General features: G+C 34.0%; 2 protein-coding genes, 1 long non-coding RNA gene and 1 other non-coding gene across 4 annotated transcripts; 2 read left to right on the top strand and 2 right to left on the bottom strand.

Annotated features, from left to right (window-relative positions):
• Positions 1–18983: 18983 nt before the first annotated feature.
• On the top strand, positions 18984–23244 carry LOC133328932 (uncharacterized). The gene is made up of 6 exons (XM_061537440.1): positions 18984–19565; positions 19629–20470; positions 20700–20928; positions 20994–21232; positions 21409–21634; positions 22045–23244. Exons 1-6 carry the CDS (start codon positions 18984–18986, stop codon positions 23242–23244), a joined length of 3318 nt encoding a protein of 1105 aa, XP_061393424.1.
• Positions 23245–24477: 1233 nt separating this feature from the next.
• Positions 24478–24560, bottom strand: Trnal-cag (transfer RNA leucine (anticodon CAG)). Its single transcript has one exon. It is a non-coding gene; the product is annotated as a tRNA-Leu (tRNA).
• A 2268-nt stretch (positions 24561–26828) lies between these two features.
• Positions 26829–83992, top strand: LOC133328935 (probable basic-leucine zipper transcription factor H). The gene is made up of 4 exons (XM_061537442.1): positions 26829–26867; positions 80638–81629; positions 83632–83751; positions 83821–83992. The coding sequence occupies exons 1-4, from the start codon at positions 26844–26846 to the stop codon at positions 83981–83983; spliced, it is 1299 nt and encodes a 432-aa protein (XP_061393426.1). The 5' UTR covers positions 26829–26843; the 3' UTR covers positions 83984–83992.
• Positions 83993–131478: 47486 nt separating this feature from the next.
• Positions 131479–133358, bottom strand: LOC133328937 (uncharacterized). The gene is made up of 3 exons (XR_009754291.1): positions 133273–133358; positions 131764–131973; positions 131479–131513 (listed from the first exon to the last, which is right to left on the bottom strand). It is a non-coding gene; the product is annotated as an uncharacterized LOC133328937 (long non-coding RNA).
• Between the last annotated feature and the right edge of the window lie 10821 nt (positions 133359–144179).

Consider the following 144179-nt stretch of genomic DNA (forward strand, 5'->3'; position numbering starts at 1 on the left):
TCCAAATTGGGGCCAATTTGACCCATTTGTCGTGGTTTTAGAGGTTTCTTTCCAATGAAAAAAATATTCTACATCGAATTTCACTATAAGTCTGGGAATACAAGAAGTCGGTATATATAATATTTACAGTTGAAAAATCTAAATAAAAATAACAATATAAAAAGTATATTTTAAATGGATTTTTTTTTTTAAATTTCCATATGGGACAATTTAGACCCCTAAAACTTGATTTTAGGTTGATTATGCTAATGAAAAATATATTCTACATCAAATTTCACTATAAGTGTCTGACCAAAAGAAGTTTGAAAATATAATATATATCAGTAAAATATTGGCACAAAGTTAGGTTATGTAGAGACAAAGAACACCTATTTGTTGAAGTAAATAAATTTGTGGTTTATCCTAATTGGGGCCAATTTGACCCATTACTCTTCATTTTGCAGGTTTGCTTCCAATGGAAAAAATATTCTACATCAAATTTTACTAGGGGTCAGCGACCAGAAAAAATCTGTAGATATAATATATACACTGGAAAATAAAGGAAAAATTGGGTATAAAAACCATAAAAAAAACTTTTTGAGTTTTTTGTTGTTTTCTCCCATTTTTTGGTCGTTTTGTATGGCAACTCTGCCCCCAAAACAATGTCGAGTCACATCGACTGCCCGAGTCACAATGCGACACAACTACTGCCGCCGCTACTGTGCTGATTATATGTGCCCCACCACTTTTAATAATGGTTTGATGATTTTTAATGAGTGTCATTCCACATGACCTTGACTACTTTCGGCTATTTTTTGTTGTCGTTGTTGTTGTTTTTGGTTTGTTCATTCTTTTTTTGTTTTCCATTGCTACAGTAAAAGAACAACAAAAAAATTGTTGTTCCATGGGGGGTTTGGGATTCGGAGAGGGCGTTCAAAGAGGGGGTTCTCTATGATTCCAAATCATGTTGGAACCATTTTTTTTTTTTGGTTGTTTCTATACTGTAGTGGGTGGGGGATAATGGGAAAGTCACACAATTTCGGGTTAGAGAATGAGAGGAAGAAAAAACAAAAATTAATTACGACAATTTGTCTTGAGTTTGCTTACTATTTTTCCGGCTGCCTTTAATAATTTGATGACTGTAAGTGTGTGTATGTGTCAAGATCTGGACATATGGCTGGAAATCAACTTAATTTTTTAATAATTGGGGAAGGGGGTCTTATAATAGAATAAGGAAATTAAAATCCACAAACAAAAAATTTTCAAATTCACGACGCAAATAGAAGTCAAAAATTTTGTTTTGTGTTTTTTCTTTTTTTTTTTTTTGAAAATAAATACTCCAAAAAAAATAATACATTAAATCTAATGCTAATTATGTGCATGCAATAAATTATCCAAACCAACAAAATGCTGTTGTGTCTGTCTGGTTTGTCAGTTTTAATTTACTACAGACCTACCACCTAACCCCCCCCCTTCTCAAGTCGATAATTCCTCCATTGTCTATCACTCGAATATTGTTGTGATTTCGGTGTGTGTTGTTTGGGGCCAATACAGAAGCATTCCGCATGAAGGTCGAGGGGATAAACATCTGTTTTAGAAATCATCAAAAAACGAAATTACCAAAAAAACAAAAAAAATACTAAAACGCAACACAATACATACCAAACACACGCACATACATGCACACACAGTCGAATACATTTTTTTGGGGAATTTAAATTAGGTTTGAGTTTGATTCATTCTTTGGTTTTGAAACAATTAAAAAATATCGACAATAAAGCGCATATTTTTTTGGAATGTAGCTGTGTGGCAGAGCGAGGTTTATAACCTACAATTTAATACTGGATAGTAGTTATTATTAACTTAAAAATTTTATGGGGCTAATCCTTTAATTCCGGTTCCTCTATGAGTTGCTGTTTTAAATTACAAGACCCTGTAATTTAATAGGCCTTGTAATTCGAATATTTGAAAACCTTTCAAATTTATGGCCACTTGGCGTAACCTTTGATCTTCGAAATAAGACGCAGTTTTAATACAGGCTCCTAACTCTCTTAAATAATCCAGTCAACAATTCTAATTACCAAAAAATCTGAGAATTAAAACAATCTATTAGAAAAAAATTTAAATTAAAACCGAAATAATGATTAATGGCTAAATCATCCCCCAAAATGTATTCAAATAAAAAACAACAACAAAAACACGAAAGAACATGCCAAAAATAAAAACCCCATTGTCTTTTTGGTAGCCGAACTGGGTTTGGGGGCGCTTTATAAATAAGCACGTAATTTGTTGCAATACTAATTAGTTATTTATATTGTAGTTATATTCAGAATACATAAACAATTTTTTGAGTTTGAGATTCGTGTAAATATGCGCCAAAGCCAAAAAAACACGAATATTACCAAAAATATCATAGCAAAAACAAAACGTATTATTTGAAATTATAACATATAATAATAGAACGTAATTATATTCGTAGTTTAATATGCTATTTTGGGGAATAAATCTATTGATAAAAAAAAACAGAATTTTGTTTATGCATTTTTAATTGTTTTTGATTTATAAAATATATAAACAAAAATATCCAAAAATAAAAAATAATGGTAAATAAAAATTAATAATTTAAAAGTGGTGCTTTTTCAAATCGATGCAAAAATTCATATAAGGTTATATTATAGAGGATTGGTTGCAATGGAAAAAATATTCTACAACAAATTTCATTATGAGTCACCGAACACAAAAAATCGGTATATATAATTAAAATCAGTCAAAATATCGTTATAAATCGGGGTATATAGAAATATACATATTTTTGAGAGGTTATTTTGAATTGGAGCCAATATGAACCACTAAACTTAACTTTAGGTGATTTCTTCCAAGGGAAAAAATATTCTACACAAAATTTCACTATAAGTCACGGAACAAATAAAATCGGTATATATAATTCAAGTCTTTAAAAAAATCGATATAATATCAATATTATCGATCTATACAATAATTACAAGTATTTTGGGAGGTTACTTGAAATCAATGCTAGTTTCATCCACTAGACTTCACTGTAGACATTGGGTTGTAATGGAAAAAATGTTCTGCATAAAATTTCACTATGGGTCACCGAATACAAGAAGTCTGAAAATATTATATATGCCACTGAAAAATCGTTTTAATATCGGAATATATAAAAATATACGTTAAATGGGGACTTATTCCTTAATTATTCCAAGACAGTGTTAATTTGATCGGCTAGATTTCACTTTGGGAAGTTGGTTCCAATGGAAAAAAACATTCTCCATTAAATTTCACTATAGGTCACCGAACATAAAAAATCTGTAAATGGTATATATATCATTCAAATATTTCGTTAATATAGAAATACATACCTATTTTGATGTTATTTCGTATTGCTTCGGAATAATAGATTTTTGATCATTATACATCATTTCCGAAACTTGCTTCCAAGGAAAAAAATATTCTGCATAAAATTTCACAACAGGTCACCGAACACAAGAAATCTGTAAATATTATATATGTCATTCGAAGCTCGTTATAATTTCGCTCTAAAATGGCATAGAACTTATAAATATACTTATACTGAGGGATTTTTTGTAGTACTTCTATGCGGGTACTATTTTCACCCATAAAGATTTCACATTAGCATCTTGATTCCAATGGAAAAAATATTCCTCATAAAAATTCACTATAAGTCACCGAACACAAAAAATCTGTAAATGGTATATATATCATTCAAATATCGTTACAATTTCGATAATATGTAAATACATACTTTTTTGGTGTTTATTTTGTATTGCTTCGGAATAAATAGCTTTTGGGCCATTAGACATCACTTCCGAAACTTGCGTCCAAGGGACAAAACATTCTCCATAACATTCCACTATAGGTCGCCGAACACAAGAAATCTGTAAATATTATATATGCCATTCAAAAATCGTTATAATTTGAGAAATATAGAAATACTCTTATATTGTGAGGTTATTTTGTAGTTTTTTCAAGCCGGCGCTATTTTGACCCATTATCCCTTATTTTAGCAGCTTGGTTCCAATGGACAAAATATTATCCATAAAATTTCACAATAGATTACCCACCACAAAAAAAACTGTAAATATTATATATATCATTCAAAACTAATTATAATATCGGAAATATAAAATATTCTTATATTGAGGGGTTAGAATATAAAGATTAGCTTACAATGAGGGGTTATTTTGTGAAATTTATAAGCCATCGAACACGAAAAATCACTAAATATAATGCAGATCCTTTTAAAAACGACATAAAATCTGAAATATATAAATTCACATTTGATAGCACTTTATTAGCTTGATTCCAATGGACAAAATATTCTCCATAAAATTTCAGTATTGGTCACCGAACACAAGAAATCTCTAAAAAGTATGAATGACATTAATAAATCGTTCCAATCGTTATAGCAATATAAAAATACATTTGTTATTTATTACCTTTTTCAAGCCAACGACATTTTGTGCCATTTAACCTCACTTTTGGGCTTAGGTTCTAATGGACAAAATATTCTTCATTCAATTTCACATAGGTCACCGAACACAAGAAATCTGCTAATATTATAATTGACGTTTAAAAATTGGTTGCAACTTCCGTATTATAAAATGCACGTATTTTCCTGCAATTATTCCAAACCGATGCTATTTTGACCCACTAAATATCATTGAGGCAACTCAATTCCAAAGAACAAAATATTCTACATCATGTTTCAGTATAAGTCCCCAGCCAAAATATGTCTGTAGATATTATGCATGTCCTGAAAATTGCTTTTGCAAATTTGGGCAAATATAGATATGTCTGCCTTTGAGTGTTTATTTCGCTTTCTTTTTAAAACGATACTTATTTTTCCCCATTAGTCAACCCTTTAGATATTTGGTCCCAATGAAAAAAAAATATTCTACATAAGATTTCACTATGAGTCTCCGAATCGGGTAATTTTTCTGCTACTATCTGTTACACGTGCAACTTTTGTAAAAAACTCTGCTGAGTTTTAAAAGTGACAAGGAGAAGAATTTCGAAAGAAAATCGAAAAGAGCAGCATCAGAGATGCTTAAAAAAGTTGTATGTGTAAACGCCGGATTAATGTCAACAGGAAATATTCTGGCAGCAGTAGAGAAATATGGCGAATATGCTTTATTTATAATTTTCTTATTTAATTTTCATTTTATTCACATCTAACTTAATTGTAATTTTACATACTATTTAAATACTAATTATTACAACTGAGAAAAATCATATTATGTTTTGGTCCCGAAATCTTCTTTCATTTATAAAAAATACTATCTTATTAGGGTCCGAAATTGTCCTGGGAAATTATCATTTTTTTATTTTCATTGTCACCCAATCTTATTAGTGATTGTTTTTTATCAGAGTGCCTTGAATCTTCGCAATTGAGATTCATTTTTATTAGGAACCCCGAATTGTCTGAAAATTGCGTTAAATTTGTTGACATAATTATGAAACAAATTTCCCATTAATTTAAATTTTGAACGACACTCCTTTGAAATGTTTACTTTCAAAATAGTGTTGCCAACTTTTTGATTAAGAAAAGAGATAAACAATTTTGAAAAGGAGGTCATGATGACTAAACTGGTTCAATGGCTCCGTCCTACTCTAAGGGTATCCAAAATCACAAATAAATGTTACTATCATTGGTCCTTCGGATTTGCCCAAGATTCGGATTTGGAATTTAATAAAAATAGTGTCCTAAAAAGTCATATACATTAGAACATTTTACCAGGTTAACCTACTTTATAAGGATTTATTTGACATATATGCAACGGAATTGACAATTAAAACCCACTGGTTTAACGAAATCCAATACAGTGTAAACGTACTATAAGATATTTATGGAGAAGCCACGAAATTCGTATTTTTTTTAAATTTAAAAAATCATCAACCACTTTTTTTGCAATATTCTCACACAAAGACATTAATATTCTGTCCTTGCCTTGGTAACTCTGCATGTAATAATCCGTAATTCATCGCTTATCGTCATATATTTGGCACCTACTATGAATACCCCAAAAAGAAAAAAAAACGAACACAAAAAACAACATATCATCCATATCATGGGGGACACATCAAAAACAAACGCGCCTTCGTAGCGCTTTGTGTCACGACCCCAAATGCCGCTTTTATTTATATTTTTAATGTAATTAATAAAATTATTAAGTGATTTTGTTTTGTGGTTTCAGCGGGAGTGAGTGCGTACTTCATGAATATTATTATGTGGTGGTGGGGAATATAAATTTTTAGCGTCGCCTTTGCGGCCGAACAAAAAAAAATGACACATTCGCATTTCTTGTGAAAGGTATTAATAACAGAATTGCAGTAAACCATGACCCAAAAAACACAGCTGAGAATTGTATAAGTAAATAAACAACAACGAGAAGAAGGAAGAGAGAAGAGCAAGAAGGCGAACCTAAAAAATGTCATATGTGGGGCAAGAAGTCCTCTAAGTCATTTTTTTGACAATCCGATTAGTTATAATCATAATCGCGTGTTTATTTTCATTTGTTTGTTTTTTATTTTCAGCCCAGCCATCGATTTGGGGGAAGGAGATCTCAGTTGGCGGCCTGTCTCGGCCTGGCAAAACACAAAAAATTAACAGCCAATAAATTTGTTAAGTTGTTGTTAATTAAATTTTAGCAATGAAAAACAAAAAAACATTTTTGCCAAGACCATATCGCCATCTAAATGACCTTAAATGTGTTTTGCAATAGTAGAAAGGTGTGAGGACCACTGGACTTAATGTATTCATGAAAAACAAATCCAAACAAAAATGCTGGAAGCCAAAAACAACATCGTCGTCACCTCCTGTTGTCGTGTGATACACTTGATGTGATAAATCACCATTCGAGACTAATTACAAAACAAATTAGGTCCACCATTGCCACCGCCGCCGCCACCTATATTGGACACCGTGAACAAAAATCGATGAATACTCACGAAATTGTATGCCACTACTACGCCTCCATACATCATTTCTATTACCTACTCGTGCTGCAAGTGTAGAAAAATATATTTTTTTATTTCATTCTGATTTGCCAATATAGCCCAAAGTTAAAAAGCCATCATTCTTTTTGTACGCTTTTTAGATATCTGGGGCTACCAATTTTGAAATGAATAATGAATACAGTGGAGGATAAATGTTTGGAAGCAAGGCATGGAATGCAAATAGAGATATGGATGATGATTTAGCTAGAGAGAAAGCAATTTCCGATCAATATGCTAAGGAACGCGCTATAGCAAACCATGAAGGAGTCATCATCGAAATCCTTTTAATGAAAACTTCAAAAGAGTTGAAAAGAGAAAATCATTTCTTAGGATCACAGTTGATTAAATTACGGCACAGGACCCCACAAAGTTGGATGGGTCTTGAAAACAGCGGAGGATACCAAAGTTAGCCTTAAAAGAAGATCGAAGTCATCACAGTTGATTATAAAAAAATTAAAAAATACTTGGAAAGAGAAAATCGTTTCTGAGGATCACAGTTGATTAAATTTACGCACTCATTAAAAAAGTTAAAGAGGTCTGGGAGATAGCGGATGATACCAAAGTTAGTCTTGAAGGATTATAATGAAAACTTCAAAAGAATTGGAATGAAAAAATCGTTTCTTAGGATCACAGTTGATTAAATTAACCGCACAGGATCCCACTAAGTTTATGTGGTCTTGAAGACAGTGGAAGATACCAAAGTTAGCCTTGAAGGAAGACTGCAGTCATCACAGATGATTATAAAGAAAACTTCAAAAGAATTGGAAAGAGAAAATCGTTTCTAAAGACCACAGTTAATAAAATTAGCCGCACAAGACACCGCAAGCCTTGAAGAAAGATTGCAGTCATCAAAGTTGATTGCAAAGAAAATTTCAAAAAAATGGAAATGGAAAATCATTTTGCACCAAAGTTGATTAAATAAGCCACACAAGACCCCACAAAGTTTAGAGGGTCTTGAGGAAAGCGGAAGATAGCAAAGTTAGCCTTAACAATGAAATAATATTCTAAAGAAAGAAACGCCATGATCTAGAGAAACATGTAAACGAACTTGCGTCCGAACAACTCACAAAAAATTCCTAATCGCTGAAAGATGTTCCAGCTGAGCTTGGATTTCCTGAAAGGTAAAGAGGAGTAGATACAAGCAGTTGAATTTTGTGCCTTTAAGCACTTCACAAAGATATCCGTATATAATGCCCTTAAATTGCACCATTATCCTTAAATATTTCTACAGTCCTACCCAATTATACTAGTGCATTACATTGTCTCACTCCCTCCTAAAATCTTTTGTATCTCCTGCTACCTCCTTCAAACTTTTAGCATCCACTGTGCTACCGTATTTTCCATGTGGCACATGATGTCACTTCTAATATTCATTAGCCTGCCTGCACTACTGGTCATTGTTGGTGGGTCTCTCCACAACGATGTTTGGCATGCGCCATTCTATTTCAACTGAAACTGGAAACACTTGGCTTAACACTTAAAACAGACTCTTGAAAGATCATGTGATTCCGAAAAAAATACTACAAAATACACCAAAGACAAGAAAACCACACAATGATCAACCAGTAGCCATTTGCAAAATGAAGCAGAACGAAAACAAATGGACGCGCCGACGACGACGGTCATCGATCGCTACCACTTGTATGGATAATACTTTGTTTATATGGACATACAATCAATGTTTTATTGCTTTCTAAGATTTGCAGCCAAACATATTGGCTTCTTAGTAGATGTGTATGAAGACCGCTAAAGTTTGATTTTCAATTTCAGCGGCACTGGCAGCAGCAGCCACAGTCGCCACATGTTCGCCATACAACGAATTAAGCCATATATTTTTTTGAAGGGGGCTAGTGGATGGTTATATGATACCATCATGAAGCTGGAGGAGGATTGTCGAGAAAAGGGGTTCCTCCTTGGTGTTTGCTTTATTGGTCACACACAAATGATGTTTTGTTTGGAGTTTATTTTTTTATTTGGTGTTGATTTTTGTACGCTTTATTTCACTTGAATTGTCAATAATTCTGAAAATAATCGTGATCTTGTCGTTTGACAAAATAACAGAAATGACAAAAACAACAACAGCACACTAATAACAACTCATGTGACAGCAATGCTTTGCAGCCACAAAACTAAGGATTAATAATGTCAGACATAAAAGCAACAACAACCTAATGAACACCAATTGTTTGCAATGTTAAATGACGAAACCAGGCAAAGATCGACAGACCACAAACTTCTTTAAAGAAAAAATCAGAAACAACCCTGAACTCCTAAAGTTAAGACATTTGATACTTGTTAAAAATTATTATTACACAGAGAGAATAATATGGACAGAATCGCATACAAACGCCAATTGGTATTCAAAAATATCAGAGGGTTCTTCAAGTAGTATCTATCCGAAGCAATCTTAGAAGACGTGATAAATAATTAACTTCCCAAAATGAACAAGATCGTTACATCAAATCCCGAATTCAGAGGCTAAGGGACGATTTAGCTAGAGAGAAAAAACCTTTTCCGATCAAGAAGTTGTGTCTGGCACACCATGAAGTCTGCGAAAATTCGTCATTGTGTCTGACGTATCGACAACCTTATAAAGAAATATTACAATAATTGAAGTAAGAAAATCGTTTCTGAGGATCACAGTTGATTAATTTAACCGCATACAAAAATAATGTAAAAGGTGCCCTGAAGACAATGCAATATGCCAAAGTTATTCTTGAAGGTAGCTTCGGTCAATACACGCCAAGTTTCAACTTAAAGACGAAGAGATTGAAAAGAAATATTGGGTCATTGTATCTGACATGTCGACAGGGTTATAACGAAATAATAACAATAATTGAAGAAAGAAAATCGCTTCTTAGGATCACAGTTGATTAATTTTACCGCGCACAGGAACAAAATTAGATGTTGCCCTAAAGATAACGACAGAAATCAAAGGAAGGAATCTTCAGTCATTACACGCTCAGTTTCCAAATAAAGGACGAAGAGATTGAAAAGAAATGTCTGGAGTTATGCGGAAAATAAAGATGGAGATTTAAGGATGATGTTCAAAATACTTTGAAGATAAATTTGTATTACCGAAGATTTGATCGTTGGAGCGTTTTAAGATAAAAGTCTAAATACCGAAAAAAATCCTATAATTTTTTCTCAGTGTCCTACCCAAAGAAAATTTCTGATCCATTGATTTTTTGTTGTTGTTATTTCGTCTATCGAACAAATTAATATTCCAGCCAATGGTCAAACATATTTATGGTCTTGGCGTCTTGAGATTTTAATAATCGTATGTTTTTTAGTTTTATTTTTTAGATGAACATTTTCGGAATATATGCATGACATGTGCTGATTGGTGGTGCTAGTGTTGGTGGCCTATTCTAATTTGTGTCACCATGTCTTACATACAATATTTTGTTTATTTTTTTTTTTTCAATAAAAACTATATAATTTTTATATAAAAAAGAAATCACGTATAACGAAACAACTTTTCGATGAATCATAAAGAGTTTTTTGCTTTTGTTTACCAGTTCAAGTTATTGTGCAGTCTCTGTTCAATAATTAAATTATTTAAATTTTCTGTGCACAGAAAAAAATGTAAACAAAATTTTGCAAAGAAAAAAATTGCAAATGATTCACCTTAACCAAAAAAGAAGCAATGATTTATCATTGAAGAAATATCTTTTTTGTGATAGGTTAGTTTACAAAGACGAAAGAGAATTTCGAAGAAAAATAATGAGTGTCCTAGAAAGCAGGCACTAAGAAAAAACCTTATTTAACAAACCGGAATAATTTTATTCTAAATGTGTTCTTTAACAGTTTCTAATTAAAACCTTTAAAACAAAAGTATACTCATAAGTTCCCGAGGCCTAAAATTCTACTCAACCTAATTTTTGTTTTCATTACTTCCAAATCTGATAAAAAGAAGCCAGAAACGATCCTCTTACATAAAAACTACTTTGACAGATCACTGCTTTTCAATCTGGACATACCCAAAGTTTTTTACGAAGTGGAGATCGTAGCACGTAAGGTAAACTACAAACGAAGATATATGTTGGAAATGTTGCACATTATAAATGTCCCTGAGGAAAATCGCATGAATTATAACACGGATACGGAACCAGCAAAAAATTTAGTTGAGTAATTTTTAAGGTCCAATATAGGCCACATCTGGCCAGACAAAACTCACGCTGTACAATATCTGAAGCATGGAAATTTGCGCAAGCAAAGAAAGCAGCTCTTGGAGTGTTTGAGAGAAAAATTATTTGAAAGATCTACTGATCGATGTCGAATGAACCATGAGCTACACCATCTATACACGGTCATCGACATAGACGCATCGATTTGCAGCGACTACGGCGGCTAGGCCATTTTGTATAAATGGATGAAGATGTCCCATCTCAAACAGCATATAAAAGCGAGCCCACTGATGGTTTACGCAGAAGGGCAAGGCCATTTTTTATGGTCCATTATAACCAGACAAATGTACACTCTACGAGACCCTGAAACTACCTGTACTGTTGTGTGGATCTGAAGCATGGGTATTTGCCAAGCAGATAAGGCAGCTCTTGGTGTTTTTGAGAGAAAAATTCTTCGAAAGATCAACGGGATACGGAATGAACCACAAGCTATACCATCTATACACGGACATCGACATAGTCAGAGGCATCGATATGCAGCGACTACGGTGACTAGGCCATGCATATAAAAGCGAGCCTACTGATGTTGAAGGGGAAGGCCAAGAATAAGATGGAACGGTTAAGTGAAAGATAACATATCGAAATATGGTCTTTAAAATTGGAAAAACTACGCACAAGATCGAGGCTCCCGGAAATTTTTTCTAAGCTCGGCTTATGGAACAAATGTTCGATCTCGAGCCAGCCAATAATCTATGAGATTCAGCTAAAGAGAAAACCTTTTCGGTCATACGCAATCCAAGGAGTCGACGAAAAGGAATCATTATGTCTGGCATATCGACAACATTATAAAAATGCATTACAAAACTTGAAAACATAAATAAAACTTCAAAGGTATTGGAAAGAGAAAATCGTTCCGTAGGATCACAGTTGATTAAATTAACCGCACATATTACCACAAGTTGAAGGGCCTTGAAGACAGCGGAAGATGCCAAAGCTAGACTTGAAGGCAGACTGCAGTCATTACATGCTCGGTTTCAATAAGTCCTAAAGAATGAGATGTCCTAAAGAAAAGGAATGCCCTGACCTGGAGAAATAAGCGCTCCTAAGTATGTATTATAGGCTTGGATTTTTTAAAGAATATTTTTAATTTCGATTAAAGGTGTGGATTTTTTAAAGAATATTTTTTAAGGTCTATTAGTGGTGTGGATTTTTAAAGAATATTTTTTAAGGTCTATTAGTGGTGTGGATTTTTTAAAGAATATTTTTTAAGGTCCTAATGAGGCGTGGATTTTTTAAAGACTATTTCTTAAGGACCTTTAAAAAAGGGGTTTTTTTAAAAAATATTTTTTGAGGTATATTAGAGGCGTGGATTTTTTGAAAGAATATTTTTTTAAAGTCAATCCCTTATGATATTCATTGGCAATGATCGATTAAACCAATTTTTTCTTAAATTTACAATAACCTCAAAACAAACAAAAAATGATAAAAAATCTCTCTAAGTTCCTGAGGCTCTGAACCCACCCAACCCGACTTCAAATCTAATTTTTTTTTATTTTCCTTACTTCAATTTCATGCCATTTCGTCACACACATATCTAACAATTGTTCACACCTTAGCATGTGTCTATCTATTTCTGCGACTTGCAATGCACTTGATTATTATCATTGCTCACTAAATGGCCGGAGGATCTAATGAATATTTATATAATCATAGAAATTATATGAGCAATTTGATGATGTTTTGATCTTAATCACCGATTGCTGGTTTTAATCAATAAAAAATAATAGTAGAAATGCTATAATTGTAAAACTTTGTTTATGACAGGCTATTAAATTAGAAAAAAAACAACAACTACGGATCGGCTAGCTTTGTTGTATTTAAAACAAGGGGGGTCAGTTGTATTTACATTCAAGCACAAATATTGGAAAAAAATGAAAAGTGTTGATTGGCTACGTATAACTCATGCCTGATCTCTTGGTGCTGATGATGATGATGACTATTTGGCCCGATGACTATGTGAGCACAACAAATGAGCAAGAGATAACACCAACTATTGATTAGGTTTCATAACTATCACCACTTTTCAAAAAAATTATAAAAAAATACCTACAAGGCAAAAGGCATTTCCGTTCCAAAACATTTTAGAGGCGCAATTGTTTATTTTTTATTTGCATTACCCAGAAGGGAAATTATATAAGGCCCCCTCATTGTCTTTTCACTAATTTACATTCGCCAAATGATTGCAGTTTTACGATTTGCTGTGTTTTTTTCTTAAAAAAAACAACAGCAACAAAAAATTGTATTTATAATTTTAATGACATTTTTATGAGCCAGCAGCAGAACCCCCGCAAGATTTCTATCTTTGTTCATGGCCAACACAGGTTGTGCGATTAGCATTGCATAACTTGGCTAAATAGAAAAAATACAGATTTAATTAATGTTAATCGATTTATGATAGGGGAGAGAACCTCTTTTACAATTTTGTGGGCAATTCATTAATACCGCTACATTGTCATGCTCCTGCATGACAAATATATTGTTATTATTATTTTTATTAATTTGTGTTTATTTAATTTTCTTATACAGTTTCTGTTTTCTGTCACCATCACCTTCACCTCTTCTTCTACACAATATTTCAATTCATTAATTTCGAAACGCTCTTGAAGCCTTTGACTCATTCATTACATTTCTAAAATAGCAAAAAAACTGAAAAATAAAATTAATGCATAAATAAAAAATACAACAAATTTGTAATATTAATAATAATAGCAGACAAGTTGTTCGGGGGCGTGTGAAATCCCTGTTTAAATAAAAAAGCGCGCAATTGTATACAACAACAGTCATTAGAACGAAGAACGAGCGTACGAACAAATGAAACACTCATACCCGCCGCTATTTGCTGCAGCGGGACAAGCCAAGCTTCTTACTAAGCCAAACAAACAAACGGCAAGCTTAATTGCACTCACCCGATCTCCTTCTCTACAGATCTCTTTTCGCAAAACGAAAAAACTTGCAAAGTGCAAACAAATTTATATATAGTGGTTGTAATTTCTAAAAATAGATGTACAATCAGAGTTCTATCTGTGTAAACTTTGTTGATTGCCTGATGCCTGCCTGCTGTTTTAGTCCCACAAACGTCGTGCTAACTGTTAATGGGAAGGGAGCGACATTCATAGATAAATGTGTGAGAGTTACAACAAATTATTGTAACATATTGCATTATTGTTAATCGATTTGCTGCTGCTAGTAGTGATAGTTCTGGCAGGAAATCAATGGATATCTGTTTGAAATATTTACATCTGGAAATTATAGATAAAAATTGGAAGGGGTCATATATCAATTATTAAATGCAATACTTAATGCATCCATGTTTATCAAATCCCTTGAAAATAGCCGACAAATTAAAACCAGGCAATAATTTTATGTTCTAATGCTTATGTTATATTGCCAATTTAGCTTCTCAGGCACATAATCTGAAAAAAAATAAGGCACTGATTAAATTCAAATTAAAAATTATGTTCATACAAATCTATTTTTTACTGGCTACACGAACCGAAAGCATACATTTCTCCATCCAATCACTAGACGCAATGATACCAACATCTATGGTAGATGGATAGACCGCTAAGAATTTCAGTCCTATGACAGCAAATTAAAACCGAGCAGCGAATTTTTGTACCTATGGCCTCAGTACACTCCTACGTTAGATTCTTGGTGTATATCATCTGCAAAAAAAGAGCAATACTTAAATCATAATTTAAAATTATAATCCAATTGGAATTTTCCTTATTTTGATAAAAAAAAGACTGGCTGGACAATCTGAAAGCATATAGTTCTAAATCCAATAACTAGACGCATCTACCTCTGGTAGACTAGATATGATTGACTGCCAAGAGCTTGAGTCCAATGACGAATTAAAATTGGGCAGAGATTTTTTTTGTTCCTATCACCTGAAAAAAATAAAGTCATGTTTAAATCATAACTCGAAATTTTATTCCAACAAACCCAATGTTCCTTATTTTGATATAAAACTGGCTGTTCGAACCGAAAGCATCCAGTTCTAAATCCAAAAACTAGACGTAATGGTACAATACCCCTGGTGGATGTGAAACTAAATATGATAGCAGCCAAAAGCTTAATTTTTATGACAACAATTTAAAACCGGTCACAGTTTTTTTTGTTCCTATGGCCACTCCTACTTTATCGTTTCAGTGCATATCATCTGAAAAAAATAATGAAAATTTTAAATCATAATTCAAAATTATATTCAGAACAAACCCAATTTCCCCTATGTTAATATAAAGACTGGATCCACCATTCCAGCGCATATAGTTCTCCATCCAATAAATACGCAATGATACCAATAATCCTGGAAGATGAAAAGCTAAATATAATAGACAGCTGGAGCTTGAGTCCTATGACAACGAATTAAAACCAGGTGGAGATTTTTGTTCATATGGCCAAAGTATACTTATAATTTAGCTTCTCGGTGCATAATTGAAATTCATATTCAGACATAACCAATTTTTTTATTTTGATATAAAGACTGTCTGTATGATCACAAAGCATCTAGTTGTCCATCCCATAACCATATGCTATGATGCCAACATCCCTAGTACCACTCCCTGGATACCACTTTTTGAGTTGGGGGAACAGACCAAGAGAAAGCAGAGTTCCTTCGTATTATTTCGGCATAATTTTCTCCAAGGAGGTTTTTTTATTTCATCTAAGTTAACGATTATTTTCAGACGAACTCAGTGTTTCTTCAGTTATCGTCAGAGCCACAACTTTATCAAAATTGTTTTCATATAGTAGGGGAACAGACTGATAGAGAGCTAAGAGTTTGCGTACTATGATTGCGTCAAATTTTTCTCCAATGATTGTTTGAAATTCATCTAAATTCGAGATTATGTTCAGACGAACTCAGTGTTATAAGGTAAATGGAATAACATTCTAAAAGTTACCAACTTTTATTTGGCCTTTATATCATCATAGTCTAGAAAACATATATGAATCTTTTCAATAGAGGTTCCCTTTCTTTACTCGACAGCTTTCAATTTGGCCCCTTTTTTTGCCACAACCTATGAAAGAGAAAAGAAACATTCAGAATTATAGCTAATTTCAAAAAAAAAATTTAAATTTTTATATATTAATTTAATTATTTACACTTTTTTATTATTTTAAAACAATCACTGTGTAGCATTTCTTTACTTACAACTTTCTCTGTGGCTTTTCTCAAGGACTGACTTACCTTTAAACTTCAATGTTCGGGTAACCGTTAATGTTAACCTTAAGTAGAAACAACAGACACTATTCCAAGCCTTCTTTAATATTTTCTCCCTTTTTTACAAATTTCCTGGGAAGGAATTGTTTGAATCCATAAACCAATAAGTACCATTTCCTTCGTAGAAATATCAATTTTTTTCTCTCTCTCTCTCACCTTACCCCTATTCTCGCTCTCTTTGTTATACCACATTGTCTCATAATCCATATTTCATGAGGAAATCAAATAATGTTATAATTTACTATTTAATTGTATTATTATATTATTTATATTTTTTTATTTATTTATTATAATATTTATATATTTATTCATTATTTTCTTTATAAATTTATAAAATCATTTAAACATACAGCTTTTAATTTTACAAAATCACCAAACAAAAATATTAACCGCCAGCTGGTATACGCTGAGAGATGACATTGCCAGTTTTAAATGTCATCAAAGACAGTTGTTGCCTTTCATGCACACGAAGTTAGTGGCAAAGTAACGTAGGCAACAGTACGTTAGTAAACAGTAATGTAATGACGTTTTATGCTTATTTGTCGCACTTAATGGAAATTTAAGGCAATTTTTAACCGATTTTATGTATTTATTTGTATGAAAACTAATACTAAAATCAAAGGGGAAGAGTAATTAAAAAAAAAACTTTTTGCTTTAGTTACATTTTCATCACACGTGTTTTGTAACTTAATCACCGTTTAGGTTGTCAATTATAACTTCATCAATAAAAAGTTGGAGTTACACAAAAATTTTATTTTTGTGTAAATGTTTTTATGCATTTTTAAACATATCAAAATTATTAAATTATTGAGTGAAAAAATGTATTATTGATTAAATAAATAACCGCTGACAAATAAACTTTATGTAATTTTAGTTCTAGTCAAAACAGCTGGGATTTGGTATCTCGATATAAAAATCGTGTCGTGATTAAAAATTTATTGGGTGGGCCTTTATCATCATAAATGTGTGAACATTGATCGTCATAATAGTGACTATAGGAGTACATCTAGCACCAATGATTGAAAATATATGTTTGTGAGATATTTTGAATTTTATTTCTAAATGTTTTTTGTGGTCTATTGTTGCTCTCTTTCAGAACCTGGAAGAATCTTCTAGTAATCGAAATTGTTTTCCATTTATCCTTTGAAACCCACTTTTTGAGTACGGGAACATACCAAATGTTATTTTTTTGTACAGGTTTGCAGCTACAACCATATGAACAGGTAGCGTACTGCAAAAATCTACTAGATTCTACTATTTTTTCCGTAATTATAAAAGGAAAATTTGTTATCAGTCCATTTAAGAATAATTTAGTAGTCTAAGTTTTCTTGACTTTGCCTTTGATTTTTTTATTTTGGCGTTGAAACGTTTTTTGAGTACCAAGAATATTTTGGCGAATTTAAATGAATTATTTCTTGTGCTACATTTTATTAATTTCAGATGGCCTATTTAATTTATCTTCCATTTAAACATTAATTTCCCATCATTTAAAATATATTAGAGATTCTTAGATCGACTTTTCCCCATCAATAACATAAAACAATCGATTATTTCCTTTTCCCATTGGTTATTCAACAGTCGACCTTCTTAACCCTAATTAGCAATTCTCTACAATCGCTATTTCTCCAGAATACGCTACTTAAGCGGAGTGTCCATCACACCTCATTCGTAAATTTTATTAATTTCTTCTGGTTCCTCTTTGTGTTGCTTCTTTATCGGATATTTTTTCTCTGTCGTCCCCTTTTAACAGCTGGAACGTTTTTCATTTCGTTTGCAGTCAATTGAAAAAGACGCCAACAAATTGACAACTCACAACAGATTTCAATTACGGAAAAGATTTTCAACTTATTAACAATAAATCATCGCATTTTAAATCAAATAATCGGAAATATTAATTAAGTTTGTTAATTTGCAACAAAAAATATTAAAAATTTGCCATATTTGTGCAAAAGTGTTCTTGTAATTGATTGCCAATCAAATCAAAGCGGGATTTGTGTATAAAAATAAAAAATACAAAAAGCAAAACATAAACGAAGATAATTACGAAAGCAGAAACAAACAATCTAAAAAAACAACAACAGCAACAAAGCAAAAACAATTTTCTTCTTCTTCCTCCGTTGACATCGCAAAACTAACCTCACTTTTTAGTGTCGAGTATACCGAAACAACGAAAACGTCAAAAACGCGCGTACGACGACGGCACACACACAACACATCACACACAGCTCCTCTTTTAGACAAAAAGAAAAGGCATAAAAGAACGGCTGCTCTGCTGGAATAAGACAGATTTTTAAAGATAAACAAAGGTAAGTGGTCCCTAAAATTGGAAGCAGACTAAAATATTTATTTGCAATTAATTTTCTTCTTTTTGCTATACCAGTTGTTGGCTGCTGTATTGAACGGAGGCGTACATTGTCTGTGCCCCTGTCGTCCCATCGTTTGGACCAGAGCAGCAACAGTCAACGACGTTGAGAATTTCTGCTATAGACAAGTGGGAAAATAATTTTGCAAAAATTTCACCCAAACGAAAACAAAGTTTTCAACATATCAGAATGGAGGTGGACGATGCCATAGTTATGGCCGAAAAGCCAACGGCAGCAACAAATGTTACGGCCACAGCAGTTAACGAAGACCAGACTGTACTTGGTGCGGCTGACGAAAGTGGCGGCGAACGGGAACAAAATACACCAACAAGTTCGCTAATCAAGCAAAAACGTGCCAAACTAAAAAATGACAAAGAAGAACCACCAGGAGGAACAACCGATGCGGTTACACACAATGAATCGGCTACACCATTTAAATTAGAAGTTTCTGGTTCGGAAGGCGAGGAAGAAGAAGAAGCAGATGATGGTGCAACCAGAGCTGCCATAAGGCGTAAATTATTGTCTACACCCTTGGAAGAAGACGGCACGGCAAATGATGGTTTGGATGAGTATGAAACAGTGGCCTTGAAACGTAAACGTTATGAGGTGAGGAGATCGGGATCAGAGGATTGTCTTTTGGGTTTCGATGAGCTGAGTGGAGAGGCGGAATTGGTAAAGCCAGAGGAGGTGGGAAAAGAGGAACAGGAGGAGGAGGAGGTGGGAACTCAGGTTAAAGCTGAAGCTGTGGAATCACCTAAATCGGTTAAGAAGGTAAGAAAATTTGATGTGAAAAAAATTTAATTTGAAATAATTATTTTTTAAATTCTATTGCAGACACCACCACAAAAATCTGCTCAGTCACCGGTGCAAACTGCCTCACGCTCATCTTCAAAATCCCCTCACAGTCAAAAAGCAAAATCTCCAAAATCTCCGGCCTTGCAGTCGTCACCCACAACCAAGCCTGCTGCTGCCCAGAAAACACCACCCAAACCCCATATTGTGGCCGATGGTGAGGAAACAAATGGTGGCCAAGATGTAGAAATGAAACCAGTTGTACAACCTCCCCCGGTGGTACCGAAAAAACCTTTATCTCCCCAGGATGAATTTTATAAGAAACCCTTTGATTTTGGCTGGAAAAGAGAATTGGTGTGGCGTGCCAATATAGAAGCCAGTAAGGATAAAGCCGATGTATATTTCATTAGTCCAGCTGGCAAGAAGTTAAGGGCTCGAAATGAAATTATCCCGCTATTGGAGGGCGATCTTACCATAGATCATTTTAGTTTTGCCAAGGAGCCATTGGGTGCGGGTCCCGAATTTGAAATTGTGCGTAGCGCCAAACCCTCATCGCGATCATCAGTGGCCACAGCTACATTGGCAGCGGCTCCCTCACCACCCATTGTAGGCAAACGTGTGTCGAAACCCAAGGGTCCCAAGGGAGCCAGTCCACCACCGCAAGGCTGGACACCCAGCAAGGCTTTGAAAGTTAATAATGCTGCTCTGCTAAGTAGTTCTGGTAATCCAGGAAGGCATTCGTCGTCGGCTTCATCACATCATCATCATGTACAACAAAATATGACATCTACACCGGTTAGCAGGAAACATGATAATGCCTCGGCGGCAACGGGCGGTCATAATGCCAGCAGTCATCATTCCTCGAAGAATAGTAAACTGAAAAAGTAAGTAAAACATTTTTATTGATATTTTTTTGATGTTTTTGTATATGTAGTAGACATTTGTGGTATCCTATCCCCAAACCCCTCCTCATGAACTAGTTGAAAAATTCTTGTTTAGCTCGCTCTCGTTATTGCTTTATTTTTTTGTGTCTCCCCCAAAAAAGGTCCTTTAGATGCTAAAACAAAATTTGCCAACAACAACAACAAATATGTTATCTTCTCTTTTATATAGATCCTCGTCATCAACATCTTTAGTTGGCAAACCAAACAACGAGGGTGGCAAAAATTCGACCTCTAAGGAAACCTGCAACATTGGTTGTGCCAAGGCCACCGGCCAATTGCCGCAATTGCAGTGTACAAAATGTTTTTGCCTTTATCATCATGAATGTGTGGCCATTGATCGTCAGAACAGTGACTATAGGACCACATCTAGCACCAATGGTCGGGAATATATTTGTGAGGTGCATTTGAAATGAATTTTTGTTGTCAATTCATAGTTTATTTTGAAAATTTCTTTTTTTCAAAGGCTTGCAGCCCGAAAACTGTAACCACAACAAAATCAAGTAATCACAACAATACGACTGGGGCAACGCCGCTGACATCGGGAACTGCCGCCTCAGGGTCACCGGCCTCAAATAAACCGCCAAAACCCGGGCCAGTGAATGCCAAAATGCGCCAGGAAAACAAATATCCCCAGACAATAGCGGTGGTCAAGGGCAAGAAATATGTTATGGTTGCCAAGCCATTGACACTGCCACCCAACGAGTGAGTTTTGTAAAGTATTGCAGAGGTTTCCTTTTTACATTAACTAAAAAAGCGAGAGCAGAGCGAACATATTTATATTTTAGGGGCATGTTTTGTTTAGGCTTTCATGAATATTTTTTGGAATTGATTTTGAAAACTAATTTTAATATGTGTTTTTTTTTCTTCTCCTTGTTTAGGCAAGTCAACAATGATATTGAAAATGATTTGAAACAGATAAACGAAAGCATCAGGAAAAATCGCAAACAATCAAACAATTCCCTTGATGGTTATAATTCTCATAATTCTCAAGTAGCTGCTGCACCGGTGGATCATTCGAGTAAAATCTTTGCCACCAATTTCTTTGCCAATGTTTCATATGCCTATGATTCGTTGCTGTGTATTATGAAATATTTGAAAATACATGTAAGTATATAAGGGGATTTTTCCAAGGAGAGGTGTTATGGATATCAAGGATATAAGAGCTAAAGCAGAGGCTATCATCGCAAAGGTGCAAAAATAGAAAAAGGCGGAAGAAAAGGGTCATAGAGTAAGCACGTTCAGCGTTGGGGATTAATGACTACGAACATTAAAAATGTCGCTACGAAGCTAATTCTCGAAATTTAAAGGGCCATACACCGTCAGTAAAATATTTCCAAACGACCGATATGTGGTCAAGCATATAGAAAATTTGCCAAATAACCCAGATTTCCTACGAGGGGGAGTAAAGAAAAAATTGATAATCCAAAATAACACCTCTCTTTGGAAACCCTTTTTTTAAAATCAATATAAAATACGAACAATTTGTATTATAAATTATATTTTTCACCTTCCAGGAACGACCTCGTGCCGCAGCTGTTTGTAAATTATGGAATCTAGCGGCCAAGGACACCTCCTTGTGGAAAACTGTACGCATGAAAAATTCCAAGGTATGCAGCTGGTCAGGTTTTGCCGCCGCATTGCGCCGTGGTGAAACCAAACATTTGGATTTACGTAAAATGTTACAACCCAGTGGCCGTAGTGAAGATCTGTGGAATGATTTCTGTGAAAATATTGGCACTGTCTGCTCCCTGGAAAGTATATATCTTTGCCGTTGTTCCGCACGCGTCGTCGAAAGTCTTTTCCAATCTAATCGTAATTTACGTATTATCAATGCCTTGGCCATTAATGATGATACCATAAATTTGGAAAATATCTCACGTCTCAATTCGTTGGAAGAATTACGTTTAAGGACCTGTGAATCGGGTGTATTGGCTGGTGATCTGGCTCCCCTGGCCACACTCAGCAAATTGACCCATCTCTCGCTGACCTCCATAAAGGGTTTGGGTGAGAAGAGTGTTGAAATTTTGGGAGAATTGAAAACGCTGCGTTCCCTGGAACTGGGAGAATGTGGTGATTTTGATTCCACCTTTGCTGAGGCCGTTCTACCCAAACTCATTAATTTACAGAGGTTGCGTTTGGAAAACGGCTCGGTGACAAATGTCTGCACATTGGAAATTCTTGATTCAGTGGCCCGCCTGGTGCAACTGCAACAATTGGAATTGGTAAATTTCGACATCAAACCCGGCTTCGATGAAAAGTTGAGCCTGTGTACAAACATTACCAAATTGTTGATCATTCCCACCTATATTTCCCAATCGGCGACCACAAATCAAATTGTGTTAAGTGCCGTCCAGCAAGTGGCCGATACACTGCGGGTGTTCACCTGGTGTGTCACCGTAGAGCTATTGCGTGTCACCGCCCTCTATGTGGATCAATGTGAAGAGTCCACCAAAAAGGAAAAACACCACTTCGATGAGTGTATACCAGTTCTGAAACCTGTGCCGGGTGCACCGCCCAATGATGAAGATGAAGAGGAACTGAAGGCCCACAATGCCGACACGTCGGGAGAGGAAAACAATGGAGATGTGCCACAAATTGAAATTTTACCCTTGGACAAGGTGGAGACCATTTTGGCAGAGAATTTGCCCAATACGAAATTTACAATTGTTAAGGTGCCCTATCATGTGACATGTAAACAACAATTGGTGGACTAAAGTGAAGAAGTGAAGGGACGAAATGAAGGAAGGATTTAGTAAATGCCCAACCACATGTACACTTAGAAAAGTGTATGTATGATATTTGTTTTTTAAATTACCTTTTAAAGGAATTACAATACTTCCACAAAGGCGGGAAGTGAAGTTAAACATTATGACGCAGAGAACGAGGGAGAGTGAGACAGAGGGAAACCCAAGAAGGACACCACTATTGTGAATAACTTGGAATTTTTTTTTGTAATGTAAACAAATATTTTTTTTATTTTTGAAATCATGTGTAATATTTGACTGAAGAAATGAACATTGTAATAACGGAAAACAAAGAGAAGAAGAAGAAAAAAATTCTAAAGGATTTTTTTTTTTTAAATAAAATATTTTTATTATTTTCATTTTCAAAAGGAGGTAAGGACCATACCCCCTTGTGTAGGTTTTTAAGGATAACTTAGATTTTAAAGAAATAAAATAAGTAAATATTAACTCCCTCACCACTTCCTATGACCCAAAAATTGCGATTTTAAAACAAATTGTAAATGGATAATGGATGCAATTTCGATAGAAGGGAGATTACATTTTACAAAATTTTGTTTTCTTTTTTTATAGAATATAATTAGCATAAAAAAGGTAGCATAAGGTAATATCACACACACAGCAACAACAAAAAAATAAAATTACATTTAACCTGAAAAGAAGAGTACCACGTGGTTGAAAATTAATAATAAAAAAACAATTATTTGTAACCCTGTGGTTTTGTTTAAATATTTTTAAAACACGATTTCAATGATAATGATTTACAACACAACAAAATTTGATAACCATGAAAAAAATTCTACCGAACAACAAAATATTTTGATTATTTGTTGCAATTAAAAAAAGAAAACAATGTTGCAATACTTTGTATATTTTTTTAAATATTATTATTATAGCTATACAACATACACATATAATTTTTTTGGAATAAAAAAACTCTATGCTTATAGAATATTATTAAAAAAGATTTGAAAAATAAATCAGATATATTTTAATTTCTTTGGGGACGAGGTATAACAATAATTATAAGCAAATAGATTTTTTTATTTTAATTTATTTTCATATATGACAAACTAGCAAAAATGCCCAAAGAGATTCAAAAACCCACAACCAATAAATTTTTATTAAAATGTTAAAAAATTCTCTGTCAGAAAAAAACCAACAATAATCAACTTTGTATTAAAAATTTATTACAAAAAAATTCTTTGTCAGAAGTGGGATTCGAACCCACGCCTACAGAGTAGACTGCGACCTGAACGCAGCGCCTTAGACCACTCGGCCATCCTGACACATGCCAGCTGGCTGGCAAATGTTGGTTTTGTTTCCAAAACACCAATGCCATGGCATTGTGTGTGCTCTCTGTTTACTCTCTTAGAACATATGGCAAAATTTAACCCTCATTTGGCAGTGGTGGGTCATTAGAGAGTGGAAAAATATTTTAAGTGAGAAATGTTAAAAAAATTTTAGTTTTAATATGGAAATTAAAATTCAATCAACTAGAAAAAATGCTGATTGGTCTTCTTATAAGACTCCTATGTTATTAGGAGACCCTCCACAGATCCGGTATACTTATAGGAGAATCGCTATAGGTCTCCTAAATTAATAAGAGACCGGAGAATTTCATATATTAAAGGAAGACCGTCTATATGTCCCTTATATTAATAGAAGTCCTTCTGAAGGTCCCCCATAGGTCCTATATAGGGGTATAGGTTTTCCAAAAATATAATAAGAGTCTTTATTTAGGTGCCCTATAAATATAAGATACCTAATTTAGGTCTCATATAATAATTATAAACTTTCTTTAGGTTTCCTATAATAATAAACTACCTTCTTTAGGTGTCCTATAAATATAAGATACCTTATTTAGGTCTCCTATAATTATAAGATAATTTCTTTAGGTCTCCTATAATAAAACACATTCTTCAGGTCTCTTATAATAATAGGAAACTATCTATAGGTCTCTAAATGAAATAGAAGATCTTGTATAGGTCTCAATATGTTTCCTATAAAATTGGATACTTTTATAAATTTACTATAATTTTAATATACCTTCTAGAGGTCTGCTATAATATAAATATATACCTTCAATTCCTTCCTGTAATAATAAGAAACCTCCTTTAGTTATCCTATAATAATAAGAGACCTCTATAATAGCTCCTATAAAAATAAGATACATGGGTCTCCTATAATAATTGAATGCGTATAGATGGACTCCTAGAAAAATAAGAGACCTTGTACAGGTGTCCTGCAATAAAAGGTCTATGCAATAAAAGAAAACCATCTATAGGTCTCCTATAACAAAATACCTTTTACCAATAATTATAGGAAACTTTCTATACGCTTGCTATAAAGTTAAGGCACCTTCAAAGGCCTCCTATAATGCTAACAGACCATCTTTAGGGTTCCTATAAAAATTAGAGACTTTCTTTAGGTCTCCTATAATGATATAATTCATATATAAATCAAAGACCTCTTCGAATAACCTGCAACAAAAGAAAATAATCTATAGGTCTCATATAAAAAGAAAACCATGTATAGGACTCAATAGGTTTCTTATGAAAATTGGGGTCCTTATTTAGATCTCCTATTATAATAAGGAGGTCTTTTATAATATTAAAATGCCTTCTATTGGTCTCTTATAAAGATGTGAAACCTTCAACGGATCTCCCAAGAGACATTAAGTAGGTATCCTCCATTAATGTGGGAATTCATATGGGTTTCCTATAAAAATGTGAGAATTTCTTATGGTCTCTATGGGTCTCCTATAATTTTACAAGAAGAAGCAGATCTCCATTATTAATAGGTACCAAATTTATCCCCTTCTGAGCCATAGGCATCCATCCCTATTTATTACATCTAAAATCCTCTCTCCATTAATGCCTTATTTATCTCTCTCCCCAATAATCTCCATTACAATGCTGCTGCCGACAGCTATTTTTATGTTGTGGCTCTCGTGAGCGACTTCGGCAAACATCAGTTGTGTGAGCGAATGTTGGCGTTTATTTCTTTGGCCGTTGGTTGGTTCGTTGGACGACAGTTTAACAGTTAAAAACATTCAAACAATAACAGTCGACGGTGAGCAGTCAAACGTTAAAGTTGCGCTTTTAAAACACGAACGAAAGTAGAAAAAAATTAAATATTATTATTGTTGTCTAGAGTTGTTTGTTTGTATGATCATTTTGAATTTTATGAAAAAAATATTTGTGTAATTTAAAAAAAAATTAAAGGAAAATAAAAAAAATTTAACTTAAAAAACGCACAACGACAGTTACATTCAAGTAAAAGAAAAATAATACACAACTTAAACGAAAAGAAGCAAAAAATATCAAGGAAAAATCCTGTTTCTTTGCAAAGTTCATTTCAGTGAGAGAGTAAAAAATCTGTATTTCCAGTTATACTTCCAAGTGGATTAAAAAAAAAAAAACAAAAACAACCAACGAACATACTACATAAGCCCGGCTCGACCAACGTATATAAAAACCTTTCAAGGCTACATTCCAGTTTTTAAAACAACAACTGCATTACATTTGCTTTTGTAAGGCTCCATCACAATTGCAACAACAACCCCAACAATGCGACAAACTGCAGTTAACGAGGTAAGTTTTTTATTTCTTCTTCTTCTCCTTTTACCTTTCTTGTAATATCAACTCTCAGAAAGGAACTCGCGTTGCTGATTAGAAATTGTTGTTGCAGTTTTGTTTGTGCCTGCTTACCTAATGAACAACCAACGGAAATGATCTGCAAGAAAAAATGAAGTCAATCATGATGATGATGCAGTTGTGTTGTTTTTGTTTGTTACATATTGCATGTAACAGTAGTGGCATAAGATGACTCTTCTTCTTTTTTCTTATTCTTCTTTATAAAACCCCAATTGTTCTTAATCCCTTGCTTTGGCCTCTCCCCCATCTCTGCCTCTCAGTAATAATGATGGCCTCTTCGCCTAATGTAATTGTTGTACTTGTTGCTATTATTTTTTTATTTTGTTTTTAATTGTTACCGTTATTGCACTCAGAGCATTGCCTGCTGCTGCCTGCCTGCCATTGACACCTGTTGCTGTTACTGTTCTCTCCTGTTGTGCTGTTGTGTGTGCGTGCTCTTGTTTGGTTTTTTAATGATACGCTTTTTGACATATGGCGTTCGGTTATTTGTTATTTTTTCGTCGTTGTTCTTTTTTTTTTTGGTGTTACCAAGAAAACCTTGAAATTGTGTTTTGTTGTTGTTGGTGTTGGGGGAAACATTGAGTGATGTTAACAGCAAACACCAACAAAAGTAATAACTCATTGTTCTATCATCACACAAATACATTAGACATTTCTCCCCCATATGCAGCAACAACAACAACAACGGAGGAGTAACATTGCCTTCTCAAATGACAACTGAGCATTGCCAAAAGAGCCATTAACGCCGTTAAAAATGTGACAATAACACCTGTACCTGCATTTTTGTTGTTTGCGTTTTCGTCTTTTAATTTTTTAACCAGACGGTGTTCCCTTTTTTATTTTTGCCTTGATATACAATTACAATTAATTTCCGGTCGGTGTTAAAGGAAGTTCGCCGGCACCTCACCCCTCATTAATTCAAATCAAGAGTCAAGAGAAGTTCTACATTTTTTGGTTTCGGCCAGAAATTAAATTGTTTGGTGGGCATTCAGACACATAGAAGGGGTTATTAGAGGTATCTTTGAGGTATAGAGAAAAAATATAAAATGTTAAATAGGTGTATTTCTAACTTCCCATGAGTGGCCTTTGTAAAGCCTTTTATATTTTTTATATATTTTTTCTTTCCTCAACCCCTTGTAAATTGTCGAGGAGAGTTCTACCCCTTATTTATAGGTAGTGGTAGAAGAGAGGTTCTTTAATTTTATTATGGTAATTATTTTTAATGATCGTGATGATTATTTACACCCCCTTCCCAGCCTATAACTGGAAATTTCTAGCCACTCATTGTAGGCCAAAAACTGAAACATAATTTTTTATTATTGCCACCTCTTTGTTTATTGACCCTTTTTTACATTACTATTCATCCTCCTCCACCTCCTCCTTATTCTCATAACTTCTCTACAACATTCTCTCTTTTTAACCATTTCATGGCACCACGATCATAATGATGATCATCACGACTCCGATTCCGACACCCTCCCCCATTTGTTTTCTGTTTAGTTTGTATTCAGTTTTTTTTCTTTATTTTGTTTCCTCTGGCCATTGTCCATCATCATCATCATTACCACCACTATGAGTTAGTTCGTGGTTGGCTTCACTGAAGATCCACTCCATTATGAGCAGCAGCTGTGTTGGCTGCCACAGTCGGAATTGTTGTTAGGTTTTTATGTTTTTTTTAGTTTAGCTTCGTTCCAGTGACTAACTTTTAAATATTTGCTCTTATTCTATGGTCGAATATGATGGACATAACTATGGACCTACATACATACACGTTCGTACATAAATGAAAAAACAAACATTAGGGCGGATGTAAACAAAAATTTTGCAATATGAGGGCAGAATAGGCCGGGTGAGAAGAAAAATGAAAAATTGTATTCATAAATGATAGAAGGCATACCAGAAGTTTTCAAAATATAGGGCATCTATTGAAGTTGTAGAAGATCTGGAGAAATCGTAAAGGCTCTCCTGAGGAATATAAAATCTCTAGAATGCCGAAAAACCTCTCGAAGTAGGGAACCTCATGGCAAATATCCATAAGACCTTATGAAGGCCCAGAAGCGCTCTAGATGATCTATAAGTCGAGGAAATCTCTTGCAGATCCAGGAGAACTTTTCAAAAACTTTTATAACTTTTATCTATAAGCCCAAAATAACCTCTTGAAGGTTTAAAAAGTCCTTTGTTAAGTCCTTTCGAGGCCCCGAAACTCCAGGAGAAATATATAAGGTCCAGGAGATCTGTAAAAGCTCTGATGACAGAAGAATATCAGAAGTTTTCAAAATGTAGAAGATATTTTGAAGTTGCAGAAGATCTGGAGAAATCCTCTCTCTTGGTGAATAGAAAATTTGTTTAATGAAAAAGGCCATAAGACCTCGTGTAGATCCAGAAACCATCTAGAAAACTACTTGAAGATCCAGGAGAACTGTTTAAAGCCCAGAAGATCGGTTAAAGTCTTAGAAAACTTATTGAACATCCAATAGACACCAAAGTTTTCTAGAAGGTCGAGAAATAGGTTTCCTAAAATGTAATAAGCTATTTTATGGTCTAGAATGTGCAGATGTCTTTTTGGTAGCTTTGAGAACCTCAAGACAGCCCACAAGATTTCTTGAAGGCTCAGAAGATGACTAGAAGTTGTAGAAGGCCTCCAGAGGTCCAGTAGACTTATTGAAGATCCAACAGACTGCTTGAAGACCCCAAGGCTTTTGGAAGGTCTAGATAAAGATTCCCCAAAAGGTCCATAGGTTCTGAAGTCTTCTTGAAAGCTTGGAAATCTCGAAATGGTTTAGAACACCTCTCGAAGGTCCACATTTTGGCGGTCCAGATGGCGCTTTGAAGGTCCAACAGATCTCTTGAAGGCAAAGAAGATAACAAGAAGGTATAAAAGGCATCTGAAAGTTCCAGAAGACTTATAGAAGATCCGAAAGATCCCGAAGACTTCTGAAAGATCTAGAAAAAGGTACTGCAGAATGTTCAGAGCTTCAGATGTCTTCTTGAAAGCTTTGAAGACCTCTCAAAGGTTCCAGGACCAGAAGATTTCTTGAAATCCCAGAAAATATCTAAAATGCCTTTTTGAAAGCTTAGAAAACCTCTCATATGACCCAAGGCCAGAAGATATCTTGAAGACCGAGAATATATCTAAAAGACCTAGAAGGTTCCTGTGAGGTCCTGAACACTTTTGTTGGTAATTGGACTTCTAGAAGGCCAAGATCCATCAATCAAGAATATCTATACGGATATTCCGAAGGTCCTGAGGAGTTTTTGTTGGTCCATAAGACTTCTAAGAGGTCCTGATGATATCTAGAAGGTCTAAAAAGCCTCTAAATCCACGCCTTAGGCAGCCTAGAAAAAATAAATCTTAAAGAAGCTCCTCTTTAGTTTCCATATTTAATTTTCACACCTTCTCCCTGTCAAACCTCAGGAGTTATCATAAAAAAAAATTACAATTCACCCACCTTTCTTCTTTGCCTCTTAGAAAGGGTTTTCATTTCTCCCATAGCCTACCAAGTGTCTGAACGCCTTTCTGCTCCAAATGATTTACTTTAAATAAGTTGGGCTTTTGTTTTTTAATATTTTTTTTTTTATCTTAACTGCAGTTTGCCTCCCTCTCTTCATTACAGAAAGCTTAAAAGGTTACAATTTCGAATTGTATCTTTTTTATGTATTTTTCTGAAAATAAAATACAACGGTATGAAATTTCTTTTGTCAAAATAAAAAAATGGAGAAAGAAAAGTGTAAAAAGATAGGGTTTTATTGTTTATTTTTTCAACATACAGGTGGTGTCTGTTTGGACGGCGGCTATTGTTTTTGAGTTTTTCTTTTTTTTTTGTTTGTAATCTGTTCAGCAACCCAATTTTTAGTACTTTTCAGAACATGGTTTCATATTTAAATCAGCATTACTAAGGTGATGATGATGGTGGTGGTAGTGGCTGAAGTTCGTCGTGCAGGTGATTACCATACGAATATGAGTGGGAAATGTAATCAAAAAAACCAACAACAACAAGTGGTTGCTGGTGATTTAAAAAGAAGTGGAGGGGAGAAGGGGGTATTATGAAGTTTTCATCACGCACCTGTTGATAAACAAACAATGGGAAATTCATGACTTTAAAAGAACCTAAAATTGTTTAAAAAAAAATGTATAAAGTTCGAAATATTTGAGATTAATTTTGAAATAAAAATTATTTTTATTTACAATAAACTCAAGAAGAAGAAATTGGTTTCGTTTCCAAATCCCTTAAAAAGTAGCAATCTTTGCTACAAACCGTGGATACATACCTACTCCCTCAAAGGTCTGTAGAAGATCTTTGATTTTGATAGGAGCCTTATAGAGGGTTTCACATTTTAAGGGAGTCTCTTAAAGGCAGCCCAACTTAGAGCCTATTATCATGATATTTTATGAATATACCTCCAATAGTCCATTCTGAGTCTATGAGTATCAAACTCCGACTCTGAGGACTTGCTAAAAATAAAAAAAATTGCTCTCCACATTGCCTCTCAAACAGTGCTGCCAGTTAAATTTCATAAAAAATCGTCAATTTTTCAGAAAAAAATCGGCATAATCGGCATTTGTATTTTTAAAAATCGGCAAAAAATCGGAAGCATATAATTTATAAGTAAATTCATATTTTTTTGGTTTATAACAAATCAATATTGTTTATTACATTAAAAAAAAGATAACAAAGTCAATTCTGTATAAAAAAAAATAACATAAAAGATTCATTTTTCTACAAAAAATGTAGATTTTTCTAAAATATAGTAATTATTATGTACACTAGTGAGATCTTTCAGATCATAAAAATAACTTACAAACTAGTACATATTTTTATTACACAATTTTAGTAATTCATTATCAATTTTGACATTAAAACAATTTGAATTATTTAGTTTGAGGTAATATTTAGAATGAAGAATACCTTCCAATGAATCATTATAAAGTGAGCTTCTAATTTTAGTTTTGTTAAGGTTTACCTGACTAAAAAATTCGTTCCACATTTGCTGTGGAGTGGGGAAGAACCATAATTCTTTGTACAAATTTAGAAAAAACTGGAAAAGCTAAATTGGAGTCCCCACGTTTAATTTCGGAAATTTTTTTCCAAAAACTTTTTAAATTATATTCTGCATATTCAAAAATTTCTTCAAAATTCAGAAAGTTTAACTCCCTAAACTCGGAGTCTAAAGATTTGCCTTATTCGATGTAAAATGTAAACTAGACAGAGTACAATACTGACAAAAAATGCAGATATCTAAGCCATTGAAAACGGCTGCGGCGAGTCGCCGATAGTTATAATGATTTAAAGCTGCCAATTTTATATGTTTGTATGGTAACGCCGTATTAAATTAAAAAGTTAGACAATTTGTGTCGATTGTTGAAATATCGGCAATTCTGAGGCAAAAATCGGAAAATCGGAATTTTCAATTTTTAGAGTGAAAAATCGTCAAAATGCCGATAAATCGGCAAATATGGCAGCCCTGCTCTCAAAATCTTATTTAAAAATCTCTAACCTTTCTCTCTCCTCCCACACTCCTCTCCCACAACATAAAAAGGAGAGATTTTTCATTTTCTTTTTTGTCTCATTAAATATAATTTTTAGCAATTTATTCTGCTCTACAATGGATCAGCAATAACTACATAATTATATGTACCAAAGACAAGAGCCAAGCCAGAGGCCGATCAACTCTTTCACTAGAAAACAAATTTTTTTCTATTGTAAGAAAAAAATCTACTTTGAAAAAAGAAGAATAATAATAATAGTAGAACAGCCAGCCTATAATGACTGGCACAAGTGTGTGCCTGGTAGTCAATTACCCAGCTGATCACAATGGCAAAAGGCAATCATAAAGCATGCCTGGCCTGCCGGATCGACCGGCTATAAGTCTACCATAAAATCGTTATTGCAAAAAAATGCCAATAATGAGACAGAGAAATTTCTCTTGTTTATTTTGTTTTTTCTTCTAACTTCTTTACTTTAGCAATTTACATTAAAATGTCAACTAATAGAGCAAAACAAACGAGGAGAAAAAATAAAAAAAATGTGACACAATTTTGAAATAATTATGGGTGGATAGAAGGCCTATTAAGGAGATGAGGCTCTTTAAAAATATTTTTTAGCTTTTAATTCTAGGAGTGGAACTTTTTTTTAAAGTCTATTCTTCTTCAGTAAATTTTTAAAAATTTTTTTCAGGGTCTCTACATAGGGTCTTCAATTGGGCGTGGGTTTTTTAAAAATAGTTTTTAAGGGTCTACAGTTAGGCGTGAATTTTATAAAAAATATTTTTTAGGGTCTACAATTAGGCGTGGATTTCTATAAAATTTTTTTTTTATAATTTTTAAGGTCTATCTATAGGGCTGGACTTTTTAAAAATATTTTATGGGTTATCTATAGACCCCCTGTAGCGTGATTTTTTTAAATATTTTTTTTTTTTTTGCTTAGCAAAAGTTGTGATTTTTATACACTACACAACTATGTTGTCAGGGTATTGTAACTTTGTGCAAACCCAAAAGTTTGTAACGCCGCGAAATATTGGTCCTTGACCCACCTTTAAGTATACCGATCGTCATATCTTGACTAGCTGAGTCGATCTAGACACGATACGGGCCACAGTTATGGACCAATTTTCACGAAATTTTTGCATGTAGGTTGGGTTCTGGCCAATGAAGACCCCTATTGTTTTTGGTAAATATCGGTTAATATTTAGGGGACGAAATGGACAAACACTTTATTTTTGTTGGTTTTTCTGGTCGCTCCAGAGGCCCCAATTATGGCCCAGGAGAAGGGGATCGGGCCGAAGAATAAGCATGCCAGTTTTTGATCGGTCAATATTTAGCGGGTCAAATGGACCCTAACTTTTGTGTGAAAAATGACAAAACTTGTATTCTATGGCGTATATAGTTACTCCTGAAGGACATTGACCCGAGAAGTTGTGAGTATATCCAAGAGGAGTGGTTGACCTATAAATCGATACCAATTATATTGTCCGATGTGGGAGTTACACTTAAATATTTACAGGTGCTTACATATTCAGATATTATTTAGTAACCCATTACCACACTGGATGGCGGATATATAGCGCTGATCGCTTCGAAATGTTTCGGTGATGATCAGATTATAATTTGGGGATGAAGTGTACCAAAAACATATTTTTTTGTTTTTTTTTTAAGTCGACCTATGAGGTGAGGTTTAATGAAGAGGTGCTGTTGACCTCTAATTGGTTAAGAGGGTGAAAATATCACGAAATATTTTCTAGGCTCGGAATAAAAGTACGCAGAAAGTTAGTGTTCCGTGGTAGTTGTGTAGGGTATCTTATGGTCGGCCCGTCCGACTATATTCCTCCGCTCACTGGTTTCAAAATATTTTTTGAGGTCTACAATTAGGCGTAGATTTTTTAAAATATTTTTTGGTCTATCATCAGGCGTTGTTTTAAAAATATTTTTCTATGTTTCTACACAGGCGTGGATTTTTCAAAAACATCTTTCAGGCTCTCAACATAGGCGTGCATTTTTTAAAAATATTTTTCTAGGTATCTACATAGGCGTGCATTATTGACCTTGAATATGAAAAAAAGAAACATTTTTCCATAAATCTCTATTTTATTTCGTTCGAAAGTCTAAAGAAAATATTTAAAGCTTAAACGTTTTTGTTATGACCTCTTTTTGTCCGGCGTTTTGTTTTTTTTATTATTTCATTGGTTATCACTTAAGCACAGTTGGTTTTAATCTCTTGATGTGTTAGATGAGATTTCCTGGTCAGTGCCTAAGGCAGACGAAAGCATCTGCTTCTTCTTCTTCTGGTGTCTGACTTTTGAAATAGAAAAACATTCTTTAGAGTTGAACAAAAAAAAAAAGAAGAATCACTGATCTTTAAACCACATGACGTAGATGCTGTACATGATGGCAGTAGGAGGTTGGGGTCGGGGTGATAATTAAAAAAGCGTTAATCACCAGTGATTAACGTCAAGTAACGGGGCCTTACAGTTGAGCCATAAAAATACTGTTTAATACCTGAGGGGGCATATGAGAGTATGAGGAGTAGAAGGTGATTATGATCCGAAGATGATTTTGGGTTCAATGGATTTTTCATAAAACCAACAAAATAAAATTTTGATTTGATTAGCATTTTAATGGATGTGTTAAATTTTTCCAAGTTCCAAAATATAATACAATAACAAAAAAATGTTCATTGCAAATCATAACTGTTGTTCGGAGCTGATTTGAATATCCGAGTTTTTTTTTGCTTTTGTAATTTTTCTGATTATGGCCCATTTAACGGTTAACTTCCTCTGATGACCAGCTGTTGTTGCTTTCGTTTTCTTTACCTTCATTGTTGTTGTTGTGGTTTCTGTTTTGTTGGCCGGTCAATTTGCTGTAGGTAAACCCTAATTTAATGAGCCATGAAACATAAAACCCTACTTTAAAGACAATTGACTGACTTAAAAGAAATCTGGCAAAGATTTCGATCAAAATGGCCAGAGCACTTAAATAAACTAGAGATCAGTTACGTTGAGAAAGAAGAAGTCTTTGACAAAGTATGGCATTTGATTGATCCACATTCTGTTGTCTTCAACCAGAGGCTAAGTGTAACAAAAAACCATCAGATTTGAAGTAAAGCAATAGCAGCAACATCGGCAATCATTGCTGCTGCCGACTCTCTATAATATTCATCAGCCAGCAATGATGATGATTGCTATCTTTGTTGTTGGCCATAATTTGCTGTTGTTGTTGTCTGTACGTTTTATATATTTTTTGTTTTATTTTCTTGGTTTAGAAAGTATTAAACATTTGTATTTCTTTTCTTTTTGTTTTATTTTTTACTCTTGTACATTTTGAAATTGTTGTGAAAAACAAAATTGAGACACCAACAACAACATGCATTAATATTGAATTTAAAGTAACATGCTGCAACCAAACCAGCCAGCCAGCCACCGCTACTGTCTGAGCGGCTGTAGCAACAACAACAACAACACCAACAAGAAACAAAAATTTAATTTAAACACAAAACTTGATTACATTCAATGTTAATTTTTTTCCGGTGAACTTTTAATGCAAACGGCGAAGTGAATAAAAAAATTACAACAACAACATGAAATGAAGAGTTATAGCAACAACAACTCAAGTTCAAGTGCAGTTTAATTCAAGTTCAATATAAAGCCGAAAGCTTAACTGAAACTACAAAGACTTTTGCTGAAAAACTTGGGATTTTTTAAAAAAAATTTTTTTTTGAAGATATTTACATTTTTCGTTTTTTTTGAAATATTTTTTCAAGGTCCAACTACTGGCAAGAATTTTTTAAAAAGAAATTTTATATGACTGACCTACAGGCGTGGATTTTTTTTATTGTCTAAGTCTTTAAAATATTTGTTCTAGGTCTTTAAAGGCGAGGAATTTTTATACCCTTCACCACACGGTGGTACAGGGTATTATGTCTTCGTCCATATGTTTGTAACAGGCAAAAGGAAACGAGATAGACACATGGTTCCTCTTGAGAATATGCATAGAATCACTTTCTAAGTCGATTTATGCATGTCCGTCCGTCTGCCTGTCTGTCCATGTTAAATTGCAAACAAAGTACAGGTCGCATTTATGATTCGAATTGGATGAAATTTGGTATAGGTCACTTATTCGGCCCAAGGACGAACTCTATTGAAATTGGGAAAAATCGGTTCAGATTTAGATATAGCTCCCCTATATATATTTTCGTCCGATTTAAGGTAAATGGTGCACCAAAGTCCCTATATATCCTCCGATTTGCACGAAATTTGGCACAACGTACTGAATTAAACCTGGAATGATGTGTGCTAAGTTTCGTGAAAACCGGCTCATATTTAGATATAGCTCCCATATAAATTTTTGTCCGATTTAAGGTAAATGGTTCACCAAAGTCCCTAAATATCTTTCGATTTGCACGCAATTTGGCACAATGTACAGAATTAAGCCTAGAATGATGTGTGCTAAGTTTCGTGAAAATCGGCTCATATTTCGATATAGCTCCCATATATATTTTCGTCCGATTTAAGGTAAATAGTGCACCAAAGTCCTTATATTTACTTCGATTTGCTCGAAATTTTGCATAGCGCACGGAATTAAGTCTAGAACAATGTGTGTTAAATTTCGTGAAAATCGGCTCATATTTAGATATAGCTCCCATATATATTTTCGTCCGATTTTATGTAAAAGGTGCACCATAGTCCCTTATATCCTTATATATGCATGAAATTTGGCACAACGTACTGAATTAAGCCTAAAATGATGTGTGCTGAGTTACGTGAAAATCGGCTCATATTTCGATATAGCTCCCATATATATTTTCGTCCAATTTAAGGTAAGTGGTGCACCAAAATCCCTATATATCCTCCGAAATTTGGCACGGCGTGCTGAATTGAGTATACAATGATGTGTGCTAAGTTTCGTGAAAATCGGCTTATATTTAGATATAGCTCCCATATATATTTTCGTCCGATTTAAGGTAAATGGTGTAGCAAAGTTCCTATATATCTTTCGATTTGCACGAAATTTGGCACAACGTACTGAATAAAGTCTGGAATGATGTGTGCTAAGTTTCGTGAAAATCGGATCATATTTAGATATAGCTCCCCTATATATTTTCGTCCGATTTAAGGTAAATGGTGCACCAAAGTCCCTATATATATCTATATCTAGAATGATGTGTGGTAAGATTCGTGGAAATCGGTTCAGATTTAGATTTAGCTCCCATATATATTTTCATCCGATTTAAGATAAATGGTGCACCAATGTCCCTAAATATCTTTCGATTTTCACGAAACATGGCACGGCGTGCTGAATTGAGTCTAGAATGATGTGTGGTAAGATTCGTGAAAATCGGTTCAGATTTAGATATAGCTCCACCATATATTCTCCTCCGATTTTATGTAAATAGTGCACCAAAGTCTCTATATATCTTTCGATTTGCACGAAATTTGGCATAGCGTATTGAATTGAGTATAGAATGATGTGTGGTAAGTTTCGGAAAAATCGATTCAGATTTCGATTGAGATTTGATTTGACATTATTAAGTTTTATTGAAATTGTAGCCATAGATTAATTTTTTAAGGGTATCATATAGTCGGCCCAGTCCGACTTTATTACTTTCCTGACTGGTTTAAAAATATTTTTTTCAAGTACTAAAGAAGGCGTGAATTTTTAAAAATTTTATTCCTCATAAAATTAAAAAAATCCCATGACCAATAATATCATTTACAATGTTAATGGATTATGATGAGCATCATCATCATCATCGGTGGTTGCTATTAGTTTTGTTGTTGTAGTCCATTGGATTTCTTTGGAAATCCGTATGGTTTTTTTGTTATTTTTCTTATTACGCTTAAATCATTTTCGTGACTACAAAAAATCAAATGCGTATCGTTTTTATGATAGGCTTCCGGTTTTAGCTTCATTTTTTTTTATTTTGGTTTAGTTTGTGGAAAATTGGTGGTAACCTCTCTTTGGTCTGTCTGGATGGTTGGCTGACAGACCTAGGATGACGCCGTTTTTGCTGTCAATGCTGGTGGTGGTTGTGATGATGTTGATACTTTTTTTTCGAATGATGTGTTTTCCATTAAACTCGTAACAGAGCTCTTCACCTTTTCACTTTTCTTTACAACAGGTTACATGGTTGGTGTTGTTGTTGTTTGGATAAGGGGTGTGTAGTTTTGAAAAAAATAAAATGTTTATTTTTTGTCTTGTTGTTGGTTTTTATTTTGGGTGCCTACAATTTTTTTCTTGGTAACTAAAATTATGTTGATTTTCTTTCTCCTGTTGTTGCTTATTAAACAAAAAAAGAAAAAGTTATGTTTCAGATGGAGAATGTTATGTACATAGTTCATAATCTCTTGTAGTGAAGTTTTATGTTACGAAAAAAGGGAAAAGATTCCGCCTTCAGTGTCCCCCCCTCATTAAATAAGAACTACACTCTTTGGAAGATAATTAATCTTTGTTGTTTTTGTTATTCTAGGTTTATTATTATTGTGGAATTTTTGTAATTAAAAAAAATAGATTTTTAAGGTAGTTTCCATACAGAGTTCTCATTAGGGTTTTTGGGGAGTAAGGTCAAGATTTATGTTAGAGAAATTATAATAAAGGAGGTAATAACAAAGGAAACCCATTTTTTAAATTTACGAGAATTATTTCCAGGTTTTTCTGTGGGGAATATTGTGACAGGGGATCTTATCATAATATGTAAAGGGGAAAAACATATTCGATTCGAAAAATATCAGAGTCAAACATGAATATGGATGCCGTTCTCCTTTATTCTTTTACAATAAAAGAAGTCAACTTAACATGCCAAGCCTATCTATAGACCTTACAATTTTTTTTCCTTGCCTTCTATAGATCTTAACAAGTGAAAAAGCGTTAAGTTCGGACGGGCCGAACTTTTGATACCTCCACCATAGATATACTGACATGTGCTTGAAATCAAAATATAGGGAACATACCAAAAAGTGTACCTATACCAGGGATGTACGCAGGGGAGCGGCCCGGAGGGGCCTGCCCCCCGCCCCCACGATAAGATTTTTTTTACAGTAAATTAATGTTTGCAACAGCGATTTTTGTCATTTTGTACTACCGGGCCCCCCGAAATGAAATCCTGTGTATGTTGCTGACCTATACCGACATTTCTATAAACCGATTATGGTTCTAAATATTGGTTCTAGACCCCATGTGTCTTTGGACCAAATTCGTTTCAAAAATTGTTGATTTCATCCAAACTTTGCCCATCTTATTATTTCTTCTAAAATTAGTTCAAGATCGAACATGGGGAATATCGGTCCACCACTTCTGGTACCTTCCACATAGGGGCTAGGCCTAAATGCGGTTTACAGTATATATGAATATATATAAGGTTAATTATCGAATCTTATGTTCTAGTCTTTTTTCGTATCTTCCGCAGATGAAATGATGACAACAGAGTCATAGCACCAAACCCAAACACGGAACAAATCATATAAATATTTTAATATAAAAAAGGGGGTTATATGGGGACGAGCCCAAAAAAGAGGTGAATATTAAAAAATATTGGTAGGGAGATTCGATACCATATACGACTATAAAATTCAAAATTGCAGCGAATTCGGTTGGAAAGGGCGCTCAAGAACCCCAGAATACCGAAAATTCGGGGGTACCCTTATATGGGGGATATCCGAAAAAATGAACCTATATTTATAATTTTTTGTGGAGAGATTTGGTACCTATTAAGAACTCAAAATACTAAATTACAGCCAATTCGGTGGAAAAATACGATCAAAACCCTCAAAATACTGAAAATTAGGAGCTACCTGAAAAAGTGGACCTATTTTTATAATTTTTTGTGTAGACATTTAGTACCCAATAAGAAGCCAATGTAGCAAATTTCAGCGAATTCGGTTGAAAAACGCACTCAAGAACCCCAAAATACCGAAATTTGGTGGATACCCTTATGTGGGAGCTATACCTAAACGTGGAGCGATATATCCCATCTTCGAACTTGACCTGCCTGCAGAAAAAAGACAAACCTATGCAAAATTTCAGCACCCTATCTCAATTACAGCAGACGAATGTACGGAAATGGCTAGATCGTCTTAGAATTGTACCCTGATCAAGAATATATATACTTTATAGGGTCGGAAATGAATATTTCGATGAGTTACAAACGGAATGACAAAATCCATACTATGGTGGAGGGTATAAAAATATATTTTAAAAAAATCTAAGCCTTGTTTATTGTTCGAAAAAATATTTTAAAAATTCTACGCCTTGTTTATTGCTCGATTTTCTTTGAATCCACTCCTTTATTCGAAAAAATCTACTTAATCCATCTACATTCCATTAGCATCGAAATTGTTTAGGGTTCTAAGAAAATTTTCTACCTTTCATCAGTAGAGGTCAATGACCTATGACCTTTCGATATATGAATATATTAAAATTATATATTTTGTTTAAATCCATTCACTTTGTCACCTGCGGATCTACTGTCGTAACACACAGATGTTTGATTATTACCCTTATGGAAATCCTAAATCTGCAAAGTCTTCCCCTTTCCCCATACATTATCATTACATCTTCCCTCGAGGTATTCATCAAACGATTTTCCATGGCAGGTTATCACTCAAAATTTGACTGAAGCCATCATGGCTTAGTTGCACCCCAAAAGCCAAATACCAGTGACTGATGAAAATGACATTCACTTAGCTTCGTCGTCACTGCTTTTCGAATGAAAGGGAAATTTCTTGTTTAATTTTGTTTCGTTTCGTTTTTTGCATATGATTTTGGACTGCATAATAACTACCGGCCGAAATAGTGTTTTTATGATTGTTCACAATATTCCAACATGTGTGCATGCGGACCGAACCGGTCCAACTCCCAATTACTGGATAACCAGCTCAAAGACAATGGAGAGCTCTTAAACCGCTTTTCTCGAAACCAGAAGAGACATTCACAAGCATATTAGCGCGCGCAAATGCTATCACCCAGCACCGACACCCCCAGCCACCTCTCAGATCCAATAGAGTCATGTTGCATGCAACACAAACTACTACAAAACTAGACAACATTCCTCCCGGTACTGGTCATTCGATTGGCTGGCCAGATTATTGTGGTGGCAACTACACTAAGAAGACATGTGCTGAGTATTTTTTCCCCGATCTGTATTTTTTTGTCTTTCCTACAATCATCTATCAATTATAACCAGTTGTTGTTGTAGCTGCTGCTGTGGAGAGTAGGAAAAAGTAATGGAAAAATGCCTTGGAGAAATTTTTCCATCCATACAACAACAGCAGCACATGTTGCCACTGGTCGTGTCGTGTGAAGTGTGACGTCTGAAGATGCTAATAATGCTGTTCCATGACGAGGCTGCTGCCAAAGACATGTTGCCCAACAGCCAGCCATCTCGGGCCTTGAAGAGAATGTCATTGGTAAATATTTGACAACATCGAATAAAAATGAAAAACAAAGAAGAAGAAGAAGTGTAAGCAAACACAGACTGACTGTACACATCTCCATAAGATGAGAGGCTTTTCGTTGTCGTCATCTCCGCAGCTTTTAACTGCAATTAGTCTTATCACGATTTTTCCATTTACATTGTAGCGAATGGGAAGTGTGTTTTTAAAATTTTTCTTGGCTCACGAATATAGCTGAACAAATTATCAGGTGTGTGTTTGTTTACATAGTTTTCCGGTATCTCTCTTTTGTTTCCGTCTTTTGTTTGAATTTTTTGACAGGTCTCTTACTTTTTTCAGAGTTTACAAAAGATCTTAGAACATGTTCGGAATGAAGATGAGATTGAAGACTTCCCATCTCTGCATAACAAGAATGCTGGAAAAGTCCTCTAAAATAATCGTAACAGAACCTTATAGCACAGCAGAACTTAAGCGGAACCTGAAAAGTTAACAGAAAGTTTTAGCAGAAGTCTCCAACTTTGCAGAAGTCATTAACAGAGGGTTGTAGTGTTAAAGAATATTACAGAAGACCTTAGCTGAAGACTGTAATGTTATGGGAGTACTTAACAGAGGCCTAATTGTGCAGTTTAATAATACAAAAGTCCATAACAGAGGTCTGTAACTTTAGTGAATACCCTAACAGAGGCCTCTAACTTTTGTAGACCTTTAACGAGACGTCTGACTTAACGGAACACCTTTGAAGAGTCCTAACGACCTTAGTACAGGTCTGAAATACTACAAAAGTCCATAACAGTGACCTTTAACTTTAGTGAAGAACCTAACAGAGACCTCTAATGCTATTTCTACCATTAAAGAGCCCTGTGACTTTACGTAAGACCTTTAAAGAGACTTTTGAGAGGTCTGAAACGCTACAAAAGTCCATAACAGAGCTCTGGATTTTAACTGAAGTCAATAAAAGAGTTTTAGTTTTACTGAAGCCCATAACAGGAAGTCTAATGTTAAGTATATCTTAACAGAGGTCTCTAATTTTACTAAAGATCTTAACAAAAGCTTTTAATGCTACAAAAGACCATAACAGAGGTCTGAATTTTTTGTGAAGTCATTAAGAGAGTTCTAGTAGGGTCTTAACATAGCTTCTAATGTTATTTAGACCTTAACAGAGGTCTCTAACTAAATTAAATAACTTAACAGAAGCCTGCAATGTTAAAAAAGTCCCTAACAGAGGTCTGGATTATTAGTAAAGCCATTAACAGAGTTCTTAGTTTACCGAAGACCTTTGAGGAGTTCTCTAATGTTATTTAGATCATAAAAGAAGCCTACAATTCCACTGAGTGTATAACAGAGACCTCTAATGTTGCAGAAGATCTAAACAGAAGCCTATATTATTAAAAATGTCAATAACATAGGTCTGTAACTTTGGCTAAGACCTTAACAGAGGCTTCAATTAGTGTATAGGGCCTTAACAGAAGGCTCTAATAGAATAGAGAACTTATTAGAGGTTTTACATTTTACCGAAAAAATTTGAAGGGGATTTAAATGGCAACTTAGACCTTACGAAAAGGCCTCAAATGTGTAGAAGACCTTAACAGGGGCCTCAAATGGAAAAGATAACTTAACAGTGGTGTTAAATTTTACAAAAAAAAAAAAATTAAAACGGGTTTATATGTTAGGACGTATTTTAATAAGAGATTTTAGCAGAAGCTTGTGCTATTAAAGAAGTTTCTAACAGAGGCCTGGAATGCTGCATAAGACTTTATAGTGATTTATTATTTTACAGAAAACTTAATTGAAGTCGATAAGGTTACAGAACCCACAAATGTTAGTTAGCATCCTAACAACGCTTGATAAATTTATAAAAATATCTTAACAGAGGATAGCAGAAACCCTTAAAGGGAGTCTTTACTTTTACAGTCCTGCAATCTAACCACACAACTTAATAGAGGTCTTTGATGAGTGGTATAACTTTACAGAGCCCTGTAATTTCACATAATAGATTAGCAGAGGTCTTTCATGGTATAAAAGATGTTAACAGAGATCTGTAATTTTACAGAATACATTATGAGAAACCCGTAAATATGTAGAAGAACTTAATAGAGGTTCTACAGAACAGCTAAAAAGATTTTTAAATTAAAACCCATAACAGAGTTTTGTTATCTACAAAAAAGCCTAGTAGTGTTATGTAATTTAACAGAAAAACTTAACAGATGTATGTAATTTAACAGAAATAATTAACAGAGGTATACAAATCTACAGAAAACCATAACAGAAGACCTTAACTCAGGTCGATAATTTTACAAATGTTCTCAAACTGTACAGAGGGCCTATTAATATACAGATCATCTTAACAGTGGTCTGCAATTATACAGATCATCCTTACAGAGGTCTTTAATTATACAGATCATCTTAATAGAAGCCTGTAAATATCGAATGCCTCTTAACAGAGGTCTGTAATTGTACAAAGCATCTTTACATTGACCTGTGAAAATAATATGTTAACAGAGGCCAAGAATTATACAGAGCATTTTAACTGTGACCTGTATTTATACATAACATGTTAACAGTCGTTTGTAATTATACTCAGTATCTTAACAGAGATCTGTAGTTCTAAAGAGCATCTTAACAGAAGTCTGTAATTATCGAAAGCCTCTTAACAGAGGTATGTGTACTTATACAAAGCATCTTAACAGTGACCTGTATTTATACATAACATGTTAACAGAGGCCTGTAATTATACAGAACATCTTAATAGAAGTCTGTAATTATACAGAGCTCCTTAACAGAGGTCTGTAATTATACTGAGAGACATTATTATTTAGAGAGACAATGACATGTCTCTTTAAATACTAATACAGACCATCATAATATGGGCCTGTAATTATACATAGCCTATCAATATAGGTCTGTCATTATACAGAGCATGTTAATAAAGGTCTGTAATGTTACAGTACATGAGAACAGAGGTTTTATTTGTGATCAAATTTTATTTATTGGGCTTCTAAAGATATACACTTCTTTTCCGATGCATTTTTTCTTTTTTTCTACTTTTTTATTAAGTTTTTGTCCACTAGTGTATAATTTTCTTGTCATATACAGTGGTGGTCACAGAATTAAAACATTTACTGTGGTAAACATATATTGATCAGCCCTCGATTCGTTTGAAGTATTTTTGAAAATTTTTTATTTCAGAACACTTCGATTTACTGCACTTAAGAGATTTAGTGTGAAAATAGAAAATTTTTGCATGCAATTTTTTCATAAATAACGGTTTTTATGAAAATACATCGACTTTGAAGTGGCCATATAATTAAAACATTGTGTGGGATTTTTTACTTTACTGCATTTTTTGAAAATATTTTTAGAAAATCTCTTTAATTTAGTTAAATTTTGTGAACCCAGCACCGATAAAATCATTTACAGATAAAAATTGTTGAAAAAATCTGTAAAATCTATCAAAATTGCCAACAATTTGTACAGTACACCTTACGTTCAGAAAATCACCCTAATTATAGAAAATAAAGGTCAGAATGCACCAGAAATTGCTAGAATTAGTAGAAAACATTAAATAATTCTCAAATTAAAGAAATATTTGAAATAAAAACTCAAAAAAATGGAATTAACCTAAAGAAACTATTCAATTTCAATAGTCTTTACTGAAGAAGGCCGGAATATTTTTGCAGTATGTGAGAAAAAATCGATTGATATTGGTATTTATTATATCAAATCGACTGTTCGAGTAGTACAGAATATATTTTATCAAAAAATATATCTGTCAGAACAGAACGAACAGAGATCAACGCCTAGGTTGACGAGTAAAAGTTTCTGGCATACAGCAGCATTTTTCATGTTCAACACAAGACTTCAAATATTTTTCAAACTGTAAAATTTTTACTTCCTTGATATTAAAATAGATTAATTGGAAGTTATTCGATTCAAAAAATATTATTTTGGAAAAATATTGTCATGTTCAATAGATTTTAAGGGTCAAGAGTTGACCATCAAACATGCTGCTGTGTGCCAGAAACTTTTACTCGTCAACCTAGGCGTTGATCTCTGTTCGTTATGTTCTGACAGATATATTTTTTGATAAAATATATTCTGTACTACTCGAACAGTCGATTTGATATAATAAATAACAATATTAATCGATTTTTTCTCACATACTGCAAAAATATTCCGGCCTTCTTCAGTAAAGGCTATTGAAATTGAATCGTTCCTTTAGGTTAATTCCAATTTTTTGAGTTTTTATTTCAAATATTTCTTTAATTTGAGAATTATTTAATGTTTTCTACTAATTCTAGCAATTTCTGGTGCATTCTGACCTTTATTTTCTATAATTAGGGTGATTTTCTGAACGTAAGGTGTACTGTACAAATTGTTGGCAATTTTGATAGATTTTACAGATTTTTTCAACAATTTTTATCTGTAAATGATTTTATCGGTGCTTAGTTCACAAAATTTAACTAAATTAAAGAGATTTTCTAAAAATATTTTCAAAAAATGCAGTAAAGTAAAAAATCCCACACAATGTTTTAATTATATGGCCACTTCAAAGTCGATGTGTTTTCATAAAAACCGTTATTTATGGAAAAATTGCATGCAAAAATTTTCTATTTTCACACTAAATCTCTTAAGTGCAGTATATCGAAGTGTTCTGAATTAAAAAATTTTCAAAAATACTTCAAACGAATCGAGGGCCGATCAAAAAATGTTTAGCACAGTAAATGTTTTAATTCTGTGACCACCACTGTATTTATGTTTGACAGCATAAATCAAATCATCTCATCCTCATTCAATTATTTAATTAAAGAAGAAAAAACAAACACAACGGCTAAAATACATTTCATTCTGTGACTTAGATTGCAAACAATGCTGATTGACTGGCTAACAAACTGACTGACTGACTGCCAGACAGACATTGTGAGTGGTTGACAGCCATCGAAAGTTTATGGTAGCTGTCTAAGTGAATTATGAGGCGGATCAATAAAGATCAGCAAACAATAACACATTCGCGCAGAACCAATTATGGCAAAAGAAGGGGTAAACAAAAAAATAAACGAATAAATATAAATATGACAGAAGAGATTTGTCAAAAAAACTACACAAAAACATCATTTTCAATAAACTGCTTTCAATGGAAGGTCATCTGGAGACAATGCCGACGAGGAGGAGTTGAGAAAGAAACACAGGGAATTTAATGATGTTTGCGGAATTTTGCAAACTGGGTCAATAGCTGTTAATTGTTTGCAAGCATTTCTTTGTTTAAATTTAGCATTTTTTGAGTTCATTTTCTATTTTAAGATGGCTCAGATAAAATAATACAATTTTTTAAAGGTTCTAGAGTATTCAAAAAGGTCTTCATTGTTTTTCAGAAGAACCAAAAAATAAATTCTTTAAAAAAAATTGTATTTAAAAATTAATAAATAAAAAATCTGAAAATGATTCATTTTCTGTTAAGTTTTTTAAAAGAAAAGTTATGTGACAGAAGAAACAGACCTCTGTTATGCTAATAACACTGCTATGTTATTAACTCTGTTATGTTATAACCTCTGTTATGTTAATAACACTACTATGTTAATAACACAGCAATGTTATTAACTCTGTTATGTTAATAAAACCATATCACTGTTATATTTATTTCAATGGTCATATACTTGTTTGGTCCTTCGATCTCTGTTATGTTAATAACATTATATGTAAATACGCCCATATCTCTGTAATGTAAATTTCAATTAATTTCCACACAAATCGACCTTCGATTGAAATAAAAATTTTGTTTCACAATGCAATTGAAATGAAATCGTGATTTGTCACAATTTTTAATTTCTCCTATCAATATTTCTTATCTTTAAAACGAAGATATTGAAAAAAATGAAGTAAAAACAAACAACAGAAAAAAATATTGAAAGACAAATAAATTACCCAGAGTTTCATTAGCACAAGAAACAGAAGAAATAAACGAGAGAAAAAACAAACAAAATTGCAAAAATTATTAATTAATGGCATGTCTTGATTGCTGGCTGCGTTTGGGCCCAACAATTATGGCTGGTGGGTGGGATGGTTTGCTGACTGGTGTTTGTGACAGATAACAAATTCTAAATGATTTTTTTCTGTTCTATTCTGTCGGCGGCAATTTCCGCCTTGATTGATAACACAGCAAAAAATATATATATAACAAATTACAGGTCTGCGAAAACTTACAGGTGATTGTCAAACAGACAGAAAATTACTGATATTTAATTTATTGTCAGTTCGGGCATACTCACTCCATACTCTCCACATCTGTGAAAACCTGACATCATCATTACCACCACCATTGCCATCAATTCCAAAATGCCAGAGAAATCACAATCAAAAGATAACAGAGTTACGATTTTTTTTATCATTGAATTCTTAATAGCTTTCCTAGTATTTCTAGAGTTATCGGGAATGTGGAATGGGGAAAACAAACAAATATTTTAAAATGAAAATATGGATCGGTAGAAAAGTGGGTCTGGAACTAAATGAGAAAAGTAATAGAAGCAGAAGACCTTGAAAATGCACAGTAACACATTAACAGAGGCATGTAATGTTACAGAGGGCCTTGAAGATGTTTACAGACAATTTTAACAGAGGTAGGGATTGTCATTGAGAAACATTACCGAGATGTGTTATTACACATATGACTCTAACAGAGGTCTGTAATGCTACAGAAGATCTTAAAAGAGGCTTGAAATGTTAGATAATACCTTAGCAGAGCTGTTAGTTTACAGATGACCTTCACAGAAGCTGGTAATGATTTAGAAAGTCATAACATTGTCTCTGATTTCATAAAAGGCCATAACAGAGGATGATTATTTTACAAGAGATGGTCAGAGGTCTGTTAAGCTATGAGAAATCTAAATGAAGATAAAAATCCTTAACAGAGGCTTGTAATTTTACAAAGGTAGTAAACAGAAGCCTTTGGTGCTGCAGATGACTTTAAACTTAACGTACTTAACAGAGGTTCTTAATTGTACATTAGCTATTAACAAAGGTGTGCATTTTTACTTTGTTCTTAACAAAGACATTTTAAGCTATAGTAAGCCTTAGTGAAAGTTTGTAGTCGTGCAGAAGTCCTTAACACGGCCTTGGACTTTAACAAGCGTCCCAAATGAGTTCTGAAATTCCGGAAAATGCCTTAATATACAGAAATTCATAACAGAGGTCTGTAATGATTTATCAGTAATTAAAAAAAATATAATACTCAGAAGACCTTAACATAGACCTGTAATGCCTTAAAATACATCATATGTCTATAATTTCACTGAATTTCCTAACAGAACCCTATTATTCTACGGACTAACACAGGTTTGTATGTTAACACAGGTTTTTATGTTATAGGAAAATTTATCGATGTCATGAAGTCGTATATTACCTTAACATAACCTTAGATCTTCATATTAGCCTTAACAAAGGCCTACAGTTTCACAGATGCTTGTAATTTTGCAGGAATCCCTAATAGAAGCCTCTAATGCTGCCTAAGACCTGAACAGAGGCCTGTAATACTAAGAAGACCTTAACGGAGGCAGAAACTTTCAACAGAATATCTTTGCAGAGAGCTGTAATTTTACAGAAGGTCTCATTGCTGTGGAGGTTCTTAATAAAGGCCTGTTATCTTAACAGACGAATGTAACCATATTAAATAGCTTAACAGCATCCAAAAGTTCAGTAGATTCAAATTCTATGACCTGCAATATTTCAAAGGTTCCAACAGAGTTATGTAAAGGTGTAGAAGACTTAACAGATGTCTGTAATTGTAGAGAAAATATTAACAGAAACTTTCAATGGAACAAAATATCCTTACAGAGGTCTGTATTTATATCAGAACGCATTAGCAGATGACTTGTAGGTTACAGAATATTTTAAAAGAGGTGTTTACTTTCACTGGCCTCTGATGCTATTACAGGCATTAACAGAAGTCTGTAATTTTTTTCCGAACCCCATAAACGAGGGTATATGTTAACAGAATACCCTGACATAGGTCTGTAAAGCTGCAGAAGATTTGACAGATGACATTTTAAAAGAGGTTTCTACTTTTACAGAAGTTCTTATTAATAGTCATACCAAATAATACGTTAACAGAGGCCTCCGATGCTATTGGAGGCATTAACAGAAGTCTGTAGTTTTAAGGAACTCCTTAACTTTGCAATCATTTAGTTTCATTGAAGGGACTTGTAAATTTTCAGCAGTCCATAACAGAGGCTTATATCCTAACAGAAGTATGTAAAGCCGCAGAAGACTTAACAGATGTCTATAATTTTAATTAAAACACAAAATATACTAACAGAGATCTAAATTGTAAACATAATACATTAGCAGAAAGCTGTTAGGTTACAAAAAAATTTAAAAGAGGTTTTTACTTTCACAGAAAAAATTATATAATAATTAGCCTGTAATTTTATGGAATAGCTTAATGGAAGAGGGTCATACTACCTAATACATTAACTGAGACCTCACACGGTATTAAGTGACTTAACAGAAAATTGTAGTTTTATGGAAATCCTTAACAGAGGCCTGCAATGATTTTGTTTCATTGAAGAGACTTGTAATTTATCAGAAGTCTGTAACAAAGGCATATACGTTTACTGAAGACCCTAATAGAGGTCTGTAAAGCTACAGCAGACTTTACAGATGTCTGTAATTAGAAAAAAAAATCAATGCTACAATAGATCCTAACAGAGGTCTATATTTTTAACAGAACACATTAGCAGATGACTGTTAGGCTACAGAATATTTTCAAAACGACTTTTAGGTTCACAGAATTCTAGAGAATATGTTAACATAGACATATTGTGGAAGGCCTAACAGGATTCTGTAATAGTTAACAGATGTCAGTAATTCTCAACAGAGCTCTGTAATGATGCTGTATCATTGAACGGACTTGTCTCTTTCACAAAAGTACTTATCAATTGTTCATTATTTTGTAGAATCACTTAACACTGGAGGATCATATTACATAATATGTTTGCGCTTCAAGAGATCCTAACAGAGGAATTTATTTTTAACAGAACACATTAGCAGATGACTGTTAGGTAAAAGAGGCTTTTACGTTCACAAAATACTACAGAATATGTTAACAGAGACAACATACTGTTTTAAGACCTAGCAGAAATCTGTAATATTTAGCAGAGGTCTGTAATCATCAACAGAGCTCTGTATTGACTTTGTATGATTGAAGGGACTTGTCTCTTTCACAGAAGTACTTAGCAGTAGCCTGTAATTTTGTAGAATAGCTTAACAGTAAAGGGTCATACTGCAGAATATTTTAACAGAGGCATCAGACTGTTGAAGGCCTAACAGAAGACAATAATACTCCAGAAGTCTGTAGTATTGTAATACTTGGGTCTGTAATCCTAACAGAGGTCTGTAATCCTAAACAGAAATCTGTAATCCTCAACAGAAATCTGTAATCCTCAACAGAGATCTGTAATCCTCAACAGAGGTCTGTTATCATCAACAGAGGTCTGTAATCCTCAACAGAGGTCTGTTATCATCAACAGAGGTCTGTAATCCTCAACAGAGGTCTGTAATACTTAACAGAGGTCTGTAATTCTTAACAGAGGTCTGTAATCCTCAACAGAGGTATGTAATCCTTAACAAAGGTCTGTAATCCTCAATAGAGGTATGTAATGATTCTGTATCATTGAAGGAACTTGAAATTCTATAATATAGGATTAAAAATTAACAGAAAAATTTAAAAGAATTCTGTAACTTAACAGAAGACCTTAACAGAGGCCGATAATGCACAGAAAAAACTTAACAGAGTCATGTAATTCTACAGAAGAAACATAATACATTTTATTATTACAAATCCTCTGGAGATTCCTTTGAAAGCTCTTTCTTAAAGCTTTACAAATAATAAAAGCAATTTGAAAAGTTTTGAAAAAAGTTTGAGAACCCATTTTGAATCCCAATAAGAATTTCAGTTTATTTATTTTATTATGTCATTCAAAAAGAAAAATAATAATTTTCTATTTCTTCATCACGTGTTGTAGGTTTATCTAGTATTTGACGTCGATATTTAATTATTTCCGTAAATAGATTTTTGGGTAATGAGTAATTTCGGTTTTTTTTTTGGGAATATTCTTTAATTTTCTTCGCTTTTTTTTTGCAAAGTACTTCACCCGGCCAGCCAGCAAGCCATTCCCATATTAGCAATTTCACATAGATAAGAAAAAAAATAAAAGAATAGCGAATTCAGTTATTTTGGTATGGCTTTCTGGTTTCTGTGGAAAATAAATCGAAAATAATTTATTAGCACCAATGCCTTTGGTTATCTCTTCAAATAACAACAACAGCAATAATGCAGAATGGAAAAAAAGAACCTGTGCTGGGCTCTCTGATAAGATATTGAAAAAATATAAGTCGTGTGTTTTTTTTTCAAGAGAATTGAATGGTCATAAATAAAATAACAATATATGTATATATAAATATAGTATTGAAATAAGTTATCGAGAAATAGCAAAAAAATAAAATCAGCAATTAAGGCCAAAATCCCCCCAAAATCATTGTGAAAAAAATATAAGCCAAGGTAATGAGTAATATTTTTGGTGGCGAATTTATGAGTCGGAATGGCTGGGAGATATGGTGGAGATTGTTAGCAAATTTTCAATAGCAGATATTAACTTGCCTTGACTTTGATATTTTATTTCACGATTTTTGGCGAAAATGTGGGTTATTGGAAATTTCAGATTTGCTTTAAATATGTGTTGCTTTTAACTGGTCATTAGTGGGTTCATAGTAAAAGGGAGGTAATTAAGGTCTTTTAGTAAATATTCAAAATTTCAAATTAATTTTTTTAAATATCTATTTCTTCAAATTGTAAATTTCAAAATCTCAAGGCTTAGTTTGTGTAATATTGAACATTTGATATTTAGTTATTGGAAATTAAATATCAAAAATCTATTTAACAAATGGTATATTGAATACATTTGATATCCCTCTCCATGGCAGAGATAATCAACTTAACATTTCAATCAATTTACAAAAATATATTGAGTAAAATTGAATTAAAAAATAATCTCCCCCAATAAATGCTTAACGATTTCAACATTTTAATTCCAAATTATTGTGATGTGGCTGAGCAAAAAGGTTTACGAAATATAATTGCTCAAATTACTAAATTACAAAAAAAAAAAAAAATTGTTACAAAAAATTTAACGATTTTTGATTAATCGATTTATAACAAAAAACCTAAATGATCTACGATTACTATTGTTTGACTATCGAAGCATTTGTTAATAATAAAAAAATTGACCACCGAGACAGACCATTGATGGCATTTGAAAAAAAAAATCACAAAAGTTACCTCACCTTAGACAATGGAAGCGAAAGAGGCGTTGAATGATAACCATTTCATCATTTATTGTTAATTTTTTTGTTTAAAAAAAAAGGTTTAATTTTTAAATTTTTTTCTTTGAAAATTATCCACACTTTTTCCTGAGTTGACCAGCATTAATGACATTAACAGAAAAAAAGTCACACATAACAAAAGCAGTTGGAGTGCAACACACAATGAGTGCCATTATTGACAAGCCGCTTCATGCCCAGGCCTTTATTTTGTCTACATGAAATACAGCCCTTTGACCTTTCCCAAAAAAAAAAAAAAAAATATTTCTGTTTGTTTTTCTATTGGCCACAAAGAAAAGTGTTGATTTTTTGTTTGTTTTCCAATTTTAACACTCCACTTTGTTTTGAAATGTAGAAGGGCATAGGGTCAGTTTAAGGTTTGTCGAACTAGTGCATAGTCTATGATTAACACATTTAAAATTACGGCAGGTCAATGGATCTAATTTAAAAATGTGGCAGATTCACAATATGTTTTTTTAAATAAAATATTTCGAAATTATTTATAATTTTTTAATTAATTGACCTTGGTATTGAGACAGAAGGTCTAAAAAACCCAAATATTTTTTAGGGACTTGTATGTATTTTGGGTTGTCTAGGTTCCCTTTCACTTAAATAAATTTAAAATTGATTTCTTAGTTTTTAATAAATTTTATGTGTCCTCAACTATAGTCTTTCGTGCAATTGCAGGCCTCTTTAATAGTTTTCTGTTAATTTACAGTCCTCTGTTAAAGTTTCCTATAGCATTTTATGCCACTACCGCCATCCCTTAAAATTTTCTATAACTTTACATACCTCTATTAAAGTCTTCTGTAGAATTTATACCACTTTTGATGACTTCTCCTCTGTTAAGTTTTTCGTAAAGTTACAGTCCTCTGTTAAGATGTCCTGTAGCATCTAAAGTCTTTGTTATCGTCTCCAGAATGCTGTTAAGGGTTTCTGTAAAATTGTAAGCCTCTAATAGAGACTTCCGTGCGATTATAGGCGACTGTTAAAGTTTTATGTAACATTACAGTCCTCTGTTAAAGTTTTCTGTGGCATTTTATGTCACTTTCGGGGAATTCTAAAAATAATAAGCCTCAATTAAGGTCTACTGTAGCATGACAATATCATGTTAAGGTCTTCGGTAAAGTTACAGTCCTCAGCCAAGGTCTCAAATAACATCAATTGCCTGTCTTATGGCCTTCAGTGCTCTGTTAAGGGTTTCTATGAAATTGCAAGCCTCTGATAAATTTGTTCGTGAAATTTGTGGCATGCTCCTGTAGCTCAGGCATCTGTAGAGGACTTCTGTAAAGTATATGGCTCTCAAAGTTTTAGGTTGTATTGTTTTGGAATTTTTGTCATTGCAGATCTCTGTTAAGATTTCCTTTAACATTGGAAGGCCCCCCAGTACAATTAGAGACATCTGTTATGTTTTCTTGTTGCAATATGTTCCTCTGTTAAGGTCTTTTATTGGTATAAAAGGCCACTGTTAAGATTATGAATAAAAAACAGACCTCTGTTATGGTATTTTATGATATTACAGACCACTGTTAAGATTTTCTATAATATTAGATGTCTCTGTTAAGGCTTTCATTGAAATTAGAGATCTCTGTTATGGTTTCTTGTAACAATACATTCATCTGTTAATGTCTTCTGTTGAAGTAAAAGTCTCTGTTAAGTCCCTGAAACATGTACCAGACCTCTGTTATGGTATTATATGGCATTGCACTTTTTTGTTTGGTAAAATTAAATGCATCTGTTAAGGACCTCGTAAAAGCTACTGACCATTGTTAAGGCATTAGATACCCCTGTTATATAACTTACAGTTTTCAGTTGCATTTCATACATCTCTAAGCTGTTATGTAGAATAACAGAACTCTGTTAACACTTGTAAATTTTTAAACATCTGTTAATGTTACGTTTACATTGTTATGGCATTTTTGTCATTACATATCTCTATTAAGATTTTCTGAAACAATAGTTGTCACTGTTAAGGCCTTTGGTAAAATTAGGGACCTATGTTATGGTTTCTTGTAGGAATACACACCTCTGTTAAGGCCTTTGTTTTATTAAATATATCTGTTAAGGTCTTGTATGTAATAACAGTCCTCTGTTATGGTATTTTATAACATTACAGACTTCTTTTAAAATATTCCGTAACATTATATGACTCTGTTGAGGCCTTCATTTAAACTAAAACTTTGTTATGGCTTAATTTAGGAATACACACCTCTGTTATGGCCTTTTTTATATTAAATACCTCTGTTAAAATGTTGAATGTAATAACAGTTCTCTGTTATGGCATTACATACCTCTGTTAAGGTCTTTGGTAAAATTAAATGCTTCTATTAAGGGTTAAAGTACTTCTGAAAAGTTATAGACCATTGTTAAGGCATTAAATACTTCTTCTGAACAATTATATAACTCTGTTATTGAATTTTTGCAACATTACAGATTTCTGTTAAACCATTCTTTCTTCCGGAGATCCTCTGTTGAAACATTTTATAATATTATAAGCAGCTTATAATTCCCTCTGTTGAATTTCAAATATCGGATTAAATTTTAGACCTCTGTTGGTGAAATACCAGACATCTGTTAAAGTAGACAGACATCTGTAAGTAGAAAAAAACTGAACTTATTTTCAATTAAATCTTGCAAATTTTGTATCGTCTGATAACAATAATGAAATTGTTGTTTAATTTTTTTTTCAATTTATTTTCTCTTGGTTTTTGTAACTAGTCTGCCAATGATTATATGTCAGTGTTTTTATCTTCAATATTAATTGAAAATGTTTCTCCAGAAATTATGTCTTTAATTGCTATGTTATCATACGTAAAAATTTATCAGGTTAACAGTTTAATTATCGAACATTTAGTTGTTTCACGACTAATCAATTTCAAATAAATTTGTCTAAGAAATATGTGATAAATTTGAAAATCATGTTTTTTTTTGGGGAATTCTCTATAATTAATATTTGAAAATCGAAAGCATATTAATTTGAAAACCCATTAGTGTATGAAGTCTATATTTTAATCCCTCTGTTAATTTATTTTTAGGAAATGTTTCTCATTATGGGAATTTCTCTCATTATTTCTTTAATTTTTATCAATCATGCTTTTTCATTTAACAGTAGTTTTTATGTTAATAACATTATTTCATAACAGTAATAATAAGTAGCATTACAGATGGTGCAAATTGTTGGCTTTTTAATTGTAACAAATGTGAAATTTATATATTCATTTAAAAAAATGATAAGCACCCATACACCCCATGGAATACATGAACAAAAATAAATGTGCAAATATTTTCACATAACTTTCTTTCCAAAAAATTACTATTATAATAAAACAAAAAATAAACCGCCAATAAAAATACAAATTCATTCATAATGTTGAATATCTACTTAAGTGGAACTAAAATATTTTTTTACTGTGTCTATCATTTTTTATTTTTATATAAATTGCCATGCTTTATTTCATTTTAAATACTAATACTAGACTCATTGTATGACATAATATTAGCAATTTGTACACACATACATACATATATTTTTCTTTCTCTATGCTATTTGGCTTAACAACTCTTTTTTTTCTTCTATTTATCATTTAAAGCGTAACGCCAGTCCACATAGTACATATTTTTCACTGTAATTATACATAATTGCTAATTAAAGGAAACACTTGATTAAAATAATTAACATAGCTCAAGCTAAGTGTTACATAGAGTGTACAAAGAGTGACAGAAAAAAAATAATAGACAACAACAAGTCCAAGGAAATATTTTTTAATTTGCTCAAAATACAAAGAAAAACAAAAAATTGTGGTGAAAAGCTTTGTGGAAAAAATATAAATTCTGAAGTTTTTTTTTTTGTATAGAAAATTCTATTAATTTTTTTTGTCTCAAGAAAAAATTAGTCAATAGACCAAAGGTTTTTTCTATAAAAAATAGACCCCAAGAGTCTCAATTTTTTTTTCTATAGAAAAAATAGATCTAATAGACCTAAGGGTCTCCCGAATTTATTAAAAATTAGAAATAAGAGACGCGAATATAGAAATAAATCGATCAAGGTCTACCGATTTGTTTAATATAGACCTAAGTAACTCGATCTTTCCCACACAAAAATAGACACACTGGGTTTTGTGAATTGTTTTCTATAGAAAAATGACCTTGCGAATTTTTTCTATAAAAGAAATGACCTTGCGATTTTTTCCTATAAAAAACAGACCAAAGGTTCTCTCGATTGTTTCTATAGAAAAAATTAACCCCTTGGGTCTTCCGAATGTTTTTTCTATAAAAAATGTATCCCTGGGGTCTTCCGAGGTTTCGTGATTTTTTTTTCTATAAAAAAAGACACTCACGATTATTTTAATAAAAAATAGGGTCTCCCGATTTTTTTAGAAAAAATAGAGAATTTGAAAAATACCTAAGAGCATCTCGACCCACGAATGTAGAAAATTCGATCAAAGAGTCTCACGATTGTTTTTTTTTATAGACCTAAGTCTGTCGATCTTGTTTCATACAAAAAAATTGACCCCAAAGGGTATGGTCAAATTTGTTTCTAAAGAAAAAAAACCAAGGGTCTCGTGAATTTATTTCTATAGAAAAAATAGACCCAACGTGGTCTTGCGAATTTTTTTTCTTTAGCAAAAATATACCCTTTTGTAGGTAGGGTCTCGTGATTTTTTGCTATAGAAAAAAGAGATCTCCGACTTATATAAATTTTTTATATTGAAAATAGAATTAATAGACATCTGCGATTTTTTTATATAAAAAATAGACCCCTGGGGTCTTACGATGTTTTTTCTATAGAAAAAATAGACCCCTGGGGTCTTGCAAATTTGTTTCTATAGAAAAAATAGACCCCTGGGGTCTTGCGAATTTTTTCTATAGAAAAAATAGACCCCTGGGGTCTTGCAAATTTGTTTCTATAGAAAAAATAGACCCCTGGGGTCTTGCGAATTTTTTTCTATAGAAAAAATAGACCCCTGGGGTCTTCGGAATTTTTTTCTATAGAAAAAATAGACCCCTGGGGTTTTTTCGAATTTTTTTCTATGGAAAAAAATCGACACCTGGGGTCCCGTAAATTTTTTCTATAGAGAAAATAGACTCGCACGATTATTTTATAGAAAAAATATATCCAAATTTTTCGCTATAGAAAAAAATATTTATTTTCTTGATTTTTTCTATAAAAAAATATAGAGTGTATTTTTATTTGTTTTTATAAAACAATATTTGGTCCTTCGAACTAATATTTATTAATTTATTTTTTTTCTTTCCTTTTTAGGTAAGTTTGAAGACATATCTCCCCTTTAAATACGCCGACCTAGGGTTGGGTAAGTAACATGATATGTCCTGTCAATGTAAAATTACCTTTAATGGTATCTGCGGATTGAAATTTAGGCTTGGAGATTTATTATGGTGCCAGAGGTGATATTTTTTCATAATCCCCTTATTTTGTTGAAATTTTACAAAAAATTCTCTCGAAGTGAAAATTTGTAATTAAATATTTGCATGCCTACTTTGATATTAGCCTCATTTGCTTGCTGCCTTTATGAATGAAAAAAATTCGCACTTAATTCCCATCTTCGGGTGCTAAGCACGTGATGACGAATTTAATGGCAATGCCTTGCCGGATCATTATGATGGGTGATAACCTTTCTAGAGGCTTTCATCTTGGAAATAAAAAATAACAACAACAGCAAAGAAACTCAAAATAAATTTCATTTATTGGATTTTTTTAAACTTCATAGTTGTCGTTTTTTTGGCATAATCGTCTTAACATTGCTTTGTTTTCAATTTTTTTTTTCACCGGGTGATGGCAATGATGACAACATGGGCCTGAAACTTTTGCTTTCATTTTGTGGCTCAAAAGAAGAAAAAAAAAATGAAAACAAAAGTACAAAAAAAAAAACTGAAAACATTTTGAAATATTTTTACAAAGGTTTTCAGTATCACAATAAAATAAACAACAACATTAAAATGAAAATAATCCCCCAAAATAATACCCCAACCAACAGAGCTCTGTTAACAACAGCAGTGGTGTTGATGACAGTTGTCATCAAAATGTTAGGCAAGCTCTCACCTTTTGTGTGGCCACTGAATGTGAATGTGAGTGTGTGTGTGTGTATGTTTCAATACTCATCAAGAAGAAAAATCTAATGAGTGGAAAAATAAAATCAAAGACGTTGAAGAAGACATTATTTGAAGAAGCAACCCACACATGAACCTCTTCATATGTACACTTGGGTGCGCAACTTTTACTTTGAAGTACCTCGGTGCTGAAGATGATGATGGTAGGTGGATGGCTGCTAACTTCCATGCTTGGGTACCATAAACCAGCAACAAAAAAGACCCATCATAATTTTAACTGTAATGGTAACAGTAGTGAATGAATGAATGCTCCATCATGACAATTATGATGAGCATCGGGATTGTTGTTAGGTGACTGGGGGTTACCTCTTCGATTTTTTTGGTTTGACAATATCATCATCTTAACAATAGCGAAGCTAGTAGCTGTCATAATAAACATAATATAACAACAATAATGTTAATAATGTTGTATTGTTTGCAAATTTTTCTTGATTTGATAATTTTTCGAAAAAAAGAAGATGAAACAAATTGTAAACCTATTGGTAATGCGGGCCGAAACATTCATACACTCATGTGAGTGATATGAAGTTTCACTTTCACTGGCATCATATAAAATAGAAAACCAAGTTTTCTTTGGAGAATTTTTTTAAAAAAAAAATAGGAGAAAGTGAAAAAAAAACTAAAGGTCTCACCTTTAGGTCTAAAGAGGACCTAAAGACAATTCATGGGATAACTATGTTTTATAAAAAATGTCAACCCAAGGGTTTCACGAATTTTTTCTATAGAAAAAAATCGTGAGACCCCAGGAGTGAAGTTTTTTCTATAGAAAAAACTTCACCCCTGGGGTCTCACGAATTTTTTTCTGTAGAAAAAACTTGACCCCTGGGGTCTTGCGAATTTTTTTTTCTATAAAAAAAACTTGACCCCTGGGGTCTTGCGAATTTTTTTCTATAGAAAAAACTTGACCCCTGGGGTCTTGCGAATTTTTTTCTATAGAAAAAACTTGACCCCTGGGGTCTTGCGAATTTTTTTCTATAGAAAAAACTTGACCCCTGGGGTCTTGCGAATTTTTTTCTATAGAAAAAACTTGACCCCTGGGGTCTTGCGAATTTTTTTCTATAGAAAAATAGACACCCAAGGGTCTCGTGAAAAAACATGACTCAAGGGTCTTACGATTTTTGTTTCTATAGAAAAAATCGACCCATTGGTCTCACGAATATATCACAAATTTTTTAAAATCGACTCACGGTTCTCGTGAGCGGAATATTTGGTAAAAAAATACTTTTCTACAAAATCGGCCACTGCTTCTTCCCAAGCTCCCATAGAGTTCATTGCCCTATAGTAATGAAGTTTGCATGTCTCTCCAGTCTATGCTTTAATAATTAATTTAATTTTTTTGTTGTTTTTAATTATTTCCCAACAATGCCGGTTCAATGGACTTCTAAAATATACCTCCAAGGCTTTACTAATGAGGCTAGAGAAATAAAATTTGTTAAAAATATTTTTCAATGTTTTCACGAGAAATTTTAGAGGTCGATATTTTGAATGTTAAAATTTTAGGAAAAATTTGAAAGGAGAGCCAATTAAAAAAATATTCCAATGAAGGCTCTATAAAAAATTCACAAAAGAGTTCTATTTCATTAGCTTCAGGATCTGATGAAAATTAAAAAATACAAAAATATTCGAATACAAAAATATTCGAATAGAGAACCTCTAAAATACATCACTGAAAAGGTTTATTTTTCTTTATCTTCTGGATCGGCTGAAAAATACAAAACCACTGTCACTAATTTTTAAATTACAATATTTTTGCCCCGAGGTCCTTTGTTCCATACCTTCTCCAGGCCTGTGTTCAGCTCTTCACCTCCATTTTTTATCTATTTAATTTGCCTTCCACCTACTGATTCCACTTCGCTGCCTTCCCCTGTGTAACCTGGTTGCTATTTAGAAAAATATAATTAAGCAGAAATATTTCAGAATTTTTGCGGCCCTTAGGTACAAAAGTTATTAAAGTAAACTGTTTTAATTGTTGTTGTTGTTATTTTTAATGAGTTTTCAACGGTATGGATAATATTTTGCTTTTTCCAATTTGTTGGTGTTGTTGTTTTATTATTTTGGTCTTGAAAAAAGTACAGAACCTGGAGCTCTAATGAAAGCAAACAATACACCAATGTCGGCTAACTTTTTTTTTTGAGAAAAGTAAATAATGAAATTAAATTCTGGCACATTTTTTTGTTTCGAAGTGAGGTAAACAAATTGAATAACAGACTAAAAACAACAAAATATTGAAGCAATTGGGTAAATATTGGGGGTATTATTGGAATCTGGCAAGGTGAAATTTTTTGGGTGGAAGGTGACTCACACCTTGAATTTTTTTTCCCTAGAAGGTCTCTTGAGATCTTTAGATCTATTGGGTGTCCGTGGAGCTATTAGATGTTATGAGGAGACTCTTAAGTCTTCTTTTGAAACCATTTTTCAAAGGCATAGGCAAGCAAAAACCTTCTTAGAAGTGGGTATATACTCAAGAGGTCCCTTTGAAACAAGGGCTAGTCTCTTATAATGAGGACCTTCTATTATAATGAGGACCTTCAAGTCTTCTTCAGAAAGAATTTTTTAGAAAGGAAGACCAAAGACGGCTATTCTATAAATAATCTGTTCTTTTGAAGGCATACCTTTGAAGAGGTTCTATAAAACAAGAACAAGTCTTTAAAATCTTTTCTAGAGAATGAAATTCTTTAAAGGAGTATATGTAGATATACATAGACATACTGAGGCCCCTGGAAAATTTTCTATAAGTGAACTCATGGGTATCTAGAGGTCAATTATCGAGGCCTTTACTACAACGTTGATTTTCAAGATGTAATTGTAAAATCTTCTATAACTGGGAGGCCTGTAAAAGATTCAAAAAATGTGTTGGTCCTCAAAACAGGTATCTAGAGCTCAATTATCGAGGCCTACTACAACGAAATATTTTCAAGATGTTAGGGAAAAAATGGTTCTCAAAACACCAAAAAGTATCCTTTGAAATATTGTTTTATTGCAGGAAGACCTAGAAGAAATATGTCATCAGGAGGTCCATGGAATTGACAGATATCTTTAAATTGTTTTCTCTTTAAGGAAGTTCTTTAAAGAAGTAGATATATGGTTAAGAGGTTCCTGAAAATTCCAGATTCTATAAGAAAAATTATTTTTTTGAAGTGATAGAATATCTAGAGGTCCATTAAAGGCTCTACAAGGTCTCTACTGCGAAAGTCTTTAAAATCGTTTTTGTTCTATCGGAGGAGTAATTTCGAAGAAATAAGGAGAGTTCGTTGTAACAAGAGGTAGTTTTGAAATGCGTACTGACTATCCGATATATCCGTCAGATACTTTTATAAAATAAGGTCAGTCTCTGAAAACCTGGCCGTATTTGTTTGCCTAAGTTGTATCCTTCTATTTATTAAGATATCTTCGGCAAAAGTCTCCCTTAAATTAAAATTCCTATTGGAACATTAATTATCCTTATTTAACCTTTCAGAGGGAAAACCTGACGGTATTCTATTGACGAATTAGGATCCTTCTATTACATATAAGATCTTTGGTAGGTGGTCTCCTTTAAAATAGAAGACCTATTGGTCTACTACTTATACCCATTTTTGGCCTCAATTTATTATCCATTTGCTGAATGCCTAATTAAAATGTTTTGGTATTTCATATTTACACCATTTCCTTTCCCGAGTATAAAATATTTAAAATATGCTCTCTGTTTAATGATCGCACATAAAGTTAGTTGAACCTGACTGCTGCTGCTGCAGCACCCAACATTAAAATACAATACCCCTATTTTATTTTAATATATTTGAAATAGTTTCCAAAAACGTTGTTTTTTCTCTCTTTGCCACAATTCATTATTTGTATTTGCTTTAATGAGGAGGGGGCAAAACCAAACAAAAAATATTTAATTTTCTTGTCATTCACCCACCACACAACAACGCTCTGCGGATTTCAATGGCTTGCACAATAATGCTGCAACTTCAGTTCCATGCCTTCAGCTCCAATGCCTTGTTTTACCGAATGCCTAATCCAAAAAAAAAAAAAAATGCCAGTGAGCTAGCCATGAATGCAGCACTCACCTTTAGTGGTAATCATCCATGGCCGCGATGATGGCAATAATGATGACGATGAGTAGCAGAGGCAGAGCATTCATTGCCTTCTCCACCTCATCCTGCTACTCCTGCTTTACACCAAATAGCCGCCAATTGAAAATTGTAAACGCTTTGCTGGTGGGGTGGCTGGCTATTAAATGAAGCTGTTTTTGTTTAACATTGCCATAAACTTCAAATTATGGCCAGCCTGCCAGCCAGCCGACATTCATTCACCAAGCAAAAAATAATTTAAAACAAAAAACTTCCGCATTTCTTTGTGGTTGTTGTTATTTCTGTTTTTTCTCAAGACAAACGATTTGTTTGTTTGCCTTGTGAAGTGTTTGGTGGGGAGAATTTTGTTCTGTACTGGAGAATAGAATTGAAAGAACCCGCTATCGAAATGATAGCATCTTGTTTGTTGTTGTTGCTGTTGTTTTTTAGATTAGATTTAAGGCTTGGAATTAGTTTAAATTAAAGCCTTTTGTTTTTCAATTGACAAATGTGGGAAATCTGGTACACCAGCACACCACATACATTCGCACAAAAATTCACACACTCCAAGATACTTTTGGGAAGTGAGAAACTTCAGATTCCCTCACTTGATTTAAGACCATGCTGTGTTAGGAAGGCAAAAAATTAAAATTGAAAAAAATATAGGGTTCAGCTTGGTCGAAGCTTAAATAACCTCCACCTTTAGAGATTTTGAACACAGTTTGAGAATATTTGTTCTTAAAGAAGGCCTGTTGAAGGGGTTTCAGAAGAATATTTTTGAAATTATTTCATGGATCTTAATGCATTCATGGATCTATACATAGCTCTATATACTTTCTATATAAAATTATAGAAATTTTTTGAGGACCTTCTTTTTATAGACCTTGAAAACAATTTTCTATTCCATATGTAGTTTTTTTGTTCAACAGAGGTCACCAATTCCATATAGAACTCCTATTGAACACTTTTATTCTATGGAGGACTCCAAATAGATTTTTGTGTCCTATTCTATAGAAGACTCACCCAGAGATCTTATTTTCTATTGAATAATGATATGGAGGTAAAATCTTCTGTAAAATACTTCTAAAGATACCTCCTATTCTATAGAAGACTCCAGTGTACTCCAAAGGTCTCCTGTTGTATGGAAGACTCTTCTACGGGATTATCCCATTCTATAAAATACATTTATGGCGCAGAACATTCTTATACCGTAGAAGTGGCTTCCAGAGCTCTACGGAGGTCTTCTATTCCATGTAGAAATACTGTTTAGTCCTTTTATTCTATAGATGAGCCCTACAGTTATATTTTATATTGAAATTGCCTCCAGAGGTCTCCTACCGCTGTCCCCTTGCATTAATATAGATAATTCCTCCAATGAACTCTTCAATGTCATAGAATACCCAAACATAGGTCTAATATGCCATAGAAGACTCCGACGAAATCTTCTACGGGAATATGTCATTCTATAGAAGATCTTTATGGAGCAGAATATTTTCATTTCATAGAAGTAATCTTCAGAGGTCGTAGAACTATTGTTGAGGCCTTTTTATTGTACATAGGAGTCCAGAGGTCTCTTTTTCTATAAACAACCCAAACAATTATTTTGTTTCATAGAAGTTGATTCCAGAGGCCTTCTTTTCTATCGAAAACTTATATGAAAGTTACATGTTCAAAGAAATACTTCTACAGATACCTCCTAATCTATACATTGAAAGAAGATCTTCTACAAAAAGGACTTATGTATACATAAGGGACGAGGGACGAACGCAGTGAACATTTTCACATTGAGGTCCAGAGGACCGCCCTTGAAATGAAATACTGAGTACGTTAGTGCCCGAGTATTTTCTATAGACAAAGAAAAGATTTATCGAAGGTACCTTCGACATTAAATACCTTCCGACAAAAGTCGAACTGGAGCAGTTATAACATTTCTGAAGGTCTTCTATACAAGATAGAAGTCTCACAGAAGGGCTTCTAAAGACAAAATACCATGCGAATGTCTTCTACCACATACAACGAAAGATCTCCTTGGAGGCCTTCTATTTTACGAAGTCTACTACAGAAGTTCCCTATTTTATTGAAGTATCCTATGGATGTCTCAAATTCTACAGTAGACTCTTAAAGAGTTCTATTGTACAGGGGACTCCAACGGCCGTATCTTATTTAATAGAAGGCTCCTACGTCACATACTTCGAAAAAAGACTTCTATACGAGTCTCTTTTTTTATGGGAGAATATTTACCAAGGTATAGTTTTCTAAAGAAGTCTTAAACGGTGGTCTCCAAATCTATGGAAGATTCCTGCGGAGGTCGGCTACTCTGTAAAAGCGAAGATCTTCAATTTTTCAAATGGCTCAAATCTTTTTTTTCTATTTTTACATAAGACTCTTGAAGACCTGTCCTATTGTACAGAGGGCCTCAGAAGATGTATCTTATTTAAGGAAGAAGGCTTCCACGGAGTTCACTTACTCCGTAAAAAAGACTTCTACGCAAGTCGCATTTTTAATGGAAGAATTTTACCAAGGGATAGTTTTCTAAAGAGGTCTTTAACGGTGGTCTCCAAATCTATGGAAGATTCCTGCGGAGGTCGGCTACTCTGTAAAAGCGAAGATCTTCAATTTTTCAAATGGCTCCAATAATGTTTTCTATTTTTATAGAAGACTCTTAAAGATCGCTTCTATTGTACAAAAGGCCTCAGAGGATGTATCCTATTTAATAGAAGGCCCCTGCAGAGGTCACATCTCCAAAAAAAAGGCTATTTTACTAAGGGCTAATTTATCTACAGAAGTCTTAAACGGTTGTCTCCAAATCTACGTGAAGATTCCTGCGAAAGTCACCTGCTCTGTATAAGCTTCCAACAGAGGGGAAAAATTCCCATTGAGGCTTCTAGTTTTGCTAAGATCCCCCATAGAGTCCTTATATTCTATTGCAGACTCCCAGAAGGTCTCCGATTATATAAAAGTATAATCTAGAAGAATCCTTCTCCTCTTCTCATCAGTATACCTTCCATCGCACTTTTGTCTTCTTTTTCTCCAGTTCTATAGAAGTCCCCTACAGAGATCTTCTAACCTATAGAATGCTCCTATGGAGATCTCTTCTTCTAGAAGACCCCATCGTAGGTTCTCTATCATATAAAAGTCGTTTACGAATTCCTCCTATTTTAGAGAAGTCTTCTATGAAGTTCTCCTCTTCCATCATGTGCAACAAACGATCCAACTCAGCCCCATTATACCCGCCATCACATATTTTTTTCTTTCGTCTAAAGCTGAGGTTAATAAACTACAAATGCTTTTTATGTAAAGTACAAGTCCAAACCACTAACTATTTATGTATGTAGACCCAGGCTTTTTATGCTGCTGTGGTTGTTGTTGTTGTTTAAATTTTTTGCCTTAGTTTTCATATCGAGCTCTTGTATCTCGTGTATCTAGAAACGAACATTTGACTTTAGTTACAATTACATTATTTTCACAGTTTCGCAGATTTAAAGAAGCAGGGGCGGGCGAAAATTTTTTATCTAGGGGGAGGGGAAGGAGATAATATGCGAACCACCTCAAAAATAAGTAAACTTTTTTTTAATTAAGATTTCCAGGAGAATGTGGTACTGCCTTCCCCGAAAAAAATTTTTTTTTTTTTGGAAAAGTCTACCATCCCTCGTTCTCAGTTGCCACGCCACTGCTTTGAATAGCTAGTTAGCTAGCTGATCATTATCATGATAATGTTGATCATCATCATCATAATGAAGTTGTGTGTGTAACCGCCACTATACCCATATAAATACATAGAACACGCAACTAGAACTTTGCTTGCTTTGGTTTTTTATCTCTCTGATGTCACTTAAGTGACTAGAAGTGGCAGCGATTTTTTACTGAATACTGCAACATGTTTGGCATCATAATTGTTTTTTCTAAGCCCCTCTCAAGCACTCCTCCCCCTCTTCTGAAATGAATTTTATCAAGATCTCGGTAGAGATCATTAGTTTTAGTAGTGGCGGGGAGGGGAAGGTACTTTGGAATTTTTACTACATTTATTATGGACTTTAACTGAGAGATTATGGCCAATTATAAAGAGGACAAGGTTTAAAACACAAAAAATTTTACTAAAAATTGCCTTAAAATTTTCGATGTTGTTGTTGTTGTGGTTTGTTTAAAACAAAAACAAATAAACCTCAATTTTCGTAGCATTAATGAATGAACGAAGATGATGACCTAACAGAAACCTTCACCTAGTAGGAGGCAACCAAAGTAGGTGCGTAGCTTTGGTTCATGGTGGCTAAAAAGCTGTTAGCCATTATCACCTCTACCTCCCCCATCTGCCGGGGAAACACACACAATTTTACAACTATATTTACTTTGTGGTAACTTTAGTAATGATAAGACCTATTTTTTTGTTGTTGATGGGCCTGTAATAAAAGTCAGCCAGCGAGCGGAATCCTTAGAAATGTTTTTTTCCTATGGTTCTTCTTCCCAAAAAAGCAATATAGAAGAAGTAAGAAAAAACAAACAAAGAGGCCAGAGATTTTTTTTGTGGTCAAATATTGACATGACCTTAATGAATTAATACCAACCATCATGGCAAACACTAAAGTGAAAAGAAGTTCCACCTAGAAAAAAATCTGATTTTCTAATTGACGCCATCGCCAGCCAGCCGACCAGCAATAGTGGTTATCTTATCTGCCTCATTCCAAAAAAAATATTCATAAGTAAATAAAATTTATTTACATTAGACGTCAATTATTAATAAAACGAAATAAATCGCGGTGAGTCACTCACTCTCTTTTGTTGTTTCAGATATTTGTATTTTTTGTGAACCACCTTTGAAAGAATAAAATTGGTATTAGGTAGGTCGTAATGAAGTTTCCTATATTGAAGTATAATAATCACCAGAGGTCTCCTATTCTTTACAAACTTGCTACGTAGGTCTCATATTCTCTAGGAGACTCCTACGGAAGTCTTATATTCTACAGAAGTCTCTCATAGAGGTCTTCTATTTTATAGAAGCTTCCTACTACTTTCCTATTCTCTAGAAATCTTCCACGAAAGTCTTTATAGAATACCCTACGTAGGTCTCATATTCTATAGAATATGTTCTTTTCGTATAGAAGGCGTCCTATTCGATAAAAGTCACCAATGGAGGTTTTCTATTACATAGAAGCCTTCTACGTGGGGTTTTATTCTGTAGAAGCTTCATATGGAGATTTTCTATTCTCTAGAAGCTTCCTAAGGAGGTCTCGCATTCTCTAGAAGATTCCTAAGGAAGTCAGATATTCTATAAAAGATTTCTACTGAAGTCTCTTACTTCTTCTGTTTTATGGAAGACTCCTATTCTACAGGAGGCTCCTACCTCCTATCTCCTATTCCACAGAAGGTGTTCTCATATTTTCCTTAGCTCCTATCCTATAGGAAATTCTTAGGGAAGTATTCTATTCTATGGGGAAACTTCAACTTTGGTCCTCTATTCGATAGAAATTCTCAAAAAAAAAAAAAAATGGTCTATTATTCGATACAATAAGGTAGAGTATTATAGAAGCTTCTATGGAGATCTCTGATTTTTTAAATACTCATATAAGATTCACCTATAAAGCGACTGCCAGTCTTCAGCTCCTCTATAGACTTCTTCAACAACTTCTTGAGTCTTATTCTGCCAATAAAGACTCTTCGAGCCTTCACCTTGTAAATAAAAATGTCTTGAGCTCGTCTACATGGAAGCCCTGAACTTTAATTCACCTATAAAGCGCCTTTATGAGCTTCTTCTTCTATGTAAAGACTTTCTGAGCCTTCAGTTTTGCTCGTTCAGAAAAAAACTCCCAAATCTTAATTTCATGTCCTGAGCCTGAACTCGCAGCTCGTCTGTAAGGATTCACTAAGTTTCAGCTCATTTATAAACACTTTCTGAGCCTTCAGTTAGTCGCTTCCTTCCCTCTCTTGTTTATCAGGCTTGCTACTGATCGCATATAGATTTTCTTCAGCTATAAAGGCTACCTGAACTTCATTGAACCTAAGAAGTTTTCCTAAGCTTCAGTTAGTCTATTAAGACTAATCGAAGCTTCAGTGCATATTTAAAATCTTTGTCAATATAGACTCCACAAGTCTTCAGTTCATCTATAAAGGAACTGTGTGTCTTCAGCTACTCTGTAAAGACTTTCTGAATATTCCTATAAAGACAATCTGAACCATTAGATCGTCTATAAAAATCTGAACTTCTGAACTTTAAAAGGTCTTTTAGATTAACCACCCTATATTTTTTATAAATATTCCCTGAGCCACACCAATCTATACCGACCCCTTGAACCTCCAACACGACTATGAAGACAACCATAGCCTTTTGAGCTTCAGATTATCTTTAGGGACTCTCTAAGATTTAACTAGTCTTGAGAAATTGCCTCTGATATTCAAACAGCCTACAAAGACTCCGTGAGCTTCCTATACAGACCCCTTAGTCCTTAATCTTATCTTAACATTGTTTTGCATTGCATTTTGTTCGTCTACAAGGACTTCAACCTTCTTGTCTATAAAATATCGCCTCTCCTCGTCTATTAAGTCTCTCGGTACTTAAGCTCGTCTATTCAGAACCCTTCCTGCTCTTTTATACAGACTCTCTTAGCTTCAGCTAGCCTTGGAAGTATCCCTTAGCTTCAGCTAGTCTTCAAGGCCTTATTCTATTCCATGAATACTTCTATGGACTTCTTCTACATCCTTCGGAGGTCAATTTTTTATAGGCCCCCTACAATGACCTCTCATTATATATAAAGCTCCAATTCCTAAGCTCTTTTCTGAAGGTTCACCCATTTATTTTTTTCACTTAAAAAATCACACAGATTTTTTTCTACATTCTCTCTTCTTCTTCCTCGTTCTCTTATTTTTTTCTCGTGCCATTTGGCATGTTGGCTGTCATTATGTTTACAATTTGTTATACCAAAGTAACATTATCGGTATGGTAAACATATATACAGCAACATACATACATACCTACAAACTGACATGCATGATTGTCCGTCCTCCTACTCTCCACAATACCCAAATGGTGGTAACCCATCTCTGTGTTCTGACTGGAATGTTGGAGGTGATTAAAGTAATGGCAAAGAACAAAAAAAAGACCAGCAACAACAATAACAACAACAAAAATGATACATGGTTCATGTTTTTGTAGCCAAACAAATGCGGGTATTGAATTTCCCTTTAGAGTGTTCCGTTTTTTTGTTTAAGTTTTTTTTTTGGGTGATTTACATTTTTTTTTTTTGCAATGCAACAACAACAAAAACACACACAACGGATGTATGTATGTCATTGTAAAAAGTAACCAAGTCCAACTTATGTTCCTTTAAGAATTTTACTTCGTTTTTTGTTTTTGTTTCTTGTTACCATGAGCAGAACCCGTTTTACTTCGAGCTCAATTTCATCGCAAGCACGTGAGGGCTGGGGCTGCTGCTGGCCCGCATGAGCAGAACAAACCAAAATCCTTCAATGGTTACACATTTGAGCAGATAATATAACAAAAACCCAACGACAACAAAATCCTTCAATGGTTACACATTTGAGCAGATAATACAACAAAAACCCAACGACAACAACACCAACTGCAACAACATGAAACCACACTTGGGTGGGCGTAACTGTGACAAAAACAAAGACCCGATTTTGAAACCTTTTTTTCTCAGCAAGAAAAAAAAATAATATTAAAATAAATAAAAAAGTAGTAAAAAATAAAAATAATAAAAAAAAAACCTAAAAAAACCCCAGCTGTTTTGTTTATGTGAATATGTGTTGCAAATGACTGGCTGACAAGCTGCCTGGTTGGCTGTTAACTTCACTAAGCTTCATTCGCCTGGCCTAAAAAAACCATAAAGCCATGTGTGCAAAACCCTTTTTGGGTAATAAGTCATGATGATGCATAAAAATTATAAATAATGAGGAGAGAGGTAAAGAATTATTATCGAGACTTATTGAAGATAATACATTCGTAAGGAAGGATGATTTCTTTTATAAATAGAAGAATCCTCATAGGATTTTTCTATCAAGGAGTCCTCTAAAAAAGGGGGATATAGGTCTTCTATAGATGAAATTTCTTCCAGACTTCTGTTACATATCGACGTCTGATTCTCTTTAAAAAATAATTTCTAGATTAACCTTCAAAATGTCAATTATGAATAAAATATGTTTCGAAAAAAAGTCCAAAGGATTGTGTCTCTGGAAGGACGATATCACGCTAGAGCTTTTCTATAGTTATAGTATAGATTCCCTGAGTTTTAAGAACACTGTTTCTATGGCATTCCATCCATGAAAATCCTCAGCTATCACAAAGAGCCTTTCTAAGGCAGAATAAAGATGTCCTTCAGAGATCAATGAAATACTGTTTTGTTATCCATGAGAGGCATCCGTATCATCAGAGTAGAGATTTACCGATATTCAGATCGTCCACATATATAAACTCATTGGCTTTTCTCATACAGATGATTCTTTAGACGTTTTCTACAGAACAAAGGCCATAAAATCGCCATAACATGGATTCCCTTTAACCCGTCAATAATAGGAATAATTTGCCCATGGTCTAGAATCCTTGATTGACATTTCTACCGAGTGAGAGTTCTTCCTTAGATATAAGAATCCCTCCATACATTATTGGTGTTCAATACACCTAGAAACCTTATGTTTCTTCCTACTTCCTTCAGATCGTATATAAGGACAGCCGGAACTCTCAGTCCATCTATAAGTACACCTTGATGGTTTAGATTTTATAAAAAAAAATCTATGAGATTTCAGCTCGTCGATAGTGGCTCCTTGAGGAAAAAAAAATTCCTGAAATTATGGAGGAATACTCTCAGTCAAGAAGCACCTTTAGCTCGGGTAAAATATATTCCGTGAGCTTCAGCTGGTCATAAGTAAAACCTGAGCTCACTGCCGATCTATAAGTACACCATGAGGCTTCAGATTTTATAAAAAATCTCTCTTAGCTAGTCTATAATGAGTCATATATTAAGACTACTTGGGTCTTCTGTACATTTTTAAGGAGACCATGAGCTTCAGCCCGACTCTAAAAAATATTTAGAGCCTTGGTTATGTTGTCCAGGTTCCCAACTCCTCGCCCATAAAGATTTCCTCCACCTCCACCTATAAAGTCCCGCTCCTGTTTATCTATAAATACACTCTCCTGTTCGTCTAAAAAATTTGTTTTGGGGCACTTAAAAGTTTTCAAATTTTCCCTTGGGGAATTTTTTTCCTATGTGGAATCATTTACTTCAAAAATGTAGAACAATTATTTTTCTCCTATAAACTGTATAGCTTTTTTTATTGCCAATTTTATGAGCCCTGAATAAAGACTCATTGGACGTCCTATGTTGAATCATTCATCACATTCAATTTGAGAACAATTCATTTTTTTCCATAAAATAAGTTGATAACTTATTTTATTGACAATTTTATGAGCCTTCTGATCATGTATTGAGACTCCTTAAACTTCAGCTCATTTTAAGACCTGCCTGAGCTTCAGAACGTCTCAAAAAACTTCTAGAGAGTCTTTAAAGACTTCCTTCAAATACCACAAAAAGACTCCCATTTTCTAGTCCAAACAGATTCCTTACAACTCGGCTATAAAGACTCCCATCCCTTCGTCGTAAAGATTTTTTCAGCTCGTCAATAAAGATTCCTCCCTTATGAAAAATTCCCCAAGGGAATTTTGAAATCAGTTTGTAAAGGATGACACATATTTAATACGCCTCCCTTGGTATCGCCTATAGATATCCTTTTAACTTTTTATACCTCTTTATAAACACTACCTCCTTTACTCAATAAAGACTACCTCGTCTCTCGTCGTTATTCATGTCCCATTGGCTCGTAAAGACTTGATCCGAATCGTCTCGAATCGCCCTTCTATAACGCCTTCTTTCAGCTCTTTATAAATCCTAATTTTCATTAGTATTATCTAAAAGACTTAAGACACAAACATGCTGTTATAGAGAAGAGAGAGCCTGCTCACCATTGAGAGATGAGTTAGTCTTCTCTTTTCCTGCATGTTTGTGTCTTAAGTCTTTTTGATTTAATTGTTTATATTCACAATTTATGGCAAAATTCTAAATTTATTAAATATATATATCTTACAACAAGGTCAAAAAAATTGTAAAATTTTATTTTTATTATCCCGGCACGTTTATTTTTTCTTTTAAATAATAATTTTTATTTTTGTTTATTTCAAGTTTATGGCAACAAAATAACAGTTGTTGCTCCAATTAAAAAAAGAAGACTTCAAGAATTATGAAATCTATTGCTGTTTTGGCACCTTTTTGTTAAAATGTTTTGTTTATTTTTTTGGATGATAACTTCTAATTAACAATTTTCAACACGTAAGCCATTGAAAAAAATTCAAATACAAAATTTTATTTTAACGTTGTTGTTGGTTTTTGATCTACAACATCAATTGTCTGGCCTGATCTGTATACAAAACATGGCCGTTTTGCAAATAGTAAAACAAAAAGCGACAACAACAACAAATAATAAACAAACCAACCAGCATATGTCAATACACAATGAAACTTTGAGGTTATTGTGGTTTACGCACAGCCACCTCTGCCGCTGCTGTTTAGTAACCCAACAATGAATGGCTGTTTTAGCAATACAATGATGAGGGTAAGAGGAGGGGGTCGCTGTTTTTTTTGTAATGTTAATTTGATATTATTGCACTGACAACATAGTTTTTTTGAATGAAACAAATACTTTGGTATTATGTCACCCCTTGGGCAAAGCGAGTTGAGGTGAATTGAATTTTGTTTTAAATATCGGAAATCATAAAACAGTCTAAACCGCACAACTGAAACGCATATGATTGACACAGTTTTAAGGCTAAGCGGAAAATTGCCGTTTATTTCATTTTTTTTCTATTTTGCTTTCAAGAATCTCTGCTGAACTGGGGGTTTGTGTAATTTATGTTTTGCCGGAAATTTACTTTCGAAAAAAAAATAGTTTAGACCCAAATAATGTGGCTTTAATGTGTTAATTTGTTGCTGTTGTTGTTGTTGTGCCTTAATGATTTTCATTTGAAGATCATTAATTCATTTAATTTCTTGGCATGGCAGATTTTTATATTCCAACTTCTTTTGCTTCTTCTCAGCCGCATTTTTTTTCTTTTTTCGTATAACTTCTATTGTTACTGTAATCTGTACTCACTGACCCGAAAAACTTTTGAAAAAAAGAAAAGAAATCTTTTGTTGCTTCTGTTTCGCTTATTTGGTTGTTGTTGTTGTTTCTCATCAGCCCAGAAATTTGCAAATCACAGCTAAATAATGAAATAACTGCAAAAAAATATGAATCTAAAGAAACAATGGCTTCTTCATTGTATTGTGAGATTGAAGAGAATTAAGGGGGGTCTGTATTATATTTCCATAAAATTTGCCATAAAAGAACCCATAAATCTTGTAGGAGAAATATCAAGAATTGTTCTAAAAAATTTTGGGGTGAATGATTCCGAATGGTGTGGAAAAATTCCCCAAGGGAATTTTTGGAAACAGTTAGGCGACATAACATATTTTATTTTTGATAGACAGGTGGGAATTTTGGAGAGGAGCAGAAGGAGGGAATTTATAAAGGAAGGGGACGAATGGAATGGGCTAGTCAGTATGGAGTATTTTTTGGCGAGAAATCGAAAGTTTTGATAGGAAGGCATATTTAGAATATTTAGAGTCATGTAGACTTCATAAAAAATTGGAGGAAATATTTATAAGAGGCGATCTTTATAGACAAACCAGAAAGTAATTTTTATAGGAGACCATGAGAGAGCTTCGAGAATCTTTATAGACGAGTCGACACAAAAGAGACAAACAAGTAAAGGGATTTCGTGAGCTGGTCATAAGGACAACCTGAGCTCTCAGCCCATCAACAAGTCCACTCTCAGCTAATATAAAATGACTCCCTGGACTTCAACTCATCTCTATAGACTCCCAGAGCCTACAAATCATGTATAAAGACTCTTGGGACATTTAAAGACTGTTTGAGCTTTAGCATGTCTCAAAATAATTCTAGGGCCTTGGATCCTTGGCCTTAATAAAATCTTCTTTCATGGAAGAGCGTCTTTTAAAGATATAATGCCCTCAAGAGGTCTTTTATGCATAAAATATCCTCAGAAACCCTTTAAAAGAAGATTCGTAATAGATTTCCCGTAGGCAGAATATCCAACCTCTGCACTTCGCAGAACATCCACCCTCCACCCCCGAAAATCTGAAACCCTCCGGAAGTTTTTTTTGAAGATAAACCATCACAGGTCTTCTGTCGGTACAACATCCTCTGAATCCGTTAAAGGCCTTTGAGGATGGATGACTCTTTTCCATCTCCACTACGCTAAGGACATTTTCTGTATATGGATGACTTTCCAAAGGTCTTCTAAATTTGGGAGGATCTATAAGAAATGTTCTGAAGGTAGAAAATTCTCTGTAGATCGTCATAAAAGGTGTTCTGAAGATAGTGAAACCTCCTTCAAAGAAAAATCCTTTTCTTTCTCTTTTCTCTTTAAGAAGAATAAGAACTCTTTTTATTTTTTGTATATGGAAGGATATGTGATGGTCTTATCTTTACCTTAAGATGGCGTTCCAAAGCGCTTAGAAGGCATTATAGATTCAGAATAATGTATTATTTTCATGGAAGAGCGTCTGCAGGTCTTTTAAAGATATAATGCCCTCAAGAGATATTCACTGCATAAAATATTCTCAGAAAGCCTTTAAAAGAAGATCGTATTAGTTTTTTTTCGCAGGCAGATTATCCAACCTCCGCAGGCTCACAGAAGGGTCTGTTATTCTACAAATAACCTTTTCTAGAGATCTTCAAATAGGAAAAAAACATTGAGATTTTCTGTATATGTATATGGCCCTTTGATATCCTTATTTTAGCCTGCTTGGGTTAAAGGTCTTCAACATTTATTTTATAATCCATATAGATCATTTATAGGGTCTTCTTCCTTAACTCAATTTTGTTCCCATCTTCCGAACAATAAATGTTCACGCTAATCCTTAATAGATTATCCAGTGAGTGTATATAGACTTTTATTCTTATTTTGGTAGGGCCTTAGGGTTCTCTTCTTTATTTTCATTTTAGTCCCATTTCCAAGAAGTATTTACCTAATTCCTCCGTCCATAGCCACTATAGGGTACTTAACACTTTTAGCACATAATTTTTTTCTTTTTCTACCTTTCTTCCTCCTGCCCAACTTCTTCTTACCATTCATCTCCAATTGCCGACATGCTTCAATTCTATCGCCGCTCTGAGTTGTGTTCATGAAAACAATTACCATCACGACGTCGGTACGATGTTTCTCGTGTGGCCAATGGAGTCGGTTGTTTGGTTATATTGGCCAACATCGAGAGAGGTGGTCGGCTCATCTTCAATTATATGCGGCATATGCAAATCAGAAAAAGAAAAACTAAACGGCCGACCTAAAAATCTTCTTATATTTGCCGCTTGAGTGCACGCTTCAAATATATATTTCCGCCATAACCGTTCAATAGATGTTTTTCTCTTCTTCTTTCTTTTGTTCTTCGGTTCTTTTTTGATTTTGTTTTGGTTCTATGTATTCCAATTTTAGGTTAATATAGAAAGGCAGGGGCGTGGGTGAAATTTTGCAAATAGTCAAGGGAGATCGTATAGACCAGGGAGAATAATAAAATTATGTAGGAAACTTCTAAAGAAATTGAAAATATTTTAACTTAGAAGCCTTTATACCCCTTCTCAAACCTCTTCACTTCTACGCCTCTGCTTTATTATTATTTTTTTTAAATTGTGTTACCCCATGTTTTCATATCGGACGAGGAAACACAGTCAATGTTTCGCTGATAGCTGCAACAAAAAATAAAAATTGAAAAAAAAAATTGTAGCAAAAAAAGAAAATATAACGAAATATAGATTTGTTTTTTCAGAACATCACGTATTTGGCCACCATTAACCCTCTCCGCGTAGCAGTGCCAGAGATTAGAGCTTAGCAAATAATTGCAAATTTTAACTGTGTATTTGGATGGCGGGGCATATGATTGCAAAGAATATATGTGTGGATTATGAAATCAATTGATTTTAATGTTGGTCATGAGCCTGGGAGCATGGGAACAGTAACTAATAAAAATAATAAAGGGTTTTATTTCATTCCCATGGGAAATGATGCGGTAGGTCATTTCGTAGTGTGAGAATATTTTTTTCGAAATATTGGTTTAAATTTGAAGAACATTTAGTTTTTAATAGGATATGGATACATCCAACTTGAAGATGATCTATAAAAATGTTTCTATAAGTAAAGGCCATCTGAGCCTCCTCCTTCAACTGCTCTAAATTTCTTTAGGAAGTAAAGATTTTCTGTATAAACTCTCCATTATAAAAGACCTTCTCCACAGCATCTTTTGAATCTTCTATAAATGGAAGACCCTTTGGAGGTCTAGTAAAAAATAAAATGGTCTCAAGAGTCCTTTTATTTATCTCGAATATCAAATACCATCAAGCAGATTTTTTTGAAGATGAACCATAAGAGACCTTCGGTAGGTATAAGAGCCTTTGGTCTTTTATAGTTCCACCATTCGATTTTTTTAAATACAGAGCCCTCAGTCCGAAGGCCTGCTATAGGTGTCCCAGGGAATCTTCAATAAATTTTTGGGCATTTCTCAATGTCCATGTTTTTAGAGTAGTGCCATATATCAAAGATTTCGCATAATGTATTCATATTAATTGGCCAAATAAATAAATAAATATAAGGTTCTCAGGTCTGTGGCCTTAAATGATCTTCCACGAATTTTAGAAGACAATTTTTAGGAAGAAAAACGTGGGTCTCCCATGTGACCTTCAATAAATATAGGCCTTATAAAAAGATCACAGGACATTTAATAGATCGACTGCTTGATCTTTAATAAGTATAGATCCGCAGATCTGCTATATAATAGTCCTGTGAGACCCTCAGATGTTTCTCTATGTTTCCTTCAGAGGGGTTTCAAACCCCCAATTTTATCTCAACTCTCCCCAAAGTTAGGTTCTTTACAATCTCAGGAGGTCTTATGTAGAAAGATCCCACCATCCGGAGACCTGCTATATATCTCCCAGTGGATCATCAAAGAATATAAGGTCCTCAGAAGGTCTTATATCGATGGAAAGAGCCAAAGGAAAAACATTCATAAAATAATAGCCCTATAAGACCCTCGGAGGTTCCTCAACATTCCTTCAGATGGGTTTCAAAACCTCTTCTAAAACCCAATTTTATCCCTCCCCAAAATTTGGTTCCTTAGACTTTCAGAAAGAAGATTATGTGGAATGAAGATCTTTCAGGATATGTTCAAGAGTTTTCTTTATACAGAAGGTCCTCTGCAGGTTCCCAGATTTTATATGTGAAAGAATACCCTTAGAAAGTCTTTTGTAGAAGATGATAATCTACAGCTCTCAAGTGGACCCTCTCAGGCGCTCTTTCAGATTTTTTTTTTGTGCATATATGGAAGATCTACAGAATTACTTCAGTGTCCAGAAAAACCTCAGGGCCTAATGAGGTTTTCTATAGACAGTAAAACTTTAAGTGGGCTTCTATAAATGGAAAGAGCTACAGGAGATCTTCTATACAATAATAAACTATGGAGACCCTCAGGAGGTCATCTATAGGAGATAAGACTGCATCTAAAAACGAAAATTCCTGCAGAAATCATCTAAAAATAAACAGTACTCCGGTATAGGTCTTGTATAGCTAGTACATTCTCATGAGGGTTTCTTCCGGATCTTCCGGAGGTCTATTGTGTATATTTAGGAGGTTTTAGAGATCATACAAATATAAGATCCAAGGCAGATCTTTCAAAAATTATCCCTAAGAGGTCACCTAAAAATAAAGTGAGTAACCCTGAAGAGGTCTGTCATAGCTAGCAGTTTTTTCCGGCGGTCTAATATCCGTATTTATGAGGTCTTCTATAAGTAGGACATCCTTTAAATAGGTCATAAAACTATAAGGAGATTTTTGAAAAATTGTGCTCAATAGGTTATCTTAAAGTAAAGAACCCTATAGAGGTCTGCCATAGCTGGCAGGCTCTCAGGAAATCGTCAAGGAGATTTTTGAAAAATTATCCTCAATAGGTTATCTTAAAGTAAAGAACCCTATAGAGGTCTCCCATAGCTAGCAGGCTCTCAGGAAATCGTCGAGGATAGTAGGTACAGCTTGTATAGCTAGAAGATTCTCAGAAGGGTTTCTTGCATGGTTCTGATGTAGGTATTTAGGAGGTAATCTATTCAAATCATCGGGAGGGTTTCCGTAAAATAAAATTTAAATCTTCTTCTAAAGTGTGTGAGGTGTGGAACAGCATTAGTTTTTGCGGTTTACCATTTGACCCGTTTGCAATGTGCGGTCTAAATTACATTGTCTTTTCCCTTAAAAATTCCCGTCAATCAACATCTGTTGCCCTGACTAACCCTCCCAACTACTCCCTCTTCCTTCTCCAGATATTGTTAAAATTTGCTAAGCAAATATTTAAAATGCTTAGAAAGGAACTCACGAACTAATGACAGACACCTCAGCCAGCCAGCCACAAGTAAATAGTTTCTTGTGACCCTGGCAGCTGTGGCTGCTAAAAAAGGGAATTCCAATTTTCAGATTTTGAGAATTGTATTGGAATGTGTATAAAAGAAGAAAACAAGTTTCCACTGCTAATACGTCATAGTTGTAACCGCAATTTTTTATTTGTTTTTGGCTAAAAAGTCAATAGCCGGCTTGGGTTTGGTTCACAGCCTCTAGGTGGCTGCCTGGCTGAGCGGCTGGTCTGGCTTACCCCAAAAAATAATTTGAATGTGAATGTCGTGGTTGTTATGGGGAAACAAGTTGCAACATGAATCTTAGCCATGACGTTGAAACCCAACAAAAATTATGCTGCACAAGAAAAACAAACAACAGCAACAACAACAACAACAAACGCCAAAATACATTAACTAACCTGAGAGTTATTTTGGCAAATACCAAACGAATGTCAGGTCTTAAATGCGGCATAAAAACCAAAAAATAAAAACAATGGACTTTTACTTTTAAACACAAAACCTCGGTCATAAACCAAGGCAGATACACCAAAGGCAGCTACGAACATTTAAATTGAGATTTATTGCCGTCTTTAACAGTTAACACAAAGTTTTACAAGTGTTTCTACACCAGGCAAGGTTCACTGCCTGGCTGGCTGGCGGGACATAAATCTCCTTTAACAAATTACCTCAAGAAAAAATAAAATTTTTTTCCAAGACCCTTTTAAATCATTACAGCATTCCCCCACCCTTTTCTCACCACCTTTCTCTTTTTTCACTCTTATTTACAGAAAATCGACCCTTTAATGCGCATCCAACAGGAAATCCAAGAGGTGGAACGACGTGAGCAGGAATATCGTCGTCTCATCTCCAGCACATCCACAATGGCTGTGGGCGAGAACGAAAATCACGAGTCCTCCGATGACCAGCACAATGACAGCCTACAATCCCTGAGTCCAGTACCACCGGTCAACACCTCACTGAACAGCAATGAGGATTGCAACTCGAACATGCCCTCGCTCGCCCTGAGCGTCAACAGCATCAAAGACGAAGATCACCATTCGGATGATTCGGGCATTTCCGCCTCCTCCAGTCCAGTGAATGGTGTCTCGGCCAATATCAAAAAACTCAATGAGGCTGCCACAAAACCCCAGACCGCCAACCAGACCGTAACTGCACCCAGCACCCCCTTGCCAGCCAAGGAGCATCGTTACATCGGCCCCAACTGCTATGCCTTGACGCCTGAACCACCTCAGCAGAAACTAATGACACGTACCGTGTCCACACCTCTCTTGAGTGCTATCAAAGCTCCACGCCAACAATTCACCATGAGTCCGGCGCATAAGGGAGTGATGCAGCGATTCATTGCCTCACGTGGCAAGCTACAGTTGAACAATAGCCTCAGCAGTCCCAGCCACAACAACAGTAACAAAATCTTTCTAAATGGCAACAATGCTGTGGCAGTTTTGGGTCTAAATTCTCCCTCTGCTGCATTGAATACTCCACCCAATACCCCCATGACTCCAGCCACAGCTTTGTTGGGCAATGCCTCCACCACACAACCGGACTTTGCCATTCGCAGTCCAATTGTACCCAGTGTTATTCTATCGCCACCACAAATTGAACGTGATTCTGAAGGTAGACCCATTCGTCCTGGCTATGTGCCTGTGGAGGTGAAAATTCAACGTGAGCTGCAGGATTTGAAGACGCGTGAAAGTGAGCTGAAGAAGATCCGAAAAATCCGACAATCGACACCAGATCTTTTGGATTCCATTGAAAATGAGTAAGTAGAATTAAAGGGACCTAAAAAGGGGGAACAATACGTCTTCTACCCGGAAATCTTTGATCAAAATGAAACACTACAAAAGCCTGATAAGGTCTTCGAAATATGAAAGAGCTTCAGGGTGATTACAGAAAATTTTTGGTTGGTCTTCTAAAAAAATTTGTCACTGGATGTCTGTGGGTGAGATCTTAAGAAGCCAGAGCATCAGTAGGATTGTATACGACTCTCAAGTGGTCTTCTGAAAATAGAGAACTCTTAGGTCTTAGTTAACTAGAAGGTCGAAATGGAATTCCGGGAGATCTTCTATTCAGATCCGAGTTTCAGAAGGCATTTTTATTTGAGGAGGTTCTCAGGCTGAGTCAGGTGCCTCATGTATTATATAAGTGGAAAATCCTCCGGAGGTTTGAGTTTGGAACAGAGAAGGTTTTATGCGTAGCAGAGCCTCAGTAGGTCTTTTAAAAGTAAAAAATGTCTTTTCTCAAATGTCTTCTGCCGGAGGAAGGCTCTAACGGGGGTCTTCTGTCGATGGAAGACTCTCAGGAACTCTTTTCTCAGCAGGCCTTCTGTCGATGAAAGACTCTTAAGTGTTATTTTGTCTATGGAAGATTCTAAGGATATCTTCTGTCGATGGAAGACTCCTAGAAATCTTCTCATGCTGGAAGACTCCTCCGGAGATCTGCATTTTAACCTCAGGATGTTTTCTTTGGATATCATATTCTCCGGAAGTCTACAAAATCTGTTGGTAGTTGGAATTTTTTTCAGAATATCTTCTGTTGATGGAGTACTCTCAGAGGGGTTTCCATAGTTGGTAGACTCTCAGGAGGTCGATAGATGACTCTCAAAGGGTATTCTGTCGGTGAAAGATTTAAGGGGATATTTTGTCAATGGAAGATTCTCAGGAGGTCTATTATCGATAGAAGAAACTCACGAAGCCTTCTTTCGATACTATGGAAGTTTTTTATGGAAACGGAATCTTAGAAGATCTTATATTCATGGTGGGCTTCTAGGAGGTAGAAGACCTTGAGGAGGCCTATTACAGATAGTAGGGGCTCAGGAAGTGCAGACTCTCAGGGGTCTTCTGTCGATGGAAGACTCAGATTTCAGATAGAAGAACCTGAGGAGGGCTTCTTTCGATAGAATTTTTTTTTTATGGAAACGGGGCATTAGGAGGTCTTCCATTTATATCAAGCTTAAGGAGGTAGAAGACCTTGAGGAGGCCTTTTACATATAGGAGAGGCTCAGGAGGTGTTCTGTAGAAAGAAGTTATTTAAGAGAACTGCATAACGCTTATAGTTCTTCGTTAAGGAGCTCATAAATGTATATTAGACTTCTATTAGACCTTTTAAAGTCCATACATTTATAGGAGGTTACATGGTATTCTGAGAGGAATAACTTCAGAGAATAGTCCATAGATGAAGGATCTTCTAGGAGACTTCAAGGCCTCTGCCAATCTTTTATCTGTAGAAAAAATCTGAAAGGATTTTTAACTACTGTTCGAATATCAAAAACCTCTGGCGACCTTATTTCTGTAGAAAAAATTGGAAGGATTTCTAACTACGGTCGGTCCTCTGTTAGGTCCCTTGAACGCTTATTTGAAACATTTTTCCTCATACTCCATATATGGATGATTTCTGGAAGGATATTTAACTTAGGAATACCTCTCCTCTCCTCTCCTCCTCTTTTATCTGTAGAAAAAATCTGAAAAGATTTTTAACTACTGTTCGAATATCAAAGACCTCTGGCGACCTTATTTCTGTAGAAAAAATTGGAAGGATTTCTAACTACGGTCGGTCCTCTGTTAGGTCCCTTGAACGCTTATTTGAAACGTTTTTCTTCATACTCCATATATGGATGATTTCTGGAAGGATATTTAACTTAGGAATACCTCTCCTCTCAATAGAACATTTCCTAAAAGTCCTGTATGTCTATACATTGAAGGTTTTTATATGTTTATTCCTCCACTTCTATAACCCTCTCTTTCCATTATTTTTTCTATTCTCAGATTGGCCGATTCCGATAGCGATGACTCTGAGGTTGAGCACTGTTATGGTCCTGGTAAATTGCGTGCTGCCAAATCGATTGGTGATATGTGTGATTCGGCACACAACAGCAGTTCCAATAGGTACGCTAAGATCTCCACATCCCTGAAATTTGGTTACCATATTAAATATTTTTCTCCTTTCCTTTTTAGCCTTTCGCCCATTCCCGATTATGATAAGCAGCAGCAACAACAACGTGGCGGTATGCGACCAGCTGTCTCCTTGGCCCAACTCTGTGAGATGGATCCCGAAGAGACACCCTCATCGAAAGGTCTTATAGCCCAATGGGAAAATCTTATACAACAAAATGCCTAAGAAGAGAACTAAGAAGAAGATGACGAGGACAATGTTATATCCTAGAAGGAATTCCTAACAACTAAGACAAAAGAAAAAAATGTGTTTCTTTTCATTTTTTTCCTTCGCTTTTAAATATTGTTGTTGATTAATTTATTTAAAAAAAAATAATAAGAAAAAACCCATAGATCTGGCATCTTTAGGAAGCAAAGATAAAGAAAGAGAAAAAAAATGAAAGGAGGCATATAGAGATTTTTTTAAGGCATACTATATTGACAAGGCCAAAACCGGGCATATAAGATGATGAGGGCGGTTACTGCCAATTTTGGTACACATTATTATTACAATTTTGAAAATTAAAAATTAAATTAAGTCAACCAGAGCTGGCATTCTAAATTGTATTTTATAAAATAATTATTCTTTTTTTAGTATTTAATTTATCTAATGTTGTGTATTACCTACTTTTTTTCTTTTTTCCTATATTACTTATTTTCCTATTTTTCTTCCCCTTTTTTGTTATTATTTTCCTTTCTTTTTGTTTTTATTAAAAATTATACATTCCAATTATAAATATTATTTTATTAATTATAATTAAATCCATTATTATTAATATTATTTATATATAAAGAAAAACCCCCGATTGTATTTATCAACGAACCTTAGTTTGATACATAATGAAAGAAAAAAATATTGAGCTTGCCTTAATGAAGCCTTGAACTACTTATATATATTCTATTTACATACATATATTTGATATATTTACATGTGTAATTATAAATATTATAAAAAAATGCGATACACACACAACAACAATTCTACTACTCTCTATTGTATATACATATTTCGGATTACAATAAAAAAACAAGCAAAAATTATACATAAATAAATATATATTTCGAAAATCTATGAGCGGATTTTTTTAATGAAAAAAAAAAACGATATAAAAAATTATAGGTCCGAAAATTTTCTAATATTAAAACGGGTCATACTATATTTTATACTTAAAAGACCCCTGCAAAGTATTCTATCCAAGTAGAAATCCTTCAAAGTAACCTCTGGAAAGTGAAAGTAAGTGACCCTCTAAGGATGAGGTTTTATAGTCAAAGCAGAGCCTGATGAAGTTTGATCTGCAAAAGTCTTCTATTTATTTCATATTTTCAGAACGACTTATAAATGTTAGAGACCCGAAAGTATGTTATGGAGTTATTTCGATGTGAGGCCATTTTCTTGCATAAATTTTCATTTTAGAGGATAGGTGTTAATGTATGAAATATTCTAAATCAAATTTCACTATGGGTCCCTGAACACAAAAAATCGGTAGATATAACAGATATAATAGAAATTATGGTTCGAATAATGAACTTTGCAAAACGGGTTATATGGAGTAATATCTTATGGAGTAATTTCGATGTGAGGTAATTTTCTCCCCCCGATTTTCATTTTAGAGGAAAATATCTAATGAAAAAATTATTCTATATTAAATTTCACTATGGGTCACCAAACACCAGAAATCGCTGGATATAACAGATATACAAGAAATTATGGTTCGAATAATGAACAATGCAAAACGGGTAATATGGAGTAATATCTTATGGAGTAATTTCGATCTGAGGTAATTTTATCCCCCAATTTTTCATTTTAGAAGAAAACTTCTAAACAAATTATTGTATGTCAATTTTTATTCTGGGTCCCGGAACACCAGAAATCGAAAGATATAACTTATATACAAAAATAACGGTTCGAATAATGAACTATGCAAAGAGGTTAATATGGAAGAATATCTTATGAAGTAATTTCGATGTGAGATCATTTTCTCCACTAAATTCAAATTTTAGAGGAAAACTTCTAATGGAAAAATTATTCTATATCAAATTTCACTATGGATCACTCAACACAAGAAATCGATAGATATAACTTATATACAAAAAATAACAGTTCGAATAATGATCTATACAAAAAGTGTATTTTACAGGCATATGTAATTGAGTTATTTCGATATGAGGTCATTTTCTACCATAAATATTACTTTCAGAGGAAAAGGGTCAAGGGAAAACATATTCTACATCGAATTTCATTATGGGTCAGTGAACACCAGACATCGGTAGATATAACAGATATACATGAAATTACGGATCGATGATTGAACTATGCAAAAGGTGTAATATAGAGGTATATCTTATGGAGTAATTTCGATGTGAGGCCATTTTGGGCCACAAATTTTAACTTTAGAGGAAAACATCCAATGGAATAATTGTTCTATATCAAATTTCACTAAAGGTCCCTGAACCCAAAAAATCGGAAAATATAATATGTATCAATAAAATATCGCTAACAATAATTAATTATGAAAACAAAATAATGTGGAATCATGTGTTATGGAGTACTTTCGATGTGGAGTAATTTTCTAGCACAATTATGCATTTTTGAGGAAAGGTGTTAATGAAAAAAATATTCTAGATCAAATTTCACTATGGGTCACGGAACACTAAAATTTAATAGATTTGACATGTCTGCTTGAAATAACGTTTGCAATAATGGAATATTCCAAAAATGTGATATTCAAGAATATGTTATGGAATAATTTAGATGAATACCGATTTTCTTACACAAATCCCCGAATTAATAATAAAAGAATTAATTTTAATTTTGACAAAAATATTCCTCATAAAATTCTACTATAGGTCAACGAACAAAAGAAATCTGTAGATACAATATGTATTCTCAAGAAAAAATACTTACATTGAAAAGGGTCATTTTTCGATTTGGTGGCAAATCTTGAGAGAAAATATCCATTTTATGGAGTGAAAAATATTTTCGATACAATCATACTATAGGTATCCGCAAGAATTTTATAGCTACAGAAGGACGGCCATTTGTAAATCGACTCGGAATTATCTGTAACGGAGTTGGTCCAAAGAAACATTGGTCACAAGGCTGAGGGTATTAAATATATGACCAAAAACCGATCAAATCTAAGCGGAAAACCTTCAATATGGCAATTCTTGCAGTCAAGCTTTAGAAAAGCTTTCTTTTTATCATGTAAAGCTTTTTATATATCAAACTCACCACATACATTCACCTTAACAACGTAGTAAAAACTGAGGTGAATTTCAGTACCCAACCGTTAAAGAGCTTTTTCTTTGACGAAAAGCTTTTATTTTGAAATTTTTATATTTTTTTAAAAGAAAACTTTTTGGAATTTTTGCCTTTTGGAGGAAGTTTTTTAAAAATCTACCCCTTTGGCCATAAAAATGTTGTTCAAACAATTTTTGGCTTATTTTCTTAGTATTTTCAATTATGGGTCAACATCTCTCCCCGAAAAATTAATTTTAGGGCTGAGATTTCAATGAAGAAAATACTCCTTGTCAAATTTCACTATAGGCCATCGCACGAAAGAAATCCATAGCTTTAACTATATATCACGAAAATATCAGGGTAAATTATGAGCAAAAATTATTTTCGATAATTTTCATGGCATTTTCCATTTTGGGCTAATAACTCCTTCAAAACCTAACGTTAGGAGGATGATGTCAATGAAAAATTTATTCTTCATAAAATTTTACTATAGGTATCCGAACAAATGAAATCGATAGCTATACTACATATCAAGAAAATGTCAGCATAAATTGCAACCAACAATTATTTTGCGGCAATTTCGTATTATTTTCTATAATGGGCCAATATCATCCTCAAAGCTTTATTTTAGGAGGATGATGTCAATGAAAATTGTATGCTTATTAAATATCGATATTAATTTCGTTCAGTAAATTTTTGAAAATTTTCATAGTATCTTCAATTGAAGGTCAAAATCTTGCAGAAATCTTAATTTTATTTTGGTTAGCACGAATGAATGCTTATTTTTTGAAAACGTAATTTTAATTTTGGGTCAAAATCTTAAACAACTCTTCATTTTAGACGAATGATGTCAATGAAAAATTTATTCTACATAAAATTTCACTATAAGTCTTTTCACAACAGAAATCGATGGCTCCACTATATAAACGGAAAAATGGGATTTTATATATACATTTAAAATAGTACCATATAACGTATAAGTATTGTCGTTAATAATACGTCACCCAGGGTCTCCAATGACTAAAAAATAATAACTTGGATAATTTTGAATTTGTTCTCTAAATTACCGTTACATTTCAAAAAAGTCCTGCAGAAACTTTCAAATTGAAATTTCTTGGCAAATCCTTAAAAATATCAGCTGTCAGGCGTGAAGCCTGCGCCTGAGGAAAAATTCATCTCTGAGTAGTTGTTGTCACTTTCCTTTTGACTGTTCTGTAAATATTTGGAGAGTCAAACTGAGAGTGAGAGTGTTTTTTTTCTGTTTGACAAAAGAACAAAAGCCGCCTTGTTTTCAAATATCCTGTATTTTTGACAGATTAGTCATCTGACAGGTGGTGGGAAAACTGTCAAACAATGTTTTGGCCCCCGAGCAGGATGAGAAAAAAGCTTTTCTTTTCAAAGGAAAGTAGAGAGAAAATATTTGTTATTTAAAGAGAGTGCGGAATTTTTTGGAGCCAGCTGTTGGTGAAAAATCCTTTTTTGTTGGGGGGGTTTTTTCAGATGGTTCCTGCTAGCCAGTCAACGACTCAGAGCAAGAACGTGGTGCATAGATAGAAAAATTTTTGTCAGTGCGTTTCGTAGGAAATGAAAGAAAAAAATCAAAAATGAAATGGAAATAAAAATTTACGTGGAGTGATAAAAGAAAATAACGAAAAGAAAAATGAATTGAAAGTGAAAAATTGGATTTTGAAAAAATTATGAAAAATTTTCGAAAATGAAAATTGAAAATGTTCGGAAAATCAAAGTCGTAAAAATGAATTGTGTGAAAAAAAACCATGTGTAAAGTGAAAACGTTTGATTTTTTCTTTTTCATTCACCAAAATTTCTTCACATAGTTGTGTATACTTAAGCGGAGGGGTGGTGTGTGTGCGGGTGCTGATGGCTGATGTTGTTGTCTTCATCGTCTTCGTCGCTCGTTGGGCCAAATACTCAAATGTGGTGATACTTGATACTGTTCAACATAAAAACAGCAGCAACAACAACAAATGAAAAATTCCTTTGGACCAATTGTTGTATACATAACAAAGCAAGGCACACACACACATATTCACACAAAGGAAGGCAGGATTTTCCGACAGCCAGTAAGCAAGCCAGTCAAACAGTCCTCTATCCATCCATCCAGCCATCCTGCAATGAAACATTATTGCCCAAAAGAAAAAAAATATTTCCAGCTTTTCTGCCTTCTACAAATCCGGAATCCCACGGCCTTTAAATTCGTATTGTAATCCACCGTTTATTGTCAGACTTCGGGGCAAATTCCAGTCTTCCGTTTCGGCAAAGATAAAGTCAAGTGTGGTAGGGTAGTTTTTTTGCCACAATAGTTCGAAAGAATGAAAAAAAAAACACCCTGACATATACACTACTTATGAGACACCAACATCCCACCACCCTGCCACCTAGCATACTCTCAGATTTTATGTGCATGTAAGGGTTTGGGTGTTTGTGTTACGGTGGCTCAATAGAAAAAGTGTGAGTCAGTCACCCATCAAGTCACTTAAGTCAGTTTAGCTGCAACTTCAAATGTTTTTTTGCCTCAATTTAGTGTTCATTCAAGGAGTTGACGAAGTTTATGCACCTATCCTGCAGCCAAGTTGGGGCTACACGAGAACTGCTTGGCAGCTTTGTTTGGCTGGGTGTGTGTGTTTATGTGTGTGTGCAAAAACATCTTGATTTGAACTGTATTGTTTGTTTGCCATGGTTGGGTGTGTGTGTACTGTTCACTGAACAGCTCTTATGGCCCTCCCTCTCTCTGCTCCTCCACCACCCCTAATTCCCTGCCAATGAAACATCAAATATTCAAAAGTCTCGCCTAAAGTTCCGTCTTTCGCGGATTTTTGTTTCGTGTATTTTCCCCTCTAAATCCCCTATCAGAATAGTTAGAAAGCAATCCTGACAGCATAATAATGTAGTGGTAAAAATCACTAGCCGTCAGTATGAAAAGTCCTTAAGGCAGTCAGGAAGGAAGATGGCTGAGATGAAGAGAATCTCTAAGCATTGTATAGTTTCGTTTTTATTCTTGGCAAAGGTGGAAGGATGGATGGCAGGATGGCTGACAGACTGTATGGGAAGTCAACTATCAACAGCATGCAAGGCAAAGGCAAGTCATTGAGAAGCCTTGCACAACAGCCAGCCACAGCTGAGGCATCAGCTTCATCTGAGGCATCAGCTTCATCTGAGGCATCAGCTTCATCTGAGGCATCAACTTCATCTGAAGCGGGTGCTGCTGCTGCCATGAATCAGCAGCTGCAACAACAGCTATGAATTCATAGAAATTCCTTTAGAGAACTCAGGCAACAATGGCCCATACAATTACAAGAGAGTAAACGATGACGAAGAATGTATTATAATTGCAGCAACAACAACACCAGCAGAAACAACAACAACACAAAAACCGGTGTCCTTAATAAACAAAAACAACGAATATCTATTAAGGAATAAGTGGTATCCTCGAAAGCTCCCTTTGGAGGGTGGTGACTTAAAAAAATTAAATCAGAAATAAATCGGAAAAATTAAAGAAAAAAAATAATTTGAAAAAAAATCTGTGACAAGTATAAAAAATAAAAACAACAACAACAAAAATGTGGACAAAAAATTTTGAATAAAAAATAAAAACAACAAAAATGTGGACCAAACCTTTATTTATGTTTATAAATGTTTTATGATTCAAAACAAAAATAAATTTTTTTTTCAAAACCAAGGAAATAAATTTTAAAAAATCCAAACTAAAAATGCTGGAAAATAATAAAATTGTTAAAAAAAATAATCAGAAATAAATGGGAAAAATTAAATAAAAAATAATTAAAAAAAAAAACTGTGACAAATATAAAATATAAAAACAACAACAAAAATATAGATAAAAAAATCCAAACTAAAAATGCTGGAAAATAATTTAAAAAAAAATAATAAATTTGTTAAAAAAAATTAAATCAGAAATAAATCGGAAAAATTAAATAAAAAAATAATTAAAAAAAAATCTGTGACAAATATAAAAAGTAAAAACAACAACAAAAATATACACAAAAAATTTTGAATTTTTTCAAAAATATATTAAAAAAATCCAAACTAAAAATCCTGGAAAATAATTAAAAAAAAAATTGTTAAGTTTTTATAACTATTCAAAATTTAAAAGTGATTTAGAAATTAAAAAAAAAATCTCAAATTATTATTTTTTTAAATTAAAAAAATAATTTTAAATATAAAATACAATAAATAATAATAATATTAATAATAATAATAAAATATTACTTAAAAAAAGGAAATATATAAATACATTTTTAAAACTTAAAAAAGTGATTTAGATTTTTTTTTTAATTTTCAAAAAGTTTATATATATTCAAACATCAAAAACTTATTTAGAAAATTCTTAAAATATATTTGAATAAAAATTCAATAGGGGTTCTTTAAAAAAATTATAACATTTGAAAAAATAATATAAATAATAAAAAAATAAAAAGAAAATATGAAAAAATATATTGTTTTTTTTAACTTAAATAAAGTGATTTATTTTTTTTTTTAAATTTCGAATAAATTTTTTTTTATTGGAAAATTTCAGCAGGAGTTCTTAACAACTCATATAGGAAATATGAGAAAATTTGTTAAAGAAATGTAGAAAAATCAAAACAAACCCAAACAATGAACAAATAAAAATAAAATTCAAAAACTGCAAAAAAATGTTTAAATAAAAAAAAACGAATTAAAAACCCAAAATCATCACGCTTCAATGCACAACATTTTATAATTTATAGTTCCTTGTTAGCCGGCAGAGCAGCAGCAGCAACAGCAGCAAACATCAAAACATACAAAGTTAACTAACATCCCTTAGATAGGCAATTAAAATCCTAACCCGTCATAAAAACAAACAACAACATACCTATCTTCCCACGCACGCACAAACACATACAACTACAAAGAATAAAAAAAATATATATATAAAGATATCATAGCATCGAAATGGAACGCATGTGGCGCAAAGTTAATCACAGCTTCGGTGGTGGTCGCACCAAAAATCAAGGCCATAATTCCGATACCACCAGTTCGTTGGGTGGTTTCGCTGACAATCCCCTGGTTGTTGGGTCAAGTTCAGCCACTGGCCGGCGTTTGGCCACAAGTGGTCAAATGCCGACACCACATTTACCGTCCTCTGGAACAACAACGACATCTACATCGACAACTGCCAATGCCAATGCTGGTGCTGGCGCAGCAGCAGCTGCAGCCGCATCAGCAACCGCAACAACTGCCAATAATACAACTCAAGACCCGCAGATAGTGGGTCAATTTCGTAAATCGTTAAGTCAACATGTTCTACAACCTCGCACAGCCTCATCGGAACGTCGTAGGCGACGTCGTCGCAAGGCAAGACCACGTCGTAGTGGTGTTAGTTGTGTTGGCGGTGGTGGGGATAATATGTCGTAAGTAGAATCCAAAAAATTTTTTATAGAAATTTTAAGGGGGGTATGCAGAGAGAGGGGATGGAGGGAAAATAAAAAATATTTTAAAAAAATCCGAGCCTTAAAATAGTCCCTAAAAAATAGTTTTAAAAAATCCGCGCCTAATTGTAGACCTTGAAAACATATTTTTAAAAAAAATCGCGCCTAATTATAGACATTGACCATGTCTAATTCTAGGCTTTGAAAAAATCCACGCCTATATAGAGACCCTGAAAAATCCACGCCTAATTGTAGATCCACGCCTATATAGAGACCCTGAAAAATCCACGCCTAATTGTAGATCCACGCCTATGTAGAGACCCTGAAAAAATATTTTTTAAAAAATCCACGCCTAATTGTAGATCCACGCCTATATAGAGACCCTGAAAAATCCACGCCTAATTGTAGATCCACGCCTATATAGAGACCCTGAAAAATCCACGCCTAAGTAGATACCCTGAAAAATCCACGCCTAATTGTAGATCCACGCCTATGTAGAGACCCTGAAAAAGTATGTTTAAAAAAAACCAAGCCTAATTGTAGATCCACGCCTATGTAGAGACACTGAAAAAATATTTTTAAAAAAATCCACGCCTAATTGTAGATCCACGCCTATGTAGAGACCCTGCAAAATTTTTTTTAAAAAAGTCCACGCCTAATTGTAGATCCACGCCTATGTAGAGACCCTGAAAAAAATATATTTAAAAAAGTCCACGCCTAATTGTAGATCCACGCCTAGGTAGAGACCCTGAACAAATATTTTTAAAAAATCCACGCCTAATTGTAGATCCACGCCTATGTAGAGACCCTGAAAAAATATTTTTAAAAAATCCACGCCTAATTGTGGATCCACGCCTATGTAGAGACCCTAAAAAAATATTTTTAAAAAAATCCATGCCTAATTGTAGATCCACGCCCAAAAAAGTCCACGCCTAATTGTGGATCCACGCCTATGTAGAGACCCTGAAAAATATTTTTAAAAAAAATCCATGCCTAATTGTAGATCCACGCCTAAAAAAGTCCACGCCTAATTGTAGATCCACGCCTATGTAGAGACCCTGAAAAATTATTTTTAAAAAATCTACGCCTAATTGTAGATCCACGCCTATGTAGAGACTCTGAAAAATTATTTTTAAAAAAAATCCACGCCTAATTGTAGATCCACGCCTATGTAGAGACCCTGAACAAATAGGTTTAAAAAAATCTACGCCTAATTGTAGATCCACGCCTATGTAGAGACCCTTTAAAAATATTTTTAAAAAATCCACGCCTAATTTTAGACCTTAGAAATAGTTTTAAATAATTCTCGCCTAATTGTATACCCCATATCCAGGGTCATATTTTTTCACAAACTATTTGCTATATGTTTAATTTCTATTTGCCTTACTTCTATGCTAAATAGCTATCCTCACGACATGTCCTGCTAATGTATTTAGCCCGCACATTCATCTATTCCCACACATCAGCAAAACGAGGACACACGTGTTTTTTGTTTGGTGGTGGCTTCCCCAGAACTCTTTGCCAAAATCAATTTCCAACTTTCATTTCTATTCCCTCACCCCCTACCTTCCCCTGCCACTACCAACCAAAAACCAAAAAAAGTATTTTTGGAATATTAAATGAAAGTGGTTATTGCGGCAAAGTTTATAGCAAATGTATCCTTAGCAAAAGGATACATAGACTACACCTACACACACACATTCGTGTGTACGTATATGACTATTTAGAGAATACACTTTAATTAATTTATGCAAACCTCAAAATGTTCTCAGGAACATACTTATTTACATATTAACCACAGCGGCACATACGAAGCTTACACACACACACATATATATGTGCAGACACATATACCGTGCCGGTACTCACACGTACAATAATGACAAAAACACTTTAATTGTTTAAAATGTCTCCTAGCATCCCGACCAACCAACCAGCCAACCATGGATTTGTTTTAGTTATTCTTCTTTTCTTCTATTTTTCATCCCAAAATGGGATTTTTGAGGAAGCTGAAGTTTCTTCTTCAGACTCCTCCTTCCTCCCTCCCTTCCATTCTTCCTTTGCTTGTATATAAATAATTAAGATTTCAAAATAGATCTCCCCCAAAGTCAACGGAGAAGCGAAGGCGCCACAGAGAGAGGATACCGATGAAACTACTAACCATTCAGTAGTAGTTTTTGTTGTTGTCGTTCTTGTTGTTGTTGGGGAAAGACAATGATGAAAATATAGAGCAATGAAAATCACTATTTTTCAAGGGTCAACTGAGGCGTGGATTTATTAAAGAATATTTTTCAAGGGTCAACTGAGGCGTGGATTTATTAAAGAATATTTTTCAAAAGTATTTATTCGTTTAAATAATTTTTTTTACTGCTCTAGCATGGAACGTTTTAAACGTCAACACATGAATAATTATCCACACATTTGAACGACCAGGACTCCGGTTCGTGTTTGCAAAGGAGTCGAACGCTATGTTGCATTGCAAAAATTGCTAAAGTTTACATGTTATCCGGTAAAAGTTTACACACAATAACAAAAAAAAAAAATGTGGTGCAGTAGTTAGTCAAATGAGAGAGGTCTTGAAGTGGATGCAAAAATAGGGAAAAGAAAAGTAAATGATATCGTACACCCATGACTCGGGCAATGGGTAACGAATTTGTCGCCTAAAAGTATGCAGCACACATTTGTATATTTTTATAAATATTCAGAGGTGCAGATTTTTAATTTTTAGGGTCTGTAATTATACGTGGATTTAAAAAAAATTGTAGGGTCTCTCCGTAGGCGTCATAGCCTATAATTAGGCGTGGATTTTTTAAATTAATTTTTCATGGCCTATAATTAGGCGTGGATTTTTTTAAATTAATTTTTCATGGCCTATAATTAGGCGTGGATTTTTTTAAATTAATTTTTCATGGCCTATAATTAGGCGTGGATTTTTAAAATTAATTTTTCATGGCCTATAATTAGGCGTGGATTTTTTTAAATTAATTTTTCATGGCCTATAATTAGGCGTGGAGTTTTTTAAAATAATTTTTCATAACCAATAATTAAGCGTGGATTTTTTAAATTAAATTTTCATGGCCTATAATTAGGCGTGGATTTTTTTAAATTAATTTTTCATGGCCTATAAGTAGGCGTGGATTTTTATACCCTTCACCACACTGTGGTACAGGGTATTATGTCTTTGTGCCTATTTTTGTAACAGGCAAAAATAATCGAGATAGACCTATGGATCCTTTAGAGAATATGCATAGAATCACTTTCTGAGTCGATTTATGCATGTCCGTCCGTCCATGTTAAATTGCAAACAAAGTACAGATGGCATTTATGATCCGAATTGGATGAAATTTGGCACAGCTCATTTGTTTGGCCCAAGGACGAACCTTATTGAAATTGGGAAAAATCGGTATAGATCCCATATATATTGTCGTCCGATTTTATGTAAATGGTGCACCAAAGTCCCTATATATCCTTGAATTTGCACGAAATTTGGCAAAGCGTATTCGATTAAGTCTAGAATGATGTGTGTTAAGTTTCGTGACAATCGGTTCAGATTTAGATATAGCTCTAATATATAGTCTCGTCCGATTTTATGGAAATGGTGTACCAAAGACATTATATATCTTTCGATTTGCACGAAATTTGGCACAGCGTAATGAATAAGGTCTAGAATGATGTCTGCCAAGTTTCGTGAAAATCGGTTCAGATTTAGATATAGCTCCCATATATATTTTCATCCGATTTAAGGTAATAGGTGCATCAAAGAAACTATATATCTTTCGAATTGCACGAAATTTGGCACAGCGTACTCGATTAAATCTAGAATGATGTGTGTTAAGTTTCGTGAAAATCGGTTCAGATTTAGATATAGCTCCCATATATAGTTTCACCCGATTTAAGGAAAATGGTGTACCAAAGTCCCTATATATCTTTCGATTTGCACGAAATTTGGCATAGCGTACTCGATTAAGTCTAGAATGATGTGTGTTAAGTTTCGTGAAAATTGGTTCAGATTTAGATATAGCTCCCATATATATTTTCATCCGATTTAAGGTAAATGGTGCACCAAAGTCCCTATATATATTTCGATTTGCACGAATTTTGGTATAGGGTACTGAATTAAGTCTAGAATGATGTTGCTTAGCTTTGTGAAAAGATCCATATCTAGGCCGATTGACACAACGTACTGAAGTAATATAAATTAGTCGCTGTCAAGTTTCCCTGAAATCGGTTCGGATATGGATATATAACAAAAACGAGACGTCTGTAGTGGTGAAGGGTATCACATAGTCGGCCCAGTCCGACTTTACTACTTTCCTTTCTGCTGTTAAATATTCATAAGTACACATTTTTTATATTTTAGGGTCTGAAATTAGACGTGGAGTTTTAAAAAATATTTTTAGGGTCTCTCCGTAGTCGTCATAGCCTATAATTAGGCGTGGATTTTTTTAAATTAATTTTTCATAGCCTATAATTAGGCGGGAATTTTTTAAATTAATTTTTCACAGCCTATAATTAGGCGGGGATTTTTGAAAATTATTTTTTTAGTTATCTTATATCCACTCCATACCTCAAGGCCCTAGTGTAAATTTAATCGTGTTACATTTGCCATTTCTCTTCAACTGGATAAGTGAATATTTTTAGTATTACTTCCAAGTTACCTACGGGTTACGGTGATGTTGTTGTTACCTTGTTGTTGGGCCAACACGAACCTACCATTTACATAAATAAATGCAAACAGGTGATAATTCATAAAGTAAAATACCATAATTTTGTGTTGCAATGAAAACAAAAACAAAAAAGTAATAAAATATACAACCATTATTAAGAGTCCTCCAGGGAAGTCCTGTGTGGTGTGACAGGCAAATAAAAAAAAAACTGTGTTGGTGATAACTTTAAAATTATATATATTCCTCTATTCATTGTTCTTATACTGTTTCTCTTTTTCTCTCTCTCTGTTTTTTACAGTTCTTCCGGTGGCTTTTATACAATCAACGAATCGCATGAAACCAGCCGTTATCATCGAACACATCGTACGGCTCGTGTTATGGCCAGTTCAGCACCATTGGGTACGGTTTTAATGTATCCCAATAAGGCGGCAGCAGCAGCAGGACAACATGATACAATGGCTAGCAATAATACAACAACGATGCAAGGTAATGCTGCTGCTGCTTCAGGTGTGGGCACCACAACTCGTACAGCTTTAACCGAACAATCGGCAGTGGGTCCAGGATCCGGTACCGTGGCTGTCTCCACATCATCATCGGCGCCACAAGCACCGGATATTTCGTTGCGTCAACGAGCTGTGGCTAAATTGCGAATGTTCAATTTCCATTTGAATTGGGATCTTCAGATGACTCATTGCAAGCCCTGTGGGTAAGTAAAAAAGAAATGAAAAAGAAAGAAAAAACAAATAGAAACAGAAGAAAAGTGGGAAAATGAAAATGAAAAAAAAACAGGATTTTATTTATCGGAAAAATGTTTTTGTTGCTGCTCATTTTCTTAACTTGTGGTAGATAGTGGCTAGATTTTTTTACTTTTGTTACTTTTTATTTCCTTTTCGATGCCCTACCCTATAAAGGAATGGTAAATTAGGTTTGGCCAAATGTTTGTAAGACATTTCGAAGAACATTTTACAGAGGACTTCCGACTAGAAAGGATATGAATATTAGGTGGGAATTTTCTAAAAATATTTTTTCGGGGTCTACAATAGGCGTGGATTTTTTATATGGTGATAGATACCAAGCATCGGCTCTGATTGGCTCCCTCTTGCATCTCAATTGTGAACACTGACCTCCACGTGGTACCACCTGGGGTAGCTATTTTCATCACCCGATGAAATAGTGAGCTAATATGTGCCGCGAGTTCACCCATAAGAACTATAAAAAATGGGTTGAGGTGCCCACACTCGGAAAACCGAACCTACTATGAAAAAGCAAAGAAAAAGAAAACCAAACCCCCTAAAGTGTAGACGACCCCCGCAAACGTATAAAGGAGCACGATCTGCGAATCTGCACTTGGAATGTGCGCACGTTGTACAGAACAGGCGCAGTGTTCACTTTGGTGGATGTACTCAAGAAGTACAAAGCCGATATTGTTGCCTTAAAGGAAATGTGATGGAAAGGGTCTGGCGTAAGTAAATCAGATGATTACGCCCTGTATAACTGTCGTGCCACGAGACGTGAATTTGGCTGCGGATTTATGGTTAGCAGGAGAATAAAAGACCTCGTCTACAGATTCACTCCAGTAGATGAGCGAATTGCAATAATCCGTATAAAAGCGAAGTTCTTCTATATCAGTCTCATTTGCGGCCATGCTCCGACCGAAGCATATGACCGTTGCCCTGGCCACGACATTTAAATTCTGCTAGGAGATTTTAATGTAAAAATCGAAAGGGAGAATATCTTTGGCCCCACCGTCGGAAAATTCAGCCTCCATGAAGAAACATCAGACAACGGCATTAGGTTGATTGACTTCTCGGCAATAAAAAACGTGGTAGTTAGCAGCACCAGATTCAAGCATCTCGATATACATAAGCCCACTTGGATTTCTCCCGATCGACCATTACCTTGTGGCAGCCAAGGTACGCACCCGTCTTAATGTAGCAGCAAAGGTGCGATCTAATGTAACACGGAAATTTGACGTCGAAAAGCTTCAAACACAACGGATAGCAGAAGCTTACTCCGCTCAACTTACCCTACAGCTTGACGAAAGCACCCCTTGTCCCGATAATAATATAGAAGCACAGTGGCAGAGAATTGCCCACTCTCTACAAACTGCAGCAAAAGCAACACCACCATCAAGAAATCCATGGTACGATCAGGAGTGTCGTAATGCTACTGATATGAAAAACCCAGAGTATATAGCAATCCTGCGGGCAGTAGCAGCACGTAATGCGATGGAGAACTATCGGGAGAAAAGAAGAGAGGAGAAATGTGTTTTCAGAAAAAAGAAGAAAAACGTGAGCCTGAGCAAATCGAGATGTACAGGAGTCAGAATGAAGTCCGAAAATTCTACCAACGGGTAAAACACCAAACCGAAGGCTTTGGCACATCCTCCTGTAGAGATGAAGAAGGAAATCTGGTGACAGATACAGACAGCGTGCTGAGGATTTGGAAGGAACATTTTGAAAAACTTCTGGTATCAAATAGTAGCGGTGAAGAGGATAACCCAGAACAAATAAAAGATGACTGTATGGAGTGTATACCACCTAGCCAAGATGAAGTCAGAATTGCAATCAATCGGCTGAAGAATAATAAAGCTGCAGGTGCCGATGGGTTGCACAAGTACAATTTCGAGAAGAATGCATGCCCAATGATTGGAAAGACTGTGTTGTCAGATGCTGGTAGGGAGCATGCACCAGCTGATTAGTACAATTTGGCTAGAAGAATGTATGTCCAATGATTGGAACGTCAGCATCCTGTGTCCCGTGCACAAAAAAGGAGACAATACGATACAAGGTCAGCTGTTAAAGTCGGAAAGGACCTCTCGGAGCCCCTTTAATACCGAACGAGGATTTAGACAAGATGACAGTTTGTCGTGTGACCTTTTTAACATTCTGCTGGAAAAGGTCATACGAGAGGCAAAAGTGAACAGAAATGGCACTCTGTACACGAAACAACACATGTTACTAACCTACACCGATGACATCGACATAATGCGTCGAACACTGAGAGCGGTAACAGCCACCTTTGAGCAAATTGAGAAGGAATCTGCTAAAGTGGGTCTGGCAGTAAACGGCGAGAAGACCAAGCTGCTGGTATCAACGCGCAAGACGTTCAGTAGACTCGGACCAACTGTGGAACCTGAGAAGTACAGCTTCGAGGTAGTCGAACATTTTATATACATTGGTACCGCCATAAATAAAACGAATGACATCTGTTTTGAAATTCGGAGAAGGATAGTGATGGCTAACCGATGCTACTATGGTCTGGGTAAACAACTCAAAAGCAAGGCCACCTCCCGCCAGACCAAACTCTCACTCTACAAGACGCTGATACTACCTGTTATCTGTTATATAGATCTGCAGCATGGGTATTTGCGCAAGCAAATGAGGCAGCTCTTGGAGTGCTTAAAAGAAAGATCTATGGGCCGATCTGCGTTGACGGTGAATATCGCCGTCGAATGAAACATGAGTTGTACCTGCTATTTTCGGACATCGACATTGTTAGACGTATTGAGCTGCAGCGACTACGTTGGCTAGGTTATGTTGTGAGAATGGATTAAGATGCCCCAGCACAGAAGGCTATGGCCTGAGCAAGGCATATAAAAGCGAACCAGCTGATGGTTCACGCAGAAGGGGAAGACCACGAATAAGATGGAAAGACCAAGTCGAAGAAACTGGAAACAAATGCGAAAAGACTAACGCGCCTGGAAATCGTTTTTAAGCTCGGCTTATGGAACGAAAGTTCTGTCACAAGCCAGCTAAGTAAGTGAGTATCCCTAGGCGCGGATTTTTTAAAATATTTTTTCAGGCTCTATCCTAGATGTCCTCTGTAGGGTATTTAAAAATTCCTTTTATCCTTCCCAACATTGTTTCCGAAACGAAAATCCTTTTGCCAACTGATGGCGACGACTTTATCTGCCTTCGAGAGGCAAGCAACATTTGTTGTTGTTGCTGTTCCTGCTGATGACGATGATGAGGACAATGTTTGCTTTATTTCTGTTTTCCTTTTGCGAGGTTGCCTTTTTCCTGTTGATATTTATTTTTCCACAGTTGTTGTCGTTGCTGGTCATGTTGTTGTTCAAAAAAATTCATATACAAACGGAAAGCTTCGGATGTGTTTCCTGTGTTAGTTTTGTTGTTGTTGTTGTTTTCCACGGTTTGTTTTATGCCCTGACTTAGGAAAGCCAAGGTATTGGTTTGTATATCCTTTTCTCTGTTGATTTCATATCTAGCAATGCTGATGATGGATTTACCCCTTGGTATTTGATTCTTCATCTTCCATATCTTTCGTTTTCATTTTTCAAGTGTTCGCCTTTTTTGTTGTTGTGTTGTTGTTGCATCTATCTGCCCACCAAGTGTCAAAGGTTTCAGCCGAGAAAAAATGCCTTCATTTTCTGTGTTTTTATGCTTTCTCCTCCGTTGCGTTGACGTCGCCAGGTTAATGGGGTATTGTGTAAATATCGTTCGCACGTTCCGAAAACAAAAGGTGCATTCTGAAGTGGGTTTTTGTTTCGCTTTCACTGCCTAACCAAGTCAATGAGGCCAAAGGACCCTAACGAAAATAGAGGACTTCTTGTGGCACAGCTGATGGCTGTGTGGCCACATTCCGCATGGTATGCGAAGAAGAAAAAAAACGGTTGGCAGTCAGTCAGCCAGTCCGAGTTAGTAAGAGTTTCAAGTGCTTTTGTGGCCTAAATACTGTTTTAAACTCAAGTGGCTGGTTTTTCTAGACCCAATGGTGAATTATTTGTGTTTACTTGTTTTTTTAGCCATGCAACAATGTTGCCATTCATGGCAACAAATGGCCAGGCAGGCAGTCAGCCGGTTGCATTCACAGGACAAGTGTTGTGTGGCAAAAGATATGAATAGCAGACAGCCTACCGGGTGTTTTTTTTCTATTATTCTCAGTAACTGATACAATACCGCTTGTATCTCTGCTAAAAAATCAGCAGCCTCTTAACCAAAAAAGATAGCATCTTCACCTGAGATGGTGTGGTAACTCAACTCAATTCAACTCGGCATTCAGGGCTTTCATTTATTATGGTTGGCCGAGTTTTTTGTTTTCGAGCAGTCGGATTTTTATCTACTGGAATTTCTATGGCCCGCCTTACCCACATTACATTAACTTGGCCAACAAAGGTGGAGAAATCAAGCAGAAGAAACAAGGATTTTGAAAAGCAATGCGTTCAGACCCCCTCCGCATGGCTTATCACCAGCAACACATGTGTTCCAGTTTTTTTTTCTACACACACACCAACACACTCTCTCACACACCATTTCAAAATAACCAAACATCGTCTTTAAATGTAAACATTTACCTCTATGACCCGCTCCCCATAACTCCTCCTGTATAGCTATGTGACGTCTGTACATCCTGACATACCTATGTTTGTTTATTTGAGGGGAGTTGGGGGGTCTTGTTTTTTTTTTGAAAATTATGAAAAATAAAATAAAACTAATAGAAATTGTTGTAGTTGTTGTCGCTGGTGAAGTTAAAGGGGTGTGCGAGCTAGGCAACCAAGTGTAACCAACACTCCCTAAAATAAACAACAAGAAAAATATAGAAAAACCCCACTAACTATAGAATTCTATAGGATCAGAATTGTTTTGTTGTTGAAAACAATATATGGGTGTTTCCATGTAAAAATGTCAACAAGGAAAAAATAATTTAAAAAAAATCCACGCCTAATTATAGGCCATAAAAAATAATAAATAAAAAAAATCAACGCCTAATTTTAGGCCATGAAAAAAATTATTTAAAAAAATCCACGCCTAAATATAGGCCATGAAAAAATATGTTTAAAAAATCCTAATCTACAATTAGGCGTAGATTTTTAAACCCTTTTTTTGGACTACAATTAGGCGTAATTTAAAAAAAATGGGGTCTACGTTTGAAAATATTATTCTGGGTCCCTTATAACCATAAATCCGCCTCTTATTATACCCTTCACCACTGTGGTGCAGGGTATTATGTATTTGTGCAAATGTTTGTAACAGGCAAAAGGAAACGAGATAGACACATGGTTCCTTTTGAGAATATGCATAGAATCACTTTTTGAGTCGATTTATGTATGGCCGTCCGTCCGTCTGTAGATGTTAAATTGTAAACAAAGTACAGGTCACATTTATGATCCGATTTGGATGAAATTTGGCACAGTGTACTTATTTGGCCCAAGGACGAACCGTATTGAAATTGAAAAAATCGGTTCAGATTTAGATATTGCTCCTGTATATAGTTTTGTCCGATTTAAAGTAAATGCGGCACCAAAGTCTCTATAGATCTGTTGATTTGCATGAAATTTGGCATTGAGTTCTGAATTAGGTCCAGAATGATATATGCTTAGTTTCGTGAAAATTGGTTCAGATTTTGATATAGCTCCCGTATATATTTTCGTCCGATTTAAGGTAAATGGGGCAACAAAGTCCCTATATATGTTTCGATTTGCACGAAATTTGGCACGGTGTACTCAATTGAGTCTAGAATGACGTGGGTCAAGTTTCGAGAAAATCGGTTCAGATTTAGATATAGCTCACATATATATTTTCCTCCGATTTAAGGTAAATGGGGCACCAATGTCCCCGTATATCATTCGATTTCAACGAAATTTGGCATAGCGCACTGAACTGAGTACAGAACTACATATGTTATATTTCGTGAAAATCGGTTCAAATATAGATATAGCTCCCATATATATTTTCGTCCGATTTTAGGTAAATGGTGCACCAAAGTTTCTATATTTCTTTCGATTTGCACGAAATTTGGCACGGCATGCTGAATTATGTCTAGAATGTTGTGTGTTAAGTTCCAAAAAAAAAAAAAAAAAAACGGTTCAGATTTAGATATAGGTCCCATACATAGTTTTGTCCGATTTTATGTAAATAGTGCACCAAAGTCCCTATATATCTTCCGATTTGCACGAAATTTGGCACAGCGTAATGAATTAGGTCTAGAATGATGTGTGTCAAGTTTCCTGAAAATCGGTTCAGATTTAGATATAGCTCCCAAATATATTTTCGTCCGATTTAATGTAAATGTAGTGCCAAAGTCCCTATATATTATTCGATTTTCACGAAATTTGGCACGACGTACTAAATTAAGTCTAAAATGATGTGTGTTAAGTTCCGAGAAAATCGGTTCAGATTTAGATATAGCACTCATATATATTTTCGTCCGATTTAAGGTAAATGGTGTACCAAAGCCCCTATATATCTTTCGATTTTCACAAAATTTGACGTGGCGTAATAAATTAAGTGTAGAATGATGATCGGTCCAGATTTTGATATAGCTTACATATATATTTCGTCCGATTTAATGTAAATGTTTCATCAAAATTCCTATATAAATCGATTTCCATAAATTTGTCCCACTGTACGCAAACGATTCTAAATCTGCCCGATTGAAATGAAATTTAGCATAGGTTGCAGAAAGGTTACATCGAGAGAACATTGACATGAAATTGTTAGGATACATATGTACAACATACATAAAGTGGTGAAGGGTATCATATAGTCGGCCCAGTCCGACTTTACTACTTTCCTTACTGGTTTAAATATATATTTTTATGTTCTACAATTAGGCGTGGATTTAAAAAAAATATATTTTTTATGGTCTACGTTTGAAATTATTTTTCTGGGTCCCTTATAACCAAAAATCTGCCTCTTATTTCTTCATGGAATATCCCTTCTCTGTATCCAAGTAGTTAACGAAAAACCACATGTTTTTCACACACACACACACACACACACACCCACCCACACCGACTCACACATATGTTTGAATGTATTAGTTGCAAGTGTGAAAAGCGTAAAAAGGGTGTGCAAGCATGTCGACGGAAACGTACGTGCGTTTTCGCCTCTTTACACACGGATTCCGATTCGGTACATTCAGCACAAATTAAGGAGTTTCGAAAAAAAATAGAAGCAGAGAATAAGGTTTGTAGGTGGGAAAAATTCAACATTAATGAAGCTTTTTCTCACTTTTCTATGTTAGTGGTGGTGTTGTTGTTGTTGGATTTTTTTGCTAGTTTCTCGTTTTGTTGTTGTACGCTTGAAAAGAGTTAAGCAGCAGCAGCTGCAGTTCGCTTTTTATTCATTTCGATGTGTTTGTTAGATGGCTATACTGATGCTGTTGCCGTCGCCGCCGATGGTGTTAGTGATAGGTGGTGGTCCTTTGAGAATAAGGATAAATACTAAGGCAGGCCCATTTGTGAATGGTTTAAATGTGAGTCACATAGTAGAGATGTCTTGAATGAATGTGTTTTTTGGGTGGGTATGAAATGTCTGTGAAAATAGTTAAGGTAGGTTGGGGGGAATTGTGGTATGGTTGGGTGAATAGTTTTGCTTGTTTGTATGGATGGCTGACTGGCTGCTGGGCTTTTCAAAAACACCGGAAGTAACACATATGAGATTTTTGTGTTTTTTGTTTTTTGTACACCAGAGAACTACTACCAGTTGATGTTGGCATCATTGCCCACCAAATGCCTATTGAGCCTTGGCAGAAACTATATAAAATTACATTACTCTATTATTTTTGGTTCTTTTCGGTTTTGCCTCGTTTTTTTTATTAAATAAAGATTTCCGATTTAATTAGAAAACTAACCGACCACATAGTTAGTGAAATTACACGAAAACCTAAAACCCAAGGACTTTATGTTCATGTAATTACAGAAATGTCCTTATTTTTTGGGGCTGGTTATCCTTTTCATTTCATGTATTCTTTTTTTTGCTCTCTTTTGTTTTTTACAGCAGCGGCAGTGGTGGCAATATTATAACACGCCGTCTATGCCGCAATCGTCGCCGCGAGGACAACGAATTATATCGTTCGAATAGCTTTAAATTTGAACGTTTCGAGCGTAAAGAATATTTAGAGGAATTGGCGGATACCCTACAAAAGCAGGTAAGTGAAAGTTGGGGGGAATAAAAAAAAAAATAATAAACAAAAACAAATGTCTTAAAACTCCATTTAAAAATGGGACCAGTAGTTAATTTATAAAAAAAATCGAAAATATTTACAGTGGAGGACAATATTTGAAGAACAATTTTAAGCATAAAAAATATTATTAAAATAAAAAATTAATTGAAAACATAGGAATCCAACGGGGAATATTTACTGAAGGTCTTGAGGGCTGTAATTCTGAGAACATGTGTTTTATAAAATCTATGCTTCCCCTTAAAATATATTTAAAAACCAGTAAGGAAAGTAGTAAAGTCGGACTGGGCCGACTATATGATACCCTTCACCACATTGAGTATATTCTACATATGTCTCCTAACAGACTTCGCCTTGTCGAAAGAACATTGACATGATGTATAACATATCTAAATCTGAACCGATTTTTACGAAGCTTAGCAGACATCATTCTAGACTCATTTCAGAACGCTATGCCAAATTTCGGGACTTTGGTGCTACATTTACATAAAATCGGATGAAACTATATATAGGAGCTATATCTAAATTTGAACCGATTCTCACTAAACTCAGTACACATCATTCTAGACCTAATAGATTACCCCATGCCAAATTTCGTGCAAATCGGACGAAAATATATATTGGAGCTATATCTAAATCTGAACCGATTTTCACGAAACTTAGCACACACCATCCTAGACCTAATTAAGTGCGCTGTTCCAAATTTCGTGCCAATCTAAAGATATATGGAAGTCGGGGCACCGTTTACATAAAATCGGACAAAACTATATATAGGAGCTATATCTAAATCTGAACCGATTTTCACGAAACTAAACACACATCATTTTAGGCTCAATTCAGTACGCTATGCCAAATTTCGGGACTTTGGTGCAACATTTACATAAAATCGGACCAAACTATATATAGGAGCTATATCTAAATCTGAACCGATTTTCACCAAACTCAACACAAATCATTCTAGACCTAATTGAGTACGCTGTTCCAAATTTCGTGTAAATCGAAAGATGTATAGGGACTTCGGGGCACTATTTACATAAAATAAAATATGGGAGCTATACCTAATTTGGACCGATTTTCTCAAAACTTAGCACACATCATTCTAGGCTCAAGTCAGTACGATGTGCTAAATTTCGGGCCAATCGAAAGATATGTAGGGATTGTGCACCAAAATCTTTACATAAAATCGGACGAAAATATATATGGGAGCTATATCTAAATCAGAACCGATTTGCACGAAACTTAGCACACATCATTCTGGACCTAATTCAGTACCCTACGCCAAATTTCGTGGAAATCGAAAGATATATAGGGACTTTGGTGCACCATTTACATAAAATCGGTCGAACATATATATGGGAGCTATATCTAAATCGGAACAGATTTTCAAGAAAATTTACACTCATCATTCTAGACTCAAGTCAGTACGGTATGCCAAATTTCGTAGAAATCGAAAGATATATAGGGTCTTTAGAGTCTCATTTACCTAAAATCGATCGAACATATATATGGGAGCTATATCTATATCTGAACCGATTTTCACGAAACTTAGCACACATCATTCTCGACCTAATTCCCTGTGCCAAATTTTGCGCAAATCAAAAGATATATAGGGACTTTGGTGCACCATTTACCTTATATCGGACGAAAATATATATGGAAGCTATATCTAAATCTGAACCGATTTTTCCCAATTTCAATAGGGTTCGTCCTTGGGCCAAATAAGTGATCTATGCCAAATTTCATCCAATTCGGATCATAAATGCGACCTGTACTTTGTTTACAATTTAACATGGACAGACAGACGGACACGCATAAATCGACTTAGAAAGTGATCTCGTTTCTTTTTGCCTGTTACAAACATATGCACAAAGACATAATGCCCTGTTCCACAGTGTGGTGAAGGGTATAAAAAGTCTTTAGTAACCCTGCAGAATAAAGACTCTTATAAACAAAAAAAACGTTATCCAACTTTTACCCTTCACTGTTTTGCAACAAATTAAAAACTTTTCCTTATTCCCGTTCCCGCCTATGCCGCGGCACCATGTCCCCTTACACTAAATTTGTTAAAATACAACAAAAAATGTGTGTTTTCTTTTCTCTTCCTTTGCTCTAAAACGGAAATCGTCCTGAGGCGTTACAAAAGTAAAAAAATCGCTTCACAATGGCAGAAAAATAGCACAAACCAATGCCGGAGAAAGTAGAAGGAAGAAAAAAAATAGGAACTGTAACAATTGTTTGTTGTTATTGTCGCGATTTTGTTTACAAAGTGTGAGAGCAAGCGACAATAACAGAAATGGGGATGAATGGAAATTGGCTTACAGGCAGACACACACACACATACACAGAGACATACCCATTCAACGAGACATTACATTAGTATTGTGTGGAAGTTGTTATCAGCGTACGGAAGTGGGATGGAATGAATGTAGGTGGGTGTTGGGGAGTGTAAATAAAACGGAAATGCATGATGTTGCCATATTGATGGGTTTTTTGTAATGAGGAAAAATGGGGAAAGCCAATCCTGGAGCTATATTGAAAATGACTAAACGAATCTCCTAATCGAGAATTGTTGTTATACCATATGAGTTTGGTCTCATTAAAATGATTTTTATTATGAGGGAATTTTCTGGGATTATTTGCTAAATAAAGGGGATCTGGTAAAATATTCTAATATGATTTCAAAGGGTTGCGGATCCGCCTTTATCAACTCTATACCAAAAAAATCCATTTTTATTCCAAAAAAATATTTTTTTCGGAATCTCCAAAATATTGGGGGATTTTTTGGAATTTTTTGTCATAATTCCACGGCAATTCTCATTTTGCCACACTGTGGCATCATTATCTATTTAAGATGTTTATAAGCTTTTGTAACACACAAAGCTTTGTGCTTTGTTTATTCATACACTCAATAAACAATAGAGGGCGCTGTTTGATAAACTTCTCTTTATAAAAAGGGAGGCATTGCCAGCATGAAGTACCTTCTAAGAAATTCAATAATTCCGAAATTAAGAAAATAAATTTTGGAATAAATTATAACGCCGAAAGAAGAAAAATGTGGTGGGTAATTTGGAAATTTGATACAGATTTCATTGGTAATTTGATATTAATTCGATTAGGCCATGTCTGGCATACAAAATGTGAAGAAATGGAGGCATAAATTAGCGAAGGCTGTCTGCCATACAAATTGTGAAAAATGGGGGCATAAATTAGCTGAATTGAGGAGGCGTAAGGAAAACCCCCTAGCAGCTGCTGCTGCACCTTAATAGGCAATTAGGTGATTAATTAAAACGAAATGGCCATGCAAAAGTCGATTTGTTATAAATTATTGTTGGCCATCCGGTGAGGAAACTTAAAACTTTGTTGGCTGTTTTACCATTTGGGCGCCATAATCAATAAACTTGAAAGGCCAACAGGTTTCCATTAAACAGCAATTTAAGGATCAATGGATATTAGAGATGGATGGCTGAAAATTTAATAGGTGCAATACTAAGTAAATAGCAGGATGGAAGTCTCATGGTAACCAAGGAAGGAAGAAAAAGAAAAAATATGCATATATTCTAGAATACACAGTTGCTTAACCAAAGGTTGGAGGGGGATATTAAAACAAATATTTAACCATTTGTAATTACAAATAACCGAGGAACAGGTGTGCAGCAAGTTTTTTCCGATTAGCCATATGGGGGTGTGGATAAGACAATATTGTTGGCCGGGTGAAGAAGTAGATGGAGAAGTTGTTGCCGTCTGCTCATGTTTGCTTTTCTTGGGAATACAAAAATCATGCAAGTGGAAATCAATAACTAATTTTAATTGAAAAGTTTTTGTCCATCTTCTTCTTCTTTAACTTGGTTTGTGTTCCACTCCAATGAACTAGCGACTGGCTGGCCACCTGACCATTGCTGCAAATCCTAGACATAATTATTCTCATCTATCTTTGTTTTTTAATAACGAAGATTAGATTTTATGATGAAGTTTTACCGTATTTACCAAAGTTTGGCGAAATGGTAATTCAAAATGTGGAAATGGAATTATGACGGAAATCGATGGGACAGGTGGTGGATTAAAGATTTGGATTTTTTTTCAAATGAGGATTAATGATTATTGAGAATAGATGACTATTTACAGTTATGTTGGAAATTGTTAAAGAAGTTTTTATAGACAATTTCAAAGGAAATTAAAAAAAACTACGGCTATTTCTTTGAAAAAAGTCTAGGATCTTCATCAAACTAAATTCGGTCAGATTCCTAATATGAAGGCAGGAATCTAAACCCATTAAAGAAACTTTGGTGGACCCATACTGGAAAAATTTCATCAAGGAGTTTTCTGTATTCTCCGAGAACCTGAATCATAACATTTGTAGCGAATAAAAGTACATCCACTAGGAATACCCGATCAAAGCTTTTTAGCTTAGAAATGTGCTCGGAATTACCAACATAAAACTAAAATAGGACATGTCCTATATATGAGGGTTGTGGCAATACATGGACTAACAATGAAATATAAAAAACTGTATACCCTACAAACGTTGAAAAGTCGGCTTATAGCCCTATCCCATGGAAATTTCCCTCAGAAAATGATATAAAAATAACTAAATGAAGGGATTGATTTTTCATCTTTAAGAAAAAATGTCAATTGGCATTCAAATGACCTATTTATTTTCGACTTTTGTAAAAAATACATATTTTTTTTAGTTGATCTGGTCTCATAGCAAAGACCTGGGACCATGAAAATACCTAATATGAGAGAATTTTGTTTCCTCATCGGGAATCCATACATTGGGCGCCAATTGTTTTGAAAAACGTTTCATCAAAAATGTGGTAGGGGTTTCTTTTTCCCATAGTAACAACCTAGGAACAAGAAATACCTAAAATTAGAGGCTCGTTTTTTTACATCTCATCTAAAATTGAAATTCAAATGACCAATTTCTTTTCGATTTTCGTAACAAATTTTTATTTTAGTTGACCCGATCTCATAGCTACGTCCAAGGACCATGAAAATACCTAAAATCAGATAATCGTTTTTCTCACAAAGAAACTAAGACGTTGGGCGCCAATTGCTTTTTGAAAATGCCTCATCTAAATGTTGGCATTCAAATGACCTTATTTTCCCCATAGTAACGCCCTAGTACCATAAAAATACCTAAAATGAGAAAATCGTTTTCCTAACCAAGAATCCAGACGTTGGGCGCCAATTGCTTTTTTAAAAAATTTTCCTCTAAAATTGCTATTCATAGCTACGAAGAGCATAAAAATACCTAAAATCAGATAATCGTTTTCCTCACAATGAAACCCAGACGTTGGGCGCCAATTGCTTTTTGAAAATGCCTCATCTATATGTTGGCATTCAAATTACCAGGTTAGGGCTTATTTTCCCCATAGTAACGCCCTAGTACCATAAAAATACCAAAAATGAGAAAATCGTTTTCCTCACCAAGAATCCAGACGTTGGGCGCCAATTGCTTTTTGAAAATTTCTCCTATAAAATTACTATTCAAATGAATTGACTGAGGGCTATATATTTCATTTTGGATTTTTCGTAAGGATAATATTACAATTTTATTTTAGTGGACAATGTACCACGTTGGGCGCCACTTGTTCTTTAAAAATGTTTGCATCTAAAATTACTATTACAATGACCATATTGAGACCTATATATTTATTTTTTGATTTTTTGTAAGGACAATTTTACAATTTTTTATTTTAGTTGAGCCAGAGTACCGCGTTGGGCGCCACAAGTTTTCTACACACTATTTTGCGAGAGTCTATAAAATGATATATAAATATTAGATATATCAACGATATAAACGTGACTTTATAAATGGTTACACCATTTCTTTGTTATTTGAGTTGATGGAAAACGTTGGGCGCCAATTCTGTCCCCACATTTTGTATACCATCTGGCAATTGGGTAATGATGGTACACAACACTTTGCTGAGGCAAAAATGTGCCTCATCGAAATATTGGTCTTGGTTCCCATGTTTCTTTGGACCAAATCCGTTTGAGACAATGTGGAGTCGATTTACCAATGCCCGTCTGTCGGCCTGGCTGGTAGTTCTTTCAAACTTAAGTCAAGTTCGAAGATGGGGAATATCGATAAAGTCCTTCTGGTATCTCCCCCACAAACGGGTCAAAATTTTGTAACAACCTTTCAATTGGGCCCAAACCATTAAATGAAGTCAGAGCTTGTACCTTAACAATTGTCCGCCAGAGGGTCTTCTACCTTTTGGATTTTTAAAACATTTTTTAAAAAATAGTTTGGAATAATCCACGCCTAAGACTGGATCTTGAGTAAATATTTTGAAAAAAATAAACCGTAATTGTTGGTCATTGAAATATATATATATATAATCCACGCCAATCATACCTCTAATAATCCTCGGGAAAATATTCTTTAAAAAGATCCACGCCTATACCTCTAATAATCCTCGGGAAAATATTTTTTAAAAAGATCCACGCCTATACCTCTAATAATCCTCGGGAAAATATTCTTTAAAAAGATCCACGCCTATATCCGTATTCTTTAAAAAGATCCACGCCTATATCCGTAATAATTCTCTGGAAAGTAGTCCTTAAAAATTCCAGGCCCATATCTCTAATAATCCTCTGGAAATATTCTTTAAAAATCCACGCCCATGGCTGTAATACTCCTCTGGAAATATTCTTTAAAGAAACCACGCCTAAAGCTCCAATAATCCCCTGAAAAATATTCTATATAAAGTTTAAATATTGGATCAAGTTTATATTTGCAAAAGCTAATATTGGAAAAAAACTAGGGAATCCTTACTTTGTGTATCTAAACGTTGGGCGCCACTTGGGAACAAATGTTATTATTTTCTGTTTTATATTTTGTTTATTGTATATATACGTACATTGGGCGCCACTTCCTCTATTGTACAAATATCTTATTTTTATTATTGTGTAAAGTCGCTCTCCAACCACGTTGGGCGCCATTTTCCCTATATAAGCTCTCAATGATTGAATTTATAAAAATTGTCTTTAAAAATGTTGTGGTGTTCTTAGCCTAACCATTTCCACAACATTAGACACCGGCTGTTTATGACTTCCTTGTCATGTGCCTTTGTAATACTGCGACAAAAGCAAAACTGACTGTTAAGTGAAAAGGATGAATATTAATGAATATTAATTCAAAACTACAAAACTTAGACGTCAAAGAAGAATTTCAGCGAACAACTATTATGGTAATGTTTTGTGATTTAATCAGTCAGACAGGGGGGGGCGGAAATGGGTCATAATTACAAGGAACCCCCCGCGCACCCCTCTCCCCTTTTCAGCTAGTAATGTAAGACAGCCATAAAGATTACCTCAAAAAAAAATACGCATAGCAAATTTAACTCTATTAGAGAGGACGGGGGGTATGGAGAAAAGGATGGTTGTTTCCCATCAAAGGAAATTAATGCCATGTAAATAATGCACCTGGATTAAATTGTTACAATTCTAACAAAATGAGCTGTTCATCATTAAGGAGAAAGCATCTTTAAGAGGTGGAAGAAGAATGAAATAAAAAAATTGAAATTAATTTTATTTCTCAGCTATGTTAAGGTGTTCTTCCTCCCTCACCCCTCCTCCCCTACATTACTTAGTGTTGTCTTTGCTCGTTTGCTTTTTTTTTTGTTTTTGGTTATCAAAGATAATTAGGAACAATTCCTGTGGATGGATGCTTAAAGGATTCTTCTTCGCTCCGCCAAAGACATTTACACGTCTTTTCATTGCCTTGAGGGTGTCAAAAGATAAAAATTCTTCGAGGAACAGCTGAACATTGGCGGCAGCTAGAAACACACAAAACACTTAAGCTTTATTAAGACAGAACATGGAACTGCCACAACGGCAAGACCAACACCATAAATCTAACAACAAGTGAAGCTGTCAAGGGATCACTCGTTTGGAATGAAATGGAGAGAAACGAAAGCGAAACACAACTCCTGCCACCACCAACATTGGAACTTGACAGCTAGCCTGCTGCATAGCTGGAATCGAAGAAAGGAAAACTCTTTTTTTTAGCAAAAAACACGCAAACCATTGCATGGTGGCCACAGGCAGCCAAGGAACTCCTTTCTCCATTTATCCTTCAAAACAACAACTGCTTATTCGTGTTCCCTCTCCCAGCCATGTAATCTGACAAGATTATGGAAAAAATCAACCAAAATGACAGGTAATCCAATCAGAAAACAGCAACACCAACCAGCCAACAAACATTCTCATAAACTCTGGTAAACCACTTCACTTGGGCGGGGTGGCTGGTATAAGTAGCTGCTTAATGGAGTAGGTGACTCTGAGAAACTTCAGTCAATCACCTAAAGTGGCTCAAGTTTGAAGCTAATTGAAGGTGATAGGCTACCTCTACGCTTCATAAGGTATACATCTTCATCAGAAAGTAGCCAAAAAACAAAAAATGAGAAAGGAATGAAAACTTATCACCAGAGACTTCAGGAACATTTTTTCCGTACTCTCTCTCCATTATTTTTTGGTGGCAATGATAAATGTTTCGAAACTGTCATTTGATGCGGCATAATGTTGAAGTTGAAACAATGGCAACATGACACTGATGATGCTTAGCAATTTTCCTGTGAAGGCGGGTTTTTTAGTTTTCCATTTTCCTCCTTGGGAAAACCCATCAGTATGCCTCAATAAAAATGAAATTCCTCACCATTGTCAATTCATATTTTTTTTTTCATTTTCTCTCCATTAAAATGTCACAAAAATCTGTCAAAAAATATTTCATTTGATTTGAAGATTGATGATTGGTAATATTTGATTTGAAAGTTTTTTTATGAATTATTAAATATTTCTATCTCTCCTTATTGGAAATATGTTTCATCTTCAATTTACTCAATTTGATTAGATACTTGTCCAAAATAAAATATTTTGATAAAACCAATTTTAATCAAATATAAAATAAATTAAAATTGAAAAGACTCATTTGCCTCAAATTCATAAAAAAATATTCCGAAAAACTTCAATTAAATAAATTATCGGAGAAAACTTATGAATAAATTTAATAACATAAATGGCGCCCAACGTTTTTTAATAGACAATTAATATTAGAACAAAATTCTCTAACATGTGCTATATGAGTTTTAAAGAAGCGCGATATTTCGGATAATAAAAAAAATGTAAAAAAATGGCGCCCAACGTATTCATAAAGGCCATAGAAGATTCAAAATTTTATCAGGTCTCCGTAGCAAATCGGGCGCCACTATAGCTTTAATAATCCTCTGGAAAATATTCTTTAAAAATCCACGCCTATAGCTTTAATAATCCTCTGGAAAATATTCTTTAAAAATCCACGCCTATAGCTTTAATAATCCTCTGGAAAATATTCTTTAAAAATCCACGCCTATAGCTTTAATAATCCTCTGGAAAATATTCTTTAAAAATCCACGCCTATAGCTTTAATAATCCTCTGGAAAATATTCTTTAAAAATCCACGCCTATTGCTCTAATAATCCTCTAGAAAATATTCTTTAAAAAACCACGCCTATAGCTCTAACAATCCGCTGGAAAATATTCTTTTAAAAACCCGCGCCTATAGCTCTAATAAGGAAAATATTTTCTTTCTTACAATCCTCTGGGAAATATTCTTTAAAAATCCACGCCTGTAGCTGTAATAATCCTCTGTAAAATATTCTTCAAAAATCCACGCCTATAGCCTTAATAATGCTTCGGAAAAATTATTTAAAAAACTACGCCTCTACGCCTCTAGCTGTAATAATCCCTTGGAAAATATTCTTTAAAAACCCACCCCTATGGCCCTAATAATCCTCTGGAAAATATTCTAGATCAAGTCTAAATTTTGGATCAAGTTCAAAATTGCAAAATCTAATATTAAAAAAAACTAGGGAATCCTTATTTTATGTATCGAAACGATATACGCCAGTTGGCCAGCGGCGCCCAAAGTGTGGACTATGCATGTTCTAAGGGCTCTGTTTTAAACATTCAACCAGACCTTTATGCAGCGGATTATTTACACTTCAGACAGAGAAGTGGTGTTGCAAAATGGAAATGGCGCCCAACGTTGAATATTTTACATAGAAAACACACATTTTGAAAACTGTGGCGCCCAAAATGGGAACTACGCAATTTCTAAAGGCTTTATTTTAACATTTTAAAACATATTTGTAGACACCTTTTATATCGGACCATTCTTTTTTTTGCTGTTCAGACAGAGTAGATTTTTCAAAATGGCGCCCAACGTTGGTCTCTTCAGAATTTTGAAAAAAGTGGCGCCAAGGTGGGGCCAAACATTTCCCAAAGGCTTTGTTTTGAACATTTAAAAATTGTTTTAGACACCATTTTTATGTCGGACAATTTTGTTTACTGTTCAGACAGAGTAGATTTTTCAAAATGGCGCCCAACGTAGGTTCTCTTCAGAATTGCTGGGTTTTCCAAACCATATTTTTGTGTTCAGCCATGATGGCAACTTAGTTAATGTTTTCAATTGCATCGCTAATTGAAGAAAACATTTTTGGAAGAAGTGGCGCCCAACTTTGTGATCATCCTAATAGAAGTATAATCGATTTTTTTTTAATTTTTTCTGGACAATTTATACCGAATTAAATTATAGAAATGTTCCCATTATTCTAACCTTTAGATAATGCCTAAGAAGGTTGCTTTGGGTTTAGAAAAACAGATATTAACAAATATGGCGCCCAACTTGGCGTCTTGTACATTCAGTGTTCCTTTTAGATGGAGTACATGGCGCCCAACGTGGTGCATATTCCACAAATACAATTTCATTATTATTGAAATCATATCCTTTATACAAAAATTATTTAATATGGCAATTTTTCAAAAATGGCGCCCAACTTGGCGCCTTATTCATTTAGTGTACCTTTGAGAAGGTGTAAATGGCGCCCAACGTGGAGTTTATCCCAAAAACACACATTCCAAAATAATTGCAATCACATCGCTAATACAAAAATTATTTCATATAGCAAACTTTCAAAAATGGCGCCCAACCTGGCGCCTTATAGATATATACCTTTCAGATGGATTATATGGCGACCAACTTGATGTTTATCCCAAAAACGCCTATACCACAATTATTGAAATCACATACAAAAATTATCTTATAAAGGAATTTTTCAGAAGTGGCGCCCAACGTGGGGCCCTTCAAAATCAAATTATATCAATTTTTCTATGCAATGAATACCAAATTCAATTACAGAAAATTTCCAACTACCCCTTCATGCGCTATAGTCAAAACCACTCTCCTCTACCCTCATCCAACTCGTTTATAGTGGCGCCCAACCTGGCATTTTGACATTCAGTGTACCTTTCAGATGGAGTATAAGGTGCCCAAAATGGTGTTTATCTCAAAAACACCTATACCACAATTATTGAAATCGTCTCACTTCAATATCATATACAAAAATTATTTCATATAGGAATTTTTGAAAAATGGCGCCCAACCTGGCACCTTATTTAGTGTACCTTTCAGATGGATTATATGGCGACCAACATGCTGTTTATCCCTAAAACACCAATCCCACAATAATTGCAATCAAAATCTATTATAACAATTATTTTATATAGCATTTTTTGAAAGATGGCGCCCAACGTAGCTCCCTGTACTTTGAGTGTACCTTTTAGATGAAGTATATGGCGCCCAACGTGCTGTTTATCCCAAAAACGTCAATACCACAATAATTGGAATCACATCGCTAATAAAAAACCGCTTTTATATACAACTTATTCAAAGTGGCGCCCAACGTGGGGTCCTTCATAATAAAATTATATGGGTTTTTCTAATTTTCTTTGGAAAATTTATACCAATTTAAATACGTAAACGCCCGCTTACTCTACCTTTGCGCTATGTTCTAACCACCCTCCTCCACCCCACTCTCTCCTGTATAGTTTTAAATTAACTTGTTACCTTGTCACTAAACCAATACCGTAACAACCTTTAACCTTTTGTATTGACATTAACACCCTATTTGTTTTTTTGGTGATAAGTTTTTCTAATAAAAAATCGATTAAAATGTTGTTGAAAACCAAAAGCAAACAAAGGCAATGAATTTGACAGCTCCAGACTAAAAGGGAGGAAGGAAACTAAACACCCACCACAAACAGGAACAAGCACCCACATACACACACACATCTACAACTTAAAAGGCTAATAAAATGTAATCATAATTTTGAATAATCCTACACCAAAAATTCTACTTTTTTAGACAGGTAACACATGTGTTATGTGGGTGGAAAGCTGAAGAAGAAGGGGTGCAGGCAAGGGTGTTTCAATACCCAAAAAAATGGTAATTTGATCATTTGCTACAAATCATGTTTTCAATTCTAAGCCTTGTAAACCAATTGGAAGTTTGAGGAAAATGTTTTGGCAATTTCTCTTCTTCTCCATCGATTTGCCAGAAGAAACCAATCTGGCATTCCTGGTTTTACGACTGACAATTTTTTTTCGTTCTTTGCATTTCGATATTTCTTTTGAAAATCCCACGAAAATGTTTCATCCTCATCAATTTGAATTCGGTATTGTGTTGCATTTTAAGTAGCCAATAATAGGAAACTGGCAATTGCTCTTCAATTTCTCCAGCTGCAGCTGTACATGGCTGGGGCCAAATTGATGTCTCAGCATTAAGGCATTTCGAAGGAAGACAATAACCAACAGAGGGAAAAATCCGAAAAAATCTGAAAGCTCTGCTCTCAAGGCAGACAACAACAAACATGACATGAGTAATGATTTTTTCGGCTTTGATTCTGGTTCATCCTGGTCTTCATTGTCGTAATGAAAAGGTTGAGAAATCATCCTCAATGAGAATCGTCATTAATGTCAACGGCTGATGGAATTGTGGAAAAGTAAAAAACAACAACAATAAAAAAATCATGCTGCTGTCAAAAAAAAAAAAAAAAAAAACCAAACGAAATGTTAACGACATTGCATGACAATCCTGGGCAATTGTTTTATGTCAGTATGAAAAAATGGAGAGGTAGGAAGTGAGAGAGTTCAGTGGGAGTGATGCGGAATAAGGGCATAATATTGACATTTATGTTAAGACCCATACCATACTATATGTGTGTGTGTGTGTGATTTTGCTACTTCATTTCAATTGTTCGGCTTAAATATCCTGCCGAAAAATTAATGGCCCTCCATTGAGCCTTACCCATTAAAAAAAGCAAACACAAAATGAATTTTTTGTTGTATGCGACATCATTTCATACAGCAGCCATCCTCTATGAGATTTGTTGATAGTCATGCCATGGCCATTTGACACCCGTGTATGTGATTTCTCAAGGCGTCTCAACACTCAGCTTCCTTGGATAAAACGTGTATTTTTGTTGCTGTAAAAGGTAACCAACAAAATTCGATGACATTGCTAAACGCACAAAAGTAATTTGTTAAAGGACTTGTCTCTCGATTGCGACTAATAATACTTGGATATAATGTTACTTAATGTGGTAATGGCTGAACGCGACTTAATTAATTCTATTGGTGTCATTGGCTATAGATTGGTAACAATTTATATTCATTGGAAGCACTTAGAGGATAAATAGGAAATAAATAAATAAAACTCAAAGATATCTTTAAAAAATCCAACATGAAAACCCATATTCATTATTTAGTCAAATTAAATATCTCAAAATATAAATGGCGCCCAACGTGGGGTTTTTTAAAGAAATGCATTTCCTATAATTATTGTGTATTAATTGGCATAGCGTTTATAAAATTGATTTGAAGAAAGCAAAGAATTCTTTATTAATTTTCTGACAGGAATGAAAGTTATTTCAAAACATTATTGGCGCCCAATGTGGGAACACTGAAAAACCCCAAACATGGTTTCAATCAGTCATATTTTAAATCAAACATGATTAGTTTTTGTTCTCTGGCAGAGAAAAATATTTAAAACATCGTTGGCGCCCAAAGTGGAGGTTCTCCACAATCAAATTTCCGCTAATTTTTTGTAAAAAAAAACTATTTTCTCCAGAAAAATCTAATTCAGCACAGATTTTTCTATAGAAAATGTGCAATCGGTGTAATGTTACTAAAAAAATCTATTCAACGTCCAACGTGGAGATTCTCTAAAGGAGAATTTTCCTCAATTTGTTTTAGAATTACAACGCTGGATTCCTAACGTTATCAATAAGGCATATTCAAGAAAATATTGCTAGGTACATAGTCGATTCAGAAAGGGGTATCTCCCCAGAATACCTCAATTCAGCAAAGATTTTTCTGTAGAAAATATGTAATAAGCTATTTTCTTTTAAAGAAACGTAGCTTTTTGTGCAAAAACACAATTCAGCTAAGTTTTACTGCAGAAAAACTAAATTCAGTTAGGATTTTCTATAGAAATTCTCAATTCAGCAAGGTTTCTATGTGTAAATATACAGACTTCCCTAAAGAAAAACACAATTCCGCTAATTTGTTCCTATAGAGTTTCAATTCAGCTAAGAAAACTCAATTCAGCTGGAATTTTCTATATAAATTCTCAATTCAGCAAGGTTTATATGTATAAAAACCAAACACAAGCAGATTTCCCTACAGAAAAACACAATTCAGTAAAGGGTTTCCCTAGAAAGGAAATAATTTAGCATACTTTCATTATGAAAACCCATTTCAGCAATGTTTTTCTTTTTGAAAAAATCCATTCAGCTAACTTTTACTATAGAAAAACACAATTCATCTAATTTTTTATAGAATTTCAATTCAGCCAGAAAAACTCAATTCAGTTAGGATTTTCTATAGAAATTCTAAATTCAGCAAGGTTTCTATGTATAAAATGTCAAAATATGTAGATTTTCCTTTACATAAACATAATTCAGTAAATGTTTTCTCTAGAAAGGAAACAATTTAGCATAATTTCATTATGAAAATGCAATTTAGCAAAGTTTTTCTTTTTGAAAAACTCAATTCAGCTGGGATTTTCTATAGAAATTCCTAGGTTTCTATGTATGAAATGTCAACATATATAGATTTTCCTAAAGATAAACATAATTCAGTAAATGTTTTCTCTAGAAAGGAAACAATTTAGCATAATTTCATTATGAAAATGCAATTCAGCAAAGTTTTTCTTTTTGAAAAACTCAATTTAGCTAAGCTTTTCCTAGAAACTTTCAATTCAGCAAAACTTTTCTCATTAAAACACTTAATTCAGCTAAGCTTTACTATAGAAAAACTCTATTCAGCTAAATTTTTCCTATAGAAATTTAATTCAGTAAAGCTTTTCCCATAAATCCGCTCAATTCAGCAAAGTTGTTCTAAAAAAAACTCAATTTCGCAAACGTTTTCTAAAAGTATCTTAATTCAGCTAAGCTTTTTTAAAGAAAAAAAAACAACAATTCAGCAAAAATTTTCAAGAAAAAAACTCAATTCAGATGGATTTGTCTGTAGTAATGTTTAATTCATCTACGTTTTTCTTTTCCAAAAAGTCACCTATGTAGCAATTTTCCACAATTCAGCTAAAAAAACTCAATTCAGCTAGGATTTTCTATAGAAATGTTCAATTCAGCAAGGTTTCTGCGTATAAAATGTCAAAATATGTAGATTTTCCAAAAGATAAACTTAATTCAGTAAAGGTTTTATCTAGAAATGAAACAATTTAGCATAATTTCATTATGAAAATGCAATTCAGCAAAGTTTTTCTTTGTGAAAAACTCAATTTAGCTAAGCTTTTCCTAGAGACTTTCAATTCAGCAAGACTTTTCTCATTAAAATACTTAATTCAGCTAAGCTTTACTATAGAAAAACACAATTCAGCTAGATTTTTCCTATAGAAATTCAATTCAGAAAGACTTTTCGCATAAAAACACTCAATTCAGCAAATTTAAAAAAAAAATTCCGCCGCCACTTTTTAAAATATCTAAATTTAGCTAAGCATTTTTATTCAGCAAAATTTTTCAAGAGAAAAACTCAATTCATATGATTTTGTCTGTAGTAATATTTAATTTTTTTTATCGAAATTTCAATTCAGCTAAATTTTTTTCTTCAGAAAAATCCAATTCAGCCTTGTTCAAAACTTATTCTTTTCAACTACAAAAATAACAAATCAAATCTTTTTTAGTTGTTTATGAACTTCCCAATTTTGATTTCATTTAATCCACTTCAAATTTGAATTATTTTGTGCAACAACAACAAGAAAAGTTCTGCTCCCCGATTATCCTTGTCAAAAGTTGTTTAGGGAATATGAACAACAACAACAGAGACAACAAAAATCCCAATGCATGTGTCTGGGAGAAAGTGTAATGTGAATGAAATCAAGTCCTGTTCATAAAGGAGCACTTTGGCCATACAAATGAAGTCAGTCTATAATTTGATGCCTTCTTCGCAGATATTTATTTTTTTTTCTTTTCTTCTTCTTAGCTGATTTGTTGTAAGTCATGCCAATTATAATCTCAAACATATGGTCGTAAATCATATTCAAGTGATTTATATTCATAATAGAGTGTAAAGAAATGTTTTCAATTTTCTTTTTTTTCTTCGTTGCTACTTGCTTGCCCCTCTGCCCATTCATTACTGTAAGATGAGAAAGAAAGAAAAAACTAATGAAAAAGAGAAGGAGGGGGAGGAGTAGAGTTGCCGTTATATCCATTGTATTGTGTTTTTAATTAAAAAATATATGAGGAATTGAGTTTTTCCTATAGAAAATAGGTTAGGTTTTTCTGTACCTAAACTCAATTCAGCAGTTTAGGTACAGAAAAACCTAGCTGAATTCATATTTGCTAGAGAAAATTCGTTGCTGAATTGAGTTCAGATACAAAAAACTAAGCTGAATACATATTTGCTGGATAAAAAAAGTCACTGAATTGTGTTATCCTTTGGAAAGCCCTTGCTGAATTGTGATTTTCAAATTAAAATTTTTGCTGAATATGAATTTGTTATATAAATGCTAGAGAAAAGTAGCTGAATTGTGTTATACTTTGAAAAACCTTTGCTGAATTGTGTTTTCTAATATAAAATTTTGCTGAATTGGAACTTTCTATATAAATAAATGAATAAATTGAGTTTTTATTTAGAAAAAACTTGCTGAATTGATTTTCCATAGAAACAGCTAGCTGAATTGGGTTATTTTATAAGCAAGCCTTGTTGAATTGAGTTTTCAAAAGTAAATGTCTGCTGAATTGGAATTTTCATATAAAAATTTTTGCTGAATTGGTTTTAGATACTGAAAATATAAGCTGAATTATTATTTGCTAGCTGAATTGTATATTCCAGTAGAAAAACTTTGCTGAATTGAAATATTATATTTAAACATGTTGCTGAATTGTGTTTTTCGATGTAAAATCTTGCTGAATTGTGTTATTCTTTAGAAGAACATTGCTGAATTGAGTATTGCATTTCTATATTGTTGAATTGTGTTTTTTACTTTGGAAAAATGTTGTTGAATTGAATTTTTCTAGAGAATATCTTAGCTGAATTGAGTATAACAAATATTTAATAACAAAACTTAGCTGAATTGGAATTTTCTATAGAAAAACGTTGCTGAATTGAGTTTTTCTTTGGAAAATCCTTGCTGAATTGACCTTTTCTTAAGGAATTGTTTTGCTGAATTGTTTTTTTCTGTAGAATAACTTAGCTGAATTAAGTTTTTTTTATGAAAAACCTTTATTGAATTCAGTTTTTACATAACAACTGTTTACTGAATTATTTTTTTCTTCCGACAAAAATAGCTAAATTGAATTTTTCCTACAGGAAAAAGTAGCTGAATTTATTTTTTTCTACAAAAACAATTAGCTGAATTGACTTTTTCACCAAAAGAAAAGTTTACATGAGTTCTTATTTGAATTATCTTCCCATTTTTTCAATTTTATGTATTTCTCACACATGGCAACCCTTTTTCGAAGTTCCAAACAAATATCTGTTTATTAATAAAATATTATATTTAAGTTGAAGAAATTTGAATTGCTCCTTCTCATTCTTTTTTCGCTGGCTACAAATTTATTTGAAACCCCATAATTCTCCAAAGCCGTTCTGTAATTCATGAGAAATAACAGATTCTTGTGGACTGCCTCCTTGTTCCATCTAGACATGTATGTATGAGTGTGTGTGTCCTTGTGTAGGTCTGCGAGACAAATGAGCCATTATTGGAATGTGCGTGTAAAATGTTTTTTTTTTCTTGTTGGCCATACACACATTCTCCGCAAACGGAAAAAAGGAGTTGCTAATCCCATACTCCATGCTCCATTCGCTCTGTTGTAGTAGATGTGTGTGCGTGTGTTTGTGTCTGTCTCTCCTTTTTGATTATTATGTTTATAACGTCCCACTCGTTCGTATGAATGAATTTCTATGGCATTATTTTTTCATGAAGTAATTTTCGTGTGCAAATTAGTTTATTGGAATTTATTTTTTTATTTGCATTTCCAACTCCTAAAATTTCTTGCCTCCTCATTTATTTTTTGCTCTAGACACCCTGACGTTGCTGGTGAACATAAAGTAATTTTTTACAGGTAATGTCAGGATTTTGGCATTAAGCATTGCGTGTATCCTTTTTTGTTAAGCATAACCGAACGTATGGCTGATAGTTCTCCATGTCGTTTGTTTTTTTTTCTTCCTCCTCTTTCTAAGTTCTGCAAGAAAAACTTTATAAGGGTTCAACATAGAAAATGCGTTTCTCATTTTACATGCATGGCATTTTCTAAAAAAAACGAATCCATATAACACGCAATAGGGCTGCAGAAAAAATATTGATTTTATTAGTTCTCCTGGCATATTCCCGGAAGTTTTGCCAACTTCCGGTTGCTAAAGCTAAAGTTCGTGTTAAGATAAAATTTGATATTGTTGAAGAAAAGTTTAAATGTTCTGGAAAAACAGGGTAATTGAAAGTATTTCATATATAGAATATATAGAAAAAATTAGCTGAATTGATTTTTTGTATAAAATAAATTTAGCTGAATTGCGATTTTCTATAAAAAAAACTTAGCTTAATTACAGTTTTCAGTGGAAAAATTTGGCAGAATTTAAGTTTTATATAGAAAAAATTAGCTGTATTGCAGAAAAACTTTGCGGGCTTGAAGTTTTCATGTGGAAAATGTTTGCTGAATTGAGCATATTTACAGAGAACACTAGCTGATTTGAGGTTTCCCTCACAAAAACCTTAGTGAACTGATTTTTTAATGTTAATTTGTCATTTTCTATTAAAAATCCTTGCTGAATTGAGTTTTTCTGTAGAAAAACTTGGCTGAATTGAGTTAACTAAAGAAAGCATTAGCTAAATTAAATTTGTATATAGAAATATTGTATTGTAATTTTCTATAGAAAAAAACTAGCTGAGTTGAATTTTTTTGAAATTGAATATTCTTTTACAGACAAGCTTTGCTGAATTCAGTTTTTCTTTAAGGAAACTTAGCTGAATTGAGTTTTTATGCAAAAACTTTGCTGAATTCACCATTTATACAGAAAATTGTCAATAACATATTATTTTCTATAGGAAAAAATAAGCTGAATTTATTTTTTAAAGAGGAGATTTTGGCTGAATTGAGTTTTTCTGCAGAAAAACTTTGCTGAATTGAGATTTTCCTTTAAAAAATTAAATACTTTTACAGAAAAGCTTTGCTGAATTTAGTTTTTCTTTAAAGAAACTTAGCTGAATTGAGTTTTTATGGAAAAACTTTGCTAAATTCACCATTTATACAGAAAATTGGCGATAACATTTTATTTTCTATAGGAAAATATTAGCTGAATTTTTTTTTATACAGGAGATTCTAGCTAAATTGTTATTTGTTATATAAAAACTAGCTGAATTGAGTTTTTCTATAGAAAAACTTCGTTGAATTAGATTTCTCTTTAAAAAATCGTTGCTGAATATGTTTTTGTTGGAAAAATCTTAGCCGAATTTACCATTTGTACAGAAAATTGTAGTTCAGTTATTATTTTCTATTGAAAAAACTAGCTAAAATTAAAAAAAAAATTGCTTAATTTACTTTTTATACAGGAAATTCTAGCTAAATGTTTATTTGTTATAGAAAAATCAGCTGAATTGAGATTTTCCTTTTGAAAATGTAAATTCTTCTATAGAAAGGCTTTGCTGAATTGAGTTTTTCTATATGGAAACATAGCCAAATTGAGTTTTTGATGGAAAATCTTAGCTGAATTTACCATTTGTGTAGGGATTGTAGATAAATTATTATTTTCTGAATTGCGTTTTTATACCGAAAAACTTTGCTGAATTGAGCTTTTCTGTAGAAAATCGTAGCTGAATTGAGATTTCTCTTTGAAAATGTAAATTCTTTTACAGAAAATCTTTGCTGAATTAAGTTTTTCTATGAGTGAACTTAGCTGAATTGAGTTTATATGGAAAATTTTAGCTGAATTCACAATTCATGAAAAAAACTATAGATGAATCCCCTCTTTCTATACAAAAAACTAGCTGAATTGCGTTTTTCTACCGAAAATCTTTGCTGAATTGAGATATTCCTTTGAAAAATTTGTCTGAATTGATGTATTTAATAGGAAACCATTGCTGAATTGATTTTTTCGTTAGAACAAATTGTCGAAATGGCTTAATTTATAGGAAAAAATCGATTTTAACGGAAAAAACTTAGCTGAATTGATGTCTTCCCTTATGTGCCTAATTAATATCTATGTTTCCTTGCTGTCTTCAAAGACATTATCATAAATCCAAAGTGTAATAATGTCAGTATTACCTACCATTACCCTAAATGTCAAATAGTTGTTCCAATATAACTTTCAGACATTACGCGAAACTGTTCACTTTCGCATAATCCATTTAATAGCTGCCCCTAAGTTAGCCTAGCGGAAATTTATTTTCTGCCTGGCAGTGAATTGATGGAATAAAAACACGCATGTAAGTCAAAGTTTGCATAACTTACCATACGTTATTGATGGTTATGTGAGTGTGTGCGTACAAAGTAGGCAAAACAGGATATTAAAGGGAACTATACCTGTGTGGCCTTAGTGGGGTCCCTATGGGCAACTTGGTACTGTTTACATAGATGTTCGATGAAATAAATTTGTATTTTAATAAATATTAATTGGATTTAGGCATGATACCAATTAATGTTGTACATGAAGAAAAATAAAGGAGTACCCCTTCTCTCGAGCTAGTCCTGAAGATACCTTGGAGATGATATAAAATATCTATGTTACACATTCCTATTGTTTGATATGTCAATACCAAAAAATGCTGCCACATTTACTGCCAATAAATTTTTGTTTGTCTTGAAAAAAAGGAAACAATTATGTCGTCCTTTTTGGAATTGCCAATTTTTAAATAAAATTTGTGGTTGGATTTTTTGTTATTTTTGTTTTAAGTCCTTAGTCTTTTATAAGCTGCATTGTTTTTTATTTTTGGTTTTTTGTTCTCCTCCACACAGTTTTTTATTCGATTCTATTCTATTGTTGCGGAGCAGAACACAGAACTAAAGGAAATCACCCGCTGGTCTACTTGAGTCAATTTCCTTTGTTAAGGAAACACAATTCACAGTTTCTCTTTCATTCATGGCAGAAAGCTTTACGTTTCCGTAGCTGTAACGAACAGCCAATCTTTCGTTTTTTTACATTTCTTAACGAGCAGTTTTTGGTTTTTTATTATTCCCATTCTTCTTTTATTTCTAAGATGGGCCCTTTTTTATGAGAGGGCGTTGTGGAGGTCTTTCTTGTCTTTTTTTAAATATTGTTAAAAATAAAAATTTTTACACTTGACAGCATCGACAATTTATCAAGGACATTTTGGTCCTTGCTGTAAGACATCATAAAATCTGAAAAACAAAAATCTTTGAAATTCAAATTTCTTCCATAGAAGGGGGAGAGGGTTCCCCCATCCTGAATCTCTCCCACCCGTTCGGGTTAGAGAGGTCAATAATTGCATATAATTTTTTGGGGAATTTAATCATGCTTAAATCCTCACTCATTTTTCATTTTCTCTGTGGGTGAGCACTCACCCAATGTGTGTTTGTATGTGTGCCTGTATTCTCCCTTTTACAGTGCGGGTGGTTGCTATATACCATTGTTGCTGCTATTTTGGAGTTTAATTAAAAGTCGTTTCTCTTGTTGTCCTTCAAACGCACACACACACACTCACCGGCACAACAATAATGATGTTGCACATTTTGTAATAAAACAACAACTAAAACATCGACAGCAACTGTAACATGTAAAGCATAAATTACCGAGAAAAAAGGAGTTCTTGTGTCAAAGCATCCTTGTTTTCTGGGGGGTTGTTTATTGTCCTGGATGTCTCTTTTTTCGGAAAGGACATCACAAAATTTTAAGGACAATGTAAATAATGTGGTTATGTTTTAAAACGCACTAACAAGACTTTTAATAGCACTACAATAGAAATGTTTTCATGACTAACAGAGCCAATACATTTATAGCGCCTAAAATTAGGCAACAGTTTTTGTTCGCTTAGGTTTAAAACAAAATGTAAAAAATGCTCATAGAAAAAATAGGGTTAACAATATTTGCTCCGTAAACAGTATCTATTTTGGATCAACATTTTGCTGAATTGCATTGCCAATAAAAAGAAAAACTTTGCTGAATTATATTTTTTTACAAAAAACTTATAGTTAAACTTTTCTATAGAAAACATGTTGCTGAATTGAAATTTTCTTTAGGCAACCTTCGCTGAATTTGTGTTTTCTTTGCTGAATTGAAATATTCTCTTAGAAAACACGCTGAATTGCGATTTTCTACAGAAAAATTTCGCCAAATATATATTTTTCTAAAAAAAAAAATGTTCTTTAGACAAGCTTTGCTGAATTCATATTCTCTTTGCTGAATTGAGATATTATCTTAGAAACTTAGCTGAATGAGGTTTTTTGATAGAAAAACTTCACTGAAAATGATTTTTCTATAAGAAAACTTAGCTGGACACAGTTTTCCAATCAAAAAACTTTGCTGAATGGTAGGTATCTACAGAAAACCCTTGCTGAATTATGTTTTTGTATAGAAAATGACGTTTAAGATGGTAAATCTTTAAAGAACTCTTCGCTGAATTAAATTTTACTTCAGAAACATTTTGCTGAATTGAGTTTTTTTATGAATAAAAATAGGATTTTTATAGAAAATCTTTGCTGAATTGCGTTTTTCTGTAGAAAATGGCATTAAAGAGAGTATAGCTATAAAACACTCTTTGCTGAATTAAATTTTACTGCAGGAATATTTTGCTGAATTGAGTTTTTGTACAGAAAACACTTGCTGAATTAGGATTTTTTAGCAGAAAATTAAGTTTACTACGAACTGAGTTGAAATATGCTGCCTAAAACATTGCTGAATTAAGTTTTCTAAAAAAAACTTCTGCTGAATCGGGGTTTTAGATATAAAAACTTAGCTGAATTGGAGTTTCACATATAAAAATCTAGCTGAATTGATGTATTCTATAATAACATTCCACAGAATTGAGTTTTTCTATTTGAATACCCTGCTGAATTGTGTTATCCCTATGAAAAGCCTTGCTGAATTGAAGTTTTATGAAGGAAAAATCAGTTTAGTTCATTTTTTCTGTATAAAAGCATTGCTGAATTGAGCTTTTCTATATAACAGATCTGTTGACCTGATTTCTACCTAAGAAAGGGAATCAAAATCTTTGAGAATTAAGTTCCACTCCAAAAAAATATTTTTTTCTATAGACTTTTTGTGTTGAGATATTTGCTGAATTAAGTTTTCATAAGGAAAATCTCTGCTGAATTGGAGTTTTACATATCAAAATCTAGCTGAATTGAATTTTTTATAGGAAACATCTTATTCATTTGAGTTTTTCTATTGGAAACCCCTGCTGAATTATGTTATGGTTTTTGGAAAAACCATGAAGTTTTGTGGCGAAAACTCTGCTGAATTGATTTTTTCTAAAGATAAAAAAACATAACCGAAATGAGTTTCTTGTTGAATTGAATTTTTGATAAAAATATTTTGCTGAATAGAGTGCTTCTATTAGAAAACCTTGCTGAAATTATATTTTCTATCGTTGCTTAATTGAGTTTTCGGTTGCAATACCCCCTTGATTAGTTGATTTTTATGAAACTTTGCTGAATTTTGTGTTTTTATACTAAAAAATGGCTAAGTTGTACTTTTTTAATGAAAACCTTTCACTTTTTCTAAAACAACAGATGTAGAAGACATCTATCACACATTTTCTATGACTTCCTAAAAGTAGGCAACAAATTTGATTAAAAAACTACTATTATAGGAAATACTGGGATTCAACACACAATAATAATTCATTACATTAATATTACCGTTATTTTTACTGTAGCTACTAAATTTCTAAAAGCTTTCTCTCCTTTCCCGCGCTCTCTCCCATCAATGTAATTCTCTCTCCATTTGAAACCCTTCCTCCACTGCATTGTTTTACTTTTTTATGAATTTTCTAAATGTCGTGATTTTAATGCGGCATTTTGAAAAGTAATCATTTGTGGTGGTATTGGTGTCGTTGGTGGTGATGGTGGTGCAATAAAAAATATTCCATTTTACACTAAAGCTAAAAGTGAAGGAAGACATCTTCGCCCGTGCAGCTGAGTATTCTGTCATTCCTTTGTTTGGAAGTAAATTCAAGTAATAAATTTTCGAGAAAAGGATTTCAAGGCATTAACTGAGATTTCAATGCAACTTTTTGGGGAAACACTTGACAATTTTAACAGAAAACGAAAAAAAAATCAGAAACTGAGATTTGCCAAAAAGTTTTCCTAAAGTAAGTATTTAGCACCTTTAAAAGGCTTTGGGGAAAGTTTGAAAAAATTTTGATTTTTGTGTTGGAGGAAGAGAAATCGAATTTGCAGATTTAAAAGGTATTCTTTCGATTTTACTTAGAAGTTGCAAGTTTTGCCAATAATTTTCCAAGCCAAAGCAATCTAAAGTGACCAAGAATCAATAAATAAAATTAAAGTTCAGGATTTTCTTCCTAAAACAATGCAAAGAGCCATAGAAACTCGGAGTAAAATTAAAGCTCTGGGAGCATAAGAGAAATTCCGTAAATCGTCAACCCTTTTTTGCCATTAGCGCTTGATTTCAATTTCTTATATTTTATTTCCATTCGAAATTAACTAGGAATTTTTTTGCATAGGACAGACATTTGAAATGCTCTTTGATGTTGTTGCTTTGGTAACACCCTCACCACATCCTTCTGCCAACCTTCACACTAAGCAGTAAATTTTGTATCGGCAACAGAAAAGTTTTTCAATAAAAATCCCCCCATTTTTCGGTCTTGTAATGAGGTTGGGTTGGTGTTTCAATTCAAATAGAATTCCAAAATAAGTTTTATTAACAATTTTTTTTTTTTAATTTTTTGTAGAAAAAAATATGTGGCTTTAATTTCTTAACTCTCATAAATTATTCATCTTAGGGGGAGAAAGAAAGCAGAGATCCATTACTTGTAGGGCGGGCTTCAATGACGTCTACCATAGGGTCCGGGAGGTAAATAACTGGCCGAAGGTGAGTGATGACTGCCGGCGGAGGCATAAGGACCTACATGATGACCACCGGCTGAGTAGCTGGAATGGGAACCAGCACCAGAGTTGCCACGTTGATGTAAATGCAAAGTTCTGGGGGGAGAAAAGAGAGGTTTTTTTTATGAATTAAAAATCTTAAATAAATATTTTTTTTATAAATTTAAATTATTTTAAAAAATTCTTTAAAATTTATAAAAAATTCAAAAAATAATTTTTAATTTTTTAAAAAAATTATTAAAAATTATTTTAATTATTTTATGAATTTTAAAAATCACTATAAAAATATTTAGACAATTTTTTTTATAGATTTTTTTAAAATAAATTAAAAAAACTTATTACTTACTCTTGAATTTCCTTGGGAATTGGTGGTGGTGTGGGTAAATGATCACCCTCAGCATGGAAACCATTGCTATCGGCCTTATAGTTAACCGAATAGACCTTGCCATCATCACCAGTGTAGGAATAAGAACCGGCCACATTTAATGAACCATGTGGCCAACCACCTTGAAGTTCGCCATTTTCATTGCGTTTAATGCCATTGCCGGTTTCGAAGCTGAAGAGGAAAAGGGGATACATTTTTTATTAGGAATTTTCAGAACAAAATAATTTTGAAAAAAGGTGTTAAAAATAATCGAGTTGACGTTTGGTAGAAATTATTTTTTTGGACGGAAAATGGGATATTCAAAAAACGGATGTTTTATTTCATAAATATATTATTAAAAAAACTGGACGTGCGGATTGTTAAAACAATATCTAAAAAATAGCCCCAAAACCATATTTATTTGATTTGTGGTTCCCTGAAAAAATATTTATACTAAATGGCCCTCAACTTGAGGCCTTAAAAGAGGACTTTTTAAACCTGGGCTTTTTGGTTCTTTTATTTTTTAAATAGAATTCCGCTGGTTTTAAAAAAATATAATTTTCAAAATCATAGCCTTGTGGTAAAATATTTTTTAATTAAAAAATGTTTAAAATAGCACAAAAATATGTTCTTAATTTCGGCTAGCCCGAATTTTTTTTTACAAAAAATTTCGCTACGTGAGGCCTTAAAAATACATATTTTTTAATCGAAGCCTTGAGGTTTTTTAAAAACATTTTTTTATCGAAGCCTCATGTCTTTTAAACCCATTTTTCATCGAAGCCATATGTTTCTTTGTACAAAAACACTTAAAGACCCTTGGGGGTCCTTAAAAAATCCTTGAAATTTTTAAAAAAATGTTTTTTTAAATCCACTCATTGCTGTTATTATATAAATAAAAACATTTCTTTTAAAAATCCACTCATTGCTGTTATTATATAAATAAAAATATTTCTTTTAAAAATCCACGCCTAAAGGTTCCCTAAAAAATATTTCTTTTAAAAATCCACGCCTTAAGGTTCCCTAAAAAATATTTCTTTTAAAAATCCACGCCTAAAGGTTCCCTAAAAAGTATTTCTTTTAAAAATCCACGCCTTAGGGTTCTTGAAAAAATATTTCTTTTAAAAATCCAGGCCTAAAGGTTCCCTAAAAAATATTTCTTTTAAAAATCCAGGCCTAAAGGTTCCCTAAAAAATATTTCTTTTAAAAATCCAGGCCTAAAGGTTCCCTAAAAAATATTTCTTTTAAAAATCCACGCCTAAAGGTTCCCATAAGGTTCCTTGAAGAAATATGTTTATGTTTCATCCAGGCCTTAAGGGTCCCTAAAAAAATATTTCTTTTAAAAATCCAAGCCTTGGGTTCCTTAGAAAAATATATCTTTTAAAAATCTACTCCTAAAATTAATTGAAAAAATATTTTTTTTTTAATTTCTTGTGGTTAATTCTGGATCACTTTTTTTATCCTTTTTTAAAATCCCTATTACTCTTCACTTACCCAAAATTATAATGACCATTGCCGTCATTGTTGTAATCACTACGCAAAATGGGAATTTGTGCAGCAGCCCGATTCTGAGCATATTGAGATCCATGATGAACTGGTGCGACAGGTGCAGCAATGGCGGCGGCAGTATGATGCACGGGACGGTTGGGTGCAACACTATTTACACCATGATATCTGGGATATTGATTCGAACCGGCAGCACCCACTGGTGCATAGCTTGGTGGTAAATAACTGGCCGAAGGACGGCCAGCTGAGGCAAAGGCCGTCAGACCCAGGAGGACACAAGACACAGAAAGGAACTGGAATGGAAATAAAAAAATTGATGATGGATTTCTTTGGAGGATTTTTTTTAATTTTTTAATGAAAGAAAAAATCCTTACAATTCTCATGGCGTTGTTGTTATTGGGCGGTGGATGGATGTTTTGTACTTGTTGTTTGTATGGTTATTATTATGCTACTAATAACTTAACTACTTGTGTAAGCCAATTTTATAGCCACTCTTCATAAATCAAAAACAATTCTTGAGACGTTTTTTTTCTTCTTCTTTCGTTGGGTTTTATTTTTGTTTGCTGCTGCTTTATTCACCATTTAGCAGCGATCATCATTATCTGCATCTCCCTCATCTTCATTATTAGCATCTATCCGTTATGCCAGTCACTCAGTCAGTCACTCAGATGTGGTATTCAAATATATGAATTTTTTAAAAATAGCAGCAACAAAAACAAGAAATACGCTACCATAAATGAAAACCCCCTCAGCTAGACAAGCCCAAGCCAAAGATTCAAGTACTTGATTTTGGAGCATTTTTTGTGTTGTTGTTGTTTTTGTATTCTTTAATTTTTTTGTTATTGGTTCCTCTTTGCCATGGCGTTTCATTCATTATTAACATAATTATATTTTTTGGCAAACTCTACGCCCAAGAAATTGGTTCTTTTTTTGGGTATAGAAGAACTAACTATTGATGGATGGATAGATTTTTTTAAGTTTGCCATAGCTCATTCTCTTTATTAAACAATTATAACAAAAGATAGTGGGTATTGTGTTTTTTTATTTTTGCAATTTTTTCCATTTATTTATTAAACAAAAAAATGCATTTTGTTAATGAAACATTTATTTATTTTGGCGTATTTTCAGTTCTTGTTTTTTTTTTTCTTACCGATTTGTCATGGTCTTCATTTACTCTTTCAATCAATTATGTAGTTTGTTGCTTTTGTTGTATTTTTTCTATTATAATTATGTTATTTTGTTGTTGTTGCTTCCACCCCAGCCACCAAACAATAGCTGGTAAATAAAATAGCGAAAATAATAGGTATTGATTCTCAAAATCAATTATTTCAGTTTTTTTGGTGTAGGAATCCACTCCCAGGTGGTGGCGGAGGTGTTGGTTGATGATGCCTTAAAAGCCAAGAATAATATTTTGGCTTAATCGAAAATATTGAAACTAATAACTGAAAGTGAATGAAATAATCATTTTGTTTGGCAAAAAATAATTATATTTTTGCCAATCATTTAAAAAAGTGAATGTAAGGTGTATCGCATTATTATGTCATAATTTTGGGAATTGAAGAATAGTGAAGAGAAAAAAATATTTCTTTTAAAAATCAACACCTTAGGGTTCTTAAAAAATATTTCTTTTAAAAATCCACACCTTAGGGCTCCATAAAAAATATTTCTTTTAAAAGTCCACGCTTTGAGATACCTTTGAAAAAAATCCACGCCTTGAGATATCTTTGGAAAAATCCACGCCTTGAGATGTCTCAAAAAATATTTCTTTTGAAAATTCACGCCTTGAGATATCCTTGAAAAAATCCACGCCTTGAGATATCCTTGAAAAAATCAACGCCTTGAGATATCCTTGAAAAAATCAACGCCTTGAGATATCCTTGAAAAAATCCACGCCTTGAGATATCTTTGAAAAAATCCACACCTCAAAAAATATTTCTTTTGAAAATTCACGCCTTGAGATATCCTTGAAAAAATCCACGCCTTGAGATATCCTTGAAAAAATCAACGCCTTGAGATATCCTTGAAAAAATCAACGCCTTGAGATATCCTTGAAAAAATCAACGCCTTGAGATATCATTGAAAAAATCCACGCCTTGAGATATCCTTGAAAAAATCAACGCCTTGAGATATCCTTGAAAAAATCCACGCCTTGAGATATCTTTGAAAAAATCCACGCCTTGAGATATCTTTGAAAAAATCCACGCCTTGAGATATCTTTGAAAAAATCCACGCCTTGAGATATCTTTGAAAAAATCCACGCCTTGAGATATCTTTGAAAATATCCACGCCTCAAAAAATATTTTAAAAATCCACGCCTCAAAAAATATTTTAAAAATCCACGACTAAAAAAATATTTTAAAAATCCACGGTTTAAAAATTTTTTTAAAAATCCACGCCTCCAAAAATATTTTAAAAATCCACGCCTCAAAAAAATATTCCTTTTAAAAATCCACTCCTTAGGGTAGCTCCATGAAAAATATTTCTCTTAGGGTAGCTCCATGAAAAATATTTCTTTTAAAAATCCACGCCTCTCAGTGGTCCTTGAAAAATATTTCTTTTAAAAATCCACAGAGCTCCTTTTCCACGCCTTAGGGTAGCTCAAAAAAATATGTCTTTTAAAAATCCACGCCTTAGAGCTCCTTTTCCACGCCTTAGGGTAGCTCAAAAAAATATGTCTTTTAAAAATCCACGCCTTAGAGCTCCTTTTCCACGCCTTAGGGTAGCTCAAAAAAATATGTCTTTTAAAAATCCACGCCTTAGAGCTCCTTTTCCACGCCTTAGGGTAGCTCAAAACAATATGTCTTTTAAAAATCCACGCCTTAGAGCTCCTTTTCCACGCCTTAGGGTAGCTCAAAAAAATATTTCTTTTAAAAATCCACGCCTTAGAGCTCCTTAGGGCTCCACGAAAAAATATTTCTTTTAAAAATCGCAGCCTTAGGGTACCTCAAAAAACATCTTTTTCAAAAATCCACGCCTTGGGGTACCTCAAAAAATATTTCTGAAAATCTTATATGTTTCCCTTCCCACTTTTGAAACTTATTTCCTTCCGCTCTCTTATCTTATTTATGTCCTACATTTTATCCATCAAAGTAATGACTCGCGAGGCTCTACTTTAATTTCATTTTCAATTTGTTTATACACGTATTTTTTTTTTTGAAAATTAATCTTGGAAGAAAACAATTTTAATCGATAAGGTGATGATGTTATTAACATTCCATTGGGTGGCGATTTGTCTTTTTTCGATTTTTATCAGTTCCATTAGATTTTTTTCTCATTTGTATGACTTGGCTGGTGGTTGCCTTCCAGGCCTTTGTTGTTGTTGTTCGTGGAAATAATGCAAAGTAAATTTCATGATAACAAACAAGCAAATTCAATACGATTTGAATGACCCCAAACCCACATTAATCTCTTACAAAAATGGGAGCAAGCAAAGAAGAAGAAAATAAGTGAAATTATTTATTTTCTGATAAATATCCAGGGGAGAAGGATGGGCGAGAGAGTGAGTGGTCATAGAAATTTCGAAAAAATAATCATTTGGCATTTAAATTGCAAAAAAGAAGATTTATTTTTTGCTTTTGATGAAAAATATTTTCAAAGCAGTTGAAAATTGGTTTTCCATGAACAAAAAAATTGATGATTAGGCAACTGTTATATTGCGGCGGCAAACAAAGGAAGAAAAGGACGATTTTGTTATGCCTTTGATATTTATGAATTGTGAAGTGGTCCTTGCAAGTAATCGTGAGCTAAATGCTCATATTCAGATTAATTGGAAAAATAATTTATTTTATATTTTGCAACGAATTTGAATTGTCAGCTAAAAAAATCGAATTTAAAGCGACTTAAAGACCCTGAGGAGTGCTTAGAGATATTTATACCGCCGACAAATTTTTCGAAGCGATTGTTGATGTATTATTCTATGTAGAATAGAAAATTATTTTGTTATCGGTCTTTACAGAGGCGTGGATTTTTTAAAAATATTTTTTCAGGGTCTACCCATAGGCGTGGATTTTTTAAAAATATTTTTTCAGGGTCTACCCATAGGCGTGGTTTTTTAAAAATATTTTTTCAGGGTCTACCCATAGGCGTGGATTTTTTAAAAAAATATTTTTTCAGGGTCTTCCCACAGGCGTGGATTTTTTAAAAAATATCTTTTCAGGGTCTTTCCACAGGCGTGGATTTTTTAAAAATTTTTTTTGAAAATATTTTTTCAGGGTCTTTCCACAGGCGTGGATTTTTAAAAAAAATATTTTTTCAGGGTCTTTCCACAGGCGTGGATTTTTTAAAAATATTTTTTCAGGGTCTTTCAACAGGCGCTGATTTTTTATTCATTTTTATTTTAACTAGCGAGAATTTTATTTTTTTTTTCAATTTCTTATTTATCACAGTAATATAATTTCCATGTAATTCGAATTAAAACAAATCGAATTCAATTCAAAATAATGACTGCAAAAGAATTTTTCAATTTCGCTTCTAGATTAGCCAAATCTCTGTTTTTTGGTAATCTATTTTGCATAATGTCTTTGGCCTCCCCCGTCACATATGTTCCTTTGCCTTTTAAATATTGCAAAGCCAATAAATTAAACAGTAAAAAAACAACAACTCATTAAAATCAGGCTAATTTCATTCTATTACCAAAAAACTTATTTCGATAACAATTAAATTAAATTACTAAATTTTAATTTAATGACTCTATCAAATCACTGCACACACACTCTGGCAGCCCAGCCTAACCCAGCCCTATGGCCAAGGAGCTTACTTTTCAATCATTTTCCTGGAATTGTTACATATGAGGGCGGCAAGGCCGATAGGAGGAACGGGGGTTAGGGCAAGAGTATGTGTTTGAAAATGAGTTTGATGACACTAAGGGTGATTGTTTCGTTTCATTTTGTTTTTTTTGTCTTGTGTTCGACCTGCCACTGCTGCTTCCTGCTTAATTCTTTATCCCCTTAAAACTCTAATGTGTTGGAAATCATGTGTTTGTCTAACTGCCACATTTCCTCTTGATGCCTTCTCCATTGCTGCTGATTTTTAGGGTGAATTTGTCTGCTCCATTGTCCTTTGTCAACCATAGCAAGGAGAAGAAGAAGCAGAAAAAACAACAACAAGGAGCTTTGTTCGGCCTCTGTCCCAAAAACGGATACTCAGATAAGCGCCTTCAACAGATGCTAAGCATTGTCATTTGTGCCTTGACTGTGGATTTCGAGATTTATGGTCTTGAATGATTACAACGATAAGACGAGACACATTATCGATAATAGTCAAACAGTCAGTCACAGTTGCTGCTACGTCAACAATGGTTTAGGAGATTTTCCAAAGAGAAATATCAACAATAAGAGAGCTTTTGCTTACCTTTATATTGGGGGAACTCAAATCCTTGCTCTAGAAAAATACGAAAATTAAAAAAATAAAAATAAATTGAATAATTTCTAATTTGGATGCTAATTCGAAAATTTATAAAATTAAAAATAAACTCAAAAAATAATTTTGCATTTTCGTTTTAGCCAAAATTAAAAATTTATCACACCAAAATATTATGCAATTTTTATTAATTATCTCCCACACTATTTTGGTTATAACCCGTCCACCCCGAACAAAGAGATGATGCCATAATAATTTATCATAATCTATAATTAAATTTTAGTTTTGCGGTCTTCAGCTTTTTGATCTTTATTAATCGATTTTGCAAATAGATGATCATCATCTGTCTTATCTGCGGAATGACGTATTAGTTGTTAATCAGTTAGCCAATTAGATTTGACAGTAATATGACACGCAATTAGCATTCGATTTATGACATCACTTGCGAGGAGAATAAAAAAAAGAAGAGTTCTACAGAACCAGGAGATCAACATTTAAGGGCTACAAAAATTGTGGAATAAATAAATTCCAAACCTTCACTTCGATTGTATAAAATACCTTTTTCGGGTCTTTGCATAGGCGTGGATTTTTTAAAAATATATTTTAAGGGTCTTTCCATAGGCGTGGATTTTTTAAAAATATATTTTAAGGGTCTTTCCATAGGCGTGGATTTTTTAAAAATATATTTTAAGGGTCTTTCCATAATTTTTTAAAAATATATAGGGTCTTTCCATAGGCGTGGATTTTTTAAAAATATATTTTAAGGGTCTTTCCATAGGCGTGGATTTTTTAAAAATATTTTAAAAATTTTTTAAAAATATATTTTAAGGGTCTTTCCATAGGCGTGGATTTTTTAAAAATATATTTTCAAGGCCTATCAAAGGCGTGGATTTTTTAAAAATATATTTTCGGGGTCTATCTATATTTTAAGGGTCTTTCCATAGGCGTGGATTTTTTAAAAATATATTTTAAGGGTCTTTCCATAGGCGTGGATTTTTTAAAAATATATTTTAAGGGTCTTTCCATAGGCGTGGATTTTTTAAAAATATATTTTAAGGGTCTTTCCATAGAAAATCAGGCATACAGACGACCTAGCCTTCACTGGAAGGATACAAAAACTTTCAAATATTTCCCTATAACATGGTAGACCTTGCTGTGGTCTCCTATTATCCATTGCTTAATACCAAAGCTTAGCTTTGTTGTAAATTTTGTTGTGTTGTTCGTAATTCTAAAAAATCTCATGAAACGCTTCAATGTCTCGATGGAATCCATCAAAAGCAAATCTAAGCCACTTCCGGTGGTCGGTGGTGAAGTTCCACATCACATTTGATGTGGACCTGTCAATTGTAACAGTCATTGTCATGTTCAAAAGTTCGCAAAATGTTGGAAGCTTCAGAAGAGGCCAAAGAATAGACTACCACAAATTTTGTTATTGTTGTTGTAATTTGCATAAAACTGCAAAGAAAAAAAATAAAAATGCTGTGCATAATTCTTCCTCTGCTAACTTAATTCCACGCCCTTTGTGTGTTTTAAAAATGTTTTTAACACTAAAATTATGTTAATGAGCGGTTATTAGCGTCAGAATGAAAAACAAGACCAAACTGAAGATGAAGAAGACGGTGATGATAAAGAACAAGTAAAACAAATGGTTTACAGCAAAGTTGATGCCTTTCAAAAAATGGTGTAGCTGTCGGCAGCAGCAGCGGCAACATCATTAGGCCATGCAGAGCCATGGAAACGGAAGCGGTCAGCCAGTTAGCGTTTCAAGAGCGCTACTGTATGTTTGTTTTGTTTAATTGCGTAAAAATAACAAAAGATAAAGAAGAATAAAGAATAAGGTGAACTTTAATGAATGTTAGAAAAAATTAGATGTACCTTTTGTGGACCAATAAAGGGGCCAGGCGGAGGTAAGAGGAGATTAACGATATTAAAAAAAATTCATCAGCTCAGTTCTTTCCATAGGCCCAGATTTTTAAAAAATAGAGACCATCCATAGGCGTATATTTTTATACCCAACACAACTATGTTGTCAGGGTATTATAGCTTTGTGCAGGACCAAGAGTTTGTAACGCCGCGAAATATTGGTCCTAGACCCACCTTTAAGTATACCGATCGTCATATCTCGACTAGCTGAGTCGATCTAGACATGTGTGTCCGTGCGTCCGTCTGTCCATTATAATTTGTAAACACGATACAGGCCACAGTTATGGACCAATCTTCACGAAATTTTGCATGTTGGATGGTTTCTGGCCAATGAAGACCCCTATTGTTTTTGGTAAAGATCGGTTAATATTTAGGGGATGAAATGGACCGTATACTTTATTTTTGTCTGTTTTTCTGGTCGCTCCAGAGGCTGCAATTATTACCCGGACATTGTGAAATTTTACACGAAGAAGGGAATCAGCCCAAAAAAAACATACCTATTTTGATAAGGATCAGTCAATATTTATCGGGTCAAATGGACCCTGACTTTTGTGTGAAAAGTTACAAAATTGGTATTCTACAGCGTATAGATTTACCCCTGAGGGACATGGAACCGAGGGACATGGTTGACCTTTAAATTGCTACCTATAGTTTTCGATGATGATCAGATAATAATGTTGGGATGAAGTGGACCAAAAACTTAATTTTTTGAGTTTTTTTTCGAATCGATCACAACATCACAACCCACCGTGAAGGGAATCTGGACAAGTAATTACAAGAGCTGTACTGAATATTAGTAACATTTGTTGACCTCTAGACGGTCAAGAGGTTGCACATATCGCTCAGAATATAGAAAGAAAGTTATATTTTCGTGGAAGTAGTGTCGGTTATCATATTATCGGCCCCGTCCGACTATACTGCTCCGCTCACTAGTTTAAACATATTTTTTCAGGTCCTTTCAATAGGCGTGTAACAGGCAAAATGAATCGAGCTAGACCTATGGTTCCTTTTGAGAATATGCATAGAATCACTTTCTGAGTCGATTTGTGCATGTCTCTCCGTCCGTCCGTCTATAGATGTTAAATTATAAACAAAGTACAGGTCACATTTATAATCCGATTTGGATGAAATTCAAGAAAATCGGTTCAAATTTAGACATAGCTGCTATATATATTTCCGTCCGATTTGAGGTAAATGGTCCATATATGTCTTTCGATTTGCACGAAATTGGGTATAGCCTACTTAATTAGGTCAAGAATGATGTGTGCTAAGTTTCATAAAAATCGGTTCACATTTAGATATAGCTCTTATATATAGTTTCGCCCGATTTTAGGTAAATGATACACCAAAGTCGCTATATATCTTTCGATTTGCATGAAATTTGGCACAGCGTAATGAATTAGGTATAGAATGGTGTGTGTTAAGTTTCGTGAAAATCGGTTCAAATTTAGATATAGCTCCCATATATATTTTCGTCCGATTTATGGTAAATGGTCCCTGTACATCTTTCGATTTGCACGAATTTTGGTATAGCATACTGAATTAAGTCTAGAATGATGTGTGCTAAGTTTCGTTAAAATCGGTTCAGATTTCGATATAGCTCCCACATACATTTTCGTCCGATTTTAGGAAAATAGTGCACCAAGTCCCTATATATTCTTCGATTTGGACGAAATTTGGCATTGAGTTCTGAATTTAGTCTAGAATGATGTGTGCAAAGTTTCGTGAAAATCGGCTCAGATTTAGATATAGCTCCCATATATAGTTTCGCCCGATTTTAGGTAAATGGTGCACCAAAGTCCTTATATATCTTTCGATTTGCCGGAAATTTTGCATAGGGTATTGAATTGAGTCTAGAATATCGGTTCAGCTTTAGATGTAGCTCTCATGTATATTGTCGTCCGATGTTAGGTAAATAGTGCACCAAAGTCCGTTTATATCTTTCGATTTGCACGAAATTTGGCATGCAGTATTGAATTAAGTCTAGAATGATGTGTACTAAGTTTCGTGAAAATCGGTTCAGATTTTGATATATCTCCCCTATATCCGATTTAAGGAAATTGGTGCACTAAAGTCCCCATATATCTTTCGATTTGCACGAAATTTTGCATAGGGTATTGAATTTAGTCTAGAATGACTTGTGCCAAGTTTTGAGAAAATCGGTTCAGATTTATATATAGCTCCCATATATATTTTCGTCCGATTTAAGGAAATTGGTGCACTAAAGTCCCTATATGTACATATCGATTTGGACGAATTTTGGTATAGCGTACTGAATTAAGTCTAGAATGATGTGTACTATATTTCGATTCAGATTTACATACACCTTCGATATATATCCATATTAACTATGGATACCATGATTTATTACCTCCAACATTTCTCAATTTCATTTAAAGTAAGAAACTCCTTCTCCTCACCTGATTATCCTTAAGGAATTGCCAAACGGAAATTAAATTTCATTTGAAATCATTTTTCCTCGTCTTAAATAAAGGCTAAGTATTGTCGAAGAATCATAAATATTTATAAGTAAGGTACCTGGCTGCTGACTCACAACACAACTAACAATTCAAGACTACTCAACCTCCACCCACCACTTGTATATGACTTCTCCCTCATCATTGCTGAATAACATCTCATTTAAAATTGGAATTTCTTGTTTTTGATATTTAAACAATAATTATGGACTGCCAGGCAGCCAGGCAAGTCACTTGGCTGGCTGGCAGGTTGGTTGTTTAGTTGGCTATTGTATACTTAAAGTCTCGGCAGGATACTTGTGCGAATGTTTAACGGAAATAAAGATGTGAGTTGATTGTGTTTCAATTCGATAGCTGTTGCAGTCTGTGTGTGTGTGTGGGAGATGTATAACCGGAAAGCACGCAACTTTGTAGAAAAATACGTTTAGTTTGATTGTAGCGGAGGCATTCACATTAAATGATTTATGTGTTGTTTGGCACATACGCTTACACATATGTATTAGGGAACCTCTTCATATGCTCACCCCACATCTCTCACCCTTCTTCTTCTTCCCTTCTTCTCCTCTATCCATTATTATATATTCTAAAGGCAAAGTTTGTATTGTTGCTGTATTTTTTTCCTTTTTTTGCAATTAGCCAAAAACAAATTTTCTATTTGTCCAATGGCATTCCGTTTCATTGATCTCCCTCTGCACACAGAACGGGACATCACATCACAGTCCCAGCTAATGCGGGTGTTCGTCTATGGCGTTGGCCTGATAGTTGTTCTTTGATGGCTGTCATTTCTAATAAAACTAAATTTGTGTGATTTGTTGTTGTGGTTGTTATTTTTTATTGGATAGTTTTAAATGTGTGTTTTTATAAGGTTGCTCTATAATTAGGTGGAGGGTATATTGGGATTGTCGGAGGGTTTGAAACTATTCAGGAGCCAAAAAGTTTATTTTAATTTCTTAAAGGTATTGGAAGACTTTGAAGAACTGTAAAGGAGGGGTGAGTGCTTCTGTAGCTGTATAGAAGCTCTATTATAGTTCTATGTCTCCTTAGATCTTCTATGCAGCTCCGTAGACGTCATATATTCTACACAGCTATACCAGACAACAGGTATTCCTAACCAGTACTGATAGTTCATCTGATGAG

Source organism: Musca vetustissima, unplaced genomic scaffold (genome assembly GCF_032173495.1).
Source record: "Musca vetustissima isolate MV318-11 ecotype Yass unplaced genomic scaffold, APGP_CSIRO_Mvet_v1 utg1456, whole genome shotgun sequence".
NCBI lineage: Eukaryota > Metazoa > Arthropoda > Insecta > Diptera > Muscidae > Musca > Musca vetustissima.

What these genes read in the sequence shown, in the direction of transcription:
- LOC133328932 (XM_061537440.1), top strand. Translation starts at nt 18,984, where the DNA reads ATGGAGGTGGACGATGCCATAGTTATGGCCGAAAAGCCAACGGCAGCA. An exon ending in AAGAATAGTAAACTGAAAAA is followed by an intron (nt 20,471 to 20,699) that starts GTAAGTAAAACA and finishes TCTTTTATATAG; the next exon opens with ATCCTCGTCATCAACATCTT. An exon ending in TTGACACTGCCACCCAACGA is followed by an intron (nt 21,233 to 21,408) that starts GTGAGTTTTGTA and finishes CTCCTTGTTTAG; the next exon opens with GCAAGTCAACAATGATATTG.
- LOC133328935 (XM_061537442.1), top strand. Translation starts at nt 26,844, where the DNA reads ATGCGACAAACTGCAGTTAACGAG. An exon ending in TTGGATTCCATTGAAAATGA is followed by an intron (nt 81,630 to 83,631) that starts GTAAGTAGAATT and finishes TTCTATTCTCAG; the next exon opens with ATTGGCCGATTCCGATAGCG. An exon ending in CACAACAGCAGTTCCAATAG is followed by an intron (nt 83,752 to 83,820) that starts GTACGCTAAGAT and finishes TTTCCTTTTTAG; the next exon opens with CCTTTCGCCCATTCCCGATT.